General features: G+C 41.0%; 1 protein-coding gene across 1 annotated transcript; it reads right to left on the minus strand.

The window, feature by feature from the left end:
- Positions 1–28,636: 28,636 nt before the first annotated feature.
- On the minus strand, positions 28,637–97,495 carry TAF4B (TATA-box binding protein associated factor 4b; the record flags this gene model as incomplete). The annotated part of the gene is made up of 15 exons (XM_079533648.1): positions 28,637–28,804; positions 39,434–39,553; positions 50,801–50,857; positions 51,825–51,950; positions 57,058–57,188; positions 59,991–60,163; positions 65,813–65,918; positions 66,443–66,578; positions 71,320–71,895; positions 75,678–75,767; positions 78,176–78,301; positions 78,403–78,570; positions 82,758–82,865; positions 83,625–83,773; positions 97,225–97,495. The coding sequence occupies 15 exons, from the start codon at positions 97,493–97,495 to the stop codon at positions 28,637–28,639; spliced, it is 2,505 nt and encodes an 834-aa protein (XP_079389774.1).
- Positions 97,496–119,672: the final 22,177 nt, after the last annotated feature.

Below are 119,672 nucleotides of genomic sequence, written 5' to 3' on the forward strand. Positions count from 1 at the left end.
TTGAAACTACTGAGATATGGAAATGGGTGGAAGAGGGGGCTCCATAAATGAAGATTCCTGAGCAGGTTATTGGGTCTTCAATGTGATGCTGATCTGTCTACTCACAGTATTGAAACAGCTGCCTCACTGAAAGTGCTTGTTTTCAATCAGCAGCAAGTAGTCCTCATACCAAATAAATGCTTGCTCTTTCTACCCAAAATTTGGTTGTTAGTATGCATAGAAAAGTTTAAAAAAAAAAAATTAAAAAAAAAAACAAACAAACAAACTCTGGGAAATAAATACTTTTAACATCTCTTCAGACTTCTCGAATTGAACAATGTTGACCTGAAGCCAGTCCTGCAGGCTGACAACACAATACCGCCCAGTACTGGCATGAGGTGATGTGCTGTTCTGGGGACAGTTTGCTGCAGAAATCCTTCCTGCTCCCCACATGCAGCCCTGTGTGCACCTGAGGACACGTTTCCATCCGTTTAGCCCAGAGGTGCTCTCAGATTCAGCACTGCCAGCCCCCACGCACAAGTATGGGCCTGGGCTCTGGTGCAAGCTGGAGAGGCTGGTAGCAACGTCAGCCCCAGAATTGTCCTGATGGTGCCTTGCATGTGAGATGCAGGCAAAAGGGGCACTCACTCGATGTTCACCCCACTTTTTACCATCTGTGATACTTGTTGCCTTGCTCCCAAAGCAGAAGGCTGTGCTTGGCTGGCAGTTGTGCTTGCTGTATCCATACCTGTTCAAGCTGACAAGCACCAAGGCCACCTCGGTGCTCTGTGTGGCACCTGGATGGCCGGGTGGCTTCCCACCAAGGCCACACGCATTGCTAATGGAGCCATAAATCACCCTTTGACCCTGGACGTGAATGTCACTGTGATAACGGTGTGGCCACAAAGTCAGAGGTCGTAAGTAAACACAGCCAGATGCGCAGCAAACACTACACAGCAGCGAGCTGGACTGAGAGAGGCAGTGAGGTTGGTTCTGGGCACAGCCCAGGCTTACCACCGCGTGTTTGAGTTGCTCTTCAGAAAAAGGGATCAGCAGACAGGAAGGGAGGTGGAAAAAAAACAAAGAAGCAGACGACAGTTAGCTCTTTCCTGGAGGTCAGTAGTTTTGATGTGTGCAGTAGTTTAAATTTATCTGATTTTTTATTAAAAATGTTACGCTGCCAGCAGCACTGCATTCAACAACACAGAGGAAGCGGTGCAGTGAGCAGCTGCTGCCGGCGTTGTAGCTGAGCAGCCTGGCCAGGCAGTGACTGGAGAACCACTGTGGGCACATGGGGAATGCAGTTGCCACTTCCTCCCCTTCTCATGGAGGAGCTGTGCCAGCGTCATCTCCTTCTCTGGTGTGAACGCTGATTCCATCAACTCGGGGTTCAGCCCCCTCTGAAAACTAAGCCACCCATTCAGCAATTTTACTTTCCGCCTTGATTTCAACTCGAGGAGAAACATTCTGTTCATGAGCATAATTTTTTACAGCACCCTTTAAAAATTGATTGATACACTAATTTACAGGGGCTTTGCCATCACGTAAATGAATTGTCACATGCATTTTTCTGTAATGTTCATCTTTTTGGGGACTCTAGGGAGGAAAACTTGATTTTAAGGGGAGTGAGGAAAGCATATTTCTTGACCACTGGGCTGTTTTTTCAGAGAAATAAAAAGATTTATTTCCATCTGTCATTTCTTGACTGCAGAGTTCTATATTATGAATTATTTCTAGAGACAACTGGTATTTGTATGTAGGCATTCTTGCTGCCTGAAGTTTATTTACAGTGGAAATGAAACCAAGACAGCCTCAGGGCCTGTAGACCGGTTGCTTTTTCTCAGACTTGAGTTTGAGTGGTTTATTATTTCTTGAGGGTCCGGAGGCATCACCACCACCAAAAATCAATATGTTGCATCAGGTCCCAGTGTTGGCTTTGGCTGCCAACTCATTGACCTGGTTACTAAAGACCCCAAAACTGTCTTGGCACTTGGGATGCCCTGTTTGAGATTAAAATTGTTAAAGTCTCATTGATTAAAGTCACATCTCTTCCACTCCCCCCTCCCCCCCCCCCCCCCCCCCCCCCAAAAAAAAAAAAGAAAGAAAATGAAGAAAAAAGAAAAAGGAAAAGGGAAAAAACAATGCAGGCACATAGCATAAACATATATATCCCCTTTAATCTAGAGTTAGTGCTGCTACCTGGTAATCAGGATGCTGATGTCCATGCTAGGGGAGAACACTGATACCAAACCCAAAAAGCTTCCTCCGTGTGCACAGGAATGAGCTCCCAAACAGGGGTGTCCTTCTGACAGCTGGGGAAAGACCTTTTTCCCTGAATCTATGCTTTTATTTCCATTTATTGGATGGGGGCTTAATACATTACTGAGTCCTGTGCCCCTAAAATAGAATACATTATTATGCAGCTGATAACAGATCCTGTGGGCTAGATTTCATCTTCTACCTTCCTTATTAATGGTGAGCTTGCCCCACAAAAGAGGCACAGCACAGCTATCAGCCGTAGTGTTGCACTGGACCATGCCCTCTGCGTATTATCTTTAAAAGCTGTAACATTTCCCATGGGCAGTCACTGGAAGCCTGGTTGAATCTGACTCCTCCCTACAGGGCAGGGTGGTGATGTGCTAAGCATGCAGCTCTCTTTGGGCGTTGGCAGAAAGAAAAAACTACATGTGCTGAAGTCCCCTGAAGTCCCATTCTGCATGCGCTCTGGCTCAGCTCAAATAGGAGGCTTAGCAAGGACAGAGGTAGGTGTTCAGTGCTTCCCTTGTTTAGCCCCAAAGAAATCAGAATCAGTGGAAGTGCAAAAAACACAGACCAACCCAAACATGGTTCTTGAGATCAGCAGCAGTGATTTCACTAATCCTTACTGCTTCTAAACATCTCACACAATCACAGAATTGCAGGGGCAGGAAGGGACCTCAAGAGATCATGAGTCCACCCCCTGCTAAAACAGGTTCCTTACATCAGGTTGCCCAGGTAGGCATCAAGACATGTCTTGAATATCTCCATAGAAGGAGACTCCACAACGTCTTTGGGCAGCCTGTTCCAGCGCTCCACCACCTTTACCATAAAGAAGTTCCATGTTTGTATGGAACTTCCTGTATTCAAGTTTTATGCCATTGCTCCTTGTCCTCTCACTACACACCACTGAGAAGAGCCTGGCCTCTCAAGATCTGGAAGGCTCACATTAAAAACTTGTATTGCCAGATAATAACCAAAAGTAGCCGTGTCTTTCTTTCCCTCATTTCTTTCTTCAGCTCAGGAAGCTTAATTTTCTTCTGCCTGGGAGTAGGCAGCTCAAAAGTAGTAATTTTGACTTTATTACCATAATTGATTTCTTCAAAGCATCATGTGAGCCTTCAGTTGAGCACCTCCCTATCTTTAAGAGCAAAAGGCAGTAACACACTCCTCTTACGGCTGGGGGACTCAAGAAGGATGGTTTCCAAATACCTGGATAGAAGCTGTGCTCCAGGATTCCCAACCAGCTGTCACCTCGCCTTTCACAGCACCTCTACAGAATGGAGAGATGTTGGAGTCAGTGAGGTGCTATGGCACACTGTTTTAAGGCTGAGAAAATATAAAGCATTGTTGAAATGTCCAAATAGGTTTAACAAGTAACGCTGTGAGCATGTTAGACTTGACACAACTTTGGGATTGTTTTCTAATTCCTTTCCAAGTGAAAGAAAAACAAATGAAGCAAACAGTGGGCTCTTCTTATGTCTCCATCTCCTCCCTCTGGCTCAGCTCTTCAGGAGCGACTGCAATTTTCTATTTATTTGTGATGTTTCAGTTCACAGAATCATAGAATTGTAGAATGGCTTGGGTTGGAAAGGATCTCAAGGATCATCAGGTTCCAACCCCCTGCTACGGGCAGTATTGCCCACCACTAGATCAAGCACTAGATCAGATTGCACAAGGTCCAGTCCAGCCTGGCCTCGAACACTTCCAGGGATAGGGCATCCAAAGCTTCTCTGGGCAGCCTGTTCCAGCATGTCACCACTGTCTCAGTAAAAAAATTCCCCCAACATCTAATCTAAATCTCTCCTTTAGTTAAAAACCATTCCCACTTGTCCTGTAATTATCTATCTGCATAAAAAGTTGATTTCTCTCATGTTCATAAGCTCCATTTAAATACAGGAAGGCTGCAATGAGGTTTCCCTGCAACCTTCTCTTCTCTAGGCTGAACAAACCTAGTTCCTTCAGCCTGTTTTCATAGGAGAAATGCTCCAGCCCTTGGATAGTCTTCATAGCCCTCCTCTGGACCCTCTCCAATGGCTCCACATCTTTCCTGTGTTGCGGGCCCTATACTTGGATGCAGTATTCCAATTGGGGCCTCATGAGGGTAGAACAGAGGCACACAATCCCCTCCCTGTCCAAGCTGGCCACCCCTCTTTTGATGGAACCCAGGATACCATGAGTTTTCTGGGCTGCAAGCACACAGTGCTGGCTCATATTAAGTTTTTCATCAGCCAGGACCCCTAAGTCCTTCTCAGGACTTAGTAGGCTGAAGTTCCTTACCACAAAACTTGGGTATTACAAGGAGAAAAAAACAAAAAACAAACCAGCAACAAAGTACCCTGGTGTATTTTGTGAAAGGGCTTTGGCTTCAGGAGTTCCAAAATCTCAATGGCAGCACCAGGAAAGCAGAGCTAAACCCTCCCAGATGATCTCTCTCCTGGCACATCTGCTCATCTCGCAGTTGTAGCCTTCAGATGAGAGGTTTGTAAACTGCAGCAGCGTATCAGCTGTAACCAGCGCTGCTATTCCAGGAGAAAGCTGCTTGGCTCAGGGACAGCTGCGTGCAAAAAAATTCTCTTCTGATGCATTATTGATAGATGTAAGTTAAAGCCATAGAGCTTGCAGCTTTATCAGACAATATCTACTAAATCCTGGAAGCATGTAAGATAACCTAAATGTAATCTACTGCATACCAGCTCCTTCAGTGATGGATAGCACAACAAAAGCAGGACTAATGAAAAATTAATGAAAACAGTTACTTCCATAAGAAAAATGATCTGTTTTCTCCCACCTTTGTATTGATTTTAACTGGCCCTGTAATTGGAAGTGTATAATTTTTTCCTAAGGTGAAGAGGATTGAGGGCAAGGGAGAGTGAGCGTATCATTCTATTCATGTTTGCGACATACTTTCAGGCTACAAAAACAAAGCGTTTTCCTTAGGATGCTGAAGCCGCCTGTGAATGCAGACTTCAAGCATATTTTCTCAGCTCAGGCACACTGCCACGCTGCTTGCCTGAAACCAGATATTGCAGAGCAGAGCGCTCTGAGTGCTTTGAAATCCAGCGAGGAAGCACAGCGGAGCAGTGGTGAAGAGAAATCAAACACAGTGCATGGAACATGGTGGTATAACATGTTGCATGCATTCAAGTTCATTTCTGATCAATCTTCCCCTTTCTGGGAAGGAAAAATCCTCAGGTTGCTCTTTGGAGAGTGAATGAATGCTGTGCTGATGGGAACGACGTGGAAGCATGTTGGTCTTTCTAACCTTAATTGTAACCTTCTGTACAATTCTGTTCCCTGGAGGTTTTCAACAAAAGGGTGGATGTGGCACTGAGTGACGTGGCCTAGAGCAGGCACATGCATGGGCTGATGGTTGGACTAGCTGATCTTATTGGTCTTTCCAACCTTCATAGCAGAGGGGTTGAAACTAGATGATCATGATGGTCCTTTTCAACCCAGGCCATTCTATGATTCTATGATTCTATGAGATTCTCTGTGACCTCAAACCCATGGCTACTCCTCGCTCACTGGCCCAGCACTGAGATTTACCAACTGGATGGGACAGTTGTTCCCAGTGACCAGTGCTGGTGGTCACCCCTTCCTCTCACCGATGCCTCTCCTCTATGCACAACTCTCTTTTTGCCGAAATTTAACATCAGCACAAATCCATCTGATTTACAACTCTACATCTATTTTAGATTAAAATCTTTACCTGCTTAATTTTAATGAATTCATTAAGCTCAGAGGCAAAGGTAATAATTCAGAGTAGGATATACCTTGTTTTGGTAGGAAAAAGTGTTTCTCAAAATGTTAGGAAAAATGCTTCTTTCCCATTGTCCATTGTGTATGAATGAGTCTATTTCTAACTTACTCCATGAGATCTACCAGAGATGTGATACAGGGCTGTAATATGGTGGGAGATAAAAAGAATGCTGTTTCTACACATCTTGGTAGTAAATGTCACTCTTTATCCTAGTACTTTGCCGGCATCTCTCAAGCAGCATGCCTTCATTTTATGCATGCTTACATTGCTGCACGTTCTTCAATTTCAGAGATGTAGCCGCACTCATGGCTGTTGTTTGCTTGCTGTTCTCATTGGCCTGACAGCAGCTGCAGTATGAGATTTGCCATAAGAGATTTGCAATATGAGACAGAAAAAATTAGGATACTTACCTCTCCTCGATACTTAGCTGGGCTTTATTTTTATTGCATCAGTTTCAGACAGTCTGTGCTTGTTAGGTGCTCTGCAGAATTGATGTGGGGGATCATCAGCGTGGGGTACCAATGACCACCACTTAATGATGCTTTCCCCAGATAATGAGTGAGTGCTGCAAGAGCAGGGCTAAAAACAGAGTATGGGAGGAAGAGCACTGTGTAAACATGGAAGGGTCCTCACGTGGCTATCAGTCTTCAGCAATGCTTAAGAAGCACACCATAAAAGAAATATTTAGAGTCACTGGCAGCTCTGGTGTTAGGTTTGTATTTTATATGGTTAGTAATGGTAAAACATGGGAATGGCAAAGAATAAGGGCAAGTAAAATGCTCGTCAGAAAAATTGATCAGCATGAACTTTTCACACAGCAAGGCACAGAGGGAGAAGGGCAGTAATTTGAGTGACAATGCATAGAGGAGGAAATGCTCCTTATTGCTTTGTTCAAAGATGAAACAGCTACATCTGTTACTGGGAAAGCACACAAAAGCAAAACCTGGACAGCCACTCAGTGTAGAGCGAAGAAAGAAAAGACAATCTGAAAAAGTCTATTTTGTAACAGTGTTCTCATTATCTCCTTCTTCCAACATTAATGCATTAATCATAGAATCACAGAATCATTTGAGTTGGAAGGGACCCTTAAAAGCCATCTGGTCCAACTCCCCTGCAATGAACAGGGACACCTACAATTAGATTAGGTTGCTCACAGCCCCATCCAGCCTGACCTTGAGTGTCTCCAGGGATGGGGCATCAACCACCTCTCTGGACAACCTCGTCCAGTGCTTCATCACCCTTTTATAGAAACTTTCTTCCTTACAGCCAACCTAAGTCTCCCTGTTTTAGTTTGAAACCATCTCCCCTTGTTCTAATCACAGTAGACCATGCTAAAGAGTCTGACTTCTTTCTTAGAGCCCCCATTTGGATACTGAAAGGCTGCTTTTAGGTCACCTTCTCTTCTCCAGACCCCAGCTCTCTCAGCCTGTCTCACAAGCGAGCTGTTCCATCCCTTGCTTTATTTTTGTGGCCCTCCTCTGAAATGTGCTCCAACAGCTCCATGTCTCTCCTGTACAGAGGACTCCACATCTGGATGCAGTCCTCCAGGTGAGATCTCACCAGCACATAACAGAGGGGCAGGATCACCTCCCTTGCCCTGCTGGCCACGCTCCTTTTGATGCAGCCCAGGATACAGTTGGCTTTCTGGGCTGTGAGGTCACATTGCTGGCTCATATCCAGCTTGCCACCCACCAGTACCCCCAGATCCTTTTTGGCAGTGCTGTGCTACATCCTTACATCCCTCAGCTTGTACTGATAGCTGGGGTTACCATGACCCAAGTGCAAGACCTTGCACTTGGCTTTGTTGAATCTCATTGAGGTACATCTGGGCCTACTGCTCAAGCCTCTCTAGGCCCCTCTGGATGACATCCTGTCCCTTGGGTGTCAACTGCACCACACAGCATGGTGTCATCTGCCAAGTTGCTGAGAATGCATTCAATTCCACAGTCAATGTAACTGATGAAGATGTTAAAGAGCAGTTATCTCAGTACCGATCTCTGAGAGGCACCACTTGTCACTGATCTCCATCTGAATATTCAGACATTGACTACTGCTCTCTGAGCACGATCTTGTAACCAATTTCTTGTCTATCAAACAGTCCATCCATGAAATCCATATCTTTCAACTTTCTAAACTACAACACCAGTTTCTTACCTGGCTTTCCCTTCATTCTTTCTTGTTCAACACATCCTACGTATTGTAAGCAAGTACACACACACACACACAGACAAAAAAAAAAAAAAAAAATTGAAACAGTTTAATGTTAAAAAGTTTTTTTTTATTTTCCCTCCAGAAAAACCATTATTTATACCTAACTTTTCTTAATACATGAATATACTCTGTCTGGTCATCCAGTCCCTTACCTTGAAATTTAACTGTGTTTTGAGAGAGTGAGTGAGGCAGAGCCTGACTAAAAGTTTCCTTTGGGAAGTGCCTTGGATGTTATTCTTCTGCAGGAGAAGCAACAACAGAGAACTCTCATTAAACAGGGATAAATAAAACAAGAACCTTGTGAGTGGTTGGAAAAATGAGTCCACTTTTCAGCTTCCTTTATGTAACTGTAACTGTTGTACTTCTTGACTCCCTGAACACAATATTGTGTTATGTCAAACATAAAAAATAGCAGCAAAACATCTTCCATGCTTCTTTCCATATATAGTGATCTAAAGAGGACACAAATTCATTTCTCCTTCCAACTGTCTCTCTAAAGTTACGCCATTTGTTTCTGGCTCATCAGAAGTTCTTGTATCTTTTACAAGTGAGACCACTTCATTCTTTTACATTTTATTCAGAAGGGAACTGTATGGGGATTCAGTCCTACCAGGGGTTGAAAGCCATCGGGCTCCAGTGCTGAGCTTGATGTAATAAACTATATTTAAAGGATTACTCACAGAACGTCTGTGAACAGCCAAGCTGTGGCTCGTAATTACATGGCATTGTTCCTGAAGAATGGACAAGTTGATCAGCAGAACACTAAGAAAGATCAACCCAGTGCTCCTCAAAGGTCTTTTGTGGGGACCCAACATGGGAAGGCAATGAAACTGTCCTTAGAAAGTTCAGTCTTCATTTCAGTGGAACAGTTGCAGTACAACTGTGCATGTATTTTCATACTTCCCCAAGCAAACACATGGGTGCCTAAAGGAAAGAGAGGAGAGAAGACACCAAGGGAAGCTTCTCCAAATGTTTGTTTTTGCTGAGCTTTTTGTTTGTTTTAATGATGGTAAACTGTCAGGCTAAATATTGATTTCTCAGCTTTGAAAACTGAAGACATAGCATCTTCTTCTGCCTTGTTCTCAATATGTTTAAAAAGAAAAATTGCTCCATGACCACATTTTCCCCTATAAAAATGTGAGCAATTAACACAGCAGGTTCCCAGTTCAATATGTATAATTTATGGTAAAATGTATGTAATTGGTTTGGCAGGCAGCAAATGCACCAACACACACATAAACCTTTTTATGAATCCATATGTAATGCTGGATGCTGATGGATTATTACTACAGCAAGATGTCACGTTAAATAACTGATGCAGATGTACTGTAGCAAATTACTGTTTTTGCCATTTTCATTAAAAAAGAAAACAGTGAAAAAATTATTCCCATCTCCATTATTTATTGAAGAATTTTGTAATGCACTTACTGCTGGAGCATCTGGGTGTATTAAACAGACAAATTCAGTATCACATTAAACTAAATTGTCCACAATGGACAGCTGCCTCATTTCATCATTCTTAGAAGGCCAAAACATGCTTCCAGAACGTGAGGCACTTGCCTCCTCTAGTCCCCAAGACTGCTGTTGTTGGCGGGCATTCCAGCCCAGGGAGAGGGCACTGGGAGAGAAGAGAGCTTCTTGCCAAGTAGGCCATGGCCAAGCAGGAAGGCCAAACGTCCCCAAGCAGAGGAGAAAGGACAGCAAGAGTAGGAGAGGCCAAAACCACATTCCCAACTTCATACTCATGGGCTTGGTTCAGAACCTGGTGACAGAGCCCTATTCTGTGCCTGGTCATGATTGTCTGGGTCCATGGCACCTCTTAGGTTGGCTCAGGAACCAAGTTGCTTGCTGCTAGATGAATACATGCCATGGCAGGGGCACAGGGATGGCACGCTGTATCAGCTCCAAAGCCCCTAGAACAAGGGTACCCCTATTCGCAGGTATCAAAAGAGGAGGGAGGTGCGTTGAGGTTAGGGGGATGTGACAAAGGAGACACTTGGGCCTGTCCTGACTGTCCAGTAGGAAGCCACAGAATTCCTCAGAAAAAGACAAAAGAAAAAAAAAGAGGATCCTGCAGTATCCTCCTGGGCTCAGTCCCTAGGGCATGTCTGGCAGGATGAGTAGGTCAAAGGGACACCCAACTACCTTCCCTTCCCCATTACAACTGTCTTCTTCTATCAGGAGGCCATAAACAGCTCAAAGAGTTGTTTAACTCCCCTGGGGGAGTCTCCTTGAATTGCTGTTGAGGTTCAGACCCTGATGTCAAAGCCCAAGTCTGTCCCCTCCATCCCCAACCCCAGCAGCTCCTGTGTTTCTGCCACATTTACACACCAGTGTTCCTCCACTCTTCTCTTTTCACATCTTCTTCAGACTCTCCCTGATCCCAGACTGGATTTTCCCATTCACTTTCCCACCTTTTATATCTTCCTCCTCCCTTAACCCATTTTTCATCATCTCCTTCTAGTTGTCTGTTTTCTTTCTTCTCCTATAATCCTGTACATTTGGATAATTTTCATTTGGACTGTTTAACATAACCACTAGATTTGTGTTTTAGCCTTGCTTGGCAAGTTAAAGTCTCCCTTTTCTATCATCTTCAGCTTTTTCTTCTCCTTCTTCATCTAGGCTAGGGTTGACAGACTTGGGATCCAGTTCAGCTTCAGTGGGAAACCTCACCAGTGATTTCCATAGCAGCTGGGGAAAAGCATCAAAAATGTTCCAATAGGAGAGGCTAAAACTAATTTTCTGGATTTGTACATGGCCAGACTTCCCAGGCTTCTCCATGCTTCCAACACCCTGCAGCTTCAGCTGGATGCGTAGGTAGAAAGGACAAGCATTTTGAAAAGCAAGGCACTTTTCCTTAGGTTACAGATGCAGCATGTCAGAGCAGGGACTTCACCTCTGGCAAGTCTTTCTTTGCTAGGCATCACGTGCAGTCCTTGTGCTACATTTTTATCTACCAGTAGTATGCTTGGAAAGAAGGAAAAGAAAATCTTTTTTTCCCTTTCAACTCATTTCCAGGGACAGCTCTTAGATGAGCACGTGTTCCTGGCAAGCTAGAAGTATACATCCCATCGATCTACATGGCACAGTCCCATGTTGTCTGGAGGTGGGGCTGCCCCACAGTGTGAATCCTGTGGATGTGCCGTGGCCAACTCAAAAGCAATGGCAGGTGATGCTCCTCACTCACAGAGCACGTTTAACAGAAATCCATAATATGCATTCACTGCCATTCTCATACAAGCAGACTTTGCTCTGTGAGTGCTCTCCTCAGCAAGGGTTGGTGTGAGGATGCCTGCAGGAAGCCCTCTCAACACCTGCACAACTCGTGGCAAACACCGCTCCTGCAGCTCCAGAAATAGGCAGCCATGGCTGCTTCCAGCCTTGGGTTGTAGACAGAAAGACTCCCTCATGACACTGCCATCACATTCAGATAGGTTTTATCCTTCAGTTGTGAAACAATATAGGAAAATAATCCAAACAAACCTGTAGAGTGAAAGAAAAATGGAATGGCAGGTGTTTGTTTGCGCTACGCTGCTTTGTCAAATGGTGTCTGTCCAAACCTCTTCTTCTCTGTATGACATCCCATCAGAAAGAGCCCTGTTTCCAGCTCTCCTCTTCCACGATTGCCACTGTGCTTGCTCATTGCTCCTGGGGCTGCCAGCACCTGTGTCTGCCCTGATGCAATCTGGAGGCTCTCAATGTTTATTTCAATGTAAATATTTTTTTTGTTGAGAAACAAAAGGGCTGGAAAAAGGGAGGTTATGGGAATATTCAGGATGAGATAAGGAATCTGAGGCAGAAAAGAACACACCAATTACCTCAGCTCACACTCTCATCTGCCAGATGAAACCAGTTTTACCGGCTATTGCCCAAAGGCAAAACACCACAGGGCTTCTGATGTCATGTTGGCCTTTGGTTATGAGCCCAGATAAATGGGTACCTGGCATGGGGAGAAAAAGTGCTGCGCTGCTTAACGCCAGCTTCAAGTATTTACGTTTGTCTAGCATCAATTAAAAATACCTCTGTCTCATTCTGCCTGCCTGCTATGTGGTATTCGTTTTCTTTCCAGAACTGCTCACATTGCCTTGCCCTACAGTTTACAGCAGCAAGAGTTGGCACTTGCCTCCGGCGTGGCAGGGGAAGAGAAACCATTTCACTTTTATGCTACTTTTCCCCTGCTCCGTCTGCACACATAGCAGCAGAGGTGTTTGATGTGCTCGTTGTCTTGGAGAGGTGATGTACATTCTGCTGTTAATTTGCAGTGCTTCAATAGCATTAGCTTTTTCCTTAGGATTTAAATTGAATTGGTGGCATTGCTGGGGCAATATAGTGCTGTAGATCTGAACTGTGTTCAGTGTATCCATCTGTCTTTTTTTCTTTATTGTATTAACCTTCCTTTTCTTCCTTTTTTTTTTTTTTATTTTTTTTTTATTTTTACCCTGTCATATCAGCAAAACCCAGTGAAACAGACTTTATGGTGTAATAATTCCGCATGTTTTGGTTACAAATATCCTGAAGCAAAGTTAAGGTTTTTCATATTACTATCAAAGCAACAAACCTGTGTCTGCTTCAGCACACAGAGGGAAAGGGACGTTTTACACATAAAAGCTCATCAGTGGGTGGTAGACAGCTTTGGTCCTAATACATATTGCAAACACTCTGCTGCGGCACAGACTGGAGGCTTTGGTAACATTGGCAGAACCTGGCTGTCATGGAAGCCTGACGAGGGTCCAAGCACCCCTGAAATCAGGAAAATCAGGTTGTCACCTGCTGCACTGCAAATGACTCCTCTCACTTTTGAAACTTCCAGTTTTCTGCCGGAGAGCCAATAATGCTGCAAAGTAATTTAAAAGCAGAAGAGGTGGAAATCAATAACTTCAACAGCAGCAGCAGTGCAGCCAGCTTGCCCCATCTCCAGCTTTGATCGTGGCTTTCCAGATGTTGGTGGCTGACTTGATGGGTGCCCAGTACAAAGCACCTCAGACCAGTCAGAGTAGTCAGACTGTGAGAGCAGATGCTGAATGGCTCCTGAAAACCGCAGCTCTTCATGAGTTCTCAAGCTGAACATCTAAAACTGCTAAATGCTTCATGTTTTTCTTCTTCCTCGGCATTGCATGCACTCAGAATGGCAAAAGCTTTACGATCTGAAGTCAATACAACAGCACTGGTGTATCACCAGCTTACAATAGCATCTATTTGAAGGAGTGTTTTAACAGCCTGCAATGCTGGAAGGCGGCTTTTCTGCACCGCTTCCAGCAAGTATGTGCTCATCTGAGCATTTGGTGGCATGGTTTATTTATCAGAACTTCAGTACAGATTTTTTTCTCTCCTTTGACATGGGATTAAAATTAAACATCCTTAACTGTGGGAGATGAAAGCACAGTGTAGCTCATTCAGGTATATCTGAAGAAGATACCTATGTAAGTAAGTGACTGCTCTTTGCGAGCTTGATCTCACGTTCCTGTATTGACAAATCCCCAAGAAGACTTGCTGCAGTGGATGCTTGGATGGGGTTGGATGTGTGGCAACATGCACAGAGGTTGTAAAGGTTGGACTGGACAAGGGCAAAGCTATGCAGCTCCTTCAAAGGCTTCATCAATAGCTGTCATTGATACAAAGAGGGCTTCTCTTTAAGGCTGAAGAGACCCATGGGGCTTATGGCTCAGTCATTGTAGCTGTCGAGAACAACGCTGCTCAAACCAGACATACAGAATATCCTGAGTTGGAAGGGACTCATGAGGATCATAACATCGTAGAATATGATGCTAATATACCCTTCTCCTTGGAAGCATTCAAGGCCAGGTTGGACAGGGCTTTGAGCAACCTGGTCTAGAGGGAGATTGGCCTCTAGCAGAGGGGTTGGAATGAGATGATCTTACAGGTCTCTTCCAAACCAAACCTTTCTATGATTCTATGATTCTATATCCTGGATAGGAAGGGACCCATAAGGAACATCGAGTTCAACTCCTGACTCCATGCAGGGCAACCTGAGAGCGAGATCTAAACGCATTATCCAAGGCTTCTCAAAGCCTTGAAGTTTGATATCTCTTCTCTAAAGGAGTGGAGCTGGGCCCCGGCAGTGGAAAGCCTTGGGAACACCAGCCCTTGAAAGGTTGGCCTGGGTAACAGACATATGCAGGAGCTCAGCTTCCCTGTCTCTGTCAGAGCCCTCCAGCAGCTCCACAGTCACAGCACTGCATGTGACCATAATTGTACCAGTGGAAAGGAGCTGGCCACCAAGGTCTGGGGCCATCCTCAGATATGCTCCTGCCTCACTCTTGGGCCCTCCCCTCCTCCTGCTCAGGTAGCCATCACCTCACCTTCTACCCGCAAGTCTCCGTAGGTGAGATCCTCATCATATTAGCACTAAAGAACCAGCGCCCCTTTGTAACTCAGTAAGAGCAGAAGAAGTGTGTGAGCAAGAGAAAGTGACAGCTCACAGGAAGGAACAGGATAACAGCGGCCCATTGGCCAAGCTGGCTGAAGTTGTCTTCCTCACCCTGTCTACTTCAACCAACTCTGCTGTGGTAGCTGTCACAGCCCAGGCACAGTGAGGGTCAGGGCAGCACCACTGTTACAGCATTTCTTTCTCCTTTCCCAGACAAGTTTGGCAGGGCTGAGCCTGGGCTGGTAGCCGCACCAGCAGTGAGCTCTGCTGCAGGTGCTGCCCTGGCTCAATGCCTGCTTCTGTGCTGGGGACGCGTGTTTTGAAGTCAGCTCTCACCACTCCTCAGGAATGGTTGCACTGCCAGGGGTTATTTGCGCTGCCTCACGTCAGGAGTTTGCTCATATGGGTTACCATGTCTCAGGCTGAGGGAAGTGGTGGCACTTCACCAAGGGTCTCATCCCTTGATGCTGACTCACTCAAGTGGGTGCAAAACACCCAGTGGGATTGCAAGAAACACTGAACATCACAGTCCAAACCCCCTGCCATGGGAAGGGCAACCTTCACTAGATCAGGTTGCTCAAAGCCCCATCCAACCAACTTTGAAAACTGCCAAAGGTGTTATCTAGAAACTAAATGCTTCTCCAGCAAGGATCATTAAATATTCTTCTTACTGGAAACATCATTAAAAGTTCAACTTTTAACATGAACATTTTTGCATGAACTACTTTGAAACACAGTCTCATAGAATCACAGAATCATCTGAGTTGGAAGGGACCCTTAGAATTCATCTGGGCCAACTGCCCTGCGATGAACAAGGACACCTACAGCTCATTCAGGTTGCTCAGAGCCACATCGAACCTGACCTCGAGTGTCTCCAGGGATGGGCCCCCACCACCTCTCTGGGCAACCTGCTCCAGTGCCTCATCATCCTTACTGTAAAAAACTCAACCTGCACACAACAGACAATTTTTCCCTTCAGATCTCCTTATTTCCCTTCTTTCGCAATAACTAACAAGTTTATTGCTTTGCCTCTTGCCCTAGGTGCATACATGGGTGGTGTGATGACACTGACAGCAGCTGCCCTGCGCTTGAGTCCCCAAGGTTTGGGGAGGTGGCCTAAGGTGAAGCTACTGTCAGAAGGACATTCACACACAGTCTGGTTGGGTGGTGATTACGGAATGTAAGGGATGAGCTGAAACTGATGGCAGAGCTTGGGCAGTTTTATTACAAACACTGTGGTAAAGATCGTGCTGTAGGTGTTGAGGTGTCTTGATCCACAAAACTTAAATCAGAAGATATAGGAAGCAGCCATGTTAGCAGTGCTTGCAGAAACATAAAGTGTATAAAAGCACTTCCATCTCTCCAGAAGTAAACAGAAATTAAAATGTGCTCTAAGTTTGCACATAGAGAATCATTAACTTCGAACAGTTAGGGACTGGAAGGAGGCAGAGAAGGGGGATTTTTGGTATTTTTTTACTCTTTTTCTGCCCCAGGCAAAATTTTCAACATTAGCTAATTAATGTTTATAAAGCACTTTGCATATATAGTGCCTTTCATCAGGGGATCTCCAAGTATTAGATTATATTATCTGGAAGGCCTCAGGCCTGTGCATGCTAGCCCTATAAAGTATTAGCCTTATAAACTTCAGTAATTCACTTTGTTTTTTTTCTGTTTTTTGTTGTGTTGTGTTTTTTGTTTTTTTTCTTGGTTGGGTTTTTAATCTTCCCTCTTCTGAAAATGTGCCGAGCATTTTGTCTGAGTATGTAAAGAGGTGGTAAAAAGGGTGGTGTCAGCCAGAATGACCATACAAGAAATCGGAGCCCCGTCATGCACTCCTCTAATTGCTGGAGTTGGGGGGGAGTAGCAACTGTGCCAAACTCAAATTGGACTACCAATCCCACACGTCACACAGGGTTCAGCAAGAGGCATTGGCACTGGCCATGGAAGAAGCTCTGATGTTTGCTCTGTGCCACATGGTAATGATGGTGGGGACAGGGAGGGCATGTGAGAGACTCTTGATAGATGGCAACATCAGGAAGCAAAGGCAAGGTACCGGTGGGAGGGAAGAAAAAGCTCCCACATGGGGCAGTCTGGCAGCTTTTCTGCATTGCATTAAGCCTCTGTTCTTCCAGAAAAGGCTTCGTGGTGGCTGGGAGCAGGGACCCGAGGAAGGCCATGGGAATGGAGTGTCTCAGGGCACCGGTTGTCCCTGTCCTGGCCAAGGCAGGAGGCAGAGTACCCTAGAGCCATGCTAACAGTAGTGAATCCTCCATATGTCAAATCTAAAGAGCCTGCTTGGGTGTGGGCTCGGCTGATGACTCAAACAATTACTTAACAATAGCCTGTTTCGTGAGCTGGCAGAGATGTAGCCAGGTTCACAATGGAAAAAATGTGTGGGCATTTCTGCTGCAGCGAAACACATGGGGAGCAGACTTGCTGCTGCATGTAGGAGCTACCAGCAGAGAAAGCAAGGCCTTGGGGAGCAGAAACTTGACAGGGACAAAGCAGAGGATGTCTTTGCCCTTACTTGCACGTCTTACAGGTGGAATTCCCCCAGCTGAATTTAGCTGGGTAAGGGCTGCAGCTCCAAAGCCAAGGAGAGAGCAGCAAACCCAATCTTTTAAAGAGTCAGCGGTATTCAGAAATGGAGAACAGAGCCATCCCCTCCAAGGCCATCTGGCCTAGACCAAAGGAGCCCTGTGCAGTGGAGGTTAGCAGTAGAGGGTGGGAAATCCCCGTCCTTCAAAGGAGGAGAAGCTGATGGCACACGTAGCAAAACCGGATAGGTGTTGCTTCACATAAACAGCTCTTCACAGCCTGCACACACTGAAGAACTCGATGGAGAGCTCGAGATCAGTAAAGTTATTCACTCACCACTCACGGACTGACATTCTGAGCTCCAAAATGGCAGTTGTGGGTAGGCAACTCCAGGGGGAGAAGCAGCTGGGAGAAGTGTACAAGGGGCGAGGGGAATGGTTTGTCAGCTGGAGTGCTGGCAGCAGCAGGAAGAGGAAATCCGTAGTCAGGAACTGGACAGGTGATGATAGCTTTGTCATGGAGCAAAGTGGCCCTCATCCCTGCAGCCAAAAGTATGCCCAGTGCCTAGAAGGCTACAAGTGGCAGGTCTGCCAGAAAGCACGTCCCACATAGGCTGCTCTGTGGTAGGAAGCAGCAGAGGGCCACAATGGCCAGCTATGGATTGCACATGAAGAGAAGGCTAAAATTCCTTCTCTGGAGACACTGCACTGAAGCTAAAGGTTTCATCACCTCGATCCAACCAAGAGTGCAGGCTGAGATACCAAGCATGATCCCAGCAAGCACTGAAAAGGCTCTGCTGGCCTCCTTCCCCTCAGTTAGGTGAGGACTGGGAGGAGCAGAGCGAGAGCTTCTCTGGGTGCGGTTGGGGCTGCCCCCCGGGCTGTGGCTGCACATTTGCTTTGATCTTTGCATGCTCTGGGCTCACCGTGCATGCTGCTTCTGTGCTGCACACATGGTGCGTCTCTGCTAGTGAGTGTGGAAGCAGAGCTGTATATTCATATTGGCAAATGAGAGTATCTACCAGACAGAGGCAAGTGGGCATGTTTACAAGGTGCTGCTGGCCGTGTATGTATGCACTATTCTCATCTCTTCTTTGATACAGACTTTGATACAGCAGGATAGGCTAATATGCTCAGTCCTCTGGGCTGGGACACCCCCAGACCAGATTGTTGTACCACACGAGGAAGTGTGCAGTGCTACTGGCATGACCTCCAGCCTAGGGCAAGAATGGACTAACTCAGCTCACCCATAGAGACCAAAACATCTTCTTCCTTTCACCCAGCACAGGGAGCAGACATTGCTGAATTAGGCCTTGCTGAGCCCAGCATGACAGCTCACCAGCTAACATCAACTGGCTTTGAGTCATCCCTGCCCTCGAAGCCAACCAGCTCATCAGCTGCCATTGCAGCAGCTACCACTGCTGTGAGGTGTTAGCGGTTTCGCTGCCCACTGGTTGTTGTCTCTGCCCATCGGCTTGGAAGTCATCCGCATTCCTCCATGGGCAGCTCTACATATGCTCCAAAGCTTTGATGGAGAAAGCCCGGTGAGGTTTTACCCATGGCAGCTCCACCCTTCAGTGGAGCAGGTGCACAGCGGCTGCAGACAGTCTCAGCAGGGCTGGGAGAGCTGGAACACTGTGGCTGCTCTGCCTATTTGCATGCAATTCCTTCTAGCTGCAGAATGCTCTCCCAGTGACGGGTAATTTGCCTGCCTGGGGAGCTCAGGAGGAGCCACACAGACGGGGATTTCCCCATGCTTCGCACCTATGAGGCCCTGTGGGGTTGCTCCTGTAACTGTGAGCTGGGGCGTGAGTGACAGGGGAGCAAAACCACAGGGTGAGAGTGACTGGTGCAGTGTCGGGATGTAACACTGCCATGTGTTGACTTGGGGGGAAGGCGTCATGGTGCTGCACGGGGAGTTATCTCCCAAGGGATCACTTCGTGTGTCCTGCGGTGTAAGCAGCTGGAGCTGAGCAGCCGACATGGGACCAGAGAACATGTGAGGACCGACCATGGCGCTGGCAGTGGCTGAGGGACTCCAGAAGGGTGGACAAGAAACAACTTGTAGCAAAGCTGACTCTGCAAGGTTGAGTTGGGCAAGAACGGTTTAGATCAGTGATACATCTGAAGGCCCTCAAGTGAGGCAGCCGAGGGAGGAAGCTGCAGCCTCTTGGCAGCACAGCCCTGTTTGGAGGTGTGGGTGGGGGCTGCTTGTCACCTGGGGCTTGTGCTCCAGCAGATGGAGAGATTTCAGCCTAGCACCATAGGAGTGTTCCTTCGCTAGTTAGTTTTTTTCATGGTGACTTTAGGGAAGGGGTGTTAGTGTGTTCTTCCAGACAAAATACCTTCAGTAGTGTCTTGTGTGCTCTCACAAGGGCAGAAAGCAGCAGGACAGACTACGTGTGTAATTATGGTGGGTTTTCTGGAGAGAGGACGGGATGGCCAGGGCATGATGGAACATTTGGCCAAAAGTTGCCATCATCCAGAAACAAGGCTGTGGTGCTCCTTCATTCTTGAGGAGGAGGAAGAGGCTGTCACAGCCTGGAGCATGGCACATTAGTCTTGGCGTGGGGCTTCCTAGGGCAATCTCTGGTCATTTGTGCTCTTCCAAAACATCAGCAGCTCTTCCTATCTCGAGGAGTGCTGTTTTGATTGCATGGCCCAGCCTGTCAAGTGTTTGAATTACTCCAAGAGATGGCTCTGTCTCATTCAGCTCCATGGGTCTAAACTAGAGACTCCAGTTCCTCACCACCCATCTGCCAGGGCTCAGCCTGCCCACAAGCAGGGCAGCAGTAGGAAGGGCAGGGACAGGGAGCACAGCAGCCATGCAGACTGGGGCAATGGGAGGTGGGGACGAGCATCTGGTGCCAAGGAGGATGGCTTCCTGTGAGCCTTGCCACCAGCTGACCCCAGAGCAATTGAAAACAATGAGGGAAATACCCTTCGGAAACTGCCCAGATTTTATAGTTGAAATTTAGACCACCAGTCTTGTGATTCCTGGAGATCTGATTCATGCTTTTTGAACGTGTGGGTTTGGCAATCCTGCGCTCGCATTTTGAGCCGTTTCCCAACCCCTTATTTTCCCCAGAGGCATTCTTACTTTTCGCATTTTCGCTCCCATATTCAGGAAACAAACTGCTTGGGGGGCTCCAAGAGTTGTAGGCAAAACCCATCCATTAAGTCTGTTCACTGAACAACACACACAGACAGCCCCTTCCCCAGCTCCGGCTAAGGACTATGGGATGGCACTGAGGGCCTCCCTGGAGTCACAGGACAGAGGGTGGCTGTGGTTAGGGGCTGAGCATGAGTTTGAGATCCATATTCAGTCAGGGAACAAAACATCCTGTTGTTGGGTTTTTTTTTTTAAGGCTGAAGGATTTGGGGTTGCTGTGGGGAAACCTTTTAAAGGAATCTTCATAAAGGGGACTTCAGGAAAGTTAAGAAGGGAGCTTTTTTCAGGGAGTATAGTGATAGGACTATAAACTTTAACTATAAGAAGGTGACTTCAGATTAAACATGAGGAAGAAATGCTTTACTTAGAGGGCAGTGAGGTGCTGGCGCAGCTGCCCAGAGAAGCTGTGGTGCCCCTGGAGGAGCTCAAGACCAGGTTGGATGGGGCCCTGGGTAGCTGAGCTGCTGGGTGGCAGCCCTGCCCACAGCACGGGGTGGGACTGGGTGGGCTTTAGGGTCCCTCCCAGCCCATACCATTCTGTGATTCCACTCAAATCTTTTTTCATCCAGTTGTTGTTGGACCTATATATTTATCAGCACAGATATCAATCAGGGAATAAGTGCTACCTTCATGCAGAGAAACAACATTAATTACACAGAGCCTCTGCAGTGTGCCACTTGCTTCCCATGGGTAGCCTGCTGCAGGCAGAGTGCAAGGAGAGCTCCACGCCCTGGGGAGTGGAGGCTGTTTTCAGTTCCCTGTGAGAGGCATCCCTGCCTGCTTGGGAAGAAAACTGCAGTCAGAGAGCAAAGGGAGCCCCTCTGTGACACCCAGGGCTTGCAAGCAATGGGCAGCACCAAATTGCCACTGGCTCCAGAGAGCCAGTGTGGGAGGTGCTGCAAGATGTAGCTTTGTTGGAGGGCTTGGGACACAATTATGTGCCAAGGAGATCCCCAAAGTGTGGCAAGTGGGAGGGGGAATTACCAAAACTACCTGCAGGGAAATCCCAGATGCAGGGATGTAGGTTGTCAGGCTGCTGAGAAGTGTTTCCTTCTTGCGGTGTTTGTTGCAATGCTGCAGAAGCCTAACAATAGCAAGCTTTTGTTGGCAGAACAGCAAAGCACATCTTGAAGGAGACATCCAAGAGAGAACAGCTTAATAGCTTAAAATAGCTACAGCTGTGTGGGACAGTCCTCCTCCTCCTTTTTGCTTTTGATCCCAAGAGGGGTCTATGACAGGAAAACTGCTCCATCTCTGTTGCCCTCTGGGGAGAGGGGAGGGCAACACCTCAGGAGGGCTGGAGGGTGGAGGCATTGGGATGATGGTGCATTGCAGACCACTGCAGCCAGTGTTCCCAAGGCTCTCCAGACATCCCATCCCAGATCTATAAGCTCTCAAGAGCTAAAGTGTGATGTTGCCTAACAGTTAACAAAGGTCACCAGAAGAGGAGGTAACGGAACCCTCTTTTAGTTCTGTTGAATTGTTTCCACACACATGGAGGATATCCAAATACTCACCATTTCTGTCTGCATGGAGGACAACAGGTCTGCCATAGAGATCTGTGACCCCACAATCCGGACATGTGGACATGTGACAGCTGAAGATTTGTTTGTGCACATGCCCTCCTATGGAAGGAAACCAAGACATCCAGCCTAGGGAGAACTGGGATAGAACGGTCATCTTTTGAGGGGGAAAAAAATATTTCAGGCATGGAGAAAGCTTTGGGGAAAAGATATGCCTGTGAAGCTGTGCAAGATGAGGTTGAAAACAAGAACTCTGCCCACTGTGAGGCCATGGGAACTCACTCAGGTCACTGCACCCTGACTTCAGGCAGCCAGATTTGGGGCTCTTAGTTCAAAAAGTCAAGGAGTATTTATGCCATATCCCCAAGTCGCCAAGCCCCTTATATGTGGCATAATACCCTCAAGGGAATCTAGAGACTTCAGCATGCATCAACAAGCTGTGGAGAGCAGAGGGGCAGGGCAGTCCCCTGGCCCTGGGCAGGCCTGGCTGTCATCAGAAACTCAGCTTTCACTCAGAACTGCAAAAACTTCAGCACGTTACAGAGAAAAAGCCTGAAAGAGCAGTCATGTACCCCAGAAGCTGAAGGAGCCACCCGGGTGTAGCGAGCTCTAGAAGAATTGGATCCTGGCAAACTCTTCTGAAGTTTTGTCTTGATCAAGCATATAGAGACTGCTCTTAAAAAAAAAAAAAAAAAAAAAGCAAAAAAAAAGCAGCTTCCTGACTCACTCTCTTCCCAAGACTGCCCTAGCCCAAGGCATTTTCCCTGCCTTGGGAAGTGTTGCAAAATTTGAGCTTGCCCTGGAGGTATCTCTCACTAATTACTGGATATCCTGGTTTTGTGTAAGGACACAGCCAGAACTTCCCACAGGTTCTTCTTTATGGCATGGGAAAAAAACTAGAAACACTGATTTCTGTTTCGGCATCCTACAGCAGACTACTGAAAAGGGCTGATTAAACACTCAAGGGGATCTCTTTCTGGAGCCATCCTCTCCAGCTCCAGGGCATCACTCACCAGCAGTCTCTAAGAAGCAAGGAATTTCAAAGGCAAAACCTACTTCACTTTTAATATTTGCCTTTTGTACCTGAAGCTTGGGTCACTTTCAGTTTTTTTTTTTTTTCTTCTCTGTAATAAAGAAGGTTAAAACTTTCAAGTGAGAAGCAAAGACTCTGAGAGCTCTCTGAGACGAGACCCATTTGAGTTTGCACCACCTTCCAGCCAAGTTGCAAAGGGCTGATGAGCCAGCTGGTGAAAGGCAGAGTGCAGAAAATTACAGCCCTCGCCCTGACAAGAGGTAGCGCAACCCTGATGACTGTGTCAGCTCAATGCTAGGCAGATGGGCTATAAGCTTCCTCCCATGTTTGTTTTCACATCAGTACAAACTGCTCCAGCTTTGAGATATTGAGCAGATCATGCCGTATCTACTCATCCCAGCTTGCCAGCATCAGTCGGGCCACTGATCCCCACGGAAACAACACATTCCCCCACATCTGGCAGCACTCCAGCTGTTTGTGCCTGGAGTGCAGCACTGGGCTGAAGCTGGTGGTCGCCTTTCATGCTATTCCTTCAAAGTGCAGTGATAGGATTACAGAGGATTTCTCCAAATTTTGAGAAACATAGAGGTGAAAACTGCCTTGAACAGGAAGTAACAATTTAAGGATTTTTCCCAAGTAGTAATTATCCAATAAGTCTGCTTCATTAAAAATACAGCCTGCACACACATACTCACCTACCTCAATGGACCTCTTCTTCTACAAGGGCAGTTTTATGCAATTTCTGTTATAAAAAAAAAAAAAAGCCTATGCCAGAAAGCATGTAAATGTATCGCCAGAGTTGCTGAGACAGAAGAGAGCTCAGTTCTCAGTCTCCTTTTCCTACTTTCCTTCTTGAGTACTTCAGCTCATCAGCTCTTCAAGGGGGTCTTTATTCTCTGCACAATTTCGCACAAAAGTATCAAAGGATTTTAATATGCTGACACTTGCAACTTCTTCAGGAATTTCTCTCTCCTTGTTGCTGGAATTTCACATCCAAGAGCTGTTACAGCTCAGAGCTTAGAGGAAGTTGTGCATTTCTTTTAAAGATAGGTTTTCACCTCAAACTAATTTTAGAATAACGTTCTCTGTGATCTGGCAGAGAGAATAAATTGTTTACTGATAATTGAAATTCTTAAGGAAAACACTGAGCTGCAGAGAGGAGAATGACTTGATAGTGTTGGCTGTATCACAGAGACCAGCTTTGTGGTGCAGGAAAGAGAATGGATGAGTGTCAGGTAGGGTTGTAGGCATGAATCACAAAATGATCCAGGTTGAAAGGGACCTCCAGTATCATGAATCTCCAACCCCCCCGCCAAATACTAGATGGCAGAGCCACCAACCTCTCCATCTAATACTAGACCAGGCTGCCCGGTGTCCCATCCAACCTGGCTCTGAAGAAAGATACCTGCCAAGGAAATGTCTTGTAAAAGGTTAGAAAGACTGCTGCAAGGACCTGTAGAAAACCCTTGAATATAGCAGGGTCTAGAGGTAGAAGCCTTGGCCACCATGAAACACAAACTTCCTGTGAGAATGAAAAGAAAGCTCTAAGGAGAATTTATTGCATCTTTTAATACTTAAGAGGAGACTTATAAAGATGGAAAGAGACTTCTTGTGAAGGCATGTACGTGATAGGACAAGAGGTAATGGAAGCTGTAAAATAGAGGATCCTGAGAAGGGACAGGGCCACACAGTTAGCAACTAACACGCAAGAATAGTTACAGATAGCAGGAAAGGAGTGATCAGTTCATGCCTATAACAGAAAAGGCACTAGGAACGATGACCGACTTTTCCTTCCTTGGAAGGACAAATCTGAGTTTCTTGCCTATGCCTTCAAAATAACAGAAAAGCCCCAGAGGGGTGCTTGGCTAGCTGGCAAAGGCCTGCACCAAGTGTAACACAGACCTTGTGACTTGCAGGCATGCAAGGCAGCCTTCCCACTGGATTGGGTGGGACAAACCACTGACTGGTGAAAAGCCAGTGTCAGAAATGGCAGAATGTCAGGTGTGATAAGCTCTTCAGGCTTTGTACTACTTTTGTGCCCATCTGAGTGAACCCTTTACTGTGGATTCCTGTAACCTCCAGAGCTGCAGGCTCCTACCCTGAGTCCACGGATAACAATCTCACAAGCGCAGACATCAAGTGTGGTACATACAGAGGTAAACACATACAGTGCTTGGCCTCAGAAATTCAGCAGCTGTTGTTTGAGAAGTTACTGAGAGCAAGTCCAATCACTTGGACAGCCTATCCCTTTAGGACATCCTCATTTGCTTTTGTCTTTCCTTCTTAATCCCACTGATCGCAAATGAAGAGAAAAGCAAAGAGAACACAGCAAACACATGAACCCGGAGAGCAGCTGACAGCATTTTTTTTCCAGGCAAAGTGCACTCACATGGTAGGACACAGGTGCCTACAAGAGAGCAGGCCTAGAACAGCTTGATGCAAACAGTAGCCTTAAGCTACTCGTGTCAGTGTCCAAGAGAGCATGATGGCTTTGAGGAATCATCTAGCAGTCTCCCAGGGCCCTGCTACCTTCCTCATTAAACGTAGAACAAGGCTGCAGGGTGTGTTTGTGTGCTTCAGCTAGTCCTTCCCAGGGGGAGAGCTGGAGTCAAAGACAGTGCAAAGAGCTGGCAAGTGGATCCAGCATTAAGACTCAAAAATGGCAATAAAGGAAAAAAGCAGCAGAGGGAGAAAGAGTGCAAGGCCTCTTTCGTCCCCGTGTAACTTAGAAAATCCTGTGTAGTACGATGTTGTTAAAATGGTATTAATCAAGCCAGCAACAACAGCTTTCCCCCACACAACTGGATATACTCTTTTCTCTGAAGGCAAAATATTTGAATGCCATGGATAGTTCCCTGGACAGCTTGGTGCATCAGAAAGAGGCACTACACTAACAGACCATCTGGACAGCAGGAAGTGCCTGGAGTAAGCTTTAGACCCATTGCAGCATCCATGACATAAGTGGCTCTGCTGCTAAGTGCTGAGGCTGGAACACAAGCATCCCAGCAACCAAGAAGCATGGGAGAACAATGTCAGGGTTTGTCTTCATCATCTCATAACTGAGCATTTATTGTGTAAAGGACAGTTCACCTTCCCATAAATGATGGTGAGTCTGGGAAAAAGGGGAAGATAATCCCATGGTCATCCCTCCTTTAACTCCTGGTGTGGCAGAGCAAAGAGGTCACTTGCTCTTCTCAGAAGCAAAGGTGAGCTTAAATGAGACATAGGATGTAGCCTCAGGAAGAAGACAAGTAGTTTTAGCCTTTGCACCTTCACCAAGGCTCCTTCTATCTGAAGTCAGGCTTGAAACTGCTGAAAAGCTTTTGGAAAATGCCTGTTCTTCCTCCTAAAGTTTTGAACAGAGACAACTTGCTGTGACAGCAGTAACGAAAGCACATAATCTCTATTGCAAGCAGGCAATAAAAACATTCAGTTGTCTTTTGAAGTTTATTATGTATATCTATTTATCATGTAATTCATTTTCTCTAATACCTTTTATTTTAAGTCCCATTGGTTTAAAGAACAGGCAGGCCCATATGCAGATGCTCATCTGTGCTCTCCCACCTGCACTTAATTAGTTGCGAGTTGCTTCAAAAACAATCTAGGACAGTGCTTCCATTGCACACCTCTGAGGTCTGAGAAGCTTCCTGTGTTCCTACTTCCCAGAATATGTCCTAAGTACTTCTGTTCATCTGATAAAAAAAACAAAACAAAACAAAAAACAGCTCTGTGCTGATTGACAGGGAAAGTTGGACAAATGAGGGGTTGCTTTTACTCTGCCCCCTCCCCATCCACTTGCCTTCAAGTAATTTTTTTGCTCTGTCACCCAGTTCTGTTTAAAAACCTTAGAATACAGATGCTTATCATTAACACTTCAGGTTGGGTAACCGTGCCAATCAGCGTGATGGGCAGATAGCTGGGGCTCATTTTCAGTACCATGCCATTAGTCATGGTGATGACAGCTGCAGACGCTGAATTTCTCATACCAGGAAATAAACAAAGTTAGCTATTTATTATTTTTAATAAAATAATTGCTTTAATGCAGTATTTAAAATAATTTTAAACATCTGATCAATAAGATACAGTACACAAATATGGAAAATGCTGCACTTTACATAAAAAGTAAAGCTAAGCATTTAATTATACAAAACAATTTTGCCTGATGCTATCAATATCTTGCAAACTATAGCTTAGTCAAAGTACTGCTTTTCTTATATATATATATATATATATATATATATGCCATATATACATATATAAATAATTTACAGCATTCATTGGCTAGATTTGTTTACTACTGTTTCAACACAAAAAAAAAACCTGACTCAAAACTTACTGAATTTGGTAACTATATGCAGTGGTTCTGATGGTAGAGGGTGTTTAAGTTATCACTTTAAAGTTTTGAAGTAGCATGCCAAATAACCATAGGAAGCTTGTTCCTTGAAAGAAAATAAGTTTTAGCAGGAAGCCATTCAATATATCAGTGCCTTTCCCACTTGTCCTGGGAAGCAGCCATGCTATGCAGCACTGTGCCATGGGAGGCAAAGTGTCTGGAGGCTGGGGAGAAGGGTGACCTGGAGCTTTTCCCTCCTACCGCAAGGCAATCTTTACCAGCAGAGCAGAAAATCTTTGAATCTATTCTAGCAGTCTTGGTAGTCTGAGCATCCTCCTCACTGAATGGAAACAAGGCAACTGACTAAACTAACTACTTTCTACTTGAAAAGTTTCCCTGTTATACCACATTAAGGTATGATAAACATTAAGCTGACAACTAAATCAGTATTCTCAGTAAAGCAGTGAATCCTCTGCTTTGCAAACACTATGCTTCTCCTTAAGAGTCTCTAGCTGTAAAGTTTCAGAATATTTAACACATCTCAAGTCATCCCTTTCTTGCAGTAACCCAGGCTTTGGTTTATTTCTTTCTAAATATACCCTTAAACCCATTGCCTTTTTTTTTTTTTTTTTTTTTTTTTGTTACCTACACACCTGTAAAAGATCGGTTTCTTTTTTTACCCTTCTTTTTCAGGCTTTTTTACTCCCTGTATTCAAGTTCAGTAACTCCAGATTTTCCCAAACATCAAAGTATGCCCTACCTACAACTGCTTGGTGTACTTTAACCACAAGAATGACCAATTTGTTCATCCTCCCTCAATCACTTTTCTCCGCAGAAAGGGGAGGGGGACAGTTGGAGTGATGTGTAGAAGACGAAGTGTCCCTCACTCCTTCTGTTTGCTACTTTGCTCCACAAAGTAACATTCAGTAGTAATTCTAAACCCAGAAAATTTAAGGACATCTGATTTAAGGAGATTTGTTGAGACAAACAAGCAATAAATTAGCATTGACTGCTGGTTCATGAATAAATACAATTGTCATGCTGTGCAGTGCCTTTAAAGAGTTACTTGCCCCCTAGATAAGGTTGGATTAGAAGAAGGCACTACAAACAGATGTTGCAGATTCTGGAGTACTGAAGCAAGTAACATACATAAACTAGTACACATATCGAGCCCTCAGAGCCTGCAAGACACATAAATGCAAGGTAGTCAGGGGCTTGTGTGTACAGCTCAGTGTTTTCACTGGTTTACAGACTGGTTTAAGCCAAACATTATTAAAAACCCTACCGGTGCTAAGTTAGGTATTTAATAAAAATGTTTATCTGTAAACAAGAGTTATCCTTACAACGGATCGTTTTCCAGAAATTGGAATTTCAAGACAGTGCAACAATGCTTCAGTGTTTTCTTTGGCAGTAGACAGCAAGTTGAAATGTGAAATTCAAATCACTTCAGAAGAGCACGGTACAAGGTTAGAGAATGCTTCATCTCCCTCTCCTGTTCCATGCAGAATATCAAGTCCCTGAGACAGACACGAGTTATTCTTGGACGAAGAAGCTGTTTTGTAAGGCTAAAATTTGATGACCCAGGAGCAATTCCATTGCTGTTCAAACCCTAAGAGTAGAAGGGGAAAGAAAAAAGAAAAATATTAACATTTCATGTCAATACAAGTTTTTAAATCAAACTGGTTGGGTTGTAATGCCTGCGTGCATAGAAGCAACCTGTTGATATTCAGCTTTACTTATTACAAACCAGAAATCCAGATGCCCTTGGTACATTCAAAAGACAAAGCAAACATGCCAGTTAATGGTTTACTCCAGTCAAAGCAATGAAAAAATTCTTAGTAAAAAATTCCTTTTTTTCCTTAAAATATATTATTGTAAGATAGGTACTGCTGTTTCACTGAAGTCATACTAAACAGCTGTGCTTTCTCACTACAAGCTCACAACAAAGGTGGTACTACCACTGTTCCTGTGCAGAGCTGTGTTGTGCTCCTAGTTGCAAGAACTCCAGATGTTTACATCTCTTCTTAAAGAAAACCATCACTGCGATGGGCATGAGCCTTGAAACGTGGCCAGGAGAAACTCTTATCCTGGCCATCACCTCTCAAATGTCCTTTACAAAAGCAAGACATAAACACAGTCCAAGCATCTGTGCATTCAGAATGCTGTATCCAAGCCTATCCATTTCAGACAGCAGCCTCACTTGGTTATGAAAGCACAATTGGTGTGCAGATGATGATGTTTAGTAGTTATACATTCAGGCTATTGGAATGAGCAACCCCCATGCATTCCAAAATGTCCCAAGATTTATTATTAGGGGTGGGGAGCAGGAAGAAGATTACCATGAGCTGCACAATAGACTGGCTACTTATCTTGGAGCCAATCTATGCTACACAGCCAGTCTCTTATCACTACTGGAGGGTTCTTGGTAATGAATGCAATTTGTACAAATACGAGTGCTCAGTCTCTGTAACTTCAGCAAGGCAATGCCTGCCAGCATCAACACCACTTGGAGATGGTGTTGCTTGGATGCTGTGCTAACTATATCAATTCTTACCCTAACACTCTGTAAGACTTCAGCAAAATGACTTTGCCCACTTTGCTTAGGGAAATCTGGTTTAAAAACCCATATATTAGATACAAATATCAGTAGTGGACTATTTATAGTCGTGAATGCTACTGTTGTTAGGAGGAAAGCATTGAAATTTTTTTTTTTTTTTTTTTTTTTTTTTGGTAAATAAAAAAGGAAAGAAAAGGATTCACCAGAGAGCACATACTAGCCACGGAAAACCCAGGGCATATTGCAGAAATGGAAGCTGTATTTCTTACTAGCAGCACGCAGGGTATTCAGCACCATTTCATTTGCTTTACAGTCGATACTATTAAACACTATGAAATGCCATCATTTGAAACTTTCAGTTTGTTAAATGGCTTGGAACAAATGCGTGTGTGGGGAAGACTGCTGGCCACATAGCACAGAGAGGGCACTGCTGTCCTGGTAAGACACAAGGGGGTCACAGTTCAAGTTTGTCATATGACAGCCCTGAAGGATCCAGGGAAAAGATAGCTCTGCAATGCAGCTGCCAGCACGGGTTGAAAAGGAGGTCAGTCCAACAGGATGCGGCAGAAGGCCTGAGGCAATGTTATAAATGAAACAAACCCCAAGGGTTTGCAGGAACCCAACAGTAATGTCCTTTGTAATTCAAAGAACTTTATGGAGGGGAAAGTATTTTCTCTCTAAATAGTCATTAGACTACGAGACTTACCTTTAGAAAGATGCAAACCAAAGCCACCTCAATGCAGTTTTCCTCCTTACAAAAAGAAGGCAGACATCACAAATCTCCGAGTCTGCTTTGGAAGCTATCAGAACAGCAAGCTGTTAAAACAGAGAAGCTGCCCATGCTTGAGACAGAATTATGGATTTGTTTATGCTTAAATTCTTTCCCATCGTGCCCAATGCAGGGACACAGAGTGATGTTTTGCAGTAAAGTCACTTCCAAGGCCAAAGCTTATACTGGACTTCTGTTTGCTAAGACAGTTCACATTTTTCAATTTCACACAGCATCAACAGGCCTATCAGAGCTGAGTGCAGTATTTGAGGGGCTCTTCAGACAGCTACTGAACCTATCTAAACCAATGGCTGCCACATCCATGTTAAAAAAAAAAAAAGGCCCCTCTGTGCAAGATGGTTTAAAATCACAGTAGTCACACAGCACAGCAGAGGTCATCCCAGCTCAGACTGGACTGCAAACAGGCTCTGTATGGTCAGGAAACTCATCCTACATTACAAAACCTCCTGTATGTCTCTGATCAGTTTACATGGGGATGAGCAGTGACTAGTTGCCTCTCACAGCTGCATGGAAGATGGGTCTTTTACGGGTTTTGAACACTGGAACAAACAGCGCAGGGTGATGGAGTGTCTGTTTTTAATAAAACATTTAAGGAACCAGAAGTAAAAACAGTTGAAGTTATGTTGTCACCTGCATACCACAATGAACCATCACACGCAAGCTTCAGTGTTCCCAGAAGCCTGCTCTTGAGCAAGTTCCTTCATCCTTCCTTAGACAAGTACCAGCAGCCTTTTACTTTGCATTTCATATGCCCCTTCTTGAAAGAAGATCCCTGATGCTGCTTTTCAGACATTAGTATTCATGTTAGAACAACACCAGTCTGCTGTACCTTACTCCCAGATATCTCTATTATGTTCCCTCCAATGGGGCAGCAAATTGCTATGCAAAAAATAGAAAAAACTGTCTTGTTAGTCTGGGAGGCTCTTCATAGCAGAAGTCTTCTGTCTACCCTCAGACACATTTGTCATCCTTTTCTGAAGAGAACTGAAAAATAAGGCTTTTAATGATCAGTACCTCAAAGAGCAAACAAACAGGAGAATTACCCAGCACACGTACTGCCTGCCCAACAGGGTATCAGCAGCAATGCTGCAGCTTTAGTATAGCTTACAGACCCCATCTGTAAGTTAAGGAAGGTACTGCAGCAACTGGGCTCTGCGCTACTGGAAACCAACTCTCACAGCATGCAGGGCAGCTGGCTTAAAGTCAGCAAAGCTAGGCTACACAGGCAGTTCTGTGCTTCACATACCCTCAGAGTTCAGTCAAATCAGCAGCACTGTCAGAGCAACCGCCTTTGTGATCCTCATAGCCTTCTGTATATTCCTAACAGAGATCAGTTACTCTTACTGACTGTGGCAACAGAAAATACTGTGGAGCTCCTGCAGCAGTTCCATACCTGTTTTGCAGCTCCTGTGGTCAGGAGCCTGCTCCCAAAACACGACTTTAAGATCTTTAGAGCTCTCTCCAGTGGCCAGATGAAGAATTAAATATTGATTCTCTTTTCAAAGGCAAGAGTGAATTTGACCAGAGCCACAGCTGTCACGACAGTAAGGCTGAAAGACAAGACCCTTCCTTTACCTGAGCTATCATCATTCTCCTAATTCCTAGTCTCCCAGGTACTTGGAGCACACAATATAGAAGTCTGCATCTTAAACACTGCAGGAATACCAGAGCTGTTCAGAGCTATTACACAGGACTTGAAGCAACACTCAAAGGTCAACAGAATCCTGCCTTCTCACAGAACCTGCATAAGGCTCAGTGAGCTCACCTGGCAGAGAATATATTCCCTTCCCAAATTTAATGGCTTCCCATCAACTGCATTCAGAATTTTCAACTCTTGGTGTGGTTAGGCAGAGGTGCACTTTAAGGCAGCAAAACTTCAATCAGATGTTAAAAGTAGAGTCACGAGCTCTCATTTTAATTTATGGCGAGGCATAAATACTTCTAAGCCTCAATGCCAAGAGAGTAAACTATCAGTGCAGCTTTGCTGTGCATTACAAAAATATCACCAAAAAAAGGAAACAGTAAGGAGACAGTTTTCAATGGCATTTGTAAACACTGAGAAGTTGCAGCTGTTTGTAACAGATACACTGTTGGAAGGCGGTACAAACAGCAGCCAGCACAACTACTCTAATTCAGGTTCAATCCCCAACTCACTTGTGGCCACACTGAGTTCTGTGATAGCCAGTGTGTCCCGTACATCAGTCTCCTGTCTCATAGAAGAGAAATAGAAGAGAAAAAAGGTTAAAAAAAAAAGCCATAAACATGTGAAGTGCTCACTTTTCTGGATCTCAACAAGAAAGGCAACCTGTCAGAATTCTGGAAATGTTGATTATGCAAATAAGTGCATAATTTAGGCTAGAGTGAATTTAGGCAAAGTGAAAGAAGTTGATACTTCAGTGGCAAACCAGCATACTGATTCTGCCTATTCTGTCAAGCCTCACAGTCTGCTAGAAATACTCCCACACTCGCAATGCTAAAATACTACGCTACTCAATGTTTATAAAAATGATTTATTTTTTAAGAAGTTGTTTTTGCTGTTGTTGTTTTTCATGTGTTGACATTTAAATCTCATAGACCATTAGGACAGATCAAGCTGATGTCTGAAAGGCTCAGATCTGTTTCCTGACTGTTTTCGCATACAGCTGAAAACAAACATGTATATTTATGATGCTATCTGTAGTCTACAAAGAAGTCTCACCAAGCTGTCAGATCTATACAACAGAGAATGCTATCCAACTACACATTTTCCTCAGATTTCATTGCAACATTCCTACAAGTCCTTTCATATGTAGGCAACAACATGCTTTACATATTGAAACAAATTACTGTGAATGCAACGTCAGTTTATTCACTATTATGCCCAAGATTCATGTACGCATGTCACTTCGTGTGGCTACATCAGATGCTTAATCTGTACCTGGAGGTAATGAATACTATACAAATATGTCATGTTAGTTAATAGACAATTATTAAGCTGAAATTTTCTGGCTCTTTGCCACATCTTTTTAAGCAATGTATTGTCAACTAAATTATAAATTGCTTGACCCTTCACATGTCATCAACATTTCTGCATTACCAATATGTTCAGCCTAAAGCTACAGTGCAATTAGTCATTTAAATTGCAGATATCTTTCACACATAAGAAGAATTAAGTTCCCATCTAGCACAGAGAGAGCACAATGTGGGCCGATGAACTGTGGTTCTGAAATGAATGAATGGCAGGCAGGAATATTTTGTCCTATTTACAGGGGAAAAAATTCATATCAAGTGTATGTATGGCCTAGACTGACAGCAGCCAGAAAATTCAGAGCTCAAATTGAAACTCCATAGCTGATAGGGCTTTGCCCACATATCTGCTGCAAGATCTAACTAGTATAGCTTCAATATCTTTTCTCATACCTTCCCCAAAGGTATAACTACACTGTAGACTCCTCAGTTGTCCAACAGCTTGAATTAAGAACTAGAAATCAAAATCAAAAGTCTGCGTATTGTATGCATATGCAAAGTAGAAAAAAAGAAAAACTCTCCTGTATCGCTTTAGACCTATGTCTCAAAATGGGCTAGGACAGACAAAGGAGAGACTAACACAGAGAGACACTCACTGAGAGGAAGAAGAAAACCTCTCAAGTGTAGAAAGATTTTGTAGCCTGGCTCTGAAGACTTACATGTAAGTAGTCTAATTTAAAGTGATTGATTTTAAATTCATTTTCTGTAGCTTTTAAGAAAATACCTTAGCAGATTATCATGTACCAATATGAAACAGCAGTTAGAAGCTTCTCTGTACCCCACAGATACAGACAGGGCAGCAAACCCATCCTCCTTCACTGCAGAATCAAGTTTAATTCACATTCAGGCACAGCCACATCCTTCGCATAAATATCAAAGGAGATGGATTATGCTACTGTGTTCTCTCAGGAAGTCAAAAAGGTGGCATTAAGTTCTTAAGCTAATACTTCTAACAGTGCAAAGCCACATGCCTCTTCCCTTGACTGCCATGCATCCCTTTCTCAAACATAAAAAAAAAAAAAACAACCAAAAAACCAAACCAACATGGTAATTTGATTGTCACACTGTGGGAAAACAAACTCTCTCTTCCTCAATCATTTGGTTTTCCTACATTTTGCAAGAAAGGACTTGTTGCTCAATGGCTTAGATCTTCCTAGGTTAGCCCAAAGAATATCTCCAAAGCTTGAACATGCACCATTTACAGAATATGTTTGATCCACATGCATACTGGCATCCTAATCTGTAAAACAAGCAGAGTAAATTTAAGTTCTGCTAACAATGATCAGATGTGGCACAGAGCTTGCCCTAAAAGAGGAGACGACAAGCTGGCTTTCTCCACACACATTCAATATTAAAAATGGAACAGTGACCAGCATAGAATATGTATTTCTCCTGTTTCTTCTTGCCAAATTTCTTTCCAGAAAGAAAATGCCAACTTAGTTGTGCACTGCAATATTGGAAGCTGTGCATCACCTCCAGAAGTACATTATTTTATGCTTGTTGACAAGAGCTAGGTGTTTTACAGAGAGAACGTATCTGAATACCTATTCATTGACCCCAAGATTTCAGCCTCACCATTTGCTTCTGCATCAGTAACCCGATGGGACCAACCTGGGAGAAGATGAGTGAAGGATACAGCACAATAGCACTCTGGGGCAAGGCAAACCTCAACACTTCCAAACGGTTGCTATATTATCATTAAGCTAGAAAACAGATGAGGAAAAAAGCACTCCCCCAAAAAGTTACAGTGACATGCAGGCATTCAAGAAAGTTTTACTATGTAAAGTAAGAGAATGGTCCAACCAGTTTTTTGGTTTTTTTTTTCCATGCTGATCAAAAGAGTAACATTCAGTCTCCCTACTTTCAAAAAATAGTTTTTTCTTCCCTACTGTGTGATAAGGTACAAAACCACTGCTCTTAGTTCACGATGGAAGACAATGTGGGAACTGTAACACTTTCAGTTAAAGGAAAAAAAGCTTACAGATTCAGAACTGCAGCCTGATTCCTCAAGAAAAAAAAAAAAAAAAAGGAAGTAATCTGCATGGGTTTTCAAACTTCTAAGATTCCAGCTATAGTGAGAACTAGACAAAACCGTTTTCAGAATGACTTTGACAATCTTGACTATTTCTCAATATTGAAAACATCACAGTGTATGTTACTAACTAATAAAAAAGCCATGAAACAGCACTTGAAATCAGGAAAATAAATGTGTGGCTTTGTTTTTACAAGAAGGGGTCTCCCTTTCTCCAAGATATGTTATGTCTCAAGTCTTCCTACTGTAATTCATTAGTATTCCCCACATGCCCCCAAGATGGGGAAGCATAAAGAGATAACAAATATACAAACCCCAAAACACACATGAATCAAATCTTAAAGACTTTCTTACACTTTTGTACTCAGAATAAGGTCCAGAATGAGAGATGAAGATATTACCACTTCTGAAATACCAGAAGCACCAGTTACCACGATAGATGTATTTTCTTAACAGGATCTTCTGAAATTGTTATTTCTGAACAACATTCCAGTGTCAAGTTGGAATAAATTCAACGTGCAAACTAAAATTAACATGAAAAACTACTCCCAACTAGTGTTTGAAACAAGAAAATTGCAGAATTTCCAATAAATGGTTATTTTTCCAGGACCTGACTTTTTAATTTTGTGATCTTTATGGATTTGCCCCTACTATTGTTTCAAGTGCGGCAATGTGTAAAAAATAAACAAACAGGGCAGGATACAATTTACCCCTTTTATAATGCTTTTAGTTGAGAATTAGTTCAAATTAGATGAGAGAAACTCCTCTGGGAGGGTGCATTTGAGCAGGATTTATGTTCATTTGTTACCCGCCACTCTGCAAAGTGGTGTGCCTGCTGTTAAACAGACTTTTAATTGTAAAGCACATGCTTGTGCTCCATCACGTTTTAGGTCCTGAATTAAATAATCCATAGCAGGTCTACTTAAGTAAAAAAATCATAATTCAAGAGAATAAGGTGCGGTAAATAAGTAATAATCAGATTCAAATACACCAGGAAAAAGGACTTTCCAGAAGAGGTACAAAGCCCAGTGGTTGAGTGTGAAAGAAGCAGATACTCAGAACAGAGGGACCATCTCAAATAAACACTTTCTTTTGTGGAGAAACAATCTGCTAACAAAATGCTGTTTCACACCCTTTACACTCACTGTTACTATACCAGAAGATATTAAAACCAACTCCAACCACGTTCTTTAAGCTGCACTCTTTCAATATCCATTACTTTTTGGTAAGGGATAAAGGTATATATGAAATTTGCTTGCAGTACTTCACTTTTTTAACAGTGTAACTGATTATTTCTTCCCTGTCTTTCTAAATACCTCAGGGCTTCAGTTTACATCAATAACAGCTTGAAATAATTCATTTCCTTTAATTACCATAGTAGGCAATGATTAAAAAAGCTGAATGCACAACTTTGCTGCAACAGAGACTAAAGAGATACAGACTGTACAAAGAACATTAAGCGAGTTGAAGAAGTCTCTGTTAAAAAAACATCAGTGATTTCGTTCAATACTATCAAAGGATCACTCATATTCAGGAATAATTCCTTCCATCATGCTTGTCTGTCAAGATATTGGGCTTAAAAAACGGTCACAGGAGTATTATGCACAGATTTACTTTTTGACATTGCACAGTCGGGAAGTTCTGACATTTAATATTATTTGTGAGTGAAGCTGTCTGTATTTGCAATTTGAAATGAGAAAGTACATCCTGCCTGTTTAAATTATTCTCAGACAGGTTGCCCAAAAAAATGATTTTAAAGATGCCCAAATGTGTATCAGCCTAAGGCCATATTGTACTTGCTTTCAGTTTCAAAACCTCCTTTCATCTCTGAAGAATGGAATGTTGTTTACTGCTCAGAATGTTTTGCCATGTTATCATGAATGTATTACAAATGTTCTGCTTCTTGAAATATAGTGTTTGTCTAAACCATTTTTTATTCTACATGGGAAGTCTTAAGCCTTTTATAAATTTGTTTGGATATACTGGGACACTTAAATGCTTAAGTATAAAGAGCCTTCACAAGTTTGTCATCCTGCACAATTTCACAGAAAAAGAAATTCTGCAGAGAATTAATTTCTAGTAGCACGAAGCTTAAGTACTAGGCATTGGAATGCACGTGAGAACAAAAGTAGTTTCATTAGCAGAATTACCTTCCCCTTCTTCTCTTACAACTCAATAATTAGTAAGGCAATCCAGGAGAGAAACATCTTAAAAACAGCAGATACATTTGTGATAATGTTTATAGTGAGTTTTAGACACAGTCTGCACCTTCCTTTTAAAAATGACAGTGTAAATAACGGATTGCCACCTTACAATTCCAGCACTTTTCCATTTCATTTTGGCACAATTCTGTAAAGCTTTTAATAAAACCGATACATTGCAGCTGATGAGAAATAACTGAAAAGCACCCAACAGGCAGACTTGTTAAATATTCAGAAACAAATCTGGCAATAATTGTAGGAAACCACTATGAAGAAGAGGAACAGCTATTTGATAGAAGCTTAGGAAAAAGAGAAAAGGAAGGGGAAAAGTTCTCATGTTGAACGCTGTTTTCCAAATCTTTCCAGGAGTAGTATAAAAAAATAATCTGTGCTTCCAGCTTCATGAGAATATGCATTAAAAAACAGGAGAGAAGTGAAGAGTAGCTACTCAAAAGCTTATCATGTTGCTTTCTATTGCTTGTTTAGATAGCAATTCCTTCACTTTACTGGCAGTAAATAGTGAACCTTTAAAGACTTGTGTGTCTGACTCCATAACAGAACAAAAAAAAAAAAAAAAGGAAGTTTACCCCACCTCCTTAGAGAGGTCTTTTGTCAGGCTGAAAGGAAACCAACAGGCCAGATACCACAATTGTCTCAGTTACGTTGCAAATATCAGTTAAGCTGTATACAAGGTCTTCCCAGATTGCAGCATACAAAACCGTGAGAGTATTTTCACTCAAGCATATATTTAAGCTTCTGAAAAAAAGCCTTAAGACAGGAAAAGCACTACTTCCACCACAAGTTACTTCCTGGGGCTTCCACTCGTTGTGCTTAGGTGACAGGCCAAGCAGCCATTCACTCATGCAGCATTGAGGCCTAGTGAGAAAGAATGGCAAATCTGGCAACGTTTGCAATGCAGCTGGCAATACCCTTCTCCCATTTTCAGCCAAGATGATGATTTCAAACAGAAGCAGGCTGTCAGTCTTCTTGGAAAGAATTTCAGCAGCCTCATTAACTGTTTCCAGGTTTTGGAAACAGTTAATCTCCAGCAGAACATTAAGAGATATGTTCAGACCAAGGTCTGTTAAAAGCACCTTCAAGGCATTTTAAAGTGCTGGATGAGACAGAAAAAGAGATCTGACTCACTGCAGGAAGAGAACGGTCTAGCTTTATGTATTTATTTACGGTGGGTTTTTTTTTGGTGATTCAGCCAAGGCAAACTCAGAGCATAGTGAAAAAGAGTCCCTATGCATTGCATATAGAAAGAAGTGCACAAATGCCACACTCATTTCAAAAAGCTATCCAAAGCTACCATGAGTTCAACTGGTGAGCCATGACATCTAGCTACCACAAAAGACTAGTACAGCAGCATTATCCTCCAGAAGTTTCTCTGAGCCACCACATGATCCAGTCAACACACAACATTCTTCATAGTTCTGGATATTGCACACAAACATGCCAATAAATTTACCAGAAGTAACCCTTGCAAGTAGCTAACACATGAACTGGTTTCCTTACTGTAGGTAATCAATCATTCTGTAAAAAGAAAATTCTTTTTCCCTGCAGGAATTTCTTCCTACAGGGAAGAATGAAAATAGTTCAGTATGAAGATACAATGCCATCATGTGAGTCATTGCAAACCATCTCAGTACCTCTATCCCAGATCCAGCATTTGATGAGTCCAGTGGTCTCTTCTTCCTTGGTCCAATGGCTGCCAAAGCTGTAAGGTTAGCTTCTCTTTGTTGCATTTGTGCTAATTCCAACTGTTGCATCTAATTCAAAAAGAAAACACATTAAATACAGTACACAGTATCCTAAAAGGCTAGTGTTTTATTTTTTTTAATCATTGTTTCAGACAGTTCTATAATGCTTACTGCATATATATACTGCATATATCAGGAACATATTTGACAGCATCATTTCCTGTCTTTCTGGACACTCTTGACAAATTCCAATAAGTTGTTCCTGAAATGTTAACAGTCCTACAGGCAGTACTGCATAAATAATGCTTTTTATGGAGACTGTACTGTAATATCAACGGAGTCACAACAGGAGCCTCTCTGCTGGTTCCTTACATCAGAAACCACTGCTGATTAGCAGAGAACATTTCGTCAGAAGTGATGTATGTAACTGCATTAGTATTATAAGTTGAAGCTACTGAGCTCTATGGAATAACAATATGCTTAGTACCCAATATCAATTCACAACTGTGAATTCACTGGAACTCTTCAAGCTGTTTTACCCCAACCATAAGCTTGATGTAACCACTCTGAAATATCTCACTGTTCAGATAAATAGGATGCTTTCAGTTCACTAATGTTTTCCCCTGCCCTCCCCGATAAATATTTGAATCTCCAAACATGTCACACAAGTTAGACATGTAGATTTGTTGGCATATATTTGGTTTTCAGTCACCTCCAAAATCCTTCAATGCAAAGACATTCTTACAGACAACCTCTGCCTGAGTTAGGTAGACTTAGGATGGGATTATTTATTTAAAGCCAGACCAAGTAGCCAGCAAATCTCTTCAACAGTATTTTTATGAATCTCAAGTAACAAAGTAAGACTTCCCCTTCTTTTACATGTCTGAGGATAGGAAATAGCCCCTGGAATAGAGATGGAAGGAAAGAAGGAAGAAGAAAGGCATATGTCCACACTTCAAGATACATACTATTTTGCTCTGTTCAATAGATGCCAGCTGTTCTGGAGCTCAACCCAGGCAAGACTGCTGACAGACTTGCTAGCTTGGATTGCCCCTTTGCTAATACAGCTACACTGCTTTCAGATGCTTCAGCTGTCCAGCTGGGAGCACAGGCAGAAGGGAAAACTCTCCCTGAAGAAAACACAACTTCTCTATTTCATCAGGCTGAGTTTGTCCTTCAACACAAACCTCTAAGTTTGATACCAGTCTTTGGATTATGTGACATGCAATTTCAACAGTTCCTCAGCCAGCACTCTCCCTGCTCTCAGAACTTAGAAAATCTGTTTGGACCGGAGTTCTCTGCATGCGTGTGCATGCACGTGTTTTTAGAAAAGAACACACAGCCACAGCATGGCAGCAAATTATCGAGTTCTCCTCCCTTCCTCCCCCCAAGTCATTAAAAAATTAACTGGAATTCCTCATTCAGTCAGTACAGTTATTTCACTTATCAAGCCTGAAATACATTGCTTTTATTTTTGCTCGCTTTTCAGCTGAGATTTCACTTAGAGAAAAAAATCAACTTGAAAGACCACCTGAGCTTGTTGCTCCTACATTAATTATCTCCTTCACTTGCTACTACTACATAAATTAGCGTCTGCAATAAAGAAATACTGTTGCTGTTGTTTGTTTGGTCAGTGGCAAAGGGAGGGTTTTTTCCCCTTTTGTAATTTTGCTTTGATGTCATTTTTTCTACCATTTTATTTAAGGTAGGCTTGTTCTTATTTTACTGATGCTGGCAGCTTCACATCGAGCATTGAATTAGCTAGGCTATTAAAAAAGAAGAAAAAAGAAAAAAAGGCACTTCAGAGAATGATTCCTAAATGGATATTTTTCCATTTAAAACTCAAAAAAAACCACACATTCTCAAGATTAAAACCACACATTCTCAAGATTTTTCAATAGAAATTGGGGAGTGAAGACCCTGCTATGAGTAGTTGCCTTTTTTCTTATGTGAGAATGAGACAAATAATTCAGTTATGCAAACAGCAAAGTTTACAAGTCAGCACTGATCACAGTATTTAGGCTTTTGCTTACAGAAAAGTAGCAGTACTTCTGCAACACTAGATACCATCATTCACTTACCACATGCTATTCTTGCTCTTCTGCTCAATGTAAACATATACAGCTTTATTCATCAAAATTAACATAGTTCTGTGTGCTTAGTACCTTCCCCTCAAAGCATTTTTTTCTTCCAGTTATACTGCTTTGTTTACAAGAACATTTTTAGAGATTGTAAGGTTTTATTTGTCACTTAAACTTGAGAAGTGTTAGTGCTCCACCTTGTCCAAGGCTACCTCCAGCTGGTAGTATAAAACATATCGTATAAAATGTTTCAGAGCTGATGGATTTTTCACCAAGCAGTCCCAAGATGATGCTGGGAACACCTATACACTATAATCTGCTCCTGCAGTAATTTCTCCACTCTGTAATTAGTTGGATCATTCAAATCAGTCAGAACCAGGCACAGGCTTCAGAGTAAAAAGAAACAACAAAAAAAGGAAATTGCTGTCTTGTTGCATTCTAGACATCTTAGACTTCTTTTTGAGATCATAATTAAGACAAACAAATTTAAACATTCAGTTTCATAATGTACTCAACAGATTCCCATTCAGAAATAAAGGCAATCATCCAAACTACAGCAAAGCCAGTAAAATCATCGTTTCAACAAGCTCTGTTCCCTTTAAAAGTGTGGCATTAATGCCCAAACATTGTGCAAGCAGTTAAGGGATGGGGATAAGAAAATGGTGAAGATAACATCAAGGGACAGCTGAGGATACTGACTGGCTAGCTATTGTTGCATTTTCCTAAATAAAATTAGGAAAGAGCAAGAGGCAACTAGGCGGAGTCAAATTTTTTTTTTAACTGGCATATTTGTAGCACACAAAGCAGAAAGATCACTACGATATGCAAAAGGCATTAAGACTAGTAAATACACCTTATTGAAATACAAAGCAAATACATCTAGCATTGTTTCTCATCGTTGGACTGCTTTTTTTTAGTATCAGTATCTCTGAATAAAATAGGATATAAATAGAAACTGTCACATTCAGACTTGTATCTTGAAAACAGATTATTTTTTGTCTTCAAGACAGAAGTATAATGGCAATTTAAGAGAGATAGGGTGAACCTGTCATACACTGACCCACAATGCAGGTTTCCCCCTCAATCTGACCTGCTTCATCTACTGAAAGATGCTGCTGTTTCGCCATGACATGGAGACAAATGCACATTCCACCCCAAATTCAGTCCTCAGGATCAGTGTGAAGAGGGGACAAGCTCCAGGCAAGAGGCAGATGAGTGCTCCTGCTCCCCCTTTTCTGATTTTTATATACACACGAAGAATTACAGTACAAAGAGTTCTAAAAACCTGTGTATAAAGATCAAATTGCTATGAAAACGTCTCAGAACTTGTAAAATAGTCTTTGTTGCTGCTGGCCTTTTTAATAATAAAAATAGGGTTTAAAGTCTGGTCTTGCAGCAAGCAGGAATCTCTAGGGTGACACACTAACCATTTTAGCTAATCTGACCTGCAGCACAAATCAAAAAGTAAGGTATGTTTTAAAGGCCTCTCTTATACTGAAACGGCATTTGCAGCATGGCTGTAATCACACAAAATGAAAGGTTTTCAAATTGACCTCTCTGTTCTTCACTCAATCCTCTACTGAGGAAAATATTTCTTTTTCTGCTCACAGAAATTGTAGTCATGATGCCTCATATCCACATTTCACAGAAAATATGCAAGATCTATTTTTACTGTTACATCAGTGACATTTTTGGTGGCATTTTAGTTTTAACAAATTTCAAGCTGACAACAAGAAGCACTTGGGATGAAGCGTTGAGACTTTTTAAAGTTGATACTACATGTTGCTTTTAAGCCTTTTGAGCTAAAAACTACATGACACGCGATTGATCACATTATCAAAGTTCCAATAATTCAAACCCTGTAAATCTAGTAAAGTTTTCCTTAAACCTGCAAGGAAGAATCTCTTAAGCACAACAGAAGGAAGGAAAAAGTATTCTCTACTAGAAATAAACTCATTAACACCAAGTAATCCATGAAGCAAATGGCAGCAGGTGACTAATATCAAGTAAGGAAAAAGGAGAGAATTGCTGAATGCATCTCCACTTTTGAAAAGGAGTAACAAAAACACTCATGTTCAGTCACAAAGCAGAACACGATTCCATATTTGGTATAAGCTTTCACACAAGAAAAAGTGCACGAAACCTTTACTCTCTAGATAGTCAGTAACAGGTCTGAGGTTAAAGAGGAGCCAAACAGATAGCAGTCATCCAGCACAAAGCTGGCAGATGACAGTCACCTCAAGAAACGCATGCCACTGCCCACATCTGCAGGAGTTCTGATACACAAAAGTATTAGGAAAAACACTGAGAAAATTCTGAGAAGTGAAGAAAAAAAATATCGAGGCACTAGGAAGTTATGTTTGGGGGAAAAAAAAAAAAAAGCAGTCTTGGCAATGCGGTAACAAGTAGAGATGTACAGAAATGAGCTCAGAAACGGCGCTAAGACAGATGGAAAGCTAAACACTGCAATTCTGGATTTGGTTTTAACTGATACAAGGGAAGAGACTAAAAAGTGTATCTAGAAGATACTGATTTTAATATCAAGAAAAGAGCAAGGATTGGGATGTCTCCACATACGAAGCTGTAGACTGACGAGTATGGGACAGATTAAATAAAATATTTAAACTAACAGAAGAACTGGCAAGAAAAGGCCAGGAAGAAAAGAAAGCAGGGAAGGCTGAAGACAAGTTAATGTATGCCTAAAGGCTTATGTGTGCTACCCAGCAATAAGTACATCAGGAGTAATAAAAGCACTACAGCAGATGAACAAGAATTTGTGTAAGACTTGCGGGAAGGAAAAAAAGTAAGGGCTGCAGGCATACAGAAGAGGTATAAGACACAAATTCTTCCAGCTTCCACAGTGAAGAAATTAAACAATAAGATGATTAATATCAAAATATTATAGATAAGTCAAAGCAACAGTCACCAAATGACAACAGTTCCTTCTAACTAGCTTGCAGCCAAACACACGTGTACATACTATTGCCCCTTACTAAATGTTTTTAAGCACCTCAACATTCAGTTCTTTAAAGTGGGGCACAAAACACACTGAAATTAATTCTCACCTTTTTATCCATTCTTTTTTCCAACCACCCTTTTCAGTTGAAGTTTTGTTGTGTTTCACTGTGTCCCCCATCAAACGTTTTTAAATCATCCCGTTCTCAGTTGCTTCTCCCCTTTCATTGTCTTTGGAAGAAAGCTTTCCAATTTTTTGCACTCCCTTTAAGCATTTTAAGGAACTTGTGACAAAAATGAAAAACAAACCTTAAAAATCTGTTTTCGGTTCTGTGTCTCTCATACTGGTTGTCATAAAGCTCAATGAGCATTACTGCCTCTGGCCTCTACCTTTCCTATACAAAATGTTCTGCCCTACAGGTTGAATGCTGCTGAATAGCAGTTCTCATACGGGGGGTATTCTCTGAAGAAAACTGACATTTGAAGGCAGCATATTTAAACATTTACCATCCTCTCCTCTTCCTATAATGCAATTTCTCTTCTTGCAATTGCTTTCTTTCAAACTGTTTTAATTAGCCATACAATTAGTTTCTGACTGACTTTTCCCTCTGTTGTAATTTAAAAGTAGAAAGACAGAATAGCACGCACTGAGTTGATATGCAGCCTAACTTACAGAGTACTACCAACTACTGTAGATTTCTTCCAAGTTAATACTCCACATAGATGCTTCAGCAGCAAAACAGGCCTGAAAGTAGCTGCATCCTCCAAAACCAGATGCCTTAAATATTTATACCATAAAAGCTGCAAAATATTTTGGAAATTTTAGCAACACAACCATGCAACAATCAACCACAGGTTAGAAAAAAATTGAAAAGTTTTATTTTGCTTCTCCTTCAGTAGATACTCGACATTTTCTAACGTATAAATAACTGGTACCTACAGATTTAAATAAAGATTTAAAGAAAAAATCCAGGACTTAAGAAGTTACTGCACCCTAATTTTGCCCATTCTTATTAAGAATTTCTCAGGTTTGGATTGCCTATTTCATTTTACTGGCTTTTTAACAAATACTGATGTATTTCTGTGCTCCAGAACAACTGGAGTATGCTCAACCTCTGCATCCCATCAGTTTGCCTTACTTAGAGGCCCAGAGAAGTTCATGTGTGTCTAGCATCCAGCAGCAAGAGCATCAAGCTCTCTTTATGCATGTTGTTAGACACAGCTGAGGCTACTTTTATTGTGAGGCCAATAAAAGGCTACAGCACCCTGCCAAAGCTATCAGCTTCCCCATAGTTTTCATTGTTTCTGATGCTATTTGTGAGAAGACTGCTCATCATTGCCATCAGACCTGCATTACCACAACAGAAGAAATGGACTTGGGGGTGTTGATCGATACTCAGCTGAACATGAGCCAGCAGTGCGTTCAGGTGGCCAAGCAGGCCAATGGCATCCTGACTAGTATCAGAAATAGTGCTGCCAGCAGAAGCAGGGAAACGATCATCCCCCTGTACTCAGCCCTGATGAGGCTGCATCTGGAGTACCGTGCTCAGTTTTGGCTGCCCCACTACAAGACAGACATTGAGGCTCTTGAACATGTCCACAAAGGGGCAACAAAACCGTGAGGGGTCTGGAGCACAGGTCTGAGGGGAGCAGCTGAGGGAACTCGGATTGCTTAGCGTGGAGAACAGGAGGCTCAGGGGAGACCTTACCACTCTCTACAACTGCCTCAAAAGAAGTTGTGGCAAGTTGAGGGTCAGCCTCTTCTCCGATATAACTAGTCACAGGATAAGAGGGAATGGCCTCAAGTTGCACCAGCGGAGATACAGGTTGGATGTTAGGTAAAATTTATTCTCCAAAAGAGTGGTCAACTACTGGAATGGGCTGCCCAGGGAGGCAACGGACTCACCATCCCTGAAGGTGTTCAAAAAATCTTTTTCTTATTGCAGGGAAAAAAAAAACCACCACCAAAAAACCAACAAACAATTATGCCTATTCGATAATCATGCTTTTTCAAATACCATAGAAGCAGGTAAGAAACACCACAGAAAAATAAAGACAACATAAATCAGGTAATTAAGTTGAAGCTCTCAGGAAGTCAATGAAAGTTGACTTCCTGAAACTTGAACATGAAAAGCCCATTATAGCAATGACATCTTATTTGCTTTTTTGCACTGGAAAGGAAACTGAAGAATTTTATTTTATCCTGCCACAAGAGTAGTCTTACAGAATTCCAACTGTTAGATTCAGAAAACTAAATATAGAAGCAGCAGAAGAGTTGTGGGTAGGAAAGGAAACGATTCAATAGCTCAAAAATTGAGAGATGGAGATGGTAGGGAGAAGAATTGAGTTAGAGTTATTTGAGAATGTGAGGGGAAAAAGAAAGAGTTAGGATGGACACACGAAATAAAGTGAGATGATTTTTGAAAAAAGATAATACAGAACAACAGCATTTCCAGCCATTAGCTAACTCCCAGGAATGCACTGGAATCATGCTGACTTCAGTGTTTTCTGTGGGGTTTATTTTGTCTTTACAGAAAAGTAGTGTTCAATCTTTTCCTCCAAAACAGTTAATGAGAAAGTTAAATTGAATTTTCTCAGTATCTCATCTGCTGCCATCTTTTAACATCTGAACCAAAATCATAATAAAATAACTTGTAGGAACAAAGAACTAAAAGACCTGTGAAGTCATCAGAATACAAAGTTGCCAGAACAGCCAGGGAGGAAGCAAGCAAGTTTGCTGTTTATCATCAGGTAGGCACTCCACATGCTCTTCCCCTTGTTCAATATGCAGCTGCTCACCTTTTTCACTGCAGGGTGCATGAAGGTAAGAACAGAGGTGAAGGCCACTAATATGGATTAAACAAAGATGCTATCAGTATGATACTTGCTCACCTGCTTAACATGAAGAAGCACTCTTGCACACACAAAATCCGAATGGCTTGCCCAGTTTCCACCTTAAACTTCCTACAGCTGTAGTACAAACAGACTCACTTTTCAAGACGACAAAGAACAAAAAAAAATCAGAGTTTGTATTTAAGTTTACAGTACACTGATGCATACTGCCATTTTTACAGGTCGTCTTTGATGTACTATGCATATACCATGCTTGCTGACTTGATAGCATCCTACACTTACTTAAGTGGTCTCCTTTCAGAAAAAGAAAGGAAGCTAGAGATAAGCTGTAAATACAACTACAATAATTGCATCAATTGAATATTGTTTATAACTAGAAGTATAGCTGGAAGTAGAACATGAAGTATCAGAAAGCACCTGAAAAAAATTGAATTTTAAAAGTACAAGCATCAAGGACAGAACAAGGACTGCATCTCTCTCAGTTTGAACCTGCAGCTAAGGGTGAATGAAAAGCAGGGGCAATTCATCCAGGCTTTGGAAATGCAGTTATACAAAGAGCTGGCCTATGAGGTGAGTAAGGACAAAATCCTTGAGTGGATAAAGGAGCAGCTTCAGGCAAGCCTAGCAGCTGTCTCAGAAAGAATGTGCACTTTCTGTAGCTATTAAAATTTGCTGAAACAGGTGAAAGGGAGAAGTCAAAGACTTAATTCATAGCCAGCTATGTAGCCTAAGAATATAGCAAAACAAATGATTTAGCATAAGGGAAGTTTTAGGTAATAGGTCATGCGAAAAGGGACAAGAAGGTCACAGCAATTACGTATAGTCTTTTAGATAAAAGAATCCACTACCAAGTCTCTGGATGCACTTCCAGCAATTTCAAGAAGCTGCCCCCAGCTACTGGATGACAGTACATCCTGGATTTAAAAGTATTCATTGTTACAATATACACCTTATATTTTGGGAAACACTGCTTTAGAAAACATCCAGAATGTCCAGTGCCACTACCCCACAGTCTTCCCCTAGTCCCAGCAGGTCACCATTAGCATACAGAAGATAGCTCTGAAGAAGGAAGACCCATATTCATTCTTTAAGACCTACAAAGGGACAATTAGACTAGCCTTTCTAGTGGATACTCAACCACAGTTGCCTGGAAGGGATTCGATTCCAGCTGAGAAAGGAATTGCAATTCCTACCTTTGGTTTGCTAGGAACAGGCTACACTCATAGCTTGACCAGTAAGAATGACAATGGTGAGCCTTTTCAGGCTTTCATCCCAGCACATCCTACACTAGTTTTAGGTTTAGGATGTTTGTTAATTTCAATTTTGCTCTTACTGCAGACCTACTTGCACTTGCATTTTTGTACTGAGCTAACCATCAATAAAGTGTCAAGACTGACCAGTTTCATGTGGGCTCCTTACAACTTAACCTTGAAACAGACAAAAGAAAGCACCAGGAAGGTGGGTCTCCTGCACTGCTCATGAAATCTGGTGAAGTTCTGCTGCCCCATACTCAGGAGAGCAGAGGGTAAGGCAATACCCACGAAAAGATCTTCATTGTCTAAAGTGGCATATCTGCCTGCTTTTCCTATGATGAAGCAGTTGGAGACCACTCCATGATTGGCAAAGCACAGACAAAACGCAGGACAAACACGATTAAGGCAGTGCTCATCCAGCACAAGATAAGATATAGGAAAGATATCTTTCCTGTATATATCTTCATAAGATATATGAACTAGAGGATTTTATACTCAAGCAGTCCTCTCCACTCTGTTGGCTACTTTTTTGTACACCTAGAAGAACCAAAGTACACTGTTAAATTTCCTTCTTCTAAATATCTTGAGTCATGGAATATTTTTCAAGACCCTCTATGCTATTGTTCAAAGGCAAAGAGAAAAGTAGTTGCATAAACTAATTGCTAAAATGCAGGTTTGCAGTGGTTCAATAAAAAAACTACAAAAACAATCATATGATCTAGAAGTAAGGCCACCTACAAGACAAGACAAATCAGCGTTTACCCGCTGATTGTTGAACCTGGTGGCAACGAGGGAAACTGGAAAGGGCTTTAAGGCAACTTCTGTACTGGCTGATTATTCTGTAAGCATGAAAAAGGAGTTGTAAGAAGGGAAAAGGAATTAAAAGATAGACAGTAAAGCAAGTTTTCTCTCCTCTCATTTTACAAATTTCTTCTACTTTGGTGCAAATCCAGAGCATTGATTCTAATACTATTTTACTGGATTTCCATTTGTTTTGCCTCAGCTCCTACATTAATCCAAACAATAAGGGCCTTTAAAGCATTCATAAATAACCTGCTGCTGCTCCTGGCACCTAGGAGCCAAGTGCAGCAATGTTAAGCAACAACAAATTTCATAGTTCAAGAGGCACAGTTAAGGAAAAAGGTTGCTCAGAAAATCACACTCATTTAGCACAAAGATCCTTAAAAATTGCATGAAATCAGTCAAGTAACTATAGAAACGAATTTCTTCAGCTCTGTATCACACGTCTCACACCTCAATTGTCTTTATTATCATCTGCTGTCAGATCCTTAATCAGAAATGTGAACAGGCTTGATGATTTATTCAGCAGGGAAAAGAATCTGTAGGTCAAGTGAAAAATTTCACACACACATACACACACATCTTCAACCTTAGGTACTTTCATTTCATTCTGTTCCCAGTAGCTCTGGGGGCAACTCCAGTGAGATCCAATATTAAGGCTCAATTAAAATAAGCTCCAATTAGTGGAGCTTTTTTCTCTCAGGCTAGAAAAGTCAGGAAATGGATATTGGGAAATGTAAAAAGTCAGCTACTGAGAGGAGGCTGCAGACATAAATGAACTTATTTGTTGATTTCTACAGTTGCTATGCAGAGGCCTCTGGGAGTAAAAGCTTAACCAGTCTAAGCTATAAACTAAAACCCCTGCAGCTAAACATGAACTGTGTGAAACAAGGGCTCCATTCCAGAACAGAAAACTGCTGGGCCCAGAAAATTAAAAGCCAGAGGCGTTTTCCATTTAAACTAAATCCCAGTACCGCCTCCCAGCCAAAGAATTATAAGCAGTATCAGATTTACAAAACGAACAATTACCCTGGAAAAATGTAGCCTATTGTACAGTCCCAGATGCTAAATCTCAAAGTTTCTTTTTTTTTTTTTCTAATCCCACATTATATTCCTACCAAGTGTACTGCTGTAGTTTACAAAGAGCCATTTCTAAACAAGACTAGAACTACGAAAATAAAATGTTGAAAGAGATCTCATAACTCATTGACCTCGTTTAAAGCACTGCCCTTGCCTGTAGCAGTTCCTGTCCTTCCCCAAGGCCTCTGCAAATGGTATGCAACAGCAAAATAAACCCTGACCTAATTGCCAGGACAGGGCTGCCAACCTTCTCTCAGCACACAAAGGCAAGCATGGTAACTTGAAAGACCTACCTCTTTCACTTTCTGCTTTAAACGCAGATGCTCTGGATCTTCTTTATTGGAACGGCTCTACCAAAGGAACAAGAAAAAGATTGAATAGGAATTACTAGCATCCAAACACCACAGCATACATACATTAAATATTTAATAAATGACAATTTTCTCCTGTGATTGAAAGATTTTGCTCCAGGGGCGAATGCCTCAATCCAGACTGGCTCCCCTCCCCCTCCACATACATACACCCTCCCCTCCCCCTCCCCCCATCTGGGCTGGCTGCCTCTGCTCTAGCCTGAAGCAAGATTAAACTGAAAATGATGCTAACACTGTCAGTCAGGTCCAGTCTAGGCATGATGCTGTTCATGTCAGCAGCAGACACTTACAAAGGACAGGAAGTGCAGGAAAGAAAAGGAGTCATAATTCTGTACTTCTGCAAGTACAACTTGATTCTTTCCAGTCTGGATTACATTTCCACCCAAGGGGATCCAGAAGTCAGCTCAAAAACAAAACAACAAAATAGGAGAGGATCGAGTCTCATGTGATTGTGCAAGATCTACTGATTTGTTGGGGTTTTTTTGTTGCTGTTTGCTTGTTTTCTTTTCTGCTCTTGTGGGGAGGGAAGTGGGAAGGATACTTATTTCTGTTCTGATTCTCAGATGCAAGTGTACCAGCTCAAAGTTGAACTCTCTGATCTAACTACAGAAAAGAAATATACCTGTCAGGGCAGCAAATCTCCCCAAATTCCAGGTGTGCAGAAGGACAAGGGCATTTTTTGAACTCAAAACTGAGCCATAAATGAAGTTTATGGCTATGCGAATATTACTTTTATTTCATTTTGTCCAGAAGGAATAATCAAAAGAAGAGCTCACTCTTACCTGAAAGAATTCCTTACCTACTTACCTGAAAGAATTCCTATGGTTTTTAGGAGAATGTAAAAAGCCTAAAACCCTTTTCTCTATGGTTTGAGTTATCCTAAACATTAAAGACTAGTTATAAGGCCAGTGTTTCAGCTCTGAAAAGCAAAAAACGATGTTCTTACCTTGGCTGCTCGTAGCAACATTTCACGTTCCTCTTCATCCTTTCTTTGCTTTTCTAGGTGATCAAGCTTTTCAAGAAATTTTAGCTGTGCTCTCGTGTCACTAGATACAATGTATGTATCACTCCCCTGAAAAGAGAACAGGGCTTTTTATACACCACTAGAGCTAATAAATGGAATCAGCCTGAAAATAATGCTGTTTTCTCAAGCTGAGAAAGGTAAGATGCTTTAGAAAGACTTCAGGTGGTATCTCCTCTCCACTCAAGCATGCATCTTTGGATCTGTGACTAGCAAGAGGTTATGGAGCAATTGACAAAATTAACACCTCATTCTACTGTCTATTGACTACAATAATATTAGAACTGTAGTTCTTATGAAAGGCTATCATAAATTTCATAACCAGTAAACAAACAAGATTGTCTTCTGGATGGATTATTAAGAGGAAAAAGAACAGAACTGAGAAGAGATCATCATACACTTTCCCATTTAAAGACAGTGGATAAAAACATAAGACCCAAACTTTTGAAGTTTTTGCCATTTAATCCAGAACTTGAAATAAACCTTGCCTGGTGGGGAATAAAACTGGTTACATTAATTTTGTGGTGGGGAATGTGAGGTGATTGTACATAATTTATTGTAGCTCCAGAAATATATATTTCTGCATCAGGGGATGCTTTCAAATCACGGAATAGTTTATGTTGAGAGGTGATCTATAAAGTCACCTGGTCCAATGTCCAGCTCAAAGTTGGGCCAAATGAATATTATTGACTGGTTGCAACACTAACTGAACATGTATGCATTCAAACAAGACTACAGTCATTTTAGTATGTACATAGATATAAACAGATAGCAATCAGCAGTTTGCTTTTCTTATCATTTTTTTCCCCTTTGGAAAGACTAAGTAACTTAGATTTAGCCTGTCTCGAAAGGAAGAACAACAGAAGGAAAGATCTAAAACGTTGTCAGCCATGAAAATCTATTTTTTTAACTGCTTCTGCTCTTCTGCATTGGGTATTGAAATATACACATCGGACAAAGGACATCAAGCAAATCAAGATACTTATTTAAACCACTCTAATGTACATCCTAGAGTTTTCTGTCTCTGTTATTTTGTGATCTTCTCTTTTCCTGATACGTTTATATTTAGGCTTTTAGCAACCAAACATATGTATTTTCAGCAATCCTTCCTTATACTCCATCCAATCTCACACTTAAATGAAGCAACTCTGACATGCAATTCTTATGGAACAAGCACAGGACGTTTTACAGGTATATTCTAAGGGAGGGTGTACTTTACATATATAAACTATCAGTGACTTCAATTTCCAAACACTTAAGTTTTCAGACACAGTATACTCAGACCCTTCTTCCCACACTCATATACTTCTAAAAGTTGGAAGAAAAGTAAAAGTCACATTGTGAGTCACTGCTGTCTTCCAAACTCAATTCTCACAATTCAGACAAAGCATGAAATCAATCCCTCTTCTTGTATTCTGTTCGCTCCTTTCAGTGAGCCACCACATTGTCACGTATCATCAATTGTGGCTCAGACCACACCATGTGTTGCAACTAAGGAGACTTTGTCCTTCTCAAGAAGAGTCTGTGGTTCTGCAAAACAGTCTGACAAGCCTTTCTCTTCCCTCTTGTTACTGCTCTCAACTTTTTACTGCTCCCCACAAAACACACACTCCATGAGTCAGCCTCAGCACAAGTACAATTTGTTTTGGAGCAGCAGTTTATAATCCACCACCATGCTGCAATCCTTTTAACAGGACAAAGAAGAAAGCCATATTACCAGAAGATTATTTTTTGAAGTTTAGAAACGCTTCATTCTGGAATGTTGAAAGTCAGGGTTAGATGATTACATTTTTAAAGTCCAATCAAAGACTCGATGCCAATTAGTGATGCAAGCCACCCAATGAGAAGTACCCCGATGCAGTATCATAAAGCCATAGGGGACAAGAACTAGGAGGATTTATTTATTTATTTTACACAATTTTTACTCAATAACAGAGGCTTAAAATGTCTGAAGTTTCTTAAGAACCTCCAGTTACATTTTGTCCTTTCTATGCAACAAGCTTATTCTGTTTTCTGTTAGCACTGTAATTGCTTAGACAGAAAACGCTACATTGTATATGTGCTATACCTGCACATACCTCGTAACCGCTATTGTTATGAGGAAGCAAGCTGGATTAGTTTTTGTTCACATAAATGGATGAATTTCTTCACACAAGGCCAGACAGACCTCACCTACAGTAGTGTGACCCCTGCAAAAACTGAAGTTACACACAGGTTGTAATTAGGGAGAGAATCTGAGGATTTAAGTTAGTGACAAGTAACGCAAGTAACCACAATACAGAGCATGCCTAAATATGTGAGAACATCCAACAACAAATTAAAGGGAAAGCTGTACACCTTGTTCACAGTTTGCAAGCTCCTTTCTAGACTGTCGTGTACTTTTAAATGAATTTGAAATCTAAGGTATTTCCAGTTTGGTACTAGGAAAGTATTTTATGTCAAGAGGTACAGAAAAAAAACACACATGCAGAAGCTTCGTTGTTTTCAGTCCTCCAGGAGTGAAGCTGGAAGAATCCCATACAGAACAGTTCTTCTCCAGGGGCTGAACAATTCAAAGCATGTTGAAAAGCCTTGCTGAAGACAGAGTACGGACACAAGAGGTTACGGAGGATCAGCTACTCAGTGGGAACTTATTGAGCTTCAGCTTTACCTAAGCCAAGTTAAAAGCAGAAAAGTCTCTAAACCTTTCAGGAGTTACTTCTCTCTGCAGTTTGATGGGTTAGAGGTGGGCAGGGGGCAAGGGAAAGAAAAGAAGAAAAGGAATGCTGACACTTTTCACATAAAGGAGCATTTATAGCAGAGTTTACCCCTTTAACCAAAGGAGCTGCAACATCATATTGCCATACTGACAGGATGGTCTAGGCTGCCATACTTCATTGATACTGCACACTAAGACAATGTTGTCATTAAACCAGGTTTACAACAGCATACAACTCTCAAAGCCAGGAGTTCATGGCTCCAAATACAGGAAACACAGAGCAGTTGTCTGATACTGTGCTAAACCCAATCCACAACAAAAACATTTTTAATCACTACACAGTTTAGCTGTCACTATTAATTCTGGTCTTGGCTATCATATGATGTCACAGGCACACTCATACCTCAGCAGCTCTCCAGATCACAGAAGAGAAGCAGCTGAGGAATGGAACCATATAGCTGACTGTCTTTATTGTCTTACTAGGCCTTTCTCAAGGAATCGCAGTAAGAGCTGCAGAACAGACATCAGCTTATAGCAATTTAAAAGGCTATTCCCTGCTTTGGATACAGATCACCGTAACAGTTCAACACTAATTAAATTAGTAACTTACAATTACAATTAAGTGTGTGGCTTTTCTTTTTCTTTTCTTTTTAAGCAAAAAATGGCAAAAGTGGGAAAGTCTACACAGTAGCAAGCTGTGATACAAAGCCTTTAACCTGCCAAATCTCTTTGAAAGGCTAGTCATCAGATGAAAGCTGCTAGGCACAAGCCTAATACAATACAAAAGGTCTCCTTGGTATTAACCCATGAATTACTAACTTTCACAACAGCTTCTACCCTAGAATAGTTACCTTGATTTCACCACATCTGTCACGATACTCTCTTTTTCTAATGAATATATGCCAATAAAAAGCCCTGCGGGGCAACTATCCAACCCTCACGTAAAGTGTCTGGATGATTTTCTGAAATGCATGGAGTCCACAGAGGCTATAGCCTAGAGGGATGAAAGACAGCAGTGGCAAGCACTGGGGGAGATAGAATACAGGCCTATACAAATACATACCAGTGCACTAAGACCCGGAAGTGTTCTGCTCTTGAACATAGATTTCTAAAAGCCTATCAGCATATTTGCAGTATTATTCATGTGAGAATAATCACAAGTGCAGTCTTTCAGGGTATTCACCTGTAATTTAATACCACCTTCCTACTGAAAAAGGGCACCTGTGCCTCTAAGATTATCATGACCAGTACAGTTTTTTCCTCTTTTTTTTTCTTCTTCTTTTTTTTTTTTTTTTTTTTCTTTTTTGAGAAGAAGTTTACTGCAGTCATACAACCTTATCTTCGCTTCTGGCAATTCAATCATATCAAAACCAACCAGATTTCACTTTGTTTTCATTGAGGAAAGTCAGTCTCTCCAAGCCCACTGTCCAAAAAAACCCTCTTGCCATCTTTGGCATTTACAAGGCACTGAGTGCTACCAGAGCCCCTCAAGACTTCAGCTTCCACCTCACTTCAGCTCACAGACATACTGCATTGCCTACTTTGAAGACAACACAGAACAAAGTTTTCTCATAAAAACTGTACACATCTTCTGCACTGAATTTTTTAAAAACTCTTCTGGCAAGGAATGGCATGCTCAGCTGCGTGGGATGTCATTATAATACTTCAAATTTTTCAAACAGTTCCTGCTCTTTAATACTGCTTCTTCATTATCTAGAAACCTATAAAAAGGATTCTATTAAAAAAATAACTCCTATCCTGTCAGTTGATTGCTCTTATTATATTGAAATAAAGTTCCTGTTTGATACTGGAAAAAAAAAAAAAAAAATCATACCTTTGTTTGTAAAGAAAAGTCTCAAAGTGCTAGCTTGGTCTTTTGTAAGTTAATGCTTCCTATTGGTACCACACTGGCTCAATGATATCAGACCTCCTTCATACTCAGTTAAGTTAATACCACAGGAAGGAGGCTTTCAGTAACACTGGAGGTACAAAAATCCCTGAGACTAACATCAAAGGGTCTCTACTTTCACATGGAACTGAAAACAAAATTCACACGGAACTGAAAACAAAACACTCAAATTCTCCAGGCCTTTTGCTGAGAAGTACCATGGTTCCATCAGCAGCAAAGAAAATAAGCAAATGCAAGCCCCTAAATCAATCCAACGACCAATAGCTTTATGTTTACCATGTATAAGGGAGATTTTTACATGACAGCCACCATTTCTATGGAAAACTACAAATGCATTTACATTTGGTTTTAAGAGTGCTTATCTAACAAGTTGAATGGAAAGTATAAAGAATAGTTAGAGGCTATTAAACAGTTAAAGAAAATCAGCCTTCGGTAGACACTGAAAAGAATCACATATTGCATATGATGTACCTATGCTTGGAAGAAGTTTAGCTTGAAGGCGGTAAAGCAGGAAAACTTTGGCACAAAACTTGCTTAATGATTTCCTTTACCTTATGGGTTGATACTCTGTGCTGAGCAATTACAGTTAGTTTTTCTAGGAGCCCTCGTAATCTCTCCTGTGTAGCATGGGAGATCAAGTTCACAACATCAGAGTTAAGTTCCATAATGTCATGCCTTTTACCTGTGGAAGCAGAGAAAATCCATTACGTGTTTTAGTAGTAGCTGATAATTGAAATAATTAGCACAGCAGGTATTCTGTTCCCCCTGGAAGTCATACCCATTATGAATAAAGGTTTGGAGATTATGATTTTCCTGGTAAAGTCACAACTTCAAAGATCTTAGACACTACATTAATAAAACTTAGCCTGGAGCTTCAGAAAATATAGACATTGTTTCACTTAGCCTCTAGAATCACTCTCCTTGCAAGGTCATTTATAGGACAAAGTTAATAAGAACACAAATCAAGCTTCATGTTCAGGGATGGGGAGATGTGGTAGCTGTAGAAATTAGTGCCATATTCTGTTAATTTCAGTAATTAAAAAAAATAGAGAATTACATTTTGCCCTGCTTGACACCACACTTGTTAACAACTCATCACATTTATTCGATGAACAGGGAAGATTTTCGCAGTGCTCTCCAAGCATATGAGACCCAGGCATCCTCTCACCTACCTCGATCAACCAGTCCACAGCAGACTGACCCAGCTATCCTAAGGTAGAAGCTTTAAAAACAAAGACATAAACCAACTGGGGTCATCGTGCCTTCAACCCATTTCTCGCTGGCTGACACCACTCTCCCTGTTCACTGACAAGTACTGCTATTCCTCTGCACTTCAGCAGCTGCTTTTGAGGCTGCCAGGACCCCATGCTCAGGGTGAGATGCCACCTCGCACCTTCCTGCAGGCTGCAATGGAGCAGCACGCCTGTGGTTGACACAGTGCAGCACAGTGTATCAGGACACCTGGAAAGCACTGCCTTGTGGGTAAGGCTGACAGTGCTTTCATACACTTTCTGCACAGTACCTACCAGAAGCTCTTTCCCTTGCCCCTCATAGCATTTGCAATAGCTGTTAAGACTTTATGATGCAATACATAATAGCATTCAAAATCCATTTTGGTATTTATTGCCAAGTGAAGTGTTAAGAATGGATAAACAGTACACTGTAAAAAACTAATCACCTATTTCATCTGCCTTTATTATGTATTTTCAGTTAGAGTAGCAAGTCGGGGACAATCTACAATGGTTTCCCACACTATGATCAAAATGTTCCCCCTGTTGAATTCACATGGTAAATATTAGACTGTACTTCAGTTGAGTGCAAAGCACATTTTGCTCAAGCATCTTTTAATGCTTCCTCCATAATTTACCACTAGACAATCAGGACACATGAAACTTCAGTTTAAGACCAGAGTTAAATTCCCCCAACCCTCAAAACCACCCTCCACATACACTTCCTGAACAGAAGAGAGATCTCAGCTAAGGAACAGAAGCATTTATTTTCTAAGTTATTGTAATCCCTGACAGTACTCCTTGCCTCACTATCAAAACATTTTTCATTAATAATAATTCATGCCATAAACATGCAACAGCTATCATGCAAGTCTTGAAAGAGTTGTATTTATGTTTTCCATCTTTAAATAAGTTATTTGAACACCACAAAACAGTTGTTGTACAAGCGTGTGGGGTTTTTTTTTGTTTTGCTTTGTTTTTGGTTTTTAGAGCTCTGTTTTTCCTTATGTGTACTGCCTGGATAACTAGATAACCTTCTACTAAACTATGAGAAAAGCTTCTATGCTCCAGTTCCGACATATATATTCCCTTTTCAGTTAGTAACACAGCACTACCTTCACTAAACCATACCCTATGTAGTTCAAACTGCAGATCTGTGCCAGTGTGGAGTACATGGAGTATGAAGTATAGGAAGGCAGCATATAGAGTTTGCAAGATACATGTGTTTCACAAGCTAGTTGCATTGCTTGGACTGGGAATAAGTTGCACATAGAAACAGGAAGTCTTTCTGATCATGTAACAAGACCACTTGTATTATGGCTTGAATTATGGCTGCACATATGAACTGGGGGCTTCATATTATAGATGCTGAGCTGCTAAACTCACTGTTACAGAATGGCAAGCTACCAAGCAGGGAACAGGAATAAGACGCTGAAAAATATCCAGCTTGCTGTAAACAATGCGGTGCTATACAAATGCACGCTCCACTCCCTGCTTTGACATAACATACATTCCACAGTATTATCCACTCATACAGACAGATAACTAACATCCCCTTTTGTATGTAACTCAATGAAAGAGTTTTCCATAGAGGGAGTCATAAGCAAAAGCCTGCCCTGTGCATGTAAGGTAGATGAGTCACCATCCCTGAATGTGTTTTAAAACTGTCTAGATGTGGTGCTCAGGCACATGATTCAGTGATGGGTTGTTAGAGTTAGGTTAGTATGGTTGAGGTTGGACTTGATGATCTTTGAGGTCTCTTCCAACCTGAGCAATTCTGTGATTCTATCAGCAGCATGAAATTTCTTCCTAACCACAGGGGCAGGATCTGCAACCTTGGTCAGCAGAATATACACAACCCCAACCGGCTAAGGAATGCACATGTTTTTAGAGAAGTCAATTTAATGTATCCAATTAGGAGCTGCAGGAATAGAAAAGCATACTTCAGCATGTGAAATTAACATCTGTATGGTTTTTATGTACTCCACTAAAAGTAAGAGTAGTAGTAGCTAACTTCTTATAAGTAAAAGTGGCACCAGTTTGTCTTCTCTCCTATTGCGCTTCAATCTTCTACATAAAAAAAAAAATATTGAAGATTATTTGTCTACTAGAAGGGGCCGATATATTCAGTAGAAACACATGAACGAAGTTGACAGATCTTAGAGGTCTGACTCCTTCAAAGACGAGAGTCTGGCTAATGAAAGAGGCAAGGACACACTACATCAACACATACTAATCACATGTTTTATTCTCACCGATGTTCAAAATCTTCTTCTGAAGTGCTTCAGAAAACAGAAAAGGTTCATCTGCACAAGAGCGGATCACAGTACCAATGAGCTCTGAATTTGTTGCCAGAATGCATGCGCTCTCTTCATTAATGTTGACTCCAGCCATGGAAGTCACATCATTTATGTCGTCTTCATCTTTTCTAAAGAGAAACACAAGATTTTATGCTTCATTCAGAATGGATACAAAGAAAAGGGCGCTTCTATCAACAAGTATGTTCACATGTTTTGGAGGCTACCTCTATACTACAGGTTTTTGGTGTGGAAGTGTTTAGGTAAAGAAGCCTCACAACAAGCCTTCACAATTCATTTAAGTTTCTCAAATGTTAGTTTGACTAATGACTCAGTTGCTAGGTATGCAAATTCTTTAGAAGAAACTTAAATTCTGAATAACCTTGTAAACAAAGGGCTGAGGTAAACCACGGTTTAAAATTCCCATGAGATTCCCCATCTCCACCACTGATCTTACAGCAGTGGTATTTATTAGCGGTATTTATTATTCAGAAGTCAAGGTTCCTCTTGGAGTTATTAAAGTCACAAGTTAAATTGGAATTTGTTATAAAAACACAATTCACTGAATAGCAACAAGTGTAGAATAAAGTTGAACATTTGTTAAACTATGAGCAAGGCAATTTTCTAACAGATATGCCTGTCCTACAAACTGAAGATAGCAGGAAAAGCGTATTGGCACAAAGCTGATTTCTACTTCTTTTTTCAGAGTTCCCTTCTTGCCTGTATGCTACAATCAACTCAGATCTTCCTCTCTGAATCAGCCCTATTGTACAGCATGTGGCATCCTCCACACCACGTGCAGACACTTCTGAAGAACAGTGGCAGAGCTCTAGTTCTCAGCATTCCCTTGTAAGCTGGATTCTGTTGAAGCTCAAAATAAAAATCCAACTGTGGAACTTCGGACTAACAAAGCTAGAGCTCCCTGCCATCATGGTAAAGCCCACATTAAGCAAATCGTTTGCATGTTTCAGCTTTAAGATCGATCTTGTAAGCTAAAATACTTAATAAATCTCATATGTGAAATTTTTTGAGAAGTTTTGCAATGAAACAATTCAAGTTATTTTCAGAAAGCTTTAGATCATAAAGAGAAAGCCTTTTTGCTTCACAAAGTGACAAAGGCTGTAATGTTGGCTTCGAGGGTTTAGAATAGAAGCCTGCAGTATTAATTCAGATAAGCTGTTGGAAACACTCAATTTGAACATCTTTTGATTTGAGAAAAAGGAGTCTTTGCAAAGGTGTTCTCTGATGAAGTCCACCTTCAGAAAGCACTGTATTGCCTAAATAACTATTGAATCAGGAGCAGGTCAGATACTTCCTATTCCTAGATGAAATGGGATCTCTTGGAGAATGCTTTCTGATTAGCAATAGGTATAAATTGAATTTATTGGAAAATGGGTTGGGTTTTAGTGATGCTCAAAAGATGCAAGAAAGTGATGTTTGTTTTTCCTTAAATTATAGATTTTTCTTTTTCGGACTTCAATGGCATTCTATGGTGTAAGACTTCTCCCACAATATTATGAAGAGGAGGCAAGGAAATTAATCCAGCCTTCCCCTACCCTTCCTGCCTTTCATTTGTATACTTGCATGCCAGACAGCTTCTGTATAATTTGCTTAGGGAAAAGGAGACCAACAGATTCTCAAATCAGTTTCGTACATTAAGTCTTACCTAGACATAGCTTCCTGACCAGGCTTGTGCCTCAGATTCATCACACTAAAAAAAGGACCCTTGTTTATGGAGTCTACATAAGGATGCTTGTAGCACAGGTAAACTATTATACCATTTCAGTTTTTAATCTGGCTACATACTCCAAATACTCAAGAAGGCAACAAGTAACCTTTTGGACTATACAGCTAGCTACAATTTTATGTTTCACCTCACATTATCAAGTAACTATTTTTTTCTATATTTTCAATCATAATCTCTCTTATGAGTGCACACGCATGAGAACTCATGCACAAGTAGCCATCTCTACCCATGCTGGTTCTGAAGACCAATTCTAACTTCTTTACTGCAGACATAAGACTGCATTAAGTTACTAGCTTTGATGAAAGATTCTTTTGCATTTAGAAAAACACCGCTGCACTTACTTTACTTAGCTCCAAGAATGCACCACAAAATTTCCCTAGCAATAGTGCTCACTAGCAAATAACATAAGTTTCAGAAGCCAAATGAAGTCTGCACTCTTTACTGTTCATTTTATCTTGTTATTTTAACAAAACTCAATCATTTTAGGCATTGTACCATGTATTTAGAGTGAACTATTAAAACCGTTCCAGTAAAGTGATAAATGAAAAACATTCTAGAACACACATGGAGGTGTTTGGTTAGCTGCTGCCTTGCTTTCATCTTCAGCAAAACCTCCACAAAGTCCATCATCTTTATCACAGTCATTAATACTTTTCTGCATTTGCTCATATCACATCCAGAGGTCAACAAGGATCACTCTCCTAGCTGTTATAGATCTCCAGTGATTAAAGTTGTCAGGACAAACAATAAAACAGAATGCTCTGCTGTCAATGTTATCCTGCATGGAGTCATATTTGACATTCAAATTGAATACTCAACTGGAGAAATATGTTCAAGCAATGCAGATGTACTTCCTATGTTACAGATTAGGCTGTAGTGGCTGAAAAGTGAGTCTGTGGCACCCTCTGGTGTTTGAACAACGCATTCATTTTCTTCACATTCAATTTTCCAGTTACTCAATGATTTACTTATTTTTTTTTAATAGTAAAAGTGAAAACTACTGAAATATACTTAACCCAAACTTCCATGCACTACCACAGACAACTACAGGGGACAGAACAATTCCAGCAGAGCAAGACCCACCAGCACTCCTGATCACCATGGGCAGGACAAGAGGCTGCCGAGATTTTTCCACTCTGCTGTCTCACTCCTGCTTGACTAGCAGTTCTGATTTCTGGAACTTCCCAATCTAAATTTTCAAATCAGCTGTATCCATTTTTGAAAATAACAGATACAACAGGTGCAAGAAAGGCACAAGTAGTTTAAGAGGTGAATATGCACCCTTTTTTTTTTTTTTTCTCCCCAGGGTGCTCCAGTATATACTAGCTTTGTTGTTCAACAAAGCAAAAGGCAAGGTTTTGCACTTGGGTCAAGGTAATCCCAGATATGTATACAAACTGGGAGAACTCTTTGAGAGTAACCCTGCTGAGAAGGACTTAGGGTTCCAGTTGATTAAAAATGTAATGAGTCAGCAGTGTGCGTTTGCAGCCTGGAAGGCCAACAGTATCCTGGGTTCTATCAGAAGATGGGTGGCCAGAAGGGCGAGGGAGGCAATTGTTCCCTTCTACTCCGTCCCCACGAGACCTCAGTTGGAGTACTATGTCCAACTCTGGGGTCCCCAACAAAGGAAAGATAAGGAGCTTTTGGAAAGCATCCATAGGAGGGCCATGAAGATGATCAAAGGGCTGGAGCACCTCCCCTATGAAGATAGGCTGCAATATTTAAAGGAAATTCATAAATATGAAGGAAATCAACTTTTTACATGGGTAGACAGTGACAGGAAAAAGGGGAATGGTTTTAAATTAACACAAGGGAGATTTAGATGAGATGTCAGGGGGAAGTGTTCTGGTTGTTTTTTTTTGTTTGTTTTGTTTTGTTTTTTTTTTACTGAGAGTGGTAAGGTGCTGGAACAGGTTGCCCAGGGAATTTATAAATGCCCCATCCCCGAGGTAGTTAAAGTCAGGCTGGATGGGACCTTGGGCAATCTGACCTAGTACTTTACTTAGAAGCTGGCAAACTTGGCTGTAGCAGGGGGGTTGGAACTTAATCCTTGAGCATCCTACAATCCAAGCCATTCTATGAGTCTGGGATACTTTACCAGATAAGTAGAACAGTTATAAAACTCTTGATGTTTGCTTTTAAACCAGACCGCTCCTTACAGTGCATTCTGCAGGACAACCATCTCTCAGTGATGTGCAAGGTTAGCTGAAATCTTACTTTTTCTAGGAAGACTTTTCAAAATTGAAACAAGAAAATCACCCCTTCCCATTCTCATCTCTAGCAATCAAAAAAGAAACACTGTGGAGTACTGCATCCAGTTCTGATCTCCCCAGCTCAAGAAAAACAGGGATCTTCTAGAGAGAGTCCAGTGGGTTCGAAGAAGATTAAGGAGTATCTCCCTTACGAGAAAAGACTGAGAGACATGGGACTGTTTAGCCTAGAGAAGAGAAGACAGAGAGGGGATTTTATCACCTAATGGCCATGTCTCAAGCGGATAGGGACAGGCTCTTTTTGTTGGTGCTCAGTGAGGGGAAAAGGGGTTGTAACAGGCACAACCAAAAATACAGGAAATTCCTGTATCACATCAGTTACGAAAACATGCTCTCTGTCCATAACAAATCCCATCACAAAACCTGAAAGGGGGCCATCGTGTTCTCTACCTCATTCATCAGCTGGCTGATGGATCATAAACCAGGAAAATTATCTTTGCTAGGAATAATAAATGACAGAAGAGAGCAAACTACTTCAGGACTCAATGGGGAAAATCTATTGTCAAGGCTAGAATAATGCTAAGTGATGCCAGGCCTGCTTGGTTGCATTGGTGAGTACAAGAATCAAGAAGATATCTGAAGAGATAAATTCTTCAGGGATGAGAAACCTATTAGAAAAGAGTAGGTTAAGCTAGAGATTTCAAACCTGAGTTGTCGAGTACTTCAGCTAATTACAAATTCATAGTCCAGCAGAGCAGAAATCCATCTTGGATCACATTGCAGAAGCACAGTTTTTTCTAAATACTCTAAAAACCTGACAAGATAGAACCTCAAGAAACTCAGTTCAAACTTCTTCATCCTAGAAAGTTAATTTATTTTTTACTGGAGGAGCACAGAAAAATCTCATTCCTAGGGAGGATTGGGTTTTGCTTTTTGAAATATTTATCAGGCATTTTGTTGGCTGTTTTTTTTTTGTTTGTTTGTTTTTATTTGTTTTTGATGGGTATGCATCAGAATACACAAAGCCATAGCTTTCAAACAATGAGAAGTCAATGGGCCAAAAGCACAAAGGTGTCATGTCTGCTTTTACTTCTGGAAGACTAACTTCAAGTTTGCCTTAAAGTCTTAAAGCTAATAACGCATAATTATGGCAGCCTATTACTATTTCAACATTAGATTCTAGAGCTACAAAAAAAGTATCATTTCTCCTTTTTAAAAGTTAATCAGTTATTAGAACTAGAAGTTTTAAGCATTCTTCAAATCTGAAAGCCTAGAGAACATGCCAGAAGCCACAATTAGAGGTGTAGTCAAAGAGTTCCACCTCTACATATAGGAACAAGCTTGCATGAAGAGCTAATAAAAGATATGTAATACAGCACACAGCTTTAAACAGATTGCTAGCCAGTCCAAATTGCAGCTCAATGCTATCTGGCTGTCCATAAGAAGTAGTAGTTATATCTGACTTAATACTATGGAGAGCTTTTAATACAGGGTAACTTTAGTTAGCAGTACTCACAGGATCAAGATCAATGTCTCCTCTACAAATGAAAAACTGATACATACTGATGTACACCGTTTGGGTAATTACACTCTTGAAATAACAACGAAAAACCTAACTCGCTGAGACAGTTATCCTATAATAGGAATAAGATCTACTACAAGGTCTGAGTTCTTAGATTCCTGTTTGACAATTTATAATATAAGATAAAAACACCAATCATAAGTCTCTAAAGAAAGCTGCTTTTATCTGGGCTCTATTCCCTCTTCTATATGTGCTGTTTCTTTTGTTCCTTCCTGTAGTAAACCATATTGTTTATTTTTACCTGAAGGATGTTGTTCCATTCTCTTTTATTTTACTTTTCTGAAGAGGAGACGCTTGAAGCGACAGAATTTTATTTCCTGGCAGGGTAACTTGTTTCAGAACAGAGCCTAAAACAAAACAAAGAACATGCCATAGTAGAAAGCAAAATGCTTTTTAATGCTGTTTAATCAGTTCATACTTCTAACAAAGGTACTGCAGACTCAGTAACAACCAGGAAACCAGACACTCTAAAGTGCTACATTCTGTAAGGCCAAAAATCCTACACTCTCAAACACCCTCCTCTGTTCTGACTAGTGAGAGGTTTAAGTGAAAACTTGTTGGCTGCAACAAAAACTTATGTTATGCATCAACCTGGATCTGCTGAAGGAAAAAGTCTCTTGACACAAGTCTCAAGATTATGACAGTTCAAAGAAAGCTTACTGCAAGGATCTTACAGTATTTTAAAAATTAAATTGCTATGGAGGCAACAGAACTGGACATGGTGCTGAGCTTCTTATCGGGATTCCTAAAACAGAACTGAATGCCCCAATATACAACACCTTCTTACTTCCCTGAAATCTACCAACAGCCCACGCTTATTTTTACACCTCAGTAGTGTTCGCCCTTCTCCATTACGAAAGTTTCTCCATACCAGCAGGAAATTGGTTTGTTTGAACAAGCGTATTCAGTGGCATTCTCTTCTCAACAGGTGTCTGAAGAGTCAGTGTTGAGGACTGTGGAAGTGCGGATACTTGCTTTACTATGGTTCCTGGTGGTTGTTGGACTACCTGCAAGTGGGATAACAAATATGAAGAGTGAAAAGAGTGAAACAAATATACAGAGAGCTAGATAGTATCAACATGTTCATTCCGTCAGAAGTGCTGCAGGGCATGCATGTATGCCTAGCTCTCAGTTTATAAAAAACAGCATGCTCAAAGAAAAATTACTTTCAACTTTAAAGTCAAGAAACAAAATCTTAATGACTAGTGTCGAGCTTAAAGCTTATTCAGCAAGCTCTAACAGGCATTTCATCCCTACTCTCAAGTAGCTATATCAGGAAAATTTCACTGAATTCTACAGTCTGCTACGCTAAGAACCTTTCCTAAGTTTTTCTTAACAGGCTACCAATTGAATATTGAGACTGTCTGCCAACAAGCTCAAAACAGTAGGTATCACACACATCTAGTTTCACAAAAAATAAAAATCACCAAAACAAACAGAAGCCTTGCATGGAATTCTTTTCCTTTAGTGAAGAGTACAGACTATGAAGTTACTGATGCATTTTTGGAGCTGGAAGGTCAACTGTAAATTGAGATGCCAAGTTTTGAAGTGTTAAACAAAAGTACATGAAATGCACCAGTTAGATGGAACATAAGTACTAACTAGCAACACCTGTACTGAGGTGTTTGCCTCTGTGCAAAAACAGTAGTACACTGCTGAAGGGTAAAAAGGGAAGGGCTGATAGTGTTGTTTAAAGAGGCTCTTGAAAGAAACACAACCTGACAGCAGGATGTCATCACAACACAGACCTAAAGGCACAGCCTGTAAATACTAATTCTTCCTCTTCAGGGGTAACCATTAAAATGCAAGAAAGCAACAGTGATATCCCCAAAGCTTCATTTCCAAGGCTCCTAGCCAGCAGAAATGTGGACTGCAGCTTTTGATATATCCTCTGCAAAAGCTCTTAATTACAAGTTGCAGAAAGACCTTTTCACCAAGGATTAAAAGTTACCAAAATTACTAACATTTTCAGATTGAATCCTAGCTGGTTAGAGGCAAGAAGTCAACAGAAAAATGGTTGAGAAAACACATTCTCTGCTTTTTAAGTCTAATTTCAGAAAGACTAAAGAATGCTCAAGCAGTGTTTGTATTTAAATAAACTATACAAGTTTAGAATTAAATGTGAAGAATTGACATTTATTGCTCTTAGAAATTAGACTGTCTCCTTCTGCCAACTAACTTCAAATTTAATCAGCAAACATCACGAGCACCAGAAAACCACATGTTCACAAGAAAATGTGCTCTGCATCTGAAGATGTCAAGGTACACTGCCCAACAGCTCCAGTTATAATATGCTGCTTATAGCATCATGATTTGACAAAACAGTGGTAATGTAGAACAACTGAGCTGAAGGTGGTGTTCAAAAACTAGACAAAGAACACACCATTCTCAAGGAAAAAAACACAAGATGCATATCTCTCTACGTTTTTATGCAGATGAAACAACCATAGGAATACAGACACTGATTGTGGACAAAGTCTCACACACAGAGCACTTCATCACAAACAAGTACAGACACTAATGTTTGCTTCTATTTGTTTTTAACCAAGACACAATTTGATCTTTCTGAAAAGATCCAGCTTCTGTACGCTGGAAGTCAAAAACGTTAAGAACACAATTTATATGTTCAGATAATTACTGAACAACCAAGCAGCTTGGACAAACTACTCACAGGATCTGCCAGCGTCCATACTGACAGGCACCTAGAGATCTTCCCTACCGTCAGTGAGCATGGTGCTTCATCTTCAGCATACAAAAAACTGAAACAGCACAGGAGGAAGCATAAGTATTCAAGATTAAGGTGTGGCAGACAAAAGAACAGATGGGCAATGTTAAATCAATAGCCTAGATGGAGACTGGAAAAATATATCAAGTGACTGATGAGACTAGATCAACCTGAAACTAGAAAGGATGCACTGGCAGTAAAGCTGCTTTTGTCTGCCATTCTAGACGCTAGGCTAGCAAAAGCTGAAAGTCCTTGGAACCAGCAAAGGGTAACAATTCTAGAAATTTCAACAAGGATCTAATGCCAGTAACTAAAATTCTACAAAAAGAGGTATCTATAAGAAAAAGAGTTACTGTCTCTTTTTTTCTTCAGGTTAGTATTCCTTAAGGAAATTGACAGAGACATCAGAATAAAGAGCAGCAACACTTAAAGTGCAATTCAACACCCAGCTGACAGCTCAGAAACAGCTGCCTGAGAGAGACCTGAGCTTCAGCCACCAGCAGTAGCAAGTGAGCACACCTTACCGGTGGCTGCGGGGACTGCACCACGAAGCTCTTGTTCTTAATGCTTTAAGTTGCAGTTTCATTAGAAGCCAGCAGCTGGTAACAAACTTTGATTTACCATGTTTTACTGAGACAAAGCAATGCTATGGCAAGACACGCTTTATTTCTCAGGTGAAAAATCTTTGCTAATAAATGCACTTAAATTAGTTCACATTAAGGAAAGAAGTCACAGGGAGGGTAACCTGCAGAGTGTGCAGCTGCTGGGAAGACAGCACAGACACTCAGTCCAGTTCCAACAGCATCCCATAAGAGCAGATCCCTCAGTGTCCACCATACAGACAGAGTTGTGATAATCATGTTCCAGAAAAGAAAGAGCTGCATGCTGCATCACTCCCATCACAGTTTTAATACGAAATCACTGCAGTGTTGAAATCTGAAGCATCAATGGCATTACAATAGAACTGGCACATGAATGCACAGAAGATGCTCCCTTAAATTCCTTGAGCACAAGAAAGAGAAATTAGAAACGGACATGCAGAGAGAATGTATGGCATCAGACAACCCTGAGGGCCAGAAAGGAAAAAAAATTGCTGGCAGCACTGCACGGACAGATTTGCACAGCTGGCATGTGCTTCCTTTCAGTTGGCAGCAGGACCCTTCTCTTTAGGGAGGCAAGATCCTGATTTGTTTTCTTGTGGGAACAGGCAGACCCTCTTCCTTTTAAAAGACAAAGCATCAGGGAAGTCCTAGAAAATGCAGCCACTTCCACCAGCTTGCTCCTTGTGCTTACTGGCTGCCTGAACAAACACCAGCATCCTGATATGGCTGAGCTGCCAGTGGTCAACTAAACCCTTCCACTACATCTAAGACCAAAATTAAACACCATTTTTTAAGAGAAATCATTTTAACTGCTATGCTTGGGATCTACTTAAACTAGATTAAAATATGCTCTATATTTTATATAATTTAAGTCAATGTTTACAACACAGAATAAAGAAAAGCAATTCATTAAGGATGCCACGCTGCAATATCGAAGGAGGCAGAAGTCATTTCGTGGGTTCAACAAAATTGTATTCACAAAGCATCTTAACTCCCCAGTGCAGAGTTACGTTTCCTCATCTAGTTGTACAGATGGTCAATCTTACCCCTGAATTACATGCCTTACCGTGGAGCCAACAAATGTTCTCCAGCCTTTGTACAGCCTAAGCAGCTCTCATTTTTCTTCTGGCTGGAATTTCAAATTTAGTCCTTGAAGAAAAGGTACCAATTCTTTTTCCAATTTGGCTCTAGCTACTACTATCCAAGTTTGTTACTGCTTAGTTTTTTTAAAAAGCACTCATAAAAAGGATCCTCCCCTATATAGTTCAGTATTTTGCTCTTCATTAAGTCTGAAGAGGTGAAAACCTGGTAGAATTAGCTCTTTACTAATTCCTATATTACATTTTCCTTACACACTTGGAAAGGAAGAAAACAAATACAAAGTACTTCAGTGAATCTGAATACTATTAAATCAAGAATATACAATAAACAAACTACAATGGAAATTCACACAGTACTATACTAGTACACCTGATGTAAGCAAATTTAGCTTCAGAGGAAGCATATTTTCCCTTTGTTTGAAGGAACACATTTTTACAAGGAAGTTCTATACAAGAAGTTATTTATCTGCCAAAAGATGACTGTTCTCCCAATTTTCCATGCAGGTAAACTACTTACACAACAGACTCCTCATTATCTCAAAATCTAACTTATTTCACAACGTTGCTCTGTTGGACATATACCAGTGGATCCACATTTTCTGATATTTACCATTAGCATCCATAAGAAGTTAACCTATGCCAAGAAGAAATGTTAACGCATTGTTTTCAGGAGTATTGTTTTAACACGTCTATTCCTCCTGGAATTTGTTACCTATTGAGGCCTAATAGAAAAAAATAAACTCTGGATGACATTATGACTAACATATCTTAGTAAAAGTGGGGGTCAGAATTCTCCTCTGAAAAGCTCCTTGAGCTAGTTCATACCTTTCAGTTAGTGTATCACTACATATCATCAAGTCACCTATTTCCGAAAAGTGCGCAGAGCAGTGTCTATAAAGGTAGGGAGACTGGAATCCTTGGGGGTCAGCACAGGCACAGCCCACACAGGGCATCTGATAGTAATTAACATAAGGATCCCACCATCAATTTCTTTTTCTGACACAAGCATTTCCTGCCTTTTCTTTCATATACCAAACTAGCACAGCTGCATGCACACCAGGAGTCCAAACACATGTTCTCTCACGTTTCAATCTGGATGCTCAGTCTGGTGGAACAGTGGTCAGTACATCTTGCAGTAGACCTCACAGTCTGGCTTTAGATTGACCTTTTCAACAACTGCACAACATTCACAACTATCTCAGAACTGGTTAACTCATGACAGGCTAGCTGCATACGACAAAAGAACACTTCTAAGATGCAAATTGACAAAATGTTAAGAGTCAAATAAAAGAAGCCCAGTTATAGAGGAAATTAATCTTACCAACTGTTTCACTTTAACCACCTGCTGAGTGGCCACTGGCTGTGCAACGATGGAGTTGGGCTGTGAGATTTTAATACTGATGGGGGTGCCCATGACAGGTTTCAAAGGCTGGAGAGGGGTTGCTGCTGAGGATGCCACTGTAGAGACGAGCACTGGCTTTACAGACTGGAGAGATGATGTTGCTACTGCAGAGGTAAAGACTGGCTTTACAGTTTGGATAGCAGTGAGCCCTGATTTCGATATTGTTGTGGTGAGGACAGAAGGTGCAGGACGAAGAGAGGCTGTCACCACTGCAGATGCAGGAACAGGCTTCATAGCCTGCAGAGAGGCTGTCACTGATGTACTGGAAAGGACTGGTTTTATAACAGGAGCAGCTGTGACTGTTGTGGAGGCAGACACTGGTTTTATAACAGGAAGAGAATTGGTTGCTACAGGTGAGGTTACCACTGCCGTGGAAGGAGTTAGTGCAGAAGTACAAGTTGAAACAGCTTCTTGGGTCGGAGCAGGCTGCTGCATACACTGCTGGATAAAACTCTGAGCATTTGGCATTAGCTGCCGTAAGGCAAGCATACTTTTCTAGAAGACAAAAAGAAAAAAACAACAGAATAACACTAGAAGAGTCTTCAACAATAGCGAATATTACATTAGCAACTGAACCCACTTCCTCACATTCCAATTTAATTTCTTAACATCAGGAAATAATCTGATTATTCCAAACAAAATATTTTGCTAGAATTCATAGAAGAAACACAAGTATTCTTGAAATGATGGAGATAAGTTAAGAATCACCAACACAGGTTGAATAAAGACAACAGTCACCGTGTCTTCAGTACGTGGGTGCAAACAGTATCTATGGAGACATTTGTTTCCAAGTTTCTTCTGTTTAGAATGTTTCAATGTGCAATTTATGCTCCAGAATAAGACCAATTGAACTATTCTATCTCAACATTTTTCATTTTGCCAAAAAAAAAAAAAAAATCTGCTATATCATAACAGCTGTGTTTACTCCATTTAGCTTCTCCAACAGAGAGCTACAAATTATCCAATAAGATCAGAAGCAAGTCCTGACGATGTGAGCACTTGTACACCAATACAGCTGTATCTACACTAGGGGGGGATACCACTTTACTAATGTCTGAATAGCTGCAGCAGCACAGCTTAAGCCAGCTAAGTTTTCTGCAGCTCAAGAACATTAGTAAAGATATCTGGCAACATCTCATTTTTAGTACAGCTATGTTTGAGAAGGTTAATGGACAGAATAATCTTCATGCCCTCCATAGATTTTCTCCTTGACTATTTACAATCTGTTATGGCTCAGAATCAGGGGAAATAATTTCTACAGCTACCAGCATATTCACACAAAAACTTTTTTCCCTTGACAATTTTTGAAGTTTGTATGTCTCCAGCATAGTACTGTTGCTCTGGGCTTCATACAACAGGAACGTGATGTCTTGCTAATATAGTGAGTGAGCAAATTCTTTGTACATCTGGGCTTTCTACAGCACTTCTATCTTTAATGTTTGCTTCCTCATCTTTTAAAGGATTGCTTAACTTTCCTAATGTTCCTGATGCAGTTTATTCAGGAAAAGCATCCAGCACAGATATGAACATCAAGATGGCACTGCAGCCAAAGTCAATGCTCTTTTCAACCTGTTGGAATCAGTGAAACAAAATACATGCAACAGCTGCATCGAAAGCCGCAGCTCAAAAGATAAGGACAGAGAACCTTCCCCAAAATTCCACTTTACTAGCTAAAATGAGTTGGCAACAACCCTTACCAAACCTCTTCCCAGACTTGAGACACAAGCGTTTCCCCCAAAAAAGGTCGGCAGTGAAGAGAAGTGCCTGTGAAGTCAGCTGCCATTTGGCACTCAGTCCCGTAGCAGCTGCCCACAGCACGTGCCAAGCAAGCCTGGTCTGTGCTACATAGCCTTAAGGCATGTCAGAAAAAAAGCAACCAGGGTACAAGATGCTTTAAGGGATGGGTAATGCTATGACATCAGTTAAATTCAACCATTGTGCTTGAACAATGCTGAAGTCACAGTATTTTGTTGTTAACATAGTGTACAACTGGGAGAGGGTACCTCATTAAGGATTACAGGGATGTAGATACAGCTGAAAGCAGAAAAGCCTACGTGGTACCTGACAGCACACAGCAGCTCTGTGTGACACCAGCCCAGGCCTTACACACGTCAATCTAAGTCCCATGGAACTGCCCTGAGGTCCTTACACCAAAACCGACTTGCTCCCCACACTGTGGGACAGCTTATTAACTCAGGATAAGCATTTACATCAACACATGAGGACAAAGCTACATGTAAACTAATGAACATCTGAGGAACTCAAAGGGTCGTAGAAGTGTTAGCAAATGCAATGCACCAGCTCCCTGGTTCTTAGGCATGAGCTGGTCCAGGGAGCTTGCTACCTCCAGGCTGAGTTCTGGCTGTGCCAGATGCAGGCTAGAGCTCTGCAGTGATACTGAGATTACTCCACACTGCTCTGGGAACACAGCTAGTGACCAGCAGGGATTCTTAGCCAGGGCCCTGCAGAAGGCAGACACATTACTTACAAAGCCAAACTTGCCCTGGCAGCTACCAGAGCTCAAAGAAAAGCTTTGTTAGTTGTGCTGACCCTGCATGCACAGCCTGGTCATTCTGACGCCAGGATAAAGCTGTCCAAAAGTAACAGAGTACTCTGTGCTGCAATTGTTGCACATATTATTCTAGAAAGTTAACACGAAAAACTACAATATGTCATAATAATGCAAATAGGATAAAGGGAGAACTGCCTTTTGAGTTGCCCTTGAGTTTTTATAAGGAAACACCAGGAATTTAGACAGAGTAAAAAAAAAAAAAAAAAAAAAAAAAAAAAAAAAAAAAAAAAAAAAAAAAAAAAAAAAAAAGACAAATAATTTTATTAAATCTAACAGAGAATCATAGATTGACTTAGGTTGGAAGGGATTTAAAGCCCATCCAGTTCCACCCCATAACATGGGCAGGGCTGCCACCCAGCAGCTCAGCTGCCTTAGGGCCCTATTCAACTGGCCTTGAGCATCTCTAGGGATGGGGCACCACAGCTTACATGGGCAGCTGTGCCAGCGCCTCTCTGCTCTCAGAGTAAACAATCTAATCTAAATCTCCTCTCTTTTTATTTAAAACTATCCCCCTTTTCCTATCACCATCTACGTATGTAAGAAGTCCGTCTTCCTCCTTGTAATAAGCTCTCTTTAAGTACTGGAAGGCCAGAAGACCTCCCTGGAGCCTTCTCTTCCCAGAATGAACAAACCCAACTCACTCAGCCTTTTTTCCTAGGAGTGGTTGCTCCAGCCTTCCGATCATCCTCATGGCCTTCTTCTGGATCTCTTCCAACAGCTCTACTAGCTTCTACAGCTTCTACTAGAATACTGTAGTCTTCTAGTCTAGCAAACTTACTATCAAAGCATTTGAAGGCTGCCACTATAACAGAAATACCCCATACCTGAACAGATCAGCACTATGTACCCAAAGTAGTAGCAACATTGCAAAATCATTGTTGTATGAACCGTCAAATATTAAGAAAGCACCACTTAACTATTCTTCCTTGATGCACCACTGTGCCTATACTGAATGTCAAGGAAGTACAGATCTATCAGTGTTAAGAACACTGTACGTTGCAATTAAGTAAATATAATGAAGTTTCCCAAGTTTGCTGGGATTTAGTGATTGTTACATGACAAAGACATTCATTTTTTGTTTTGTCAATAAACTATTCTACCATATGATTAAAAAGTATGGTAGGCACATACACAGAAGAAAGGATTTTCTTATTTATACAATTATTTCCCTGAATGGAGATAGTTATCCTCAATTACTTTCTCTAAGTTGCAGCAACCCTGTCAGAAACTTTCTGGAGAAATGAGAACTTTTTTTTAAAAAAAGCAAAACAACTGTCTGCAATTAAACACAAGCCAGCAGACAACAGAATGCCAGTGTTATGCAGATTCTTTAAGCTTAAATACTGCAAAACAGCTTCTGTTGTCGCTCTTCTGTATTAGAATTCAAAGCAACTACAGCTTTGCTGAGCAAGTAAAAGGTCATCTTAGTGTAACTGTTCTACTGTATCAGCTTCCAAAAGATTCGTCTCCAGTAATAACTGTAATTACTCTCCAACCTGAGAATACAGCTGAAGGTAATTCTTCTGAAATCCCCCCACAAAAACCTCTGTCTGTCCAAGTGCAGCAGTCACACAGCATTAGCTTGGCTAAGCACCATTTCCTCAACTGATTGGAGGAAATAACAATTTGAAAGCAATTAAAACATTTTCTGATCCTCCGCCCTCCCCTCCAACTAAATACTTTATATCCACAATCAGACACTTACCTTGAGAAAAGGAACTAAATAGGGCTGTGGAGAAGACTTGAGCTCTACATACAGTTTCTTTGTAAATTCTTCTGGTTCAATTTTTGCTTCCTAAGAGAAAAGTATAATTGCAACAGTAATTCATAGGTATGAATCTTTCTTTTTTTTTTTTTCTTTTTTTTTTTTCAGGTGTATCAACAATTCATGGAAGTTTGCACTATCATGATGTTGTTCACTTTCAGTACTCAAATACTTCTTTCCACCTGTATGTTTAAAGAAAGCATTTTAGGATAGACTGATGTTATAATCTAGATATAGTATTAGAAAATTAAGTTTCTTTGTTTACCCACAGACACTGCAGCTGCTAATACACATGAGGATATCCGTTCAAATATTCACTAAAGTGAATCAAAAGAAACAAATTTATAAGTAACACTGATCCTTTTGAGTACATCTTTAATGCAGAAATATGCAAAATCCATCAGGAGTACTTATTGCTATAAAGGTAGTTTATCAGCATGAGGATCAAAATTTATGTAGAATGGAGACAAAAGACAGCTCCATAGCTTTTGTAAAATGATTCCAGTCTAATGCTCACGAAAGCATAATAAAGTGTAATACTTAATGTTTCTTTCTGAAGAAAGAGAAAGATCAGAACATCACTTCTGCATACCATTAGGGTAACAGTCCTCTCAATCGGTCTCTTCAATGCTCTTTACTCTTCCTGCCACAGACACCTATTTCAGTGGCTTCAGGTTAGGAAGCTGCAGCAGACTCCTGTGACCCCCTTATAGCTCAGTGCCCCAGCAACCCAGATGAAGTGGCATGCAGCCTCAGACTGGTGGCTACTGCTCACCCTGCCAGGTGAGATCTTTCCTTCCTTCAGAAAGGTACAGAAGACAGAAGGCAGAGAGGCCCTCTTAACAAACCAGAGAAGTCAGCAGAGAAGTTATGCCTTTCGCCTCTATCCTCCCACAGAACAACTACGTGGTCAGAGCAGGGGGCTTAAGGACCATGTATTCACAGAAGAACAGAACTTCAAGCAGCTCAATTCTTGTCATTGGATCTGCTGCCTGTCTGGCTGTGGATACAAGTCACTGAGGTCCCACTGATACAACTGCAGGGATTTGGTACAGCACATCTCAGTGCACATTAAGGTTCTTGACACCCACTCCATGAAATGCTGCCTTGAGGACCACTTTACTTCACAGCTGCTGTTTACGTGTTTCCCCTATGCATATGAAACATTAATTTATTCTGCATTCACACCATACACACATACTGAATAACAGAAAAACAGCATTTTAAAAATACTGCAAAAAGCAAACAAATGCACAGTTAAACAATTTATTAATGGCTGGTAATTACTGTTCTTTATAAAAAGCACTGTAAGCACAACAAGGATTAATTCTAGCACGCTCCAATGGAATTGTAGTGTATAGTCCAGCAGGGACAAAGAAAAAGGCAGTGGAAGAAGGGAAATCAAAGATTTTTGCAAGGCTGCATCTTAAAGCAATCTGTTCTCTCAAATTACACCTCTTTCTACACTATGCTTTTCTAGACTAAGAAATTCCTTCAGTACGACTTACAAAACCATCTCCCTCTACCAGCACATATCCTTCTGCTAAAGTGATGTTATGGTTTTGTGATTTTTGGTTTTGGTATTCCACATCATAACATCATGTGGGGCACTGGGAGTTTAACAGTTAATGCTCAACTCCCAGGTACCTGCCCAGAAGAGAAGAACAACTACATTCCCCAGGGGAGAGGAGATACAACTCCTGGCAAGGTCACCTGATGCGCTCTTTCTCGCCTGCTCTTCGTCAGTTCTCCTCCCATCTCCCTGCTGCTCAACTGGACTGCGCATCTCACCTCAGCTTTGTGGTGAGGCCTATCCACCTTTCGCACATTCTCTCTCATTATATTTGATTTATTAGCTTCAATTTTGATTATATTGTATTATGGTGTGTTATCTTGCATTCCGATACTATATTTAGTAAATTAGTTAGGCAAGCAGACAGGCTGGCAAGCCATCACATTATTTTCTCCATCCCACTGTCTAAAGACATGGATAATTTCACACTCATTTCAATGGAGCTCCACCATCAGTGTACAACTCAGTTCAGTCCTGGAGTAATAGAGACTCAGTAGTGAACTACAATCACCACAGCAAAACCCTTGCTATTGAGAACTCAAAGCTACACTAATGTAGTCTAGCTCAGACCCAAAAACTACATAAAAACAATAAACTGTTTCTATTGTCACAGTTACCTGTGTGCATAAAATGAAATTGGAATGAGAGGGGAAATTACAGTATGGAATCCACTTAAAATGCACATTATAATGAAATATTTTGGAGGATCTGATGTACTCTACCACAACTCGAGCTGTTTAAAAAAACAACACACCAACACAAGTAGAAAGAGAAGAAACAAAATTATGAAGTCAAAATTAAGATCAATATAAGATCAATATATAAATGTCAGACTTTGCTTTAAAAAAAAAAAAAAAAGTCTCACCAATAGATTTTGCACCAGATTCTTCACATTCTGACCCATCTCAGTGGCTTGAGGTCCACTACTAGATGCCAATTTTATTAGCGTAGCAAGGAAATTCTTGCATTTCTTCACATTCTCTAGCATCTCCTATGGTGGAAATAAAGACTGTTAGATGTCAAGTTGGCTCTCCAACCTCTGATGAATGTAGAGAATGTTAATTTTTAATTAAAAACTTTTTTTTTCCTTACTGTAGAAGTGCTGGTCTGTGCTACTGTTGTGCCCTCTGCTTTCACAGAGACTGCCTTTTGGGAGATGGATTGTGCAGGTGGTCCTGTAACTGGAAGTTTTACAGGTGTTCCAGTACTCAAAGGCTTTACAGCAGTAACTGCAGTAACACTAGCTGCTGCAGCTGCTGGCTGAAAAGAAAAATTTAACACTTCTGAAACCAAAGACTAGCACAAATAACACACGCTATATTCTGCTAGCATATTAAGTAGCACCCTTCCTCCTCACTCAAGATTATTATTTAAAACATAAATGAACAAATCTTATCTTTATTTTCAGAAGTTTGATTTTTTTAATTTTTTTTTTTTTTTCCTTTGAGAGACTATTTAATACTCTAAGTCACAGAACCTCCATAGCCAACCTGTTTTTAAGTCTGTGAGTGGTAGGGAAGGACAAAGGCTTACCAATATTAAAAAAAGTGCCTGTAACTTCAAGTGAAGGAGAAGAAAAAGTAGTCGTGAAGAAACACATAGTTCAAAACCAAAGTTCAAACTTTGCCAGGCTTCTGTAGTTTAGGACTAATCAATTTAATACTAAGCCAAGCGACAGTACTCTGAAGATAAATACAACTTTAGTTACGTAATTATTTATATTCCTTTCTTCCCATTTGTGATATTCCTTATGTTTCCTATCACAGGCACCAGATGAAAAGCGTCATGTCCATTTTGGAAGGATGCACCAGCAAAAACCAGATGAACAAAAGCACCTAAGTAGTTCTTCCTGTTTTTTCTTCATGGGGACCAATGTCAAACTGTCTCAAATTCATCAAGACACAAACCCTGTCAAAACTCATGTATGAGTTTCAAATCTTTTCAAATCTCTTTATCTATCAACGAAACAGAAGCTCCAGTAGAATAAGAGTCGTGAAGGCTTAGAAAAAACAATACACAAATGCCTTTCTCCTTTGCAAACTAGGCTAAAAAATACTAGTTGCCAAAGAAAACCTACTAAATATGAGTATTTCTATTTCAGGTCTAATTAGAATAAAAAACATCCAGTCACATCATTCTTCTAATACAACATAACACAAGTAAGATTTTGTCCCCCACTCCTTTTATTTTCTCAAGTTGCCTACTAAAAAGCCGCAGATTGAAGCCATAGAATACAGAAACAAGCAAAGGTTCAGTTTAGCATTTGAAGCCTGCAGTTAGGTACTGTTTCTTCCTCCAGCCTTTCCCCAAAAGTCTCAAAAGAAAGGCTGTTTTGTAGGTCAAATTCATGTTTCAGATCTGCCCAACACAGCTGCTTTCACTGACTCTTAATACATTTAAACATCACCTTCGTTTAGCAATCACACTGCCAATTGACAGTTAGTCATAAGATGGTAATGCAAGAGACCAACTTACCTCATCATCAATTAAAAAAAAAGAAATTAAAAAATCAGAACTGGACAGAACATGTGTAGAATATCAACGTGTTTTTAAATATTTCAGGACAGGGAAAATTAGTGAGCAAATGCTTAAAGCTAGAGCAAAACACTGGCACTTTTGTTAAATTTTCTTTTTCCTGGGTGTATCCTGCTCCCCCACAAAGTGCTGCCAAGCTTGATATGAAAGAAGCAGTCAGCTACCAGAAAGCTTTCCAGCTTGGGCTCCCACCATTGATAACACTTTAATAGCTCTCTGCAGGATCTTTGCCACCACCACTGCCTCTTCCAAGGATGAAGCTCATCAGCTCTAAGACCACAGGGAGGCAAACTGGGCATGAGAATCCCACAAACAGATGGAAGGGAGGAAGACAGAAGGGGACAAAGTACAGAACTGTCAAGCTGCAATGCCCTGGGCTTTTAAAAACTGAAAACATGAGGTTTGCTGGAGCTGCTCTCTTGCAAATTCCAGTGTGTTTACACATCAGGTCCAGAACTGTATTTTATCAGCTGAGGGAGGAAACAACAGGAAGTCTGCCGGACCCTTTTCCCAGGAAGACAAGTATATGGGAATTAACTTCTGTCATCTGCCCTCAACCTTTTTACACTACTGACAATTCTCATTCTCACTTCGAGCAACAGAGAAACAGTCACACACACACACAAATGGCATTAATCCTGCACATTTTGAAGTCATTTCAAGAGAAGTGCTCTGCATCTAAATGAAAGGGCCCCAGCATGACGCTAATTAGATACTTTGCAACCATGTTATTCCATCTGGGAAGAAGGAAAAAAATTAAAAAGTGCAGGTATTTTGTACAACCTCTGAGCTCAAACATTCAGGAACAAAAATATTTTTGTAGATGAGGAGAACAGTCCTCGAGTCGAGGGAGTTTTGCAGTGTACATCAGGTTATACTTCAAACGGGATAAGAGACAAATGAAGGCAAGTATCATTTCATCTCAACTTTTTATGTTCCCCACTTTTTGTGAGGACATGCTTATACACCAACATTCCCCTTCTGGACCTCAAAAAACATCTAAGGCTAAGACCAACAAGTTCTTTTAGAACTTCTGAACAACTCTGTAACCAAGGAAGCCAGGCTCAAGGCCTCTTTTCCTTTCTTTCCACAGGCAGTTCGTGCAACCTTACATACAGGATCCCTTGACAGACCTCTTCCTTTTGGCTGCCCCAGAGCTAACACTTGAAGTGGCCCTATGATAGCGTGTATCCATACTGCACTTATTTACTCTATTATAAAAGGGACTTGTGCAGAGTATTTTGCAAATACTGTGCAAAACATGCTCTGAGAAATCCATTCCAAACAAAACAGCAGTATTAACTTTTCCTAGTCATCCCTCTTGCAGCCTAAATCAAGTTGTATGCTCATTAGAAGTGTTCAAGTTTCTACAAACTTTCTTGCCAAAAATACTGTCTACCTCTTTAAACACTTCACAAAAATCACAAGTTGAACTGATTACATCAAAGATGAACCAAGAAAGTACAGAAGAACCTTTTTAAACACAAATGTAAGTGAAATTAGTTAACAGAATGATCAACATTTATTCACATTAAATGGTGAGGATGTATGCAGCTTCACCCATCTAATGGAAAAAAAAATCTTTACATCCATCTCTTCCCTGCAGTGTAAGGATAATACAGCAGATGACTTTTGCTTTTACATTCCAAAGACCCCTGTGTAGAGATCACAAGCACACAGTTTGCAAGCTAGTAATCCAAAATAAAAATAGGTCAGGAATATCCACTATTATTCTTGACAGACACAAAGCATACATTGCTTCCAATTCTAAGTGAAATAGGAAATGTATTAGAAGAGGTCTCTGGGTTTCCCCTTCCATTCCAATACTATCCACCTATAGCGAGAAGGAAGAGAGAAAACATCACAGACAGAGCTGTGGGTAGTTTTCAGTTACTAATACAGAAGAACAGCAGGAGGACAAATCTGTAAGTCAGACTATTAGTTACTGCTGTCAGCAAACTTATCTCTCCATCTTTCAAACACTCAAGGTCAAGAACATACATCCAGATTGGATTTTTTTTTCTCCTCATTTTCTGAATGCTTGGTCAACTGCTACTGCTCAAGTCAGCTTGGCCACAAAAAAAAAAAAAAAAAAAAAAAAAAAAAAAAAAAAGACAAGTACAAACAAAATCTCTGATTTCTCCCCCAGCCTACAGGGAGAACAGAACAGAAAGAAGCAGTTCTCTTTTCGTCACATGTGCACATACATATATCCAAACCCATGGTCCCCTGGAACAGAGAAACAACTGGATCTGTGTCTCATATTCTACAAGTATCAATGGTCTCATCGGAGTAGTCCTATATCATTTCACTCTGCTAATGACAAACAAGACAAAAAACACAATAGAAAAACAGTAATACATTTCCAGTAATTGTATATCTACATATTTTTGCAATCTGTCTACTAAGTTCACTTAATTCACTTGGAGAACAGAGGTCTTCAGCCTATAATGAGAAAAAGGAAACAAAATCTCAAAACCTCAAACTTGAGGAAAAAAAGAACCTGACTGGTACAGATAGCTCATTTTCCCTTCAGCACCATTCTTAACTATACTTCCTCCCCACCCCCCCGAAGTAATCAGGGAACCCAAACATAAAAGCATTAGGAAGTCTCCATTCCCCAGAAAAGCTTCAGCTGGAGCTTGGAGGAGCTCAGTCACAGAGCACAAATGCACTGAAAATGGTTCTTTAGACTATTTATTTTACACATTGTTCAATGCTATTGTGAGAGTGCTTTCTACTACAGTGAGGGAAGATGATCTGACACATGCTGGCAGAAGCATAATTAAATTAAGAGCAGAAGTTATCAGCTTAGTGAAAACCACATTAGTTAGAAATAACAAGAATGCATCTATGTTTTCTTCAGTTCTCTCCATCACTTCTTCCACTGTACAATGAATCTTGCCACCTACCTGCATAACAGCAGGTGACTGAACAGTAGAAGTCACAGCATTTGTTGTTTGAGATAATGGTTTCAAAGGAGTAGGTACTGCTTTCTTTATTAACTGGGTTCCAGAGTTCTTAAAAAAGAAAAGTAATAACAGTATTCATACAGAGAACAGTTGTCAGACAAGCCAGTGACAAAACATACCCTGAAGTTAGGATTTGTTCTTGTTGGATATAAGCCACTCATAAAATAACAAGACAAGTAACACTCATACAACCCGTATGCTTGAAACGCTTTCCAACAAAGCTATCTGCCTACTGGTTTTCTATGTGAGAACATATTCAGAGACAGTTAGCCACTAATCCTAATCAAAATAAAATGATTAAAGGATAATAATGTTGGTTGTATTAAGTAGATGCCTCTTTTTTGGATCAACTCTTGCTTTCCATTGTAAAAAATGTAAGCAAAAAGCCAGCAGAGTTTAGGGAATGAGAAGGAACATCCTTCAAGGGAAGAAGCAAAAGGTTCTCAGTTTCCTTTTGCTCCAGAGAAGTATCCCATCAGAAAACCAAAAAGCTGCAGTTACACTAGCAGTAACCATTTAGGTAGCAGCTGGTTTAAAAAAAAAAAAAAAAAAAAAAAAAAAAAAAAAAAAAAGGAAAAATAAAGAACATCTTTCTTGTAAGACAGGAATTCCTTAATTTGTATAAACCCAAATGTAACAATTAGCAGTTTGAAAGACAGAAAGATAGGCACAGTGATGTTCATGTACAAAACACACCAATCACACTGCTGAGAAAACATTCAAATGCTTAGTTAACTCTTAACAGCTTATTTGCAAACCCTGCTATGACCATGTTAACATACAAATTAAACCTGTGAGGGAATTTACCTGTACAGCACATATTCTCACTGCAGGTGTGCTGCTAGGTACAGACACTCGTACACTTGTGTTATTTTGTGGTTGAGGTTGTGCTCGTGCTATTGCTTGTTGAGATACTAGCATCAGTTGACCATTACTGCTTCTGATAAGAACAGTTCCTGTTGGAGAAAAACATCCAGTGTTAGAAATTAAGGGATGTTATGGCTTTGCTGTTTCTGTGCAAGAAATAGCTAGACCACATTGATAAGCAAATGTAATATTTAGTTTCTTACTCCAAGGAACAGCTGCTCAAGAAGTAAGCACTAAAAGCCCACAACAGTTTTACTCTGCATTTTATGACAGTAAACAACCCCTAAAGTAAAGTGACAAACTTGACCAGACAGCCATATCAAAACTTTACACAACTAATTGCAAATCAATCCATCATTTGAGTCAAAAGAAATTTGGGATTAAAAAAAAAAAAGAAAAAAGAAAGACAAGCCATTCCTCCCCACCACCATACAGACTTTCTGGAATTAGTTTAACAGTAAGCACCCTTCAAACAGTTCTTCAGTCTGAAAAATGCATCACCACTATTAGAATTAGCCGCTTCTACACATTTTGACTTTCTGACCAGTCAGCTGCACGCTTACAGGTGAAGACACAGTTTAGAGGAAGCCTGTACAGGAAAATGGAGCCTGAATAATGGCAGTTCGCCTACCTACATCAAGGCCATCCCCTTAAACAGAAGGCAGTGGTCTCCCACTGAAAGCTAAGCCTATTCACACACATGAAGGTGTCCCTCTGTCAAGGATCTGTCCAAAAACATTCAAATTTATGGATTTAATCAAAGTTGCGTACAGCCAAACAGGAAGATTTCTTTGAAAAAGTAGACTCTTCTGCTTTGTTTCTTTAGTGTTTATTTTTCCTTCTAAGCCCACTGAGCACAACAGAACACAAACGAGCCTACCACCTTTCTCTCATCCTGTCAGCAATAATGACCAACAATTTAACAATTAACAAACAGAAGTATTTTTAATTAAAATATTACTTTCAATTAAAAGTACACTAAAGAGAATCATATGCTACAACACAGTGTCATGCACTCTGCATTTGGAAGCCACTCAGCTACCAATGCCCTCCCTACCTCCCTGTCAGTCCTTACAAGGGCTGGACTCCTGAAAATCCAGATCTTTCATCAGGGTCACAATTACAAAAAGCCAGACGGATTCCTGGCCTCAACTGCTGCAGATCCTTTACAGCAGCTACAGAGCTGCTTGTTTTTGCTGGCACATCACCTCCTTTTACCTGAAACAGCAGCTACTACCATTGCCCCACACAGTAGTTGCTCACACATCCCAGTACATAACTACATCCCAGTAAATAAATAAGAGTCAGTAAGAGTATTTAAACTTATTTTTTTTCTTAGAGGGTTGCATAGAACTCCAGAGAATCTGCTCTAGCAGGGAGGAGATGGATCCCATCCCTTCCAACTCCTACAGTTCTGTAAAGCTGAGAATTTTCTTGCAGGCTAGACAATATCTAGAGAATCCCATATATTCAATGCACGCTTATAATATTTTCTGGTGTATAATAACTCTGTATCAAGAGAATAATCTTTTCACTACCTGGCTTGTTTAAAGAAGTCGAAATACAGCATACAATATAACCTAAAATTTTTTTTTTGAGTTAAAATAAACAGCACACTTAAAGCAGCAAGCACACAAAAAAAAGCCAATAAACACAAAGCTATAGCTATGTGCTCAGAAGCAGCTTTTCATCCCAAAAGCGTAAGAGGAAACTGCAAGGCAGCAAAAAACTTTGCATAAAACTCTGAAAAGACAACATATCACTACTTAAATAACACAAACTAAGACTGAAGCAGCTGCATCTAGAATGATTCCCCCCATTCTCAACCAACCTTGCCAGGGCAGATTCACAAGACAGTTGCAAATCCAGAAAAACACTTGTTCCATTTGACAACTCAGCTTTCTCCTGCTCCTCTGAAATCTTGACTACAGTTACATTTCGGTACAGATGGATGTTTTAATCTAAGCCATGAGTGCCTGGAATCACAGAAGACATACCTGGTTTTCAATTTTCTTTTCACACTATCTTATTTAAACAGTGATTCATTGCATGCAATTTCTCATCAGTCAGAAAAAGTGCATTTTTCCTTGTTCACATCACATGTTTATGCAGATTCCAGGGGAAGAGAGAAAGCTGATGATGCACACATTTTGATAGCAAGAGCATTTCTCTCTGCACTAGGTCTATATCCAGGACTGTAGAACTATTACTTCTACTAGTTTTAGGTTTTCCCTTTCTCAGCTTACTTAAAAATGTTAATGCTAGCTCTACTCTAAGAAGGTGCCTATAAATTTAATTCTGTTCCTTTTGAGATTTGGAACATATTATACTCTTTGTTTTCATATATTTGGATATTTTATCATTTGATTTTTTTTCTTAGCAAAACTGACAGAAGCACAGATGCTATACCTCTGAATTCTACTCCATACGATAGGATAATTACCACAGTTAGCACAGTTATATGGTTATTTTTTGCACAACTGGTGTGAAGTTTCAGTTAAGCTCCACCAGAAATGAACATCATGCCTGAAGAGTATTCTCTCCTCCAGTCACCTCAATGGGAAGCACTTCCAGCAGGCTCCGCTTGACAAGAAATTAACACAAGAGATACACTGGCAGCAAGCTTATGCAAATACAGTACAGTTTATAAGCAAATTATTGAGCAATTAAAAGAAAAGCACAAAAAACCCTTCCAACCATAAATACTGACAGCTTGCAGTAACACATTTCATTGTGACAGTCAACTAACCCATCAGCATCATGCACTGAAACACAAGGCAACTTTCCACCCAGTAGCAGAATTAATTTGCAAAAGGACATCCATGCTTCATCAAAGCTGTTAAAAATGCCTTCAAGCTTGTTTTGGGTGAGAGCATCCATAGCAGAAGTTACCCAAGGCCACTCCAGTCTTGTAGGCCTCTCTGGCATAACAGGAATCTTTCCACTTAGAACAAACTTAAAATTCTGCTCTATTTGTACAACTCAGCAGAATTTTTATACAGTGAAAGCCTCTTCATGTTCATAGTTTTTTGCAACAACTAGTGAAACTAGAACTCTAAAACCAACAAGCCCAATGCGATGGTAACTCACCACTATTGTTCTCGCAGGTGTAATACCTAAATGGCTGACTTTAGAAAATATATTAAGACAAATTTGAAACTTCCACTATTGCAATTGGTGTTACGAAAAGCCATAAGACATCACTTCAAAGCCTCAAACACACAGTTTGGCCATTACAACCCAATGTTAAGAATTGACAGCAAACCAAGAAATGGATCATCTAAAGAATTTCCATTTCCGATTGTGGCAAATTATACTTTTCCATATCTTCAAACAAAAAAACCCAGAACCCTTGGATACTTCCCTTCCACCTTGAAACAGAAGAAATGACCTAATGCTGAAGTTACTAATCCTACCTCCACATGCAGTCCTGTAGGAAAGCCAAGAGAGAAGGAACTGACAACCTGACCCAGCTCAGCTCCCTTTGAGGCTAACCAGAAGGAACCACACTACAGGTTCTCACACTGAAGTCTCCTGACAGCTCTCCTCAGTGACCTGGCTTCTCCTTTAGAGAAGCTCTGGGAGCTCAGCCTTCAGAAAGGATGCCCAGCACCACTCAGACCAGGGCTGGGCAGTCACTACTCACAGCACGTCTTACCCAGCCACAACAGCAGCTTGTGCTATGGAAAACCAAAACCTGCCTATTAAATTCCCATTTGCTACTTCAAATACAAGAAAACTCAGCTGTAAGTTTATGCTTTGCCAATCGTACCTGCCAAGGAAACCAAGCTTTTTCTGAACATATTAGAATCCAATATGAGTTTTCTAAACCATGGCTGTGCTTACCATCCAAGTTGGAAATAAAAAAAAGAACAAACACAGGTTAGTGGAAGGAGCAGCTTCCAGATACCTGATGAAGTTGAGGGACAAGTATCTCTTCATTATAACCAGAAACATCAAAGACAAAACGTTAGCAGATATGTAAACAAAATGAGATTAAGGCAGAGATCTGTTTATATCATGGTAACATCACCTGCATGGGCTTCAGGGAATAGTGTCAACAAAACTGCACTATTGGAAATAAATTTAAGTTGCGCCACCAAGCAAAGCCCAGGGCTTCCCCAACAGTACTGCACAACAATGAACCTTAAAAGCATCCCACAAGGGCAACTTTCACCATTCAATTTCTGTCAAGGCCACTTCCAAAGGAGAACAGCCAAAAGGAGTTTGCAGGTACCTGAGATGCACTAGCTAGCAGGTGTGCTCCTGTGGAGATGCACCATATGTTGTTACATTTGAAGCTTAAACTGTCATGTTGAATTGCCGCTTTGATTACATGATTTCCAACAGAACTGCTTAGCACAACAGCTCTTTAGAACTGCTTTGCAATAGTAGACTGCAGTGCAACATAAGAAAGTGAAAAGAAGTCTCCTACTTAGGAAATCATACCTTTCACACCTGCTTCCTAAATAAAACACAAGCAAGAACAAACTAGAAAAAAAAACAAAAACAAAAGGCATTTTTTCTTGAGTCATTTAAATTTCAGATTTAGATTTCAGGAGTAAGACAGATCTAAAACGCTCATTATTAAAGACTGACTACTTAAACAGTGACCATAGCAAGGTGCACTGTGTTGTAGACAGGCTGTAAAAGTCCACTACAGATAAAGTTTTTATGAAATACCATGAAAGACAGGATAGGTGAGTTAGATACTGTGCGACCCAACTTGTACATGACTCAATATGCTGGGACCCTATTTTTTCAGATTAAGTATGGACCCCACAGCATGCACAATAACTACTTAATCCTCACAACCCCCCAACCAGTACCTGAGTTTTCCTGAATACCTACTTCAGATTCCTGTACTGAATATGAAGAAAGGAAGACAGCCCAATCCAGAGACAACATCAACAAGTGTAACTTCTCACTTAAAAAAAAAAATGATGCAACCACAGAGGTTTAGCTGCTAGGTTTAGCATACATCTCGGTGGACTAGGTGCTATCTTCTATTCTAAATTGAATACAATTGTATTCGGACAACTGATCTTCTGGAGAGCCACAGGTATCTCCTGCTTGGGGATTTCTTGTGACATCTCTTAAGAGTTTCCAGACAAGCAGGACAGAGAGCTTGTCTACACTACACAGACCAAACTGACTTGCTCAGCTTGTAGTAGACTGCATTCATAAAGCACTTCACTGCATGAGACAATCATCACGAACCTGTGGAAGATGATGTCAGTAGATGCAAGAGAAATTCAATCATGATTGGAACTCAGGAACTGTGACTAGTGCATGGATTTTGCAGTATCACCTTGAGATACCTAACGTTTACTTCTAATTCAAGACTCCTTGTTTTGCACAGAGGTACATGGATCTCCACATCAAGAAAATCATTCAAAGGGAATAATCCTAATTTGCGTTTATGCTACAAGAGAACAGAGATAGGTTTGATAAAGCACAAGAGTGCAGGGAAATACCATATCCCACAAGTGCTTAAATGAGTTGATTGCATCTTTGCCAATTGCACAAACACCACAACGTGAACTTATGAACTCTGTCTTCATTTCAGCTGCAACAGAATTGGTTTCTTCAGAGAGCCTGATATGATGCTGTTTTGGTTCTAGGAGAAAAACACTGTTGGTAACACACACGTGTTTACAATTGCCTGCTAAACTGTTGTGCAAAGGCAAGGCCATTCACAGCGAAGGAAGGGTCCAAGGAGCTGGGAGGGAACAGAATTAGGACAGCTGACTTAAACTGGCCAAAGAGATATTCTATACCACATGATATCAAGCAGAACAGGTCTTGAGGGAGGGGGGGAGTTCATCTCTCCCTCTTCTTCCACAGCTCAGAGGGCTGGCTGGGCATCAGTCAGAGGGTAGTGAGCATTTACTTGTGCATCACTTGTTATGTACATTCATATATACATACAGCCATAACTATTTTCCTTTTCTCTAACTTAGTAAATAGTTTTATCTCAACCCATGAGTTCTACTTTGGTGGGGTGTCTTTTGTTTGTTTGTTTAATTCTCTCCCTCACCCCACTGAGAAGAAGGGGGAAGTGAGCGAATGATTGTGTGGTGATGAGCCAGCCACCTGCTAGGTTAAACCACAATGCTCTGGCCTATAACTTCTAATGTAATAAAATGCTAAAAACACAAATATCTGAAGTCAAGTTTCGGGCACAGCTTAATGAGTAAGTCTTATCCAAACTGCTGGATGCTAGCTGCTCACTAATGCATTTTTTGTGCCCAGACAGATATCTGTTTCACAGACCAGCAGTCCTGCCCTCTCCTCCCCACAGCATTTATGCCTTTTCACAGATTACAGGCCTGTGCTCCCATTAAGAGTTTTCCTGCACTTTGCACAGAGTTAAAACTTCATTATTTGAAAGTATATTAATATCCATGCAATTTTACAGTTACAGTAAAAACCCCATACAAAAACATAACCAGCCCATCTGCAAGGTAGAGCACTCTTACTTACAGCAAAGAAGAGATGTTCATATCAAACACTGAAGACAACCTGGACATTGTGTTGGATCTTGGAGGGGCTGTAAATAACTGACAGATCCTAGATGTTTTCTGGGCCTAGTTCCAAGATGGCACTACTGCTTCTATTCAAATTCAAAGTGTATTTATTACACTAGAATCCCAAGAGTTTCTGGTTTTATTATGGGCAAGCATACGGGATTCCAAGCCAACTCTGCATTCCACTAGGCAGTCTTATCTGATATCATGAGAACATCTAACTCACATTCTTGAGCCATGTCTTTCAGCTCCTGGGATCATTCTATGGTTCTATGATTTCCCATCAGCATTTCCACATCTTATCTCCGTGGCTTGCAATTTTACTACACAAAGCTCGACTTCTTGCCTGTCTAAGGAATCAGACAGTTCTAGGACTTTCTATAGATAAAGTGATCTGACTGAGTTCTAATGGACCCAAGTTACTTCAAGGAGTTTTGTGTATTTGAGAGGACTCCACTGATAGCAACGAAACACTACCTCAGAGGAGCCCAAGTGGCATTTCCTTGTTTTCTAGAGAATTTCTGCTACAAAAAGGTACTGAATCCATATTCCACACCCTCTTCTAGCTAGCCCTGAAGTCCTAGTCTTTACTGAAATTATTTTAATCTGAAGTTTGAAGTCTGAGACATTGCAGCACACAACTTCCTAAGAATCAGTACTCTGCACTTCCCATTTCCAGAACGCTCTTACAGAGAAGTTGTTAGAAAGAAACAGGAAACTCATTCAACAAATATAAAAAATTTAAATCAAAAGATGGTTAAAAAAAAAATAAAAAAAACTGGCACCACCACAGAATTCTAATACAAGGCAGCATCATCCCCCTTTAGATCCCAGTCTCCTTTAAATAAGAGGAGAATTAACTCAATCCAGATTAGCTTTACAATGAGACTTTTGTTTTCTTAGAGTTCACGCAGAGAACAGCAGCAGCAGGTTGAATTCCACTTGATTTTCTCTAACAGCACAAATTCACCCCACTTTTGAATGGATTTTCATATATTTCAGTAAGACAGGCAAGGGGCTTAACACTGAGTTTTAACACTGATTATCGCCCTTCTCCTAAACAGGATGGAGCAAACAAAAATTCTCGTAGAAGACAGCAAAACATTTATGGAAGTATTAACTCCTCTCTACACAGATACTGTTGAAACTGTAACGAACTGTGTGATATTTCAACAGTAATGAGAAGTTACACAAAGGCGTTCTGAAGAAAGAAAATGGAGATGTGAAGGGTCTTATGGGGAGCATCTGAGATAACTGTGATGGCTTGGCGGAGACTTTATCACTACAATTCCCTGAAAGGAGGTTTTACTGAGGTGGGAGTCAGCATCTTCACCCAGGTAACAGCAATAGGATGAGAAGTAATGGCTTGAAGTTGTGCCAGGGGAGGTTCAGATTGGACATTAGGACAAATTTCTTCTCAAGAAAAGCGGTGAGGTATTGGAACAGGCTGCTCAGGGAGGTGGTGCAGTAACTGCCTCTGTAGGTTTTCAAGAAAAGCATAGATGTTGCACCGAGTGATGCGGTTTAGAGCAGTAACAGACATGAGTTGATGTTTGGACTAGATGATCTTGGTGGTCTTTTCCAAGCTTAATGATGCTATGAATACACTTAACTCTTTCAATACAAACATTCCCTTGTAGTACACTACCAATTAGACGGATCTGGCTTCCTGAGGGCTCCACATCAACTATCTGGCATCTTCCACTTGGCAAGCTGCAGGTGAAAGCCTTCAGGAGGTGTGCCAACCAGAGGATATTGCATCACCCACCTTTCAATTCTGCCTGAATATCCACACAAGAAACTTTCCTATGAGCAGCTAATACTAACAAACCCACTTCTCCTGCCTCCGACAAATTGGGACTGTGCACTGAAGGAGGCCTGCAACCACGAGCTGTGAAAACCAAGTGCCATAACATCCATCTGCTCCACCAAGTTACCCAGCAAGAACACTGAGCTTCATGAGTTTTCCAGGCTTAACAGAAACTAGATTTGCTCATTAGTAACAAGGATTTTCTATTTGCCATCATGTTTTCCTTACTTCAGTCTTGATTACAGAGTATTTTCCTGCAATACTGGTAGAAAAAATCTGCCAGAGGACTTCATTCTTAAGGTGACAGAAATGGCAGGACAGACCTTAATTATCACAATCTCAACAAGAAGTACATAACCTGCCTCTATTGTGGTATTTTCACCTTTGTAAATTAAACATCTTTTTCTGGAGAAATCACCAGAATTTTCAGAGAAGTAGCTTTATGCAAAAAACTTCAGATGACAAAAGACAAAGACAAGCCCTAGGACAATACAAATTACTCATTTTTTATTCCTCAAAAGCTTTGCAACTTATACCAAGACTTGCATAAGTAACTGTAAGATGCAATTCTACTCAATAAGCTTACCACAGATTTCTACCACGTGGCACAGCAAATACTTGGTTCTGTAAAAGAACTTAAAGAAAGCTGTTATTTCAAACTGCTTGAAATAAACAAATCAAAGCTTATCTACTTCACCAGTCTTTGAGAAAGTAATACTGAATCATCTTCAGTATTTTTTCATCCATTTGTGCACGGATGATGCTATTTTTTCTGCTGTAACCTAAAGGGTCCTCTAAATACCGCAAAAGCAACAGAAGTCAGGCTCACATTTTCTAAGGATTAAGTTAAGCATTCACCAATCAACAGCTGTAATTCTGTGCAATACAGCCCAATTGACTTTAAGATTGGAACAGCCTAAAACACTAATTTTACTGAGCATCGTATTTCAGTGCTTCAGTATTCAGAGCGCATTTGCTTTTATGTGAAAACCATAAATCTAGAAATTAGCTTTATATCTATTGCCAAGATTGAAATCATAATTCCCATAGGGCACCACATTTAATGATATGAAGGCATTGTTGTGCTAGACACATTCAGTTGTGAAAGTCAAATCAAATCCTACAGAGCAGTTGAAATTCCTACTGACTGCAGCAGAAGACTTTTTGCTCACTATCTGTTAAATCTGAATTGGTTCCTCAGGTCTGCCACAGCTTTGACAAACACTCAGGAAAGAGCTGACTGGCATTGGTGCTTTTGAAGAGAGAAGTTTTCAATCAACCCAGGTAAACCTGCTAAGCAGAGGACACTATTGGGATATTAAAGGTTGAAACAATGCATCATTTAGCACCTTCTGGTCATCTACAGGACGAGTTTTATACTTAGAATTCAAGAAATTGTCCACATCCAGGAACTGCAGACTTTGAAGCAAAGTCTCTAGCTTCCTGATGTGCTGGAAGAACATTTTGACTAACCACTTACTAAACAATCAAAACATAAGAAGTTAAAAATTAGCACTTCTATTCTAAAGCAAAGGACTGATGCAACTATGAAAACATCAAAACCCTCATGCAGCTTTACAGCCAAGAAACAGCATCAGAATGGAACAAGGGAGATTCAGAGTGCAGTACAGGAAAGCCACTATGCTGGCTGAGACGTGGATGATGATATTTGTCTGCTTTCACCTACACAAACAACCTTAGAGCCCACACAATTAGGAGAAACACAGGGACACTGCTTCAGTTCCTCCTCCTTCCTGCAGGTGCCTGCTTCACTGTTCACCTGCCTCCTGCCACAACACTCAGTTGTGCCTTCTCAACAGCTATCTGCTATCAGCCCAGATAAGCTGCAGGCAGCAGAAAGCTTGCCAGGGACAGGCCAAAATACACAAGTGAAGACAACTGAGCTGCAAATAGGAGCCAAGGACCTGTACCTGTCACTGTTTTGCCTCCAAGGCAGATGGAGAGGAGCCTTGGTGTAGTAGCTGAGCCTCACACAAGCACGCTAGCCTAAAGTAAGGCAGAGTCAGGACACAAGCCCAGATGTGTGAAGTAGACACCTCCAGCGGTACTGGCTCACCAGCAGCACCAACCAGAGCCAGGCAGATCAGCTCTCTCCCACAGAAAGCCCGCCACAGCAAGCAGATCCAAAGGTAACAACAGAGGATCAGCCAGATGAGCTCTGCAATGTTTTGTCCCTTCGGGAGAGAAGCAGATACGACTGTCTCTTCCAACACTTGTACGCAATTTGAGGGACAGGGACAATGTAAAATCCACACAGACACAGAATTGCATTCAAAAAAAGAAAACAGGAAATCAAATGCAATAAAGGTAACCAGGAACCTCACCACTCCTTCTCCTCCCCAAGCCTTTACCCATTTCCTTCTTTTAACAGCACAACCCAACAATTTCCTCCTGCAATAGGAAGCTTAAGTTAACCAAGGGTTCAATTCCCCGTTAAGAATGTGGTCTATGACAAGATATTTGCAGTTTGGGGAAATTTTGGAACAGCACAGACCACAGCACCCAGAGCTGGGGTCAGAAGCATATGTTATTGGCAGCACTGCACTCACTGTCACTGCCTGGTCTTCACCAGTCATACAGACAAGTTCATCAAGTACAAAACTCTGAAATGCTGCAAAAGTTAACAGTGACAGTAACTGACGATCATAGATATTCCTTCTAATTAGGAAGAGACAGACCCATCATCCAGTCTAAGAGCTAATAGCATTTTAAGGGCAAAACACAACAACCAAAGCTTCAGGGTAGAATCTGTCTTGTTGAAAGAGGTGTGTGTAAAAGAGTCCTTGGCTGAAAACATAGCATAGGCAGGCAGGGTCTCCCACCTCATGATTGCTGGTACAGGAGATACTCTAAGGACAAAAGAGGAACACAGCACTAGTCTGGCTATTCAGCCCCAAACCTGCATTTTGTAAGGAAAATGATTAAATACCCTTGTTAGTCATGTACAAGTCTGGTTCTGTATGCAGTGCAGAACTTGTGAAGCACAACAATCTTCCATGGGAAACTCAGTGAAGTAGCACTTGGCAGAAGCATAATCCAAGCTCAGAGGAGTGAAATACCTGGTCATCAGACATTAACTTTCCCACCTCTTCGCTTTACTCTGGGCAAGGAAGAGAAAAGCAGAAGCTGAAAAAGAAAGAACAGCCTAAATCCATGACTTTCAAGAACTTTTTCTGCCCCCCAAACAATAGAGTCAAGTTCTGCTGTCCTGGATGCCTTTCTTTTCTGCAAACAGCAACTGTCTATAAAGCTAAAAGAGCAAAACCTGCTCTAGACTGCAAGTTCACAAGTACTGCAAAATGACAAATAAAAGTGCTGTTGTCATCCACCTTTTCTTAAAAGAAGCCATTTTCAATGCCTCCAACTGCAGTCCAGAGAGAGCATACTTTCTGCATGCATTTTTCTTACCAGCTTTCACAGGTACTGCAGGTTGAATGTCACTGTTCTAAAGCCAGGTGCACTCTACCTAGCTCATTTTAGGCCATATGGCTAGGTTTTATAATTTCTTTGGAATAAACTCTGCAAGCTTAAGGATTCAGTATTTTATTCCACTGTCTTTTCTAAGTAGTCCAACACTTGTAGTTTTAATGCTATACCATCTTACAGCACCTGGATGATTTTTACATCAATTCAATTTTTAATGAGTAATAAAGACAAGGGTAGAACATTAACACTTTATCAAGCAAGAATGCATTTTTAAAATTGTCCTTAGGATGATCATTCTGAAACATTTCCTGGAGACATTCACCAATTCATAAGAAATCCAACATCGTCGGTGCCCTTTTCGGTGTATTAAATTCTAGCTAAAATGTTGCAGAGTACTGGTACCTCTGAACTTTCAACACAAAGTCGTCTTTCTTAGTTTGTCCCAAGAGCAAGGAAAACAAGATGATGCAACAGAATGGTAACACCACTTTTGTTACATCTGCCAACTGCCACAACACAAGCCAGTTTATACCCTGCACTATGCCTTCACTTACCTGTATCAAGCTACAGCAGAGAAAAAAAGAAAGAAAAAAAAAAGAAAATAAAAAGTATTGCTAAGTTGCACTTCCCAAACTACCAGCTACTTATACATGCCTTCACCTGCATGGAAAGATGAATGCCAGTACATTCCAGAGAGTAAAGCATTAGGTAAAAACCTTGAAAATTTGAGATCCTGACTATTAAATAATAATGAAATAAACATTTTCACCACATTTCATTTCAGAGGAAAGTTCGCAGCGAGTTAGACTCATCCCTGACTGCTGACTTACCCAGATATTACAGCACATGTGAGTGCTGGGAAACCCAAAGCAAAACTTACTTATTAAACACTTTCTTTCCCCTTATATTAACAAATCCCAAAGAGACGTGTGTCTTTGAAAAAGAAGTGGAAAAAAATAAAGAAAGAAAAATGAAAGAGAAACAAAAAAGAGGAAATGCAAACATGCAGCAGCAGAGGACAGAACGTACAGTCAGACCTCCATTTAGGCAGCATCCTATGTGGAAGCAACTGAAAAAGATGCTCCACAAAGGAGCTGTCCCAGCAAAAAATAACTGCAGCAACAATAGCAGAGGCAACTGCGTACCTCAGGAGAGTAAGAGTAGTGGTATCAGTCACTGTGGTACAGGTAGGAACACCTGGGCAGTCCCTGATAGCATCCCAAGTCATAGCTACCACAAAGGTAGCACTGGGTGCTACACCAGTGTTCACTTTGCTGCTCCATGAAGTACATCCACAAACTTATTTCCCGCATAGGTGTGATAAAAAGACAAGCCCCTCGAGCATTCTCACTGCACACCTTACACAGAGTGATGCTTTGCTCCACGAAGGGCTCGCAGGGGCCTGGTTAGCCACCACAGCCAAAAGAACTCCACTGTAACAGCTTGCGCGGAATGCAAAAAGTTGCCTTACGCGGAAGCTTCCACATCCACCCTGAATCCGCCTCAGGTGCTCTAAGCACCCCTAATAGTGCCCGACTCAAGCCGCCCGTGCTCTCCACGTCCCGCAAGGCAAGCGAACACCCCACCTCACCCACCCTCCTCACGGGGCAGAAAAGCGACCGGCTCCCAACTCCTGGAGCACTCATCCCAACTCTCCCCATCTCACCCAGCTTCCTGAGCTCCCATTTGCCCACGCGGAGGGACGAGGCGGGAGGACACGCGTGGGGCCCCGCGGCTAGGGGCACGCACTCACCTGGGGGCAGCTGGAAGTTGGCCGGCAGCTGGATGGTGGCGGTGGGCGGCCCCTTGGGTACCACCAGCGGCCGCGGGCCCCCCGCAGCAGCCGCTCGCATCGCCGGGGGCCCCGCGGAGGGAGCGGAGGGCGCCGGGCAGCCGGACACCTTGGCGGCGGGGCTGCCGCACGCGGGAGCAGGGCCCCCGGCGGGAGAGCCGGCGGGCGGCTGCTCCGGGTGCCCGCCGGGCATCAGCCTGACGGGGGCCGCCGCTGCCGCCGGGGCGCTCATGGAGAAGGAGAAGGCGAAGGGGGCGGCCGGGTCGCGTAGGGCTCCGCGCCGCCCCGCAGCATCGCTCAGCGATCAGGCGCTGCCCCGTCCGGCGGCACGCCGCCCAGCACACATGGTCACCCCGCTGCCTACTGCTCAGCGGCCCCACGTGGGCCCGGCCTCCCCCGCCGGCGGGAGGGAGAGAGGGCGGGCGGAGGGCGGGCCCGGACCGGCGGCTCGTCCTACTGCGGCGGCGCCCAGCCCAGCCCTGCCCCGAGCCTCTCAGGGCCCGCGCCCGGCCGCCGCCCGCCGTGTTTATAGCGCCATGCGGAGGACGCGCAGGCGCTGAGGCTCCGCGCCGGGCCGGGCCGCGTCACGGGGCTCACGGGGCGGGGCTGCAGGCATCTCGTGGCGCTGCGGGGGTTTGGGGTGCGCGGCTGCCCTTGGGAAACAACCGCGGCCTTTAATGGCGTTTCCCGTCACACGCTGAAAGTTGTTTCAAAAAGGCAGCTGGCGGGTCGTGCTGCTCTGCTAGGGATGTCGGCGTGACCTTCAGCTATTTTAGGGCTGTGTATCACTGGGTTCTGAAGTGTGCTTATGCCCATAAAGCTGAAGGAGCTCTGTTCACCTGCTCAAGGTGAGTGCAGTAGGAGTTAGGGCTTGGTGTGTAGTACAAAAAGCACAACGTGCAGCAAAGAGCAAGAAAAGCGGAAAAAAAAAAGAAAAAAAAAAACACAAAAAGGAAGTTTCATTTGAACTCATATTACCCATGTAAAATGTGAATGCAAAAAAAAAAAAAAAAAAAAAAAAGAAACAAAAAAAAAACTGCCCTGAGAGATGGCTCGCTGTACTGCTGCTCACAGTTCATCCCACTGCAGGAGGAAGACAAACACTCCCTAATCATTTCCACTTACAACTTTGTTTAATTTCACTGTTACTGCTTTAAAACGCTGTCAGCAGTTGCTGAAACAGAACAGGGCACTTCAGAGCGCTCAGAACTGCAAGCACGTGGTCACAGCTTCATGTCTAGCAAGGTCAAGCCATACTCTCCCGAACTGCTACAAGCAGCAGCAGCAGCACAAAGACACACCACAGAGCCTGGCTGAAAAAATGCCTTGATATTCACACACCTCAAGCTCACCCTACCCTACCTGCTAGTTACACTGCTAGCTGTAGCAGATTGCAGAAAAGGCTACTATCCTAAAATTTGCAACATACTAGGTCAGACAAGGTGCCAGAGATATATATTCCTACCTTTCCTACCTACTATTTGGGATCTAAGCACAGCACTTGCTTTCTTGCACAGCACCTCCTTGCCCTCATCGCCACAGCTCCCATTCCTCCAGCCTCAATCGTTCTCCTGCTCATCCAGAAGAAACTCAGACCAAAATCCCACAGAGGGAGCAGCAACAGAGCAGCTTCTGGAGAAGAGGAAGCTCAAGAAGACCTTATTGCTCTCTACAGCTGCCTGAAATTAGGTTGTAGCAAAGTGGGGGTCAGCTTCATCTCCCCGGTAACAGCAATAGAACAATAGGTAATGTCATTAAAGTGTGGTTCCAGGAAAGGTTCAGGTTAAATATTCAGAAAAAAATCTTCTCAGAAGAGCTGTATGGTATTGAAACAGGCTACCCAGGTTGGTGGTGAAGTCACTGTCCCTGGAAGTGTTCAAGAACAGGATAGAAAATGGTGCTGAGGGACATAGTTAGTGGGCAAGGTTGTAATGGGTTAATGGTTGGACTAGATGATCTTGGTGGTCTTTTCCAACCTTAATGATTCTATGAATGGTTACAGTTTCAAAGCAAAAGAGTGGATGAAAAGGACTCTGGAAGAGGAGGCTATGGAGTACATCAGGGAGGAGGCAGTCTCCATACCTCTTACAGATCTTCCAAGTGTGAGCAAATTAAATCACAATTACTTATGTGTATGAGCCTATGTTCCATGCCTAAGGTAGCAACCAGGGCATGAGTTACCTCCCACGCACTGAAGGATGTTCAGAGAAGATGGAGAAATTTCTGTTTCAGCAATCAAAACCAGTAATGACTAGTGACAGAAGGAATGCGATGCACTGAAAGGCATGCTGTGCAGAAAACAAGTTCTACTCTGCTGGAACTTCAGGGAAGAATGGAGTAGGCTCATTAGTTAAGTCCAAGCTTTCTTATCTTGGGGCCATTCATCTTCTGAAGGAATCCCTGAGACCACCACAAGAGTGCTCAGGAGTGAAATCATACCTAGATGAGACCAAAAGAAAAAGCTGAAGTCAAAGAACGTGCATGAAAGCTGGTTGAACCACATTGTGAAGATAGCAAGCAGAAAGTACGGCATAGTGAGAGAAGACATCCCAACTCTGCAACAGGAACAAAGTAAGTAACATGAAAGACAACAAAGGAAAAGGTATAAGACAGTGATAATAAAAAGGGAAACTCCTCTGAACAGAGTAGAGAGGATCTAGAAATATTACAAGGGCTGCTCCAAAAGTAATGCCTCCTGTTTTATGATGTTAGCCTATGATATCAGAGGCAGATGGTGGTCGTATGGCAGTACAAGCTGAGCTTTCACACCAATATTCCATCACATTTTGTTGCCAGGTCACAGACAGCAGCAGAGGAGCAGTCTGACAAAACAGCATCTGGCATGGAAGTGCATAGGAAGCAAAGCTGTGTTACTGAATTCCTCCATGTAGAAAAATTGCACCCACTGACATTCACTGACGCTTGCTGAATGTTTATGGAGACCAACCAGTGGATGTGAGCACAGTGAAGAGTGGATGGTGTAATTCAGCAGGAGTGAGAGCAACAGTGGGTCACCTCTGCTGGTGTAGATTTTTGCAAGCATGGCATGCAAGCTGTTGTTTATCACTGGCAAAAACACATAGCTAATGGTGACTGTATTGAAAAACAGTGTTTTGTAGCTAAGAATTTGCTTTGTCCAACACAGGGGCAACTGTCCAACAGTGTTATTATGCTCTTTGTATCTGCTATATGAAAATAAATAAGAGGCATTACACAAATCTCTTAAAAATAATGATAAAATAATACTGGGCTATGTTGAAGTACCATAAGCATCCTCTCCAAACAAAGCAGATGCATCAATTACTCTGTGAAACTGTACAAGAAGTAAAAGGAAGAGTGCTTTCTCCACAGTGAAAAAATGTATTATGATAAAGGACTGAATACCACAAAATTCCTGTCCAGACAAGCAGGCTTTAACACTTCAAACAGTAGACTTCCATAAACTCCTTAAACTAGAAGGCAGTTTGACATCAAATACCTTGTTATAGTTTCCCACAACACTATAAAAAACATCTAACATGCTTCAGTGTTTTAATCTGTCAGTAATCCTCTTCACAAAAGTTGTATTTTTTCTCTGATTGATAAATTATCAATTATGTACAAGCAGTGAATTAGCTGGAATAAGAAACTTTTAATATTTACCTTAAACCTTTCTTAAATGACAGACCTGGAAGCACTATGGAATTAAATTAAGCATGTAAATGCAAAACAAGGGAAAGAAATACTTGTGACCATTTAATCTGATTTGTTAAATTAGGTGATTTTAATGGAAGAAATGAAAAGGTCACATCTAGATTTACCTTGAAACATGTTTGATATTAACAAAGAAGATGAGCGCTTTACGAAAAGATGCTGAAAGAAGTGAGATACTGAAGATAAGACTAATAAGAATAAGAGGAGAAAAAATTTCACACCAAATAAAAAAGGAAAGAGTGAGAATGACTTAGCTGGAAATTACTGAGTAGAAGATAGGACCAAAAAGGTTAAGTAATGTGATAAGTTTTGCAAATGTTAACTTATTTACTAATGAAAATGGCCAAGCAAAACTATGACAGGATGTTTAATATCCTCAAATAACCATGACTTTACATTATATTAGCAATTTCAGTAGATTTGTTCAAATTTATAGTCGATGTCACAGTCTGCCCTATTTTTTTCTTGACTGATGATCTTTTATGGTGATGTCTTTTTCTTTTTGAACCTTCAGGCTGACAGATGCCAAAGCAAATATTGCACTTACATAAGTCAAACGCTTTGTTCCATGAGGTACAGTGCACTACAGCTTTAAACCTCATGAAACATTCAAAAGTACAGCAGGAAGGTAGAACAAAAGAATCAGGCATATACTTGTATATTGTTCTAAGCTATAATGTTTGCTTGACTATACTGAGTTAGTAACAGCAAGTGAGCTTACTTAACACTGAGCTTAGGCACAAGAGAAGCCATACGAAGCAGAAGTTTTACCTGCAAGTGTATTGTCTGGTCTGGGAAACCAAAGCAGCATCATAAACCACAAGACATGATCTGATGAGGTTGAATGATCAGGTGCATATGCAGCTCACAAGCTAGGTTTTAAAGCAAATAACATTTTAAGAATTATATAGCTGTATTACAAGGTCATAAAGGATACCACTTGTTTTCCAGAGGAATTCACTGAGGGAACGTGGTTTTCATCAGCTCCTGGAAAACATGTTAATAAATTTTTGCGGCAAATGACATGTGCAAGAAAAAAAAAGAATAGGCAGGCCTCTCAACAGTGCAGGGTGAACAAGCATATCAGGATTAGCATTACTACAGCTCCCCTAGGTTTCAAGAAAAATACAGAACTCAGCTTAGGTAGAAGCCAGTTCATTCAGCAACTAAATGCACTGCAGACAGTTACTGCCTGTTAAAATTTCAAAAACTTTATAACAGCCATCACAGCTGTTCTGGGACACAGGTATTTTTCTTCCTTTTTGATTCTTTCCGCCTCTATTTCTGAAACTTTTATTTCAACATCTTTTACACTAAAAAATAGGAATAAGACAAATAATAATAATCATCATCATCATCACAATTTCCATATGCAGTGCTGTAATCTATTTATTCATTTATGTTCTGTAGCAAAAACAGTGCTGCTAAATATCTGTGAAGCATTTCAAAATGATGCCAACCATCAGAATCAGATTTTCTTGATTTTATATGAGAATCAGATGATAGTAAATTAAGATACTGCCTGCAACCAACAGAAGAGTTACCAGAGAGACTAAATGGGACTGCATCTCCTTCCCATCATTAACACTGTGCAACAAGCGTAGTCTTGTGTTATGCTGCAAAACAATAGCCATTTCACTGAGGTGCATCCTACTGCTGATGAGGCTGAGGAAATGCTGTAACACAAATTACTCTGCTAATTCCTGAACTCCAGGTGCAGATAAATCAAAATTGCATTGGTGTTCTCCTACATCCTTAAGCAGAGATTGGAATTCTGTTGCTGTAGACGGAAACAGCATGAACAATCCTAAGTTCAGATGTCAGTTGTAACTACATGCCACAAGGTACTTTCTAAAATTTATCTATATCTATTTATCTATGTTTAATTGCCTTAAGAATTATTATTATTATTATTATTTTACATCGGTAGTTGTGCCAGCTATTAGACTTTTTAATTTAAAAAAAGTCTAAGAATTAATATTTATTAATATTCTGGTGAATATTCCAACTTGGCTGGGAAAATAAACCTACAGCACAAAATTATTTTCTCCATGTGAAAAAAGAAAACAAAGCGAACAACAACAACAAAAAAAAAACACCAAACAACAACATCAAAAACCACCCCTCCCAAAACCCACTACTGATTGGGAACATAACTAATCAGTTTTATCAGGGTAAATGATTAATTCTTGTTCAAAAAGCAGGTTTGTGTCTACATTTTCCTCAAAAGCATTAAGTTGCAGGAGACTGTTGGTGGTGTGGTGCACTCATTTAACTTCCACTTTCCTGTGCTTGAATATTTTCTTGCATTAAGCAGATACATGGTTTTTAGCTGATCTGCTCACCTTCCATTGGCAATTCAGAATTTGGTTCACCGTTAACACATAATGAATAAAACCATGGAAATACCCAATTTCTGAATTTGAACTGTGATCTTGTTTCCTCCTTTTAGACTCGTGAATGTTTCAAATAATTTAGACCTGAAAAAATAAAAAGAACATCTGGTCTTAATGCTTTGTTATTTTCATGAGGAAGGAAAAAATCTTTCTACTATTTGTCTTCACCTCTCCACACCCTCCACCACTTATACTTGAAAGGACAGAGATCTCACTTTAAACCTCAGGCAAATGGGAAAACTACAACATTAGTCTAATGTCAAAAACATTAATGAAGAGCAAATTAAGCATTTAACTTCTTTACGTATTTGAAAAAACATTTAGTTACTGTTTCTCCACCCTTTTCCTCTATGCTGTTTTCCTAAACATCCAAGTCACAGTCACTTACCGTACTGTTTTAGGATCAAATGTGTGATGAAACGCACAGCAGATCTCAAAGCACACTCACTGAAATTTGTTACTCGAGCTGAAGGCCTAGATACAGTTAATAGGAAACCCCATGTATCTCTATTTAGGCAGGGTAAAAATTCAATGTACCCTTTGCTCCTGGAGATTGTCTTTCAAACAGCTAAACGAACACCTGAGAGTTGCTGGGGAAATAAGTATGGTGAACTGGAACAATTAACACAGTTTTGAAGATGTTCTTATTTCTTCCACTGCTATCACAGAATCTCAGGCTGAATTTGGAAGGGATCTCTGGAGATCCTGCTCAAGCAGGGCCACCCAGAGCGTTGTGTTCAGGCCCATGTCCCAGCAGCTTCTGAAGATCTCCAAGGAGGAGACTCCACAGCCTCTGCACCTTTGCCAGCGCTCCATCATCCCCACAGAAGTGCTTTCAGGTGTTCAGAGCAAACCTCCTGTGCTCCAGTTTCTGACTGCTGATTCTTGTACTGTCACTAGGCATCACTGAGTAGAGCCTGGCCTCAGTCCTCTTTATACCCCTTCAAACATATATACACACTGATGAGAATCCCTCCCAAGCCTGCTCTTCACACTGAACATCCTCAGCATTCTAAGCCTCTCCTCACAGGATAGATGCTCCAGATCCTTCAGGAATTCTGTGGCCTACATTCATGTCCATGGTTTTCTCGTAGTGGGGAGCCCAGAACTGGATCCAGCATTCCACATGTGGCCTCACCAGTGGTGTTAGCAGTACTTGGCCCGAGGTACTTTCTTTGCTGCAAGGACACATTACTAGCCAATGTGCATTTCTCTTAAGCAGTCAAAATATTTTGTTTATCACATCTCATGTCTAGAGTGGGAGTTCTTCAAGACACAGCAGAAATAATTACAAGCTAAAAAAGTAATTTGTCATTTGATACTGATGAGTTTGTTTAGTAACTCAATAAAGTCCTAGGTAGCTCAGCATTGTATGTATTCCCTTTTTGTCACACAATATAATCAGTAGTGAAAATATAGCTGTTCGAAAAAAAAAAAAAAAAAAAAAAAAAAAGATTAAAAACACCAAAACAAACTACACACATTCTGGTATTTTTAATGTTAATTTGTTAATTTTCGTATATATTTTAAAGTTTACATTTCCTACTTGTGATTCAAACAACAGCTATCAGACCACAGCATATCAGAAGTGCTGTGATACAAATTACTGCAGGATAAAACATTCCTAGTACTTCCGTCGTTTTCAAAAGTAATGATAATGTGTTATAACCAATGCAAATAGCATGTTGCCATACACCTTCCTACATTGCTTCTGGAATGAAACATTCCCAACAGTGTCTTGCTCTATTGTAAATTAGCAGCAATCACTATAGCTCCCAGCATTATCAATCTACAGAGACACTATAAAAGTCACCTAACACTGTACCACCATATGTTAGGAGAGATTTCATATTTCAGACTGAATGCACAGGTGTCACCTGGAATAACTGCCATGAGGTTTTGTACAAAGTTTTATACTTGTTTCCTACAAAGTCGTTAACATATACCTGTAAGAGGCTGGTTTCTCGTTTTTATAGGAAGGTCAGTATAACTTTCCACCAAATTTCACAGCACACTGTACAATGAAATCATTAAATCAAATAAGTTCACCAAGCATTTTACATTTTCATAATGGAAATAAATCCAAGCATTTCTTCAAGCATTTACCTTTGCATTATACTACATTACTTATATTACTTACTTCTACCTTTGATGGTGGCCTTTTGAACTTTCCTCTTCCAGAAACTTTTATACCACTTCACATCACATTGGCCAGTGGAGTACAGAAAGGCCAGTATCTCACCACAACATGAACAAATTTGCCTGCTGTTATCAATCTCAAAAAGACTTGTATGCATTTCATACTGGGATTCCACCAACATCATGCAATATGCAGTTCAGAAATTGCCTCGCTCTCAGAGATTTTCCCTCTCTACTTAAAATCTCATAACAGTTCAAGATTTGATATTATATTTATGTTCCTAGATACTCTATCAGACCAGCAGTCCTCAACTTCTTCATGCCACCTCTTTTTAAATAGAAAACACAAGCTATTCTGTGTTTGCTAAAACAACTTCTGATACAGAGCTAGGAGAAGGACAGACATTTTGAAACTCTTTAACAGTGTCCCGTGAGCAACAGTTGAAGAAATTCAAATTCTGTTTATCAGAGAAGCATTCTGAGTAAGCAGGATGTAGAATACTTCACTAAGCAACGCAGAGCTATATTTAGGATTTTACAAATGCCATGGTTGATTTCTTTACATCTGGTTTTAAAAGTGTTAATTGGATTTTCCTCAAAAGGAATTCAAAACTTGTTTCAGTTTCACATGAATTATGAATATATGAATATGAATTACTATTGGTGAATTGAAGTGTGTCTGTGCAGCTTGATGTGCAAAGCTGGTTTCTATTGTTTAAACCATTGTCTTTTCTTGCAATATCTTGTAAATAAATAATTGTAGTGATTCAAGGATTGTTTTCTCTTCTCTAAAGTTTAATAAAACCAAATAATTAAAATAATAAAATAGCATAAGAATAGTAAAACCCTAGCATTAGTTCTTTTACAAGAAAATGAAATGGTGGGCAGAAGTTTCACCGGAGTTTACGGAGCAGCTGATTACAGATATTTCCTCCCATACCATTACTTCATCAATCAACCGTTGCCCAACTGCCACAACACACCACTGCCAATCCTGTGGTCAAGGTTCCATCAACATTTTTGCAAATTACAATGAGATGGAGAGAATGTTCCTTGGACTATTTACAGTACAACAAGTACATGGATCTTTATCATATTTACAACACTGTAATTGTTAAAACAGTTGTTGGATCCTGTAAATTCTCAGCTTTTCTGGGGCTCATTCCTTGACCTATGTAATGTCTGTCTCCATGCCCCAAAATTCTGGTCCAGTGAGCTCAGAAACTCCTTTGAAGTATTATGGTAGCTCATGAGAGCAGTGTTCTGTGGTTTGGTCTGAGTTCATTAGAGATGAAAGAAACACACAGGACAGGGGAAAAGCAGATGGTGGCTAGGAGTTCTCTGCTTTCTTGCTCTTGGGAATCAAGCAGAGAACATGAACTGTAATCCAATTAATTACACCCCTGATGCAAAAAATCGAGAATAAAAAGAAACTACAGAATGTTCCCAGTGGGACAGAGAATCAAAAACAAGGCGTGATGGGCACATCACAGTACAAAACAGTAAAAGATTATAAAACAAAAATGTTACCACTTGCATCACTAAGTTAGCTCTGCTACCATACACTCACCTTGGGGAAAAAAAGAAAGAAAAATAACCATGCAATAAGTAAAAAAGAAAGAAAGAAGGAATTAGTATTTCTGCTTACCTTTTGTCTGTAACTGCCAGGAGATAACAGTAACACCAAGAATAGCTACTATCTGACCTATGAAAGGAATCGATAATAGCTAATTATCGATAATTAGTAATAGCTAATTTCCTCCACAAAGTTTTATAAGTAAAGACAACATAAAGTGCTTATTTACTTGTCAACAGTAGCAGCTATGTTAAAGCCATCAGTGGCTTTAAGATGTGTTGGAAAAGGACAAAAATATCACATAGATAAAACTAGAATATTAATGAGAAAAACATGCATTAACACAGTCCACTTGGAAACAAAGATAGGCCAGTACATATACATGTACATATATAAACTTTGTTTTGATTTTTTATTTCACTGATGGCCAAAGATAGCAAGAAATTCATGAAGTACACAGAAACATAAAGACAACCTGTGTAAGATTTTAAAGGACCATTGTGCCCTTCAGTCCTTTGCCTCAAAGTAAACGTGATCTTTGATTTTTAGCATACAAGTGCATGTTTGTGGATGTTGTGTGTATATTCAAGTGTATGTATATAGGTTTGGGGAGGTTTAATCCATTTTACAGGAAATTTTTCCAGATTTATACACAACAAAGGACAGACAGTATTAAAATATGTTGACTTACTATCTTTTTTCCACCTCTTGTTCTACTAAGAAAAGATACCTGTATCATACTGTTCAAGAGAATTAAACCTAGGCATTCCGAATAGGTGGACACTGCTTCTGTCTGTGATGGAGAGATCACTCTGCTGCAGCAGCTTTCAGTCACCTATGCCACAAAAGTTATCAATCCATGGGTCCAGACACTAAAGCTGGATTATCTCTATTGCTACAGTAGTCCATGGCATCCTTTCATTCAGCTTAAGTAGTCCTCCCCCAGACAATGCCTGATCCACAGTCAGGAATAGTTAGATAGAATACAGATGGTCAATTCCAGAGATAAGGAGAGCCTGGTACAAAAGCATGCTCTTGGGGACAGAAATTGGCCATTGGCAGTCTTGTTCAGTAACAAAGATGAACCCCATTAGCTCATGCACTACAAGAGCCTTCAGCAGCCACTAGGCAAAAAGCCAGCCATGAAGTTATTCCAGTAAATTAAAGTGGTAAATAATTTGAGCACAAAGTATAGGCTGTAGCCAGATATGACCACTCCTTTAGTGCCAGAGTGCTCCCTAAATCCTACCTCAGTCTGCCTTCCTTTAATAATAATTAATAAAATAATACTCTTGGACACTGCTACCATGAGTAATCAATACACTCAAGAGTTTCCATGTTGGTCTAGAAACTTAAGTATAACCACCCAAATTAGAAGCCTGCACCATTTGTGTCCCAGTCCTGCTCAAGTAAGTTGTGAAACCCATGATCAAGATCAAAGTATAACTCAAAATCCACTAGCACAAAATCTCTTGCAGTGTCTTAGTTGCTTTTTCGTCCCTTCAAATACAGTTTGTGTGAGAATTTTCAGCATCAGCAAACAAAAGTTTCTATAAAAAGCAACAAAAGAATCAGGAAGAAACAAATTTCAGATGGAATCTACTTATTGTTTGCTGTGTGAACAGGCTGCCATTTCTTGAGGAGAGCATCAAGCTTTGTTGATCCTTTAAAACTATTCGTATATCTTTGCTGTACCTTATTATAAATTTATTGCCAAACCCAAATACACTTCCCTAGCTCACTTGAATTTTCTAATCCTGCTGGTATTTCATTCAGAATTCATCATCCACCTTTTAAGAAATGCATTGACTACCCAAACACTTTTATTGCACAGAAGAGATTGTCCATTCAGTCCATTTATGCATGTATATGTATATATATAATTGACACCTTCCAAAACTGCTAGGTACAACCCAGGACACCCAGTACTATCAAAATCCACAATCAAGACAGACATACCCAAAGGTCTACATCCAGTGCTTTATGGCTGGTACCATGAGGAGGTTGATCGGTACTAGCATCCCATAAAATTAAGATGCTGGCCCAATATACAAGAAAAACACAGAATTGAAAAGGCTAGATATGGAAGTTCACCACAGAGCTATTAATTTCTCATGTACCAACAGATTATTTTTTGTGATCAGCAATTAGTTTGTAGATAGCATTCCAGTAGAGAAAATCCACTCAAGTCACACAGAAATAACAGAGGTAGAATTGATAACCATTCCCTGTTAAAATCACAGAGACTACAGAAATTAAGGCTTAATCAAGTTATCCTTTAACAGGACCTCAGGCAAAGATGTGAACAGATTCAAAGGAGCATCTCAGATGGTAGCAATCAATCAGCGAGCTACAGGTGTTGCACCAGTCTTCAACATTAGAAATTATGAATGTATCTACTAGTTTTCATTTCACTTTGGCTGTTCGTGCCGCTCTCTTCTGAAAGTCATTTCACTGTTGTTTTTAAGTTTGTAGTTTCAGCTCAACTTTTTTATACAGTAATTTTATTTGCATTATCATTTCTGGCTTATGCAAGAAAGCTCTCAGCTAGATCTATAAACAAGGAACAGGTATGTTTAAAATAAAAAAGCTGATAATAGCTAGTATTTTCTTGTGAAAAACAGTTTTTAAAGAAGTCATGCAAAGACAATTTAAACTGACTTCCTCTTTTTACAGGTAAAAATAGAAACAACTGGTTTGTTTTCAATAATAAGGATCACCTGAAGCTTTTACACAAAAGACAAAAAGTGTTCAACTGTTTACCTGCAAGAGTTGCAGTGTTGTATGAGATGTATTCAACTGTTTCTGGATCCTGAAGAGACAGTTTATGGTGTTATAAATCGCCAGTCTAGCATTAGGTGACAACATAAACGTGATGCTAAAGAAATCATGATGGTTATTTCATGAGTTAAGAAAAAAGTCAAAATTCAAGAAGCAAATTATTGTCATGATTTCTTTAAGTCAAAAACTGCTGAAAAAGCAATACAGGGAAAACTGAAACACAAATTTAAAAGGGCATGCAGAAGTAACTACATCGTTCTGAGGAATGTTTATGAATTTTATTTAAAATAAAAGGGTTTTTTTGTTTGTTTTTTAAGTTTAGTGAAAGTTCACTTACAGAATTAATATGGATGTAGACTCTCAAAAAACACATTAAAAATATTTGGCTCCCTACTGTACCACACATCATGTTTTTTGTATTGTATCACTCCTTGCGCCCCACTGCACCACAAAACCAGGCTGGCAGAATCACAGAATGGCCGGGGTTGGAAGGGACCTCAAGGGTCATGAATCTCCAACCCCCCTGCCACATGCAGGGCCACCAACCTCCACATTTAATACTAGACCAGGCTGCCCAGGGCCCCATCCAACCTGGCCTTGAACACCTCTAGGACGGGGCATCCACAACCTCTCTGGGCAGCCTGTTCCAGCACCTCACCACTCTCTCTGTGAAGAACTTCCCCCTGACATCCAACCTAAATCTTCTCTCCCTCAACTTAAAATCATTTCCCCTTGTTCTGCAATTATCAACCCTTTTAAAGAGTTGATTCCCCTCCTGTTTGTAAGCTCCCTTTAGGTACTGAAAAGCTGCAATGAGGTCACCCCGCAGCCTTCTTTTCTCCAGGCTGAACAAGCCCAGCTCCCTCAGCCTGTCTTCACAGGGGAGGTGCTCCAGCCCCCTGATCATCTTTGTGGCTCTCCTCTGGACCCTCTCCAACAGCTCTCTGTCTTTCTTATACTGGGGGCTCCAGACTGGACACAGTATTCCAGATGGGGCCTCATAAGAGCAGAGTAGAGGGGGCAATCACCTCCCTGTCCCTGCTGGCCAACCCTCTTTTGATGGAGCCCAGGATACCATTTGCCTTCTGAGCTACAAGAGCACACTGCTGGCTCATGTTAAGTTTTTCATCCATCAAGACCCCCCAGGTCATGTTAAGCTTTTCATCCATCAAGACCCCCAGGTCCTTCTCTGCAGGCCTGCTCACAAGGACCACTCCTTCCAGTCTGTATAGATGCCAGGATTCCTCTGGCCCAAGTGAAAACCCTTGCACTTTTCTGTGTTAACCTCATCAGATTTACCCAGGCCCACCTTTCAAGTCTGCTGAGGTCCCTCTCAATGGCATCCCTTCCTTCACCGTATCAACTGCACCACTCAGCTTGGTGTCATCAGCAAACTTGCTGATGTTTCCATCAACAATATCATTGATAAAGATGTTAAATAGCACATAAAGATGTTGAAGTAGCACCATTATAGCATGTAACAAGAGAGAGAGAGAGAGTTGCTGAGGTACATCCTTATTCTTCTTCATTACAAACTACTGTAGAAAATCCAAGGCAGAATTTCACATTTTAATTTGCCTAAAAGTAAAACCAGCTGAAGAGGTGTATGATTTCCCAATTTCCTATTCAATTATCCACTCACTAGCATAGCTCTTCATCCTCCCATTCTTTTGTAAATCTGCCTGCTTGTGAGGCCATTGAAAATACCTGGTTTCCAAAATTAAAACATACATTTAAAAAAAAGTTAACTCATTTTGCTGAGCCAATTATTATAAACAGATGAAAATTTCTCCTGTCCCTTGGAATACCCTTCCAGGGGAGTAGCTTGGTCAGTATCAGCCAACCTAAAACCACACCGCTATCAAGAGAGAACCTAACTACACCTTCTTCTCCCCTGTGCCAGGGAAAGCTGTTCTGCAGCTGTTAAGCCAGATCCGGGTGTTGACCCAACTCATAGTTGATTTTTTACAATCTGTTTTTTTACAATCTAAGATTAGTTTTCATCCGTTTTGAATGCAAGCTAAGAGGAGTATTTCACATCCTGACAGCACCACCTAACTGGAGATTGCCAAAAAGCAAAAAGCAGCAGTTCTATTCTTCCCAACCAATTCTACATATACAGTCTGTATATACAGCTTCCCTTGAACTAGATTTAACAACCATGCAATTTGCAATTATGCAATTTTTTTTTTTTTTTAATGAATCAGTGCGTTTTGATGTATGATTTTCTTTAGTAGCAGCTTGCATGCATGGTATTAAAATTTGCTCTAACATCAAAATACAGTCTCAGTGGGTGATAGTAATGGTTTAGTCACCAAAAATTAGAGTTCCAAACTTCTTCCCTCACTCTCACTTATCCTCACAGAGTTAGGAATATTTCAGTTAACTCACAAGAACCAACGAAGCACCAGAGGCAGCACCAGGGAGAAAATGTAAGTGCCTTGCTTAGAGCTGATACAGGAGAAAAAAGTGGCACCCAGGAACACACCAGGTATGTGACAGTGCAGGCTTACCTAAGTCAGTGCTATACAAGTTCCCTGTGTCTGAGCTGTCTCTTGCCCAGCCTGGGTGAGACCCTGGTGGAAAACTTTTCTTCTTGGATTATTTTACTGCTGGTCTCACTTCCAGCCTGACTTACCATGCCTTAGTAGAAAGCAAAGCCACTTTGATTATGACAGTGGGAGAGCATAGCCTTTGTCTTGCAGCGGCAACTAGCTACGACCACGCAGTTTAGAAATCCCATAAAACTTTATGTTGAGATGAGATGCATGCTCCAGGCAGCTTTGCTAATCAGTTTGCTGAGTTTCCATGCAGTCTTCCCTATATTCAATCCTCATCTGAAGAAATATAACATCTGGGGAGGCAAATATTCACAGGGATTACTTCATATATGGTGCAGGTGTTTCATAAATGAGAGGGAAATATCAAGAAGTAGTTCCTAGGGAAGAAGAGGAGGACAACAACACAGACTCAAGCTCAAACTTATTTTCAAATTCTCAGTGGGATGATATTTCCAGTGTTATCCCAATTTTCTCTGCTGAATTCATTTCCTGGGTTTGCCTTTCTCCACCTCTCGCCGTCGGTCTGCTTACTGCAGTTGCAGCCAGTCCAGAGCTGCTTTTATTCTCCATCAGACTTGTTCAGGCTGATGAGATGCAAACAGACCTGTCTAAGATGGATAAAAAAAATAACAAGGGATCAACAAAATCTGTCTTTTAAAGATCAAGACATTTTGCACAGTTCTCATGAGAATCCTTCTGCTACTCTTAGATCAGTTATGTAGGAACTCAGGTCCTTTTCAATCCCCGACATGATTCTGTGATTTCCTAATACCAAGCTCCCAAACCATTGTGTCTGTCTCCACAATGCTTTTCACAAGAGCAGTCTTTAAAGGTGTTTTTCATACCACAAACCTGCAACAGAACATGTTGTAGAGTAATAAAACCAGGAAAAATACCTGCAAAGGTCAAACAGACATGGTCATCAAGTGTATACATTTTCCTTACAATTCTTTTTTTCTGAAGGATGTTGACAGATAATGTGTGCATCCAACACAGCTGTATCCAGCACTAAAATTCCAAACTATTAAATCAGAATAAAGACATGTTCTAATTTTCAATATTAACTTATATTATTTTGAGGAGGTATAATACTAAGCCTTTTTACAATGATCTAGACATACATTTCTGTGAGGGCTGTGTCATCCTCACCAAGCAATAAATAGTAATGTCTGGCTTCTGTTAGGAAGGAAAAAAGATACATTGTGGTAAACATAACAGCAAAAACTTGCAAAGTTGCAAAACTTGTGGTTTACAAAGTCAATACAGATGCAGCCCCAGAACAAAACACTTACAAGCAAAGTAGAAGATAAAGGAAGTGAAGTGGTTACAGACACACGGGTGCAGGGAGGTAGAAAGACAACACGGATCAGTGTGATAACCAGTATTCTCAGTGTACTATGTGTTTATAGCTGCAATCATGGCTAAGCTGATCTAAAAGTTAATTGCTGACAGAGAAGGGCAACTCTGCTCAATTCTTCTGCCCCAGTAATTGTCTTCCCTTACTTTGACACTGAAACTCATCTACTCCCAGTTCATGAAATAAAACAGGCATAAAACTACTCATAAAAAAAAGCAATTGTTTTTCTAATATTTTAACTTCTTTAACCATCTCATTACAAGATCAGATGAGTAACAGTGATGGCACAGTAGACAAAGTGGGAACATGTGGCCACAAGTGAGTGTAGAGTGGCTGTAGGAAAAAAAATTGCTTTTGAGAATAACTAGCTGTGAGGTTTACTTTGCTATAGAATAATGCCAAATCGCGACTTAAGTGCTGTCCCTGGTTTCATGGGGGTTTCAGCAGGGAACAGTTTTGAATGTAGACAGTGATGTACTGCAGACAGTTATGAGAGAAGCTCCTTTCACTCATGTTCGTAGGAAAAAAACACAACATGAGGACTGCAGCTTTGAAAATTTCTAAGAAGGACTAATGGAGAGGATGCTAGAGTCAACAGCTCAACAAACGACAACAGCTCAATTAAGAATAATTTCTTCGTGGAAGGAGTGTTTAGGCAATATTTTGCCTAACCAATACATATTTTATATATACGCATCTGTACAGTAATACAGAATGGAGACATTACTATTTCAAACAACCATTCCCTGTTCCTGCACAATCTATGTTAGAAATTTGGACAAGGTAAAGGAAACACTTCAAAATATCTTAGTCTTTTTCGGCTCTTGAAAATACATACCTACTCCGTTTCCACCAGTGATGGAACTACTCAGGACAGAAAGCTATAAGTGAGCAAGCTTTCAAAGGAAACAGGATTTAGCCTTCAGTGAGTCCTGTGCCTTACGTAGTCTTGGTGACTAAATTACTAGGCAAGTATGAAATACAGAAATGGAGCCAAAGGGAAACAGAGCCCCTTCTGGAAGGACGAATACCGTGGTACAAACAATGACACAATATATGTCTTCAACATAAGTATATATTTGTTTCCTTTAAAGTATTATAAAATACGAATATTCTGTATCTCTCATTTCAAGCTAAGAGTGAAATGTATATGCAGTGTATGTAAGAAGTGTTGAAGACCCTCACCTTCCAACTGGATCAACAGTCATAATGATTTTACCCTTGAAAATACTTGGAACATAGAAAAAAAAAAGCAAGCAAGCAGCAAGAATATCAGACATTAAAAGTGGAGAACGATAAATGTACATTCAATGCAACAAGATTTCAGTTAGCATTTATTTTCCCAAATTGGTTTCAAGCACAGTAATACTCACAGATGTTATTTACAGGAATCTAAGTATATTGTTTCTTTGCTGAGTTTTGTTGTCACTGAGGTGCTGTATAAGAGAAATTACACTGCTGGTTATTAAGAGTGACAAGATTTTCTCTGTAATCTATTTTTGGACAAATAAAACTGTATTCCCTGATTTGTATTTCGTTGTATAATTTATTGCTTTTTATTTACCAAAATAATTAGTCTTGAATAGCTTCTGATAAGATATATGGTGACTTTGAGAAATCTTACATATAGAAAGTTAAAGAACACAGTTTTAAATGGCAATGCAATTTTTTTTCTATAATTTAAAGAGCAATATATAGAGTGTATAAAAAAATGAGCAGAGATAAGAGAACAAAAACAAATGCTGTTTACGTGAGACCACAGCAGAAATGGAGTATGGAGCTCTGCCCTGGGATGGACAAGGAGTCGACTCAATTATATTTGTCCAAAACTAGATTAGAGACAGTGTTGTCACTATTAATAACCAGTGGTGCCATTTCTCTCATACAGCACCTCAGCAACAACAAGTGGCGCAGAACAGCACTAGTGAACTTGTTCTGGGTGTCTATATTCAATCGGGAAGAAGTACAACCAGTGCTCTATTCTGCACCAGTGCAGCCTCACCTTGAGCACTGTGTGCAGTTTTAGGCATCACAGTATAGGAAAGATATAAAACTATTAGATAGTGTCCAAAGGAAGGCTACACAGATGATGAAGGATCTAGAGAGCAAGGTGTGTGAGGAACGGCTGAGGTCCGTGGGTTGGTTTGGCGCCAAGCAGAGGAGGCAGAGGGGAGGCTATGTTGTAGCCTGCAGCTCCTCACCAGGGGAGCAGAGGGGCAGTGCTGAGCTCCGCTCTCTGGTGATTGTGACAGGGCATGAGGGAACGGCATGGAGCTGCATCGGGAGAGCATTGGGTGGGGGTTAGGAAAAGTTTCTTCACCAGATGTCTGTAGGCATGGATCAGGCTGCCCAGGGCAGTGGTCACAGCCCCAAGCTGCTGGGGCTTAAGGGGTGTATGGACAATGGACAAATATACGATTTGAATTTGGGGTGGTTCTGTGTGGAGCCAGCAGTTCAGTCCCATCCAACTTGGGATATTCTATGGTTCTATGATTCTATGATTGTATGTAGAAGGTCTTCTTCACACAGTTGGTAGAAGTCTCACATTTGCTCTGATCATCACAGAGGTCTTTAGCGCTCCTGCTGTCTGATGGTGTTGCAACACAGCAAGGCACAAGCCACACAAAAGGCTTGGGGAGCACATCGATGACAAATCTCTAAAAAAGATGATCGAAGAGCCAACAAGGAGAGGAATTTAGCTGAACTTCACACATACAAATGAGGAAGGATTTGTCAGGGATGAGAAGATCCTGGACAGATTTGGCTGCATTGACCATGAGATGTTGGAATCCCGGAAGGATGGAACAATGCAAAAAGCAGGATTACAACTGAGATTTCAGGAGAGCAGAATCTGGATTGATCAGGGACCTACTTGAAAGACTCCCTTGGGATATGGTCCTAGAGAGAGGAGGGATCCATGAGAGATGGCCAATTTTCAAAGATTCAGCTCCTCCAAACTCAAAAATGGTCCACCTTGACAAGCTGGAAACTGAGCAAGGATAAACAAGGAATTCCTAATAGAACCCAAATACAAAAATAGTTGATGTAAGGACAGAGGTGGAATCCTGGAAGAATATACACGCTGTCTGAGTATGCAGAGAATGAGTTAGGAAAGCCAAAGCCAACCTGAATCTGGTGAGGGATGTGAAACACAAGAAAGACTTCATGAATTTATCAGTAGCAAAAGGAAGGCTGGGAAAAATGTGAGCCCAGTGCTGAGTGGGGCAGCGGCCTTGTGACAGTGGACACCACAAAAGCTGAAGTATTCATTATGTTCTCTGCATCAGTCTTTAAGACCAGCTTTCAAAAACCACCATGCTTAGAGACATGGGATATTCTGGAACAAGGACAACAAGGTGGAACAGGATTAGGTTAGGGAATATTTAAGCAAAATAAACTTACATAGGTCCATGGACCCTGATGGGAGGCACCCATCATCAAGAAAGGCAAGAAAGAGGATCCAGGGGACCATTCAGCCTCACCTCAATCACTGGGGAGGTAACGGAACAAATCCTGGAAACCATTTCTAAGTATATTAAGGACAAAAAGGTGATGGGGACTAGTCAGCATGGATTTATGAAGAGTGAATTGCACCCACTTGATAGCCTTCTGTGAAGAGACAACAGGTTTGGTGGAAGAGGGAAGAGTACTGGATTTTTTAATCCCAACCATTATGACATTTCAGACAGTATTTCCCATACCATCCTCACAGACAAATGGATAAAGTACAGATTAGGTAAGAGTAGAGTGTCTTACTGAAAATGAGCTGAACTGTCATGCTCATAAGGTTGTTATCAGTGGTATGGAGTCCAGCAGGATAGTCAGTAGTGATATACCTCTGTCAGTATGTAGTATGGAGTCAGTATGAGGACCAATACTGTTTAACTGAGAGGAGTGAGTACTGCCATTCAGAGGGACTTCAACAGGTTGAAGAAATGGTCAGATATGAACCTCATTAAATTCAGCACAGGGAAGTGCAAAGTACTTCACCTCAGTAAGAATAACCACATGTATCAGTACACACTGGGGCCAACTGGCTGGAAAGCAGCCCAGCATGAAAGGATGCGGGGATCTAGGTGGACAAGGTGAGTGTGAGTCAGCAATATGCCCTTTTGGCAAAGAACAAGAGTATCCTGGGCAGTACTGGAAAAACTGACAGAAGAATGAGAGAGGTCTCAATTAGGTCATGAGATCAATCTTTCTTCAGAGAAAGAAAACTACATGTGATTTAATTATCTTTCTGTATTCCTTCATCAAGTGGTTGATTAGAATTCCGATGACAAGGCAGAAGTACTATCCTGTAGCTGCACAGTGTGCTTTCTGCTTTGCTTCTGACATTCAAAAAACGAAGAAATCAGGAACTATGGTACTTTGTTTCCATGTTCTAAAATAAAATATTAACATCTAAGAATTCTTGAAGAATTTTTAGCTCCAAAGAGGCTTAGATTAGATGTTCTGCTATTCTTTATTTATAGCATACGTTCCTACTAGCTGGAGATTCCCTTTTGAAGAATAAAATCAGGACACAGAAAGATTTTCTCTATTCAGCTGCTGCGCTTACTCCCACAAGTGCAAACTACTGAACATGATGTGAGTGCCCTTATTCTAAATATTTACATTTTCAGACTAAAATGACAGACACTAGAATAAAAATTTAGCATCGCATTGATTTTTTTCTGTTTTTGTTATTGCCCCACTGGAACACGGCAGAGCCACCAATATAATTGTACTATGCAATCCTATTTGAGTAATCAACTTTTTATCAAAATGTAGAGGCTTGCATTTCAGGTGCTACTTCTTATTAATATTCTATACAATAGCCAGTGCAAAATACAAATGGCAAAATTTAAAGTATCAAACAAGAAGCTGAAAGAATTAATTCAAGACAAATTTACCATTAGTGCAATCTCAAGAAAACCATAATTTACCCTGACATTAATATTGCCGTATTTTGATAACAAATTACTGCTTATCAAGTAGAATCTAAATCGTTCTTCAGACTCAGCCATTTAAACAGACAGACGCTAACTCTATTTCCAGCAACATGAACCCCCATGGAGACTGGGCATGTAGGAAATCCCACCAAAGTCATGAGGTGACACCAAGTCCAGCTGGTAAAGAATCACTAAACCAACAACAGTAATTCTTCCTTCTGCTATTTTCCATCTTCATCTATCAAAAGAAAGTGCTTGCTTGGGATTTGCTGTAACTGTTACCTGATTGTATTGCTGATGTTACAAAACACACACAGAAACACCCTGATGTGCCCTAAAAAAAAAGGCTGTAATTCAACCTATCATCCTACTAGCAGATGGTCTATCGTAGTAGAGCAAGGAGAGTGGTTTTTTTGCACAAAATGCATAAAGCATAGTGCTGTCACCAATATGTTAAAAGCTTTATTTGAGAAAAATTAACACGGAGGAATTATTCTCAGGAAACATTCTCAACTGACACCTTTAGTCAAGCAAGTCTAAGCAGACAAAGCTATCATAACATTTTTTGCTGCCCTTTGTCTTGTGAATATCTCAGTAAACATCAATTATGAAATCTGAAATGTAAAAATAATAATGATTTAGCATTTTCTATTGGCCTGCTCATGGAAGGGAATGTATGCTGATTCCTTCTCTCACCTTTCCATTCTATTCCAGAGAATGCATGGGAATTCAGGCAATACTGCCAGAAAACATAGGTAGAAACTGGAGATAGCTTACAATTTTTTTACCCTCAGAATTCTTCAAAGAGTGGATTGCTGCAAATATTGTATGTTTCTCAGAAACTAACTGAAACATGATTCCTCTTGTGATGAGGAATTTGATTCCTCGTGATGAGGAATTTTGACTCAGTCCTGAGAAGACTAAATCCACTCTACCTTTATTCCCTTCACTTTCTTTCTCAAGAAACAAAAT

The sequence above is a fragment of the Tetrao urogallus genome (genome assembly GCF_951394365.1).
Source record: "Tetrao urogallus genome assembly, chromosome: 3".
Taxonomy (NCBI): Eukaryota; Metazoa; Chordata; class Aves; order Galliformes; family Phasianidae; genus Tetrao; species Tetrao urogallus.